The 138,379-nt window shown below is 46.3% G+C and overlaps 16 protein-coding genes and 1 non-coding gene across 19 annotated transcripts in view; 7 read left to right on the forward strand and 10 right to left on the reverse strand.

Annotated features, from left to right (window-relative positions):
* Positions 1-12,289: 12,289 nt before the first annotated feature.
* LOC115522096 (histone H2B type 2-F) lies at positions 12,290-23,345 on the reverse strand. The gene is made up of 2 exons (XM_030327691.1): positions 21,910-23,345; positions 12,290-12,331 (listed from the first exon to the last, which is right to left on the reverse strand). Exons 1-2 carry the CDS (start codon positions 22,284-22,286, stop codon positions 12,319-12,321), a joined length of 390 nt encoding a protein of 129 aa, XP_030183551.1. The 5' UTR covers positions 22,287-23,345; the 3' UTR covers positions 12,290-12,318.
* LOC115522455 lies at positions 17,668-17,861 on the reverse strand. The gene has a single exon (XR_003971387.1). It is a non-coding gene; the product is annotated as a U2 spliceosomal RNA (small nuclear RNA).
* On the reverse strand, positions 22,388-47,846 carry LOC115519791. The gene is made up of 4 exons (XM_032594096.1): positions 46,593-47,846; positions 45,940-46,371; positions 32,028-32,328; positions 22,388-23,789 (listed from the first exon to the last, which is right to left on the reverse strand). Exons 1-4 carry the CDS (start codon positions 47,160-47,162, stop codon positions 23,374-23,376), a joined length of 1,719 nt encoding a protein of 572 aa, XP_032449987.1. The 5' UTR covers positions 47,163-47,846; the 3' UTR covers positions 22,388-23,373.
* Positions 32,009-32,626, forward strand: LOC115522100 (histone H4). Its single transcript, XM_030327695.1, has one exon. It carries the CDS (start codon positions 32,059-32,061, stop codon positions 32,368-32,370), a length of 312 nt encoding a protein of 103 aa, XP_030183555.1. The 5' UTR covers positions 32,009-32,058; the 3' UTR covers positions 32,371-32,626.
* A 105-nt stretch (positions 47,847-47,951) lies between the features above and the next one.
* Positions 47,952-48,473, reverse strand: LOC115522097 (histone H2A type 2-C). The gene is given in 2 exon segments (XM_030327692.2): positions 47,952-48,081; positions 48,084-48,473. Coding segments are annotated over 2 exon segments (483 nt in total). The 5' UTR covers positions 48,453-48,473; the 3' UTR covers positions 47,952-47,967.
* Positions 48,474-48,788: 315 nt separating this feature from the next.
* On the forward strand, positions 48,789-49,211 carry LOC115522098 (histone H2B type 2-E-like). The gene has a single exon (XM_030327694.1). The coding sequence runs from the start codon at positions 48,809-48,811 to the stop codon at positions 49,187-49,189; it is 381 nt and encodes a 126-aa protein (XP_030183554.1). The 5' UTR covers positions 48,789-48,808; the 3' UTR covers positions 49,190-49,211.
* A 9,793-nt stretch (positions 49,212-59,004) lies between these two features.
* LOC115520782 (histone H2B type 2-E-like) lies at positions 59,005-59,434 on the reverse strand. Its single transcript, XM_030325444.1, has one exon. It carries the CDS (start codon positions 59,409-59,411, stop codon positions 59,031-59,033), a length of 381 nt encoding a protein of 126 aa, XP_030181304.1. The 5' UTR covers positions 59,412-59,434; the 3' UTR covers positions 59,005-59,030.
* A 313-nt stretch (positions 59,435-59,747) lies between these two features.
* LOC115520780 (histone H2A type 2-A) lies at positions 59,748-60,183 on the forward strand. Its single transcript, XM_030325443.2, has one exon. The coding sequence runs from the start codon at positions 59,768-59,770 to the stop codon at positions 60,158-60,160; it is 393 nt and encodes a 130-aa protein (XP_030181303.1). The 5' UTR covers positions 59,748-59,767; the 3' UTR covers positions 60,161-60,183.
* Positions 60,184-60,914: 731 nt separating this feature from the next.
* Positions 60,915-61,834, forward strand: LOC115520778 (histone H3-like). The gene has a single exon (XM_030325441.1). It carries the CDS (start codon positions 61,058-61,060, stop codon positions 61,631-61,633), a length of 576 nt encoding a protein of 191 aa, XP_030181301.1. The 5' UTR covers positions 60,915-61,057; the 3' UTR covers positions 61,634-61,834.
* A 409-nt stretch (positions 61,835-62,243) lies between these two features.
* On the forward strand, positions 62,244-65,971 carry LOC115520779 (40S ribosomal protein S6-like). Its single transcript, XM_030325442.1, is given in 4 exon segments — positions 62,244-62,752; positions 64,956-65,216; positions 65,219-65,292; positions 65,522-65,971. Coding segments are annotated over 4 exon segments (441 nt in total). The 5' UTR covers positions 62,244-62,722; the 3' UTR covers positions 65,598-65,971.
* Positions 65,972-86,230: 20,259 nt separating this feature from the next.
* Positions 86,231-86,729, reverse strand: LOC115520214 (histone H2B type 2-E). Its single transcript, XM_030324377.1, has one exon. The coding sequence runs from the start codon at positions 86,680-86,682 to the stop codon at positions 86,302-86,304; it is 381 nt and encodes a 126-aa protein (XP_030180237.1). The 5' UTR covers positions 86,683-86,729; the 3' UTR covers positions 86,231-86,301.
* Positions 86,730-86,970: 241 nt separating this feature from the next.
* LOC115520213 (histone H2A type 2-C) lies at positions 86,971-87,481 on the forward strand. Its single transcript, XM_030324376.2, has one exon. The coding sequence runs from the start codon at positions 87,010-87,012 to the stop codon at positions 87,397-87,399; it is 390 nt and encodes a 129-aa protein (XP_030180236.1). The 5' UTR covers positions 86,971-87,009; the 3' UTR covers positions 87,400-87,481.
* Positions 87,482-87,529: 48 nt separating this feature from the next.
* On the reverse strand, positions 87,530-88,003 carry LOC115520211 (histone H2A type 2-B). Its single transcript, XM_030324375.1, has one exon. It carries the CDS (start codon positions 87,946-87,948, stop codon positions 87,556-87,558), a length of 393 nt encoding a protein of 130 aa, XP_030180235.1. The 5' UTR covers positions 87,949-88,003; the 3' UTR covers positions 87,530-87,555.
* A 10,640-nt stretch (positions 88,004-98,643) lies between these two features.
* BOLA1 (bolA family member 1) lies at positions 98,644-99,828 on the forward strand. The gene is made up of 2 exons (XM_030324374.1): positions 98,644-98,744; positions 99,089-99,828. Exon 2 carries the CDS (start codon positions 99,092-99,094, stop codon positions 99,503-99,505), a length of 414 nt encoding a protein of 137 aa, XP_030180234.1. The 5' UTR covers positions 98,644-98,744; positions 99,089-99,091; the 3' UTR covers positions 99,506-99,828.
* Positions 99,829-102,655: 2,827 nt separating this feature from the next.
* On the reverse strand, positions 102,656-116,212 carry SV2A (synaptic vesicle glycoprotein 2A). Of its 2 annotated transcripts, XM_030324372.1 has the most exons (13): positions 116,088-116,212; positions 111,610-112,561; positions 110,133-110,313; positions 109,129-109,280; positions 108,884-109,017; positions 108,158-108,247; positions 107,808-107,918; positions 107,549-107,637; positions 107,082-107,246; positions 106,756-106,889; positions 105,648-105,854; positions 104,885-105,044; positions 102,656-104,484 (listed from the first exon to the last, which is right to left on the reverse strand). In XM_030324372.1, exons 2-13 carry the CDS (start codon positions 112,229-112,231, stop codon positions 104,301-104,303), a joined length of 2,229 nt encoding a protein of 742 aa, XP_030180232.1. In that variant the 5' UTR covers positions 112,232-112,561; positions 116,088-116,212; the 3' UTR covers positions 102,656-104,300. The 2 variants fall into 2 exon arrangements, with proteins under 2 accessions (XP_030180232.1, XP_030180233.1); XM_030324373.1 differs by lacking the exons at positions 108,884-109,017; positions 110,133-110,313; positions 111,610-112,561; positions 116,088-116,212 and having other exon boundaries at positions 109,129-109,258.
* A 10,054-nt stretch (positions 116,213-126,266) lies between these two features.
* On the reverse strand, positions 126,267-130,974 carry SF3B4 (splicing factor 3b subunit 4). 2 transcript variants are annotated; one of them, XM_030326251.1, is made up of 6 exons: positions 130,897-130,974; positions 130,305-130,433; positions 129,296-129,838; positions 128,778-128,966; positions 126,909-127,082; positions 126,267-126,699 (listed from the first exon to the last, which is right to left on the reverse strand). In XM_030326251.1, the coding sequence occupies exons 1-6, from the start codon at positions 130,928-130,930 to the stop codon at positions 126,512-126,514; spliced, it is 1,257 nt and encodes a 418-aa protein (XP_030182111.1). In that variant the 5' UTR covers positions 130,931-130,974; the 3' UTR covers positions 126,267-126,511. The 2 variants fall into 2 exon arrangements, with proteins under 2 accessions (XP_030182111.1, XP_030182110.1); XM_030326250.1 differs by having other exon boundaries at positions 128,760-128,966.
* Positions 130,975-131,970: 996 nt separating this feature from the next.
* The window catches only part of MTMR11 (myotubularin related protein 11), a 7,878-nt gene continuing 1,469 nt past the window's right edge, over positions 131,971-138,379 (reverse strand). The window contains exons 4-17 of the mRNA XM_030327578.2: positions 138,276-138,336; positions 137,975-138,117; positions 137,426-137,504; positions 137,159-137,294; positions 136,822-136,909; positions 136,577-136,665; positions 136,367-136,491; positions 135,909-135,975; positions 135,593-135,663; positions 134,878-135,044; positions 134,406-134,579; positions 133,972-134,154; positions 133,180-133,473; positions 131,971-132,715 (exon numbers count right to left, since the gene is read on the reverse strand). Coding sequence (XP_030183438.1) covers positions 132,569-132,715; positions 133,180-133,473; positions 133,972-134,154; positions 134,406-134,579; positions 134,878-135,044; positions 135,593-135,663; positions 135,909-135,975; positions 136,367-136,491; positions 136,577-136,665; positions 136,822-136,909; positions 137,159-137,294; positions 137,426-137,504; positions 137,975-138,117; positions 138,276-138,336 — 1,824 coding nt within the window. The 3' untranslated portion in view covers positions 131,971-132,568. The remainder of the gene's footprint in view (positions 132,716-133,179; positions 133,474-133,971; positions 134,155-134,405; positions 134,580-134,877; positions 135,045-135,592; positions 135,664-135,908; positions 135,976-136,366; positions 136,492-136,576; positions 136,666-136,821; positions 136,910-137,158; positions 137,295-137,425; positions 137,505-137,974; positions 138,118-138,275; positions 138,337-138,379) is intronic.

Consider the following 138,379-nt stretch of genomic DNA (forward strand, 5'->3'; position numbering starts at 1 on the left):
AAGAGAAAAGGGCATAGATCTCAAAGAAGGGAATATAACTCACAGATGGCTCCTGAGAGACTATGGCAGGAGCGCTCACACCTCCCTGGAGTCAGCGTGGTTGTTTGGTGGCTTTTCTCTTCAGCACACTAGCAGGGGATGCACCCACACAGCTGGCAGAGCCACAGGGCCGTTCCTCCTCAGGAGAGATGGGTACATTATTTTTGTCCTTTCCTATGAGGCTTTCTCATAACCTCTCTGCCCAGAGACACGGGGGCCCTGCCTGCCTGTCCCAGTCCCCACCCCACAGGAAGACAGAAGAACTGTTAACAGAGGCTTTCCTTAATAAACTCAACCCAGACCTCCCAGCTAGGCACTGCAAGGAGGGGCTGCAGGTGGAGAGGGGCGCTGACATTGGAAAGGCCCAGCTCTCTCTGCCAGAGTTGTACTCTCCCCTTCTGATTTTCTGGCTGATTACTACCTAGCTTCAAGATATGCTACTCTCCCACTCGGGCTCTCATTTGGAGGCAAAATATTTTCCCGCTACTCTGAAATAAAGCTAGAACATGTGAAAAGACTTTACTAAAGGTTTGAAAAAAACAAAAGGGCTATAAACAAACCTAGCAACAAATCCTAGATTTTTTTGTTTTTGTTTTTAATGTAGTTTATCTGCCAGACAAGGACACACCCCTGCCTAGCCTCTGTCCTGGCTCAACAAGGCAGGGCTCACCTTTACCAGCCACAACCTCAGAAGCACTCTTCTGCAATTCAGCACGTGAAGTAGACTAGAAGGAAGAGCACCTTAGCCCACTGCTTCCCTAGTCTGTGGACAATGAGAAGGTTCTCCCTTTCAGAACAAGGTATGATAATGATCATCTCAATAGATGTGCAACAACTCCCAACATTTGTATTAAAAGAAATGGTCATATATAACAGTAGGAGTTTGCACATATCATTTGGTGTCTTGGACCGAGAAAACAGAAACGAGGATGGCAGGAAATGATCCCATAGGGAAGAGACCCAAACACCCTCTGGGACCACCTGTAGGACACTCTAGCCTCAGGAATTGGGAAGTGAAGTAGAAGTGACATTCACAGAGAGAGCTCTCTGCCAGCCCTCACAGGGTGGATAGAACTTCAGGGAAAGAGCTCCCTAGGGGAAGAAGATGTCAGAAAGACGCTAAGGCCTGGGGTGAAGTTGGAATGGGGATAGTCATTAGTAAAGCATCACGAAGAGCCTTGTCCTTCCCCACTCTCCTCTTTTGTGCTTCCTCTCCAGATTTTTCCATGCTTGTGTCTTTGTCACAATTTTTAATCACTTGTACTGCTTAAATAATTGGTTTGATTAAGTCAATTTCTTGTGTTGCTGGGTGAGCTGGGGAGAACCCTGGATCCTGAGGCCTTGACCCAGCCTCTCCCAAAGATGTCACCAAAGGTTGTCTCAAGAAAGAATTCGAGGACAGACACATCACAGTGAATGAGCGATACAAGCAGGAAAGTTTATTAAAGTAAAAGTGATGTAGAGAACAAGGCAAAAGAAAAAAAAATTAAACTTTCTTGCAACTTACAGCCCATTGACAAGTACTTGAGACAGGCAGAGTGACCTTCCTCAAGGAGCTTACCTGCCTTGATGTTAATACTTTGCTAGAGACAAAGGGCAACCTTAGCCTGATGTTAGTCCGACCTCCAGGGTCCTGTAAAAATTCCTTTGGAAATTTCCTTTCTCTCTGCCCCCCGCCCCCCAAGACATATGTTAGCAATCATCCTCCAAGCATATGGCTCCCTGATACACATCTGAAGGGTCTCATGACTGAGTTTTTACTAGACAGTAATAAATGACCTTTTCCTAACAGCAGCTAGCCCCTCAAGGTCCTGGAAACCTTGCTTCCAAATTCCTCAGAGATTTATGCTATCCCTAACCCTCTCCCAACTTGAAAGCAACTCCTCACGACCCCAGTGCAGCTCTTTCTGCCATGGGCCCTGTCCCTGTACCATAATAAAACCACCTTTTTGCACCAAAGATGTCTCAAGGATTCTTTGACCATTCACTCCTAAACCTGAACAAAAGTAGACTCTTGAGGTGAGAGTGGGAGGGAGAGAGAGAACTTCCCACGGTTCAGGTTTCTATTTTTATCAACAGGTATTAACAAGGGTGTGGTTTATTCATTATTTGGAGTGGAATTGGTAGGTTTTCTCTCTTCTTCCTTATTTGGCCAGGGGTTTCCTGTCTTGGCACCTGCCTTGTTGGGCCTGTCTGGTTTAATCTGGCTTCTTAAGGAGTGCTGTGAGGACAGGCCTCTGGCCTTCCCAAACGCTGACCATGACTTCCTCTTTGCTGGCCTCCAGGTATCCTGTTAGAACCTAACTGCCTAGTCTAACATTTGAACAATTTTCACTTCAGTCTATCCTTATTTCTGGTCAATAGCTATGACAGGAATAGTTCTTGGGGTGCTCCAAATTGACACCTACCTGTCTGTTCCCCAAGCCATAGTGCTGGGTCTGGTCAAGGCCTGATACCACCCAATACTTTCTCCAGGTGGGTGCCCAGGTCTCCAATTTCCCTATGGGGGTTGGGTGCCCTGACCCTAGCACTTGCCCCTATCTAAGGGCTCACTCTATTTTTATTCCATCCAGTGCTGGAAACACACAGAAAATATTGGATCCATCTGGGGAGAGGGGCCCAAAGGCAGAGAAGGGAAACGAATGTAAAACCCAGCAGAAGGCAAATTTTCCCCTGCTGAGACCCCCCCCCCCAAAGTCCTACCCTTCCTGGAACATCCAGCATCTCCTGCCTGAACAAAATAGGCCATTTCAGCCCAAAGCAGGACAGGCTTGTGAGCAGTACTTATTCCAGAGCTCCTCAGTGGGTTGGTCTAGGCTCTATCAAGCTTTCATTGCAGTCTGATTTCTTCCTCTGCCCAGTCCTGCCTCTTCATTCTTCCTTTCACAGGAGCTCATCCTTAATAAACATCTTGCACCCCAAACTCTGTCCAGCATCTGTTCCCAGAGTCCAGTCTGAGTATTTTGTATGCCATTGCAAAATTTATAGTCTTTGGAGTCTTATAAGACCCATTTGTCCCAATAACACTTCTAAGGACTATTTATGTATGTATGTATGTATGTATGTATGTATTTACTTATTTATTTATGAGTACAAGCAGGGGAGGGGCAGAGAGACAGGGAGAGAGAGAATCTCAAGCAGGCCTCTCGCTGTCAGCGTGGAGCCCAATGTGGGACTCGAACTCATGAACCTTGAGATCATGACCTGAGCAGAAATCAAGAGCTGGACACTTAACCAACTAAGCTACCCAGGCACCCTTGGGACATAGTTAATGGAGAACAAAACAAGTTGGTAACAGTAAAAAATATGCACACATGTCTCCATTTTGACAAGAGAATGAGCTTGATATTCCTGCGAATGTCCTTTAACACCGTATCAAACTGAGCTGTTTATGATGCAAAATGTTCTCTCTCCCTCTACCTGTAAAGGAGAGGGAACATCTTCAGTGATTCTAGATGTACTTTTATGAATAATGAAGACTTCCATTTTAAGGTCAGGCTTTGGAATTTCACTAGTTCACATTAGAAGCAAAACACAAGCCTGCTAAAAATTGTAGTTGCAGAAATCAAGAAATGGATCCATAGAGGGGCATCTGGGTGACTCAGTCAGTTGAGTGTCCGACTTCCGCTCAGGTCATGATCTCGCAGCTCCTGAGTTTGAGCCCCGCATCAGGCTCTGTGCTGACAGCTCAGAGCCTGGAGCCTGCTTCAGATTCTGTGTCTCCCTGTCTTTCCGCCCCTCCCCTGCTCAGGCTGTCTCTCAAAAAATAAATAAATGTAAAAAAAAGATAAAATAAAATAAATGGGTCAATAGAATTTTACTCAATAATGATGAAACAAGAAACACGCAGCACTTTGTTCTAGAGTCTCCACCACCCCCTACTGTCCTACAAATGGATTGCTTTACTCACTGACTAGCGTCTTTCTGGAGTGTGTGCACCCACGGGGATAGCTGGTGTTCTCGCAGGTACGTTGGCGATGACAGCTTTAAGGGAATCAAGCTCCCAACTGTCAACTTCCACGCAGGGGCTTCCATTGTATTGTGCTGCCTAAGGACATGCCCTCTGTAAGTGTGTGAAGCTACTTCTGCTTTTCCACATACTCCTTCCCACACACCCTTCACCCAGTTTGCAAAAGAAAGGTATCTTTCACACCCATCCCAAATCACGATTCATTGCCTTGGGGATAAAAAAAAAAAAAAAAAAATCTCTTTACCAGAGACAGAGGCACTATAGACCAGTGGTAGGTTTTTGTGTCTCTCTTATACTTATGAGTATTAAGGACAAAGCTAGGTATTAGAGATAAATATGTTGGCCCATGTTGAGATGTTCTGAATCTTGGTGTATTGTAAGAGGTAAAGCAGAATTAATGACACTTTTCACGCAAAGACCTTGCCTCTTCTTTATTATTAAAAAAAAAAAAACAAAACAAACAGAAGAATGAAACTAGACCACTTTCTTACACCATTCACAAAAATAAAATGGATAAAGGACCTGAATGTGAGACAGGAAACCATCAAAACACTAGAGAAGAAAGCAGGAAAAGACCTCTCTGACCTCAGCCACAGCAATTTCTTACTTGACACATCCCCAAAGGCAAGGGAATTAAAAGCAAAAATGAACCATTGGGACCTCATCAAGATAAAAAGCTTCTGCACAGCAAAGGAAACAATCAACAAAACTAAAAGGCAACCAACGGAATGGGAAAAGATATTTGCAAATGACATATCGGACAAAGGGCTAGTACCCAAAATCTATAAAGAGCTCACCAAACTCCACACCCAAAAAAACAAATAACCCAGTGAAGAAATGGGCAGAAAACACGAATAGACACCTCTCTAAAGAAGACATCCAGATGGCCAACAGGCACATGAAAAGATGCTCAACGTCGCTCCTCATCAGGGAAATACAAATCAAAACCACACTCAGATATCACCTCACGCCAGTCAGAGTGGCCAAAATGAACAAATCAGGAGACTATAGATGCTGGAGAGGATGTGGAGAAATGGGAACCCTGTTGCACTGTTGGTGGGAATGCAAACTGGTACAGCCACTCTGGAAAACAGTGTGGAGGTTCCTCAAAAAATTAAAAATAGACCTACCCTATGACTCAGCAGTAGCACTACTAGGAATTTACCCAAGGGATACAGGAGTACTGATGCATAGGGGCACTTGTACCCCAATGTTTATAGCAGCACTCTCAACAATAGCCAAATTGTGGAAAGAGCCTAAATGTCCATCAACTGATGAATGGATAAAGAAATTGTGGTTTATATACACAATGGAGTACTATGTGGCAATGAGAAAGAATGAAATATGGCCTTTTGTAGCAACGTGGATGGAACTGGAGTGTGATGCTAAGTGAAATAAGCCATACAGAGAAAGACAGATACCATGTTTTCACTCTTATGTGGATCCTGAGAAACTTAACAGAAACCCATGGGGGAGGGGAAGGAAAAAAAAAAAAAAAGAGGTTAGAGTGGGAGAGAGCCAAAGCATAAGAGACTCTTAAAAACTAAGAACTGAGGGTTGATGGGGGGTGGGAGGGAGGGAAGGGTAGGTGATGGGCATTGAAGAGGGCATCTTTTGGGATGAGCACTGGGTGTTGTATGGAAACCAATTTGACAATAAATTTTATATATTAAAAACAAAAAAAAGGTTTAGCTCTGGAGGGAGAGTCCTGAGAGCAAGGCAAAGAGTGTAAGAAATAGTGTACCTTATGTCATCTAGGCAACAAACTCATGCGCAGCCCTATACCTGATTTACTCATCTGTGCATCAGGCTGTGTAATAGGCTGGCAGACGTTCAGGTAACAATTCCTTAATCTGAGCACCTGAAGCCAACAGGGTTTGGTCATTTATTCATGCCACACCAAGGTCAAACCAGGAGGCTGATGGGAGGTGGGGGGGGGGGTGGCTTGCAGGAACACTGTCAGCAGTTGTGTGGAAGCTGAGAGCATGGAGCATCCCAAACCAGGAATGCAATGCTCCAGCCCAGAAGTGACTCAGACACTTCCACCTCACTGGTCAGCACTAGTTACTCAGCTCCATTCAACCACAAAGAGGATGTAAAATTCTACAGAAGCTGGAAATACTGTGCAAACAGCACAGACGCTAGCGCATAGAGTTAAGATACATAAAAACACTCTGGGAATTGTCAACCAGCTTTAAAGAGCAGTCCCCCTGCATTTTCAGTATTCTAAGTAAAGGGAGAGGGAGAATAGTTCATTCACCCAATTTAGTGTTTCTGTTTCATATTCTGCCTGATTTCAAAAGAGCTGAAACCTTTTACCTCTAACCCATCACATTACAGCTCCTAGAAAGTTGGTTTTACATTTTCTTGAACAATTTAGAATTTTTTTCGTTAATTTTTACAAAAAAAAAAAAGTATTGCACACTGTATATCTGTGTTCACATTTTCACTCGGTTGCAAACCTGCTTCTGTCACTCATCAGTCATTTCCTGTTCCTAACTGGCATGTGTTAGTAGATTCTACTGTAAAGCAGCATCTTAAAGGTCCCGAATACACTTTTTTTTTAAGTGTTTACTTTTGATGGAGAGAGACACACAGAGCATGAGCAGGGGAGGGGCAGAGAGAGAAGACGACACAGAATCTGAAGCAGGCTCCAGGCTCTGAGCTGTCAGCACAAAGCCTCACGGAGGGGGGGGGGGTGCTCGAATTCACAAACTGTGAGATCATGACCTGAGCCGAAGTGGGAGGCTTAACCAGCTGAGCCACTCAGGCGCCCCACGAATATACTACTTAAAGCTCTACATTCAGTTAATGGCTAGAACCGGTTCCTGAATGGACAGACCAAGGCAGTAGTTGCGGTATGGGCCGCTCGCTCCACCCTGTGGCCGCCTGTGCACATTGCTACTTTGGCTCGTCGTTCGCTTTCCACAACCTGCCAGACCTGGTAAGAGACCTCAAGGCTTCCCCAGAGCCGACAGGGGCAAGAAATGAGCTCTCGAGTGGGTCGGCGGCAGCGGCGGCGAACAGGTGGCGGACAGCACGGAGTCGCGCGTGTCCGATTCGTCCCGGTACCCAGAACACCCAACTCGTGGGCGGTCCCCCAAAGGCCAAGTACTTGTTTGCTCTGGGCTGGTACCTGCAAGAACCGGATTCCCGCCTGGGCCCGGTCGTCAGCGGCAGGAAGTACAGTGGCACACCAGACGGCGGGGGTTGCGGGGCGGCTTCCTGGAACTGCGTAGCTGAAAAATTCCTCCGGGGCCGCGGCGACCCTCCCGCTCACGGACTTGGCGTGGCGCCACCCCGCGGAGAGGAGGACTTGGGAGACCGCGGGAAGGGGCGGGCGTTGACCTGCCCGGAGACCCAAGAATCCAGGTGGCTGGAGCAGATGGCTACCGGGAAGGAGCAGGTGGGCAGCGAATGAATGACCGCCGTTCAGTCAAACACAGATGACTTTCCCAGCAGAGCCAGGAAGGGAGCCTGGGCTGGCAGAACCCGCTGGGCGGGTTCAGTGAGCCCCCAGGTTCTTCAAGGGCTCCTCTGAAATGCATTCGGCAACCACCGGGCTTCACCCAAAGGCCTTTTCTGTCCTGGATCACTAGAGCTTCCAGGACGGAGAACACTGGAGGAGATTGATGCAGCCGGCAGGGAGGAGGGTGGCAGGTGTTGGGGAAGGGAGGGAGGGTGTTCTTTCATCCATCTCAGACTCAGCAGGGACAATACCCAAGGGTCTGCTGGACCTTCCAAGTCTTCCATCCAAGAAGCTCTGGGGCACATCCTATGATCCCCAGGGTTTACAGAGCTAAGTAGGACACCCCAGAGGAGACAGTTATGGAGCAGAGCAGGCAACTAACTGGTTGTGAGGAGGGTGGGTCAGTTGGAGGTCGTTTTTCATCTTCCAGGTTCCATAAGGAAAGCTCTAAACTTATTTGAGCTTCTACAGGAGTTCAGGCCCATTCCAGAACACTCAGAGTGTTCCTAGCTTGAGAGGAATCCCTAAAGTGGACGACTGGTTTGAGGTAAAACGGGAACAGTTGGGCCCATTCTATGTCTTTCCTGGCTGATGTGAGAAACAGAGGCAAAAGAAGAAAATTTCCTTATAACTTACAGTCCATTGGCAAGTCCTTGAGATAGGCAGAGTGACCTTCCTCTAGGAACTCAACTGCCTCTATGTTAATACTTTGCTAAGGGCAAAAGGCAATCTTGGCCTAACATTATCCCACCCTCCAGGATCCTGCAGGTCTACCTTAACATATAAAAATTCCTTCAGAAACTCCCTGTATCTCTACCCCTGCCCCACCCCCCACCTAAATATATGTTAGCAATCATCCTCAAAGCATATGGCCCCCTGATCTACATCTGAAGGGGCTCATGACTAAGATTTTATTGAAAGTAATAAATGGCCTTTTCCTAACAATAGGTCCTGCAATCCTTGCTTCCAAAATTCCTTAAGACTTATGCTATCCCTAGCCCTCTCCCAACTTGAGAGTGTATAATCAGTCACTCCTCACAACCCCAAGCACGGCTTTTTATGCACATGAGTCCTGTCCCTGTGCTTTAATAAAACTATCTTTTGGCACTGAAGATGTCTCAAGAATTCTTTCTTGACCTTTTGCTCTGAACCTCAACACTTCCACATCACTTGCTACACACTGGGGAGAAACCCTAGAGCCTCTGGATTTAGGAATCTCCCCAACCTTCATCCCAGAAGTCCAAGGTAGCCAGACCTGCCCAAAAACCAGATGGAATGGAGTCATGGCTGGCAATTGGCTGGAAGGTGTTCAATAGTCCTGAATGCCACCAGGCCAGTTAGACACAGACCCCAGGGACAGTAAGGACGGCACAATAGTGGAAGCAAGGAAACCAGTTAGGAATTTAGGTGGGAGATAATGGTAGTTTGGATTTACAGGGAGCAGTGGAGGTGTTGAGAAGTGGTCACATTTGGAATATATTTTGTAGGAAGTGTCCTCCCCCCCCCCCCCCCCCCAGCTTTATGATTGATTAAATGTGGGGAATGTGGGGAAAAAGAGGAGTCAGAAAAACTAGATTTGGGCCTGAGCAATAAACTGATTCCATTAACTGGGAAACAGCAAGTTGTAATAGAGGAGAGAGGAGTAGCAAGAAGCAAAAGTTTTGTATTGGACATATTAATATTCCTGTTTGACATTTAAGTGTAACTTGAAAAACCAATGGAATATGAATGGTGCTCAGAGAACAATCCTGGGATAGAGCCAAAAATTTGAGAATCATCATATATATGTTGTATTTGGAGTCATGGGATTAGAAAAGACAATGTAAGCAGAAAGTACAGATAGAAAAGAGTCTAAGGCTGAACCCTGGGATGTACCAGATCTTTTTTTTTTTTTTTTTTTTTTTTAACGTTTATTTATTTTTGAGACAGAGAGAGACAGAGCATGACCGGGGGAGGGGCAGAGAGAGAGGGAGACACAGAATCGGAAACAGGCTCCAGGCTCTGAGCCATCAGCCCAGAGCCCGACGCGGGGCTCAAACTCACGGACCGCGAGATCGTGACCTGGCTGAAGTCGGACGCTTAACCGACTGCGCCACCCAGGCGCCCCGCAAATCTTAAACATGTAGAAGGCTTGGCAGCAGAGGATATTGACAAGGAATAGCTAATGAGATAAGAGGAAAACAGAGAAGAAAGTGTCTCAAGAAAGAAAGAGTGTTAAACTATGTCAAATTCTCCTAAGACTATTATCGGATTTGGAGTGGGATTGCAATAAATATGTAGATTTGGGGAGTGAGGGTGAGGGAGAGATACTGACATCATTACAATACTGACTTTACCAGGGTGCCTGGGTGGCTCAGCTGGTTAAGCTTCTGACTCGGTTTTGGCTCAGGTCATGATCTCACAGTTCTTGAGTTCAAGCCCCAAGTCGGGCTCTGTGCTGACAGCTTGGAGCCTGGAGCCTGCTTCGGATTCTGTGTCTGCCTCTCTCTCTTCCCCTCCCCCAGTCAGAGAGTCTCTCTCTCTCTCTCTCTCTCTGTCAAAAATAAACAAACATTAAAAAATTAAAAAAAAAAAAAAAAAGAAGAATAAATTGTGGACAGGGAGCATGTGTTAAAGGGAGAGTTTCCCAAACCTAAGTGAGTTAATGGAGACAGAAAATCTCTAACGAAGACCAATCGGTCTATACATTCCAGAGAAATAAGCTCCCCAAATGTGGTTCTGAGAATATCCTCTTGAGGAAGCTGTGGCATAATCTCCAATGAAACAGCTCTGGGGTCTGGCTGTGACTGAAGACCATTTCTTCTGAAAGGGCAAGAAATGGCTTTATTGGCAATGGGTTTATAGGTTCTGTATTTATTTTAGAAAATAATCATTTCCTAACTTGAATTCAATCACATCTTGACATTTCACAGGCTTTGGGCCTGATAAACTAGAATTCAAATCTTAACCCTGCAAGGTTAGCTCCTTGAACTGCAATTTCTTATCCCAGTTACGTTTCATTCCACTGTGAAATCTATATTGTGGCCTCATAGTATCTAACTTTTATGGGTTAACTTTATTTACCAAATACTCTTTTTTTTATTTGCTTTGTACAGGTTATTTCACTTAATCTTAATAGTAGTATCTGTTTCCGTCACTGCCTCATAATATTAGCAGCTGGCTTTTCATTTTTTTCCATTATCTTGATCAATTTGCATAAATATTGTCTCTTCCCTCAGGGTCTGGTAAAACTCTCTGGACCTGGAGTTGTTTTTAAGAGTACATCGTTGCCCCTCTTTTCCGTTTCTCCTACAGCTATTTTTATTCAGTCATTCTATCTTTCTTAGGGCAACTTTGATCACTTGTATTAAAAATCTAATATTTTGTCTGCATCTGCAAATATATGTATCAAAATACACATACCACTTAGAATATCTTCTGCATCTAATGTTGCTGACATATTGGTGTACTTTTTCTCTTTCAATGTTAAATTATCAAAGGGTTAACCCTTTAATTTTCCTTCAAAGAACCAGATTTTGGTTTTATTGATGAATCCTATTTTGGAGAGTGAAGAAGTATGGTTGATTCGATTCATTTCTGCCACTTAAAAAATTTTTTTTAATGTTTTTTTCTGTTTTTGAGAGAGAGAGAAAAACAGCATGAGTGGGAGAGGGGCAGACTCAGAGTCTGAAACAGGCTCCAGGTTCTGAGCTGTCATCACACAGCCTGACACAGGACTCAAACTCAGGAACAAGACCACACCAAGCTGAAGTCAGATGCTCAACCAACTGAGCCACCCAGGTGCCCCTGCTCATTTCTGCTTTGAGCCTAACTTATTCCCCTACTCAACTTTTGTTGTCCCTTTATTAGCTTTTAAGGTAAAATCTTGCTTTGTTATTTCTAATAGTGCTCCTTTTCTCACAAATGCATTTTAAAGCTCTGAATTTTCCTCTGTCCTCTTCTTATAGGTTTTAATATAGCGTGCTCTCTTTGTTATTATAATTGGATGCTAAAAATTATATCATTTTTATTTTTATATCCTCCTTAGCCCATGTGCTTTTCCCAAAAGTATAGATCAAGGAGAATATTTTTAGTTATATCTTTGCAAATGATTAGTGTATGTGTCCCCTATGGTTTCAACTTTTTCAACACTCATTAAGGTTATGTCTTCTCACATGTGGTCAGTTTTTATCAGTATTTATGTGGCTTCAAAATGTACATTTTCTACTTTGGGTACAAGATGGGGTGGGTGTAAGTATAGCTCTGACTAATTGTGTTAACCATGTTCTTCAAATCCTCTATATCCTCAACAAGTTTTAGCCCACTTGATATGCCAATTCTGGAGACTGCTTTTTCCCACTATAAATGATTTGCATATATTAGTCCAAAGATTTATCTGTTATGCCCCTTTCCCGCCTAAATACACCCCCCGGTCATGATACCATGAAAGACATTTATTTTCCTCAAAAAATAAAAAGTTTTCTTACCTTTTTTTCTCTAGGCCAAGAATTGAAATTCAGATGTTACCTTGGTTAACTTTCCTGCTAATCCCACAACTGTGTTCTCTACACATACTTGCTGTTTCTGAAAAAAAGATATTCACTTAGGAATAATTTCTATTGCCCAGCCCCTTGATAGTAATGTGAAGAAAATTATGAACAAGATAATTCAAACACTTAAAAAGATATCAGAGGAGGGGTGCCTGGGTGGCTTAGTCGGTTCAGTGTCCAACTTCAGCTCAGGTCATGATCTCGCAGCCCGTGAGTTCTAGCCCCATATTGGGCTCTGTGCTGACAGCTCGGAGCCTGGAGCCTGCTTCAGATTCTGTGTCTCCCTCTCTGTCTCTCTGTGCCTCCTCTGCTCACGCTCTGTCTCTGTCTCAAAAATAAACAAACACTTAAAAAAATTAGAATTCCACCAGCTAGAAACTAAGACTCACACAATGCTCAAACATCATTGCCTTCAACAAAACAAAAATGAAGCGGATGTCTTTAGGTATATTCTGTTCTCCTGAATGTTAAAAACCTGGATGTCAAAAGAGCGATATGGATTTCTCCCATAATCACCTTCTGGTAGTTTATGATTACTGCACTTGATCATGTGAAGTAACAGAGATAATTTGCTCCTTATTTTACTTCATTTCACTAATTTGCATTCTCCGTTTTTTGCCACAAGATTCCTTCTTCTGGAGGCCTGAGACTGTTCAAGTCCCAAGATAATCTCCAACTCTCTCCATCTCTCTCTCAAAATACTCAACCAATCCCAAGCCACTACCTCTTTACTACCTTGAGACAGTGGGCCAGCATCTAAGTTTGGTCCTCAAAAGTCAAGTACTGGAGAACTGCTTCAGCCCTATTAGTTCTCTCTTCTGCTCTCTGTTTCTGGCTTTGGCCATCTAAGCAAAGTTCCTTGGATTGGTTGATAGTGAGATTCTCTCTAGATTCTTGTACCTCATTTTAGTACAATCATCTGAAATAAATCACCTATTACATAATGTGTTGTTGGCCAAAGAAAAGAAACCTTGAAATCTCAGAACTATCATCTGCCTTGTTCACTATTTCTTGGACTGTAGTTAAATAGGACAGTCTTCCACGGCACCTGGGTAGCTCTGTAGGTTGAGTGTCTGACTCTTGATTTCAGTTCAGGTCATGATCCCAGGGTCATCGGATCCCAGGAACCCCCGTGGCCAGCTTCTCACTGGGCATGGAGCCTGCTTAAGATTCTCTCTCTCCCTCTGCCCCTCCCCACTCATGCTCTCTCTTATCTAAAATAAAAATAAGAAAGTCTTCCTTATATTCTTGGGAAAACTTTGGTTCCTGAATAGGTGGCAAAAACAAGAGTTTCATCTTGAAAATACTGAGAGGAAAAATGTGAAATACTTTAAACAAGCAGAAATGATCAACTCCTAAGTCATCAACCTGGTTCCACAAGCTCATTTTAAAATTTCTAACTTAAACTTTTCCTGGGGCGCCTGGGTGACTCAGTTGGTTGAGCGCCCAGCTTTGGCTCAGGTCATGATCTTGTGGTTCGGGAGTTCAAGCCCCGCATTGGTCTCTGTGCTGACAGCCCAGAGCCTGGAGCCTGCTTCAGATTCTGTGTCTCCCTCTCTCTGCCCCTCATCCCCTCAAAACTAAATAAAAACATTAAAAAAATTTCCCAAATATTTGCAATTCTCCTTTCTGTTATAAGGTGTGTCCTTCTCTGTGCTACCTAATAGTGTACCCTACATCATTTTTATTCACTTGGCTTACTCCTGTGTTAAATTCTCAAAATCCAGAGGTTTCAACTCAGAAATAGCAAGGGAGTATTTAATGAAAGTATTCCATTTTTCCTGAGAGCATTGATGGGAGGTATTGTAAACATCATCTGATTAAAAAAAAAAAGATATTTGCTAGATAATTTAGGTCTTTATAGAGCACTAGTAACAGACACTATAAATAAGGTCTTTTGTTTTCTAATGCATGCTTTTTTTTTTTTTCCTATCAGGACACAGCAGACACTTGAAGGTTCTACAGAATCAAAGGCCCAACAAGTAAATTGTTGAATTGCTTTCTTGGGTAATGGTTTAGAACTCCTAGAAAAAGGAGTTCTTGGGGCTCCTGGGTGGCTCAGTTGGTTAAGTATCCAACTCTTGGTTTTGGCTAAGGTCATGATCTCACTGCTTGGGATTCTCTCCCTCTCTCTCTCAAAATAAAGAAGTAAACTTAAGAAAAAAAAAAAAAAAGGAAAGAAAGAAAAAGAAGTTCTTATTGCTCCAATGCAAGATCCTTAGGGAAGGGACTCTCAAATCCCTAGGAATCTCTTAAAGCGGTGCTTGTTAGGAAGGGAAATGTGCTTTGGGGGTACAATGGTACTTATGCAGGAAGTGCCTTCCTACCCATACTCACATTGAGGGAAACACTGATCAAATATTCACCATGTTCTAGCCCCCCTACTAAGTGCATACAATACATAATCTCATTCAGTCTTCATGACAAGCCTAGAAGGTAGGTTCCATTATTTTTCTCATTTCCCAGAGGAAGAAGTTGAGGTTCAGAGGAGGAAAGAAACTTTCCCAAGGTCATATAGTTCTTGGGGGGAGGGGGGGACTGGGACTCACTGCTAATGCTCATCACTACAGGAAGCTGCCTTTTCAGCTAGTATCTTTGACTTTATTATAATCAGTTTGCTGTAAGGGGTCCATGGCTAGAGACAAGAGAGTGGACTGTGACAGGATTCCTGATACAGAGCTCCTAAAACTCTTGTAATTTTCTGGGTAATAAGGGTGTCAAGAACATCTTTTCTTGTATTTGGTCTTTGACCCGGGTTCTTGACACAGAGCTCCTAAATCTCTTGGAATTTCCTAGGTAATGGGGAGTGTCTTTTGTCTCATGAAATGGTTTTTGGTGGGCTCCTAGGTAGCTTCAGGATGGAGGCTGGTCACCAGAAAGGCTAAACTTTGATTAGAAGCTTGGAACGTTTAGCCTCCCCCACCCCCCATCCTCCAGGGGAGGAAGGTGTGGAGATTGAGCTGATGATCCCATCGTGTCTACTTGATAAAGCCTCCATAAAAATCCCTAAACTGTAGGGTTCAGAAACCACATTTCAAGAGAGTGGACACCACAACTCCACAGGGACAGATACTCTAGCACTCGGGACCCTTCTAGATCTTGCCCTGTCTTCATCTGGCTGATCATCTGTATTCTTTCCTAGATCCCTTACAATAAACTGGTAAATATGTTTCCCCGAGTTCTGAGAGTCATTGCAACAACTTATCAAATGTGATGAGGGGGTGGTGGGAATGCCTGATTTGTAACCAAAACTGACAGAAGTGTGAGTAACCTGGGAACCCACTACTGTGATTGGTGTCTGAAGTGGGGGCAGCCTTATGGGACTGAGCCCATAATCTGTGGTATCTGTGCTAAATCCAGGTAGAATTGCTTGGTGTGGAAAACCCACACATTTGGGGGCCAGAAGTATTGAGAGTAGAGGAAATGGAAGTTTTCTTCCACCCTCTTACTGCTTCTGAACTAGTATAGGTTAGTATAAATATCCAACAATTTACACTGGGAAACTTCTAAACTGCTTTGTGGACCATGGTTGTTAACAACCTCCCCTAGACCTTCACTCTGTGTTGTGCTGTTCCCGATTCAGAGAGAAAAAATTTCAAACTCAGTCATTTTTTGTTACATCCAAGGCTGGGAGCTCTGCCATCCCTTTCAACCCTTCTCTCTCATCAATATTTACTCTCATCCCATAAATATTTACTGAGCACCCACTATATTCCAGACACAGTTCTAAGTGATGGGGATAGGGAAAGAAAGAAAAAGACCTGCCTTCGTAGGACTTACTCTAGGAAGGTAAGAGGAGAGTCAGACAATGGGTCAGAGCACAGCCTAAATTACTGTAACAAATCTTTAAAAAACAAAAACAAAAACAGTGGCTTCAAGAAGATACAAGTTCATCTCTCACGTCATAGTCCAGAGCTAGTAGTGTAGTTCAGTCATCCTTATCACAAGATTTCTGTTTCAGGGTCCAAGGTGGTTGTCACAGTGCCTGCCGTCCTCTTTGCAACCAAGCCAGAGGAGAGGGAAAAAAGTAAGGGCGGCACATACCTATTCCTTCTTAGGGCACAAACTTGAAATAATATAGAACAGAAGTGCCCGTTCACCCCTCATTGGCCCAGAACTTTGTCTTATGGACAAACCTAGATACAAGAGAAGCTGGTAAATTAACCTTTAACTGAGAAGCCATGCACTCAGAAAGCACGGAGTTACAGTAAGCAGGTAAGAATAGTTTTTATGAAGGGAGCACCTGGGTGGCTCAGTTGGTTGAGCATCTGACTTTGGCTCAGGTCATGGCCTTGCAGTCTGTGAGTTTGAGCCACACGTCGGGCTTACTGCTGTCAGCCTGTCAGCCCGGAGCCTGTTTTAGATCCTCTGTCCTCCTCTCTCTTACCCCCCTCCCCTGCTTGTGCTCTCCCAAAATATAAATATTTTAAAAAGCAAAGAACAGTTTTTATGAGTAGTAGACTCTGATTCAGTAATAAACAAACACATTATTCAGATGATACATGGAGGAAAATTAAGCAAGGTAGGGGAATAAAGAGTATTATGAAGTCAGAGGAGGAGGTGGGTTTATCTTACATAAGCTGGTCAAGGAAGTCCTCACTGGTAAGACGTTAAGGGACCCTTTGAGAAGAAACCCAAAAGACATGAGGAAGCCAGTCGCCTAAGTATCTGGGGGGGGACAGCCTTCCCAGAAGAGGAAATGGCAAGTGAAGGGCCCGGAGATAGGCGGCCTGGGTGTATTCAAGTAAGAACAGAGAGACGAAGGAGTGCAGTGGAGCAGACAAAAGGGAGAGCAGGAAGACATGGTAGGTGGGCCATCATAAGGATGCCACCTTCACTCCGAAGCCATGGTTGGTGCAGGGGGTGGTGGGGAGGGTGGTAGGGGGTGGTGTTCAGATGGGGAGGAGAGCGTGGGAGTCACAGGATCTGACTCACGTTTCAAGAAGTTTACACCGGCTGTTTTGTGGAAAACAGAGAGGGTAGATGGCAAAAGCAAGGAGACTAGGCAGAAGGCCGTTGCAACCACCCTGGGCACCTGGGGAGGTGGCGGTGGCTTAGGGCATGGGGCAGTGACACAAGTGTCAAGGTGTGGTTGGAGACTTGACACATTTTGAGTTAACGATATTTTCTGATAAATCATGGGTGATTGAGAAAAGGTTTGTTATTCACTCACCCTATTATCATCACCCCCAGAAAGAGAAAATTAATCTCACAGGGAACAAGAAAGTCAAATTTCTCTCAAGCCACACTGTGGTGAACAAAGCTTCAGCAGGTTTGAAGGGTTAGGAGCCAAGAACAATGTGACTTGAAAGGTTTTGTAAGCAGGAGGAGAAGCCAGAACTTTTCAATATAAGGACATAAAATAGTCTGTGAAAATAAAAAAAAAATTTTAAGAGATACATTAAAGGTGAAAGGAAAATGTTACAACCTGGATGAGAGGTGCACAATTAATGACCTCTAGTCACAGAATATAGAATGATGGAGAATTTCATCTACCAAAATCAGACGATTAATTGAAAGAGGTTGCAGTGAAAATTGAATAAAGCTGAAACTTAAAAAAAAATCCCAGAGGATACTTAATATATTGGTTGCAAACAATATTCCAGCTGAACCTCATGTACTTGGGAAGGAGGGCACCTATAGAGCCCCATCACCTACACAGGTGATGGAAATGATCCTCATGGAGCTTTCCTGAGCCCTCCAGCCAGATGCAACCTGTCATTCTCCTTAATTGAGAACATTTCCTTCTTCCCCCTCTTTTGGGAAAAACACATTTTGCCTTGAAGTATAATTATCTGTATACTGATAAGAAGAGATACTACACTTGATCTTATCCAAAAGGCCGAGAAGCAATATATAATTATCTGTATACTAGTGTAATTCCCTCTAGCAGATGTATTTACATCTTGTTACCCATCTCACTGCTTTGCTGATATGTTCGATATGGAGATTTGATCACACACGAAAAGAAAACACGACCCTGCTTTTACTTTTCAGAAGTTTGTTGATGTTGACAGTACTGGCTCTAGGATATTTTACCAAGTTTTCTATTTTTGCCAAATCATATAGTGTCTCAACAATAGTTACGAAATGTGGAAACAATCTTCAATAATATCTAGTAATTCCCCAGTCTTGTTCCTTCCTTGCTAAAGATTGACATTCTTTGGAGATGTCTGGCTGGCTCAGAAGAGCATGAGACTCTTGATCTCGTGAGTTTGAGCCCCACGTGGGGTGTAAAGGTTAAAAAAAAAAAAAAAGATTGACATCCTTTGATAACTCCCACTTTATGCCCCCCAAATAGATCTGAATTCCCATCTGTTGCCCTGTGCTTAAATTATAGTCATCCAAATTTAAATATGTTGACTCTTAGATCACTTTTAGGAAATGCATCGTTTTAAAATGAGGTATTTGTCTAAAAATGATGGCAAGGTTAAATTGTCATCTTTTAAGTTTATATAGATACCACAATCCATTCACCAATCCTTAAAATGATGACTAACCAATCTTTTTTTTTTTTTTTTTTTTTTAACATTTATTTTTGAGAGAGAGAGACAGAATGGAGTTGGGGCAGAGAAAGAGGGAGACACAGAATCTGAAGCAGGCTCCAGGCTCTGAGCTGTCAGCACAGAGCCTGACGCGGGCTCGAACTCATGAACCGTGAGATCATGACCTGAGCTGAAGTCAGACACTGAACCTGAGCCATCCAGATGCCCCATGACGAGCCAAGCTTAATGACATTTGACTCGACCCAGACCGAGACTATTTCTACATTTGCAATGCTCACTGGATCTGATATGTAAAGCTCCTTATCTTTAAAAAAAAAAAATTTTTTTTTTACATTTATTCATTTTTGAGAAACAGAGTGAGACAACACATGAGCGGGGGAGGGGCAGAGAGAAGGAGACGCAGAATCCGAAGCAGGCTCCAGGCTCTGAGCAAGCGGTCAGCACAGAGCCTGATGTGGGGCTCAAACCCACAAACTGCGAGATCATGACCTGAGCCGAAGTAGGACGCTCAACCAACTGAGCCACCCAGGCACCCCAAAGCTCCTTATCTTAAGACCACAAACGTTTTTCATCTTCTGGAATGCATCTCCCTCCTCACCCTTGTTTACAAGACTGGAAACACAACATCTAAACTAGGCTGAAAAAGCTCCAGTCTAATCCTGTCCTTTTGGCTACATAGATACATTGGATGAAGGGGAGCTATCAAGCGCAGTACTCGATCTGCCCCTCTTAGGAGTTTTTAATCTCCAATTGTTGTTTTAACTGGGTCAGTAATTATTATAAAAGTGTTTCAGGTTATAGGAGCAAGAAACATTAGGAAAAAGTAGAAGAAAAAACCTTATTGGAGTACATGAACTTACCACCTTCAGGTCCATTTTCTGGTGTTCTGTGGTCTGAGCAATCAGTCAACAAATGTTCATCAAGATGCTATTTTATAATGGGCACTGGAACAGCTTTTGTCAGAGATCCCAAGAAGGATTTTTTAAAGAAAGTAGACCCTGTCTTCTAATAGAAGACAAACACAAGAAAATGTAAAAACAACAAAAAAGAAAGTAAGGAACAGGGCTCCACAGTTCACAAAGTTACAGTTAATTGCAAATTCATTGTGCAAGGAATAAAGCCTTAAGCACTGAAAGGAGAAAGACTTCCTGTGAGCTATAATGGGATGGAAAAGCTTCAAGGAGTGAGATTTGAGGAAGATTTTAAAGAACTGTGGAAAACCTGGGTGGTTCAGTTAGTTAAGCGTCTGACTTCAGCTCAGGCCATGATCTTGCGTTCCGTGGGTTCAAGCCCCACGTCGGGTTCTGTGCTGACAGCTCAGAGCCTGGAACCTGCTTCCGATTCTGTGTCTCCCTGTGTATGAGCGGGGAATCACACACACACTCTCTCAAAAATATTTTTAAAAATTAAAAAGTTTAAAGAACTGCCAGGTTGACAGGCTTTGAGTAGTCGAGAGGGCAACGGAGTACCACAGTTTAGAAGGACCACATAACAAAAGCACAAAGAGGACCTTAAGAGGCACTATAGGACAGTGCGTACAGCATTTGGGCTATGCTAGAAAGCTGAGGAAAATGAACAGCTGAAGAAGGGAAGTTTGGGCCAGATGGCAGAAAGCCTTTAGTTTCAGGATAAGGAGTTGGGGCTTAATCCTTTAGTCCTGAGTGACTCATGATAGCTTCTGATCAGGTGAGCCAACTGATAATGCTTTAACAACTTCAAAAGACCATGAAAAACATGGTCACTAGTCCTCTGGGACTTCAGGATCCTAGGGGAGGAGACCAGATAGGGTCTCTGATGGTTTGAGTAGAAGGCACACCACCCTGGCCTTTTCATTTAACTTTTCCTACCATAAAATGTGCTGCATAATGATTTCCTTTCTTTCACTGGGAAATTATAATTCTCAGTGAGTCATTCCTCTCGCCAGGGAAAATGACTCAGAAAATCTTCATTTCCCAGTGAAAGAAAGAAATCCTATATAGCCCATTTTATGTAACTTTAATTGGATGTAAATTTGAACTCTTACATTATAAAATTCATTTTAAGTGCAAACTTGTCAATTCCTTAAAGTTTATCAATAATGGCCTACTTTCAAATCTTGACAAATGAATCTGAAACTAAGATTTTTCCCTTTAACTTAGGGCAGGTTTTACTGGGCAAACATTCACCAGCCTGGCCAGATTGGCCAGGTTATGCAAGTTTTGAACTAAGGGATCTTTAGAAAGCCATTTTATATGCTAACTGTGGCCATTTGCACATCATGCATTTTTTTTTTTTTTAAATAAATGCACCTGAGAACACCAAAAACCACTTCCCCAAGTTCCCACCTCCAACCTATCAGGAAATTCAAGGAGAGGCACCTGGGAGGGCTTAGCAAGCAGCAAAGTGGCTTTTATAGCTAGGAAATTGTTACAGAAGACAAGGTCCTTGCCCTGGAGAAGATCGTTTTCCTGTGGAGGAGTGTAAGCAACCACAGCAAATCTGTGTTCTTCTCAGCTTTCACCAAGAGCAAGAACATGCGCTAGGTGGTGGGGCTGAGGGAAGGTTTGACCCAAATGAGAATTAAATCCTGATGGAAGGGAAGTCTGGGCGCTTGGTCTACCAAATACCACAGGAGGACTGAGGTGACAGGCCAGGCGAAGTCTTGGCTGTAGGCAGAGTCCTGTACATTAGGTTAGGTTTCCCGGCATCCCTGGCCCTTACCCACTAAATGCGTTAGCATTCCTCCCAAGAGAGGATTTGTCTGTAGGTATTACAAAATATCCCATATCCCACAGGATGGGGGCAAAAATCTGTACCTGATTGAGGTATGGGGCTAGAAGGAAACGAGGGGAGGATTGCTAGATCAGAACTACAAAGGGCAACAGACTAAAGCAGACTTTATTGGAAACCATTTGTGACAAACGCCTAGAAGCGTGTTACAGATTGGAACATTAAGAAACAGTGGGAACAGAGAGCTATCTGTATACTAAGGAAAGCAAACGTCAGCTGGCCTAAGTTTCGTGTTGACATACAGCGTTAATAAAGTAGAACAGCACCCCACCGCCAGAAATCAAAAAACCCAGAACTGCATCAACTTTGCTTACTGTTACCTGTACCTCAGTTCCTCTAGAAGTAGGCAGAGACCATTTTGAGGACGAGTTTTGTTACCAGGAAGAGTCGTGCCACTAGGGGGACACCACCGCACTATAGGAGATTCCAGGTCTTAACCAGGGCAAGCTTGATCAGTCGTAACCTAACCCCATGCCCAAATATTTGAGACCACAACCCACCCAACCTAAAAGCCACCCAAGCGTTTAACAAGTGTGGACAGCCGCTTCCTGTGACAAGTTAAGTGGCTCTGAAAAGAGCCGTTGGGGTAAAAGTAGCTGTTCTATTGCGCCCTTTGCACGCCCTTACTTCGAGCTGGTGTATTTGGTGACAGCCTTGGTGCCCTCGGACACGGCGTGCTTGGCCAGCTCGCCGGGCAGCAGCAGACGCACGGCCGTCTGGATCTCCCGGGACGTGATGGTCGAGCGCTTGTTGTAATGCGCCAGGCGAGAGGCTTCACCGGCGATGCGCTCGAAGATGTCGTTGACGAACGAGTTCATGATGCCCATGGCCTTGGACGAAATGCCGGTGTCCGGGTGAACCTGTTTCAACACCTTATACACATACACGGAATAGCTCTCCTTACGGCTACGCTTGCGCTTCTTGCCGTCCTTCTTCTGCACTTTCGTAACAGCTTTTTTAGAGCCCTTCTTGGGAGCGGGAGCGGACTTCGCTGGATCAGGCATTTTTGCTAGAAGAAACGCCACACAGCCGAAACGATCCGGACTACATTCAAGCGGCTTCGTTATGCGCTACTTATAGAGCCCGTATGCAAATGAAGGCTCGCATAGGACTGCATTTTTATTGGTTAATTTCCAACAAGGTCGTCATACAGGGGTGGAGTCTATGCAAATAATAGCTTCTGCTAGCGCTTCCTTAATGGCTATCAGAGCAAACGTCTTCTTAGCCAATTGAAATGTTCCGTTTCAGACCAACCAATAAGTTACGTAAAAGTATAGTTCACCTGTTTGGGGTGTTTGGGGATGGTTATTACTTGTCAGTTGTACTTGCATTACGGAAAAGATCCGAAGTGCCCATTTCTATTTTTGCATCAGTTTACTTCATACACTTTGTGGAAGTTTGTTTTGCCTTTGGGTTTCGGAGCAGTAACAAACATCTCAAAAAAAAACAAAAAAAACAAAAAAACCCAACCCATCAGGAATTTCCCTCAAATTCCTATTCGTGTTTGCGCTGCCTGTCTTATGCAATAGGGTATTAGATATTAGATCCATACAACTCTTAAGACACATAAACCAGGAAAAAGGCTTCCATTTGCAAACCAGGACTTACGTCCAGCTTAGTCTTAACCGTAAAATCTAGTTGAAAACCCAAATCCCCAACCCGGCAGTTACCACAAACCCACACGACCTCCTTCCCGCTTCGTTTCTATATCCAGATTCGTGCTAACGCTTTGTACGAGTAGCGTGTTAACGTTACAAACGACTAGTAGAGCAGAGTCCACCCCCTTGCAAGTTTTTCCTCAAACTAGTAAGGCTGACGCTGTAGACTGTAACTCAACATATGTAAAAGCTTAGGCAAAAGCGATCTAAGCCCAGCTTCAGCTGTTCCCTCTAGTGCCTGTCAGCCGACCAAAGTTCAGACATTGTGATCTTCCTACCCACCATGTGCGAGTTTCCCCTCATCCCTCTACCCAGAGCACCAGTGCACAACAGTACACCCACGCCAGGTGAGATAGGCGACACAGCTACTCCTCGTGAAAACATGGGTGGCTCTGAAAAGAGCCGTTAGGTGGTCCACTTAAAAGCACAGGCCTTAAGCCCGCTCCCCGCGGATACGGCGAGCCAGCTGGATGTCCTTGGGCATGATGGTGACGCGCTTGGCGTGGATGGCGCACAGGTTCGTGTCCTCGAACAGCCCCACCAGGTAGGCCTCGCTCGCCTCCTGCAGCGCCATCACGGCCGAGCTCTGGAAGCGCAGGTCCGTCTTGAAGTCCTGCGCGATCTCGCGCACCAGCCGCTGGAACGGCAGCTTGCGGATCAGCAGCTCGGTGGACTTCTGGTAGCGCCGGATCTCCCGCAGGGCCACGGTGCCCGGCCGGTAGCGGTGCGGCTTCTTCACGCCGCCCGTGGCGGGTGCGCTCTTGCGGGCCGCCTTGGTGGCCAGCTGCTTCCGCGGGGCCTTGCCGCCGGTCGACTTGCGGGCGGTCTGCTTTGTACGGGCCATGATGCCTTACTGGCTTTATTCAAAAAGTACTAGGCAGTCGTATTTATAGACGTAGCCTCCTCTTGATTGGACCAGAATGGTTAAGAACTTCCAGACTTGTGATCTCATTGGCTAGATTTCAATCCTTTTTTTTACTCGGGTAGATTATAATGCTAATCTCTTTCCCTTATTACTTCATCTTTCCGTACTTTTCTGTAATTTTATCGGTCCCAGATTTTTTTTTTTTTAGGCCTTTCCTTTAAATTGATGTCACTTTTGTAAGAGCAGTTTTGAAAGTGTTTTAGCAAGCTTGGGATTCAGTTTCCTTCGAAATAAAAGCGTGCCTTCCCATGAACTAGGTTTCAGTCTACATTTCTAGTTGAGTTACTGTAACTCCAATACCACAGCTAACATTTTGCGCCTCACCCTCTGCTAAGCGCGTTAGTTCATTACAGTATGACTGGGACTCAACAAAACAATATGCAGTTGAAAGAACCAAACACTGAATTTACCTTTACCCAACTTCGGAACTACGCCGAAGCCCTGTGCTGATCACCACCGACTTGCAGTGTAGAGCCTTGAGCCTTCCCCCTTTCTTTAACCTTTTCACCTTGGAACGGGCCTCCCTCCCCTCAATGGCCAATTAGGTCCAAGAGACGAAACGCGTCTAAATCAGGGAATATAAAACGAGAAACGTTATTTTCTCCTTTATAATGGTGAATAGTTTCTAAATAGTCAATTTGCTGGTCGGTCAGATTAAAAGCTAAAATAAAGTTTCAAAGTAAACAAATTACTTGTTGATTACGGAATTACCAACATATTTTCTTCAATTAAGTAGTTTCATCTAAAAGTTTCATCTGAAAGTTTCATCTTTTTTATTCTCTATAGAGAAATCGAAGATCCTCTGCTTTTCAGTTGTTTCATATGCTTTGTAGCATTGCTTGGAAAACTGCATGTCATGAAACAAGTGATGTAAGGTTACCAATGCTTAAATTGGTGAATACTTAACATAAAAATTTTAATCGTATGTTATTCTATTGAAAAAGCCTTGCATCCAAACCTTTAGTAACTCACACCTGTGAACAAAATCAAGCCCAAGAAGCTTAAAACTTACTTTATGGTGTCAATATGAATTACCATCTTCCTGCTAGGGGCAAGTGATTTTGAGGCGATTTCCTGAACACTAAGTAACTTAGAAACTTTGTATCTACAAGAGTTCCCATCAGCAGCACAATCTGCTCTAGGGAGACCTAAGATGTCTTGCAAAAGTGTTCACTGATGTGAACAACTGTTACCCCTTCCTGTGGCCAGTTTGTGATAATGACTAACACAGAGAGAGCACTACTTGGTATTTAAAAATTCTTCTGCATACACTGCTTCATTTAATCCCAACTCTGTGGAGTAGATGTTACTTTCCTCATTTTACAGATAAGGAAACTGAGTCTCAGAGAAATTATGGCTTGTCCTGGACAAGTAACAAGGCCTGCATAATATTCTAAAGGAAAAGAATGGAATTATAGTGGATTTCCAGTTTCATCAGCCTTGGGGTACATTTTAAAGCAATGAAGAATTTTCCCATCATGCAATCAAATGACTCAATGTTTCTCAAACTTCTCCACTGAACTATTCCCATCAGAAGAGGAAACTACCAAGGGGGGGGGGCGGGGGGGGGAGTCTTGGATGACAGCCCAAAGCAGCCTACACAAGTGTCAACATTTCTTTGCAGTGTTCTTTTTCAATCTATGTACTCTTGGCCCCGGTGTTCATTTAAATAAGAAAAAGATTCTCAAGCTGTTGTTAGGGAGGAAAAACTTTGCCCTACCCCTCAAGGTTTTTTGGCTGGTCTAAGAATTAAATTGACATGAGACAGATTAACAGGAGAAAACTATAGAAGAATATGAGGCCCCCCAGGCAGTTCAGGCTTATGTGCCATGGATAGCTAACAAAGGGGTTGAGGTCTGGGACTGCAAACGGAAGGAAGACAATTACAAGAAGATGAACATGAGTAAACGTTTGGTAAACAAATGTTTGCTGGGCCAGATAGAAACAATGGAGCATAGAAAGGGATTTTAGCAACTAGACCTTGCTAAGTTCCTCCCTGTCTGTCACACCTAGTTCGTATTATACAGTAGTTCTCTATGGTGATAGCTCCCCTCCTAGAGCAGGTCCTCTATCTAAATTCTCTTATGCAGTTAGGAGGGAGGCAAAAAGAAAAACTTCTTGAGTCTTCTGCTTCTTAAAAATAATCGGCCTAAAATAATCCACATACCAAAGAAACATATTTGGAGGTAGCAAAATTTTGCTCCCCTACAATGTATATTCATATAGAATCCAATAGTCATGGGGTGTATTTTCTCTTTATAATACAGATAATCAGAAAATTCCAAACCTCTTCCTCTGGCGTTTCTCAGAATAGAACAATCTGTTATTTACAGATGCCAAAGGCAGACCACTCCAAGATGGGCCACTTTGGCATGAAGATTATTTCAAGTTAAAAAGTGATCAAAACCCAGCAGATTCAGGAAAAACTGTTTACCTGAAAAGAATTTCTTTAAAACAATTTTTTTTTTAATTTAAAAAATGCTTAGTTTTGAGAGGGAGAAGGAGAGGTGGCAGAGGGTGGGGGGCGGGCAGGGCAGAGAGAGAGAAAGAGAGAGAACCCCAAGCAGGCTCTCCCTGACGTGGGGCTCAAACTCACAAACCCTGAGATCATGACCTGAGCTGAAGTCTGGAGGCTTAACTGCCTGAGCCACGCAGATGCCCCTGAGAACTGAGATGGAAGGCCTGCTATAGGATGAGAGCTACCATCATAGATGGTCTGCGTGACTTCCCTGTACATACCAAATTAAATTTTATTTTCTCTGTTAATCTGTCTCATGTCAGAGTAGAAGGTAGGTCTGGGTAGAAGGACCTTGCAGGGGTGATTGCTGTGAGTGTTCTCAACACACTACTCTATCAGAAGTAAATTGACGAGCCAGAAGAACCCGTGCTTTGCTGCAGCTGTGGGGAAATGGGGATTCTTTTTCTCCTACTGATATCTCTGAAGTTTCTTTCACTAGAAATAATAAGAATCTGCAGTTTCCAGATTGAGCCCTGAAGTTTCATTATGTAGTACTGAGAGAGGGGAAATAGCATAAGAAGCCTAAAATTTGCCACAGGAAATAAACATGTAAAAGAAAAATGTAACGTTTTGTGTGTGCGTGTGTTTGTTTTTAGTACAAAAGTAATGGACTAAATTAAAATACACGTTCCTGGGGCGTCTGGGTGGCTCAGTCAGTTAAGTGTCCAACTTTGGCTCAGGTCATGATCTTACTGTTCCTGAGTTCCAGACTCGCATCGGGCTCTGTGCTCACAGCTCAGAGCCTGGAACCTGCTTCTGATTCTGTCTCCCTCTCTCTCTGCCCCTCCCCTGCTTGAGCTCTGTTTCTCTCTCAAAAATAAAGAAACATTTAAAAAAAATTTTAACTACATGTTCTGGGAAGACAGTTTGTGTTTAGTCTTTGACTACAAGTACCCCCACGGGTTCAAATACCCCCAAGATGAGACTGAATCTTTGGTTTGTGGGTTGGGTAGGCCATGTGCCTGATTTCCTTTCATCTTTTTAACAATTTTTTATTTTATTTTATTTATTTAATTTGAAAGCAAGCACAAGTGGGGGAGGGGCAGAGAGCGAGGGGGACAGAGGATGCAAAGCAGGCTCTGTGCTGACAGGCTGACAGCGGAGAGCTCAAACCCACAAACCGCCGGATCACCACCTGAGCAGAAGTTAGACGCTCAACTGACTGAGCCACCCAGGCGCCCCTGATTTTTAGTTTTTAATTTTAAGTCCAGTGTACTTAACATACAATGTTATATTAGCTTCAGGTACACAATATAGTGATTCAACAATTCCATATATTACTCAGTGCTTACCAAGACAAATGTACTCAATCCCTCTCACCTATCACCCACCCCTCACCCACCTCCTCTCTGGAAACCAACAGTATGTTCTGATTTCCAGGAAATAGGTAGGGGTCTGTTTTTGGTTTGTCTCTTTTTTTTCTCTTTGTACATCTTTTTTTTAAGTTTATTCTGAGAGAGAGTGAGTGGTGTGTGTGTGCTCGCGTGCGCATGAGAGCAGAGAGAGAGAGGGAGAGGGAGAATCACAGGCAGGCCCCACACCAGCAGCATGGAGCCTGGTTTGAGGCTCAAACCCATGAACAGTGAGATCATGACCTGAGCTGAAACCAAGAGTCAGCGCTTACCCGACTGAGCCACCCAGGTGCCCCTCTTTGTACGTTTGCTTGTTTTTTAAATTCCACATATGAGTGAAATGATTTTCTTTCATCTTAAGAGGTCAGTAGCCCTGGACCAAATTCAGAAGCCACGGGATTTTGAGCTTCTTTCCTTATCCCATTCTGAGATAAACTCATTCCTTCAACATCTTGCTCATTGGATAAAAACTCCCCCCACCCTTTTTTGGGGCGCCTGGGTGGCTCAGTCGGTTGAGCATCTGACTTTTTGGCTCAGGTCATGATCTCATTGTCCATGAGTTCAGCCCCTCGTCGGGCACTGTGCTGACAGCTTGGAGCCTGGAGCCTGGAGCCTGCTTCCGATTCTGTGTCTCCCTCTCTCTCTGCCCCTCCCCGCTCATACTCTGTCTCTATCTCAAAAATATACAAACATTTTTTAAAAATTAAAAAAAATAATAAACATGAAAAAAAATCACTTCCCCTTTTTACCTTAATACTACTGCTTATACTATACAGTGTAGAGTAGCATAGGGGAGGAAAAAGTTTTCCTTAGTCCTCTTAGGGTCCCTGGCTGAGTCTGAAAGTCAAACCAACAAATACAGAATAACAGGAGAAGAGCACACAGTTTTATTTAACGTAGGTTTTATGTGACACAGGAAACTACATAAGGAAATGAAGACCCAAAGAAACAGACTTGAATATTTTTATGCTAGGTGTGATGAACTGTGGGCACTCATGTAGAAATACAGTAGGTTACAGAGTGTGAGATAAGTTTAATACACCAGGGGAAGCAGCAAGGCCTGTTTGTTAAGATTCTTTTGTATGTTCCTTTGTCTTTAGAGATAAAGATGCTCCTTTCTTCCTTATCTATCCCTCTAATCATATAGAGAAGACACAAGAGGCTTTTATGACCTGTTTTAGGGAAGAAGGCTTTGGGGAAGGGTCAGAGTGACCTTCCTGCTTATGTCCTTTTCTCAAAATTTCTCTGACTTAAAATATTCAATATTAATGTGCCATGTTTTGGGGCAGCATGTCCCGAACCCCATCAGTGACAGAATATGCCACCCCTAAATTATGTCACTTTGGCATAAGGATTATTTTGAGCTGAAGGCACTTGAAAAACAGCAGGTGCGAGAAGTCCTCTGACCTCCATTTCCTTCCTGAAAACAGGAGACCCCCCCCCCACCGCCCCCATGGACGAGGTCTTCCATACACCAGGAGGAAAACAACATTGTTTTCACCAAGGACAGGGAGTTGAAGCCAAGAGAAATCTGCACAAACAAACCTTCTTAAACTAACCCTGATCTTCCTTGTTCTTTTTCCTCCATGAACTGCCCTAGCCAAAGCGCTTTCACCTTGTGACATTTTCATGATTTACTACTCTCTGTCCAATTCAATATACAAGCAGTCAACTCTAACTGCTTCTTTGGATCTTCATTTCCTCATGAGAGCTCCCATGTCAAGTAAAACTTACAGTAAATATGTTTGTATGCTTTTCTCCTGTTAATCTGTCTTCCGTCAATCATCAGGCCCAGCCAAAAACTCTAAGAGGGAAGAGGTAAATTTTGCCTCCTCTACAGCAGATTTCAGTTTGAAGCGGTTCAGAAGATACCATTAGTTTCTGCCATATATTTCCCAGTCACTGTCCCACAACTTACTGTCTGTAGCCCAAGCCCCTCTGTCTGGTAATATTCCCAGATTTTATTGTTCCTTGTTTTTAGAAGCATGTATAACCTTCTGGGCCTCACAGCCTTTTTGGGTCTTCATTTTCCTTCTGAAGACTCCTGTGTACAAATAAAAATATTAAAATCCATATGCTTTTTTTTCCTTTTTGGTCAGTCTTACATGAGCTTAATTCCTAGTCCAGCCACAGACTCTAAGAGGGAGAAGGAAGTTTATACCATGTCTGGTTTTTCCAATGCAACACATCCCAATGGAATGCAGTAGATTCAAGGAATGTTCACAGTATTCTAAAGCTATACGGATGAAAAGTATTTTTATTCCATTAACCAGTCTCATGAGATTTAAGCTACATAGTGCAAGAATTTTAAAGGTTATATTTATTTATTTTCAACAGAAATGACTTGTTTTGTTTTTATTAAAAAAAAACTTTTTTAATGTTTTATTTTATGTTTGAGAGAAAGAGGACGAGCAAGGGAGGGGCAGAGAGAGGTAGATACAGAATCCGAAGCAGGCTCCAGGCTCTGAGATGTCAGCACAGAGCCTGATGTCGGGCTCAAACTCACGAACTATGCACGGGATCATGACCTGAGCCGAAGTCGGATGGTTAACCCACTGAGCCACCCAAGCGCCCCTGTTTTGTTTCTTTTTAATGTTCAGGCTGCAGATGTTAGCATGACGCTATCCTTGATTTATGGGGAAAATTAGAATTGAATGCTCACAACTCAACTAATATACAGCCTGTCTGTAAAAAAATAAAGAAAAAAGGCTATTTTAAAAATGTATCTTCTTTCTCAACATTCCTTTCATTTTTGTAACCAACATCTATTGTGAATCCCAGGGTGTTGGTTTAGACAAGCGATGCCTGGTGAACCCATTCAATGAGCAGAGAACAAAGTGTATGGCTGGGGAAGAAGAAGAATGAATTCCCTCAGTCCCCATTAGAGTCACACCTTTGAGCTTTGAAGTTTAATCATTTTGAGATTTCTGAGTTTAAAATGACTAAAGAACAACCAGGAGGATCTATATGCCTTGGGCCTAGAAGTCTGATAAAGATACAGTACCGGGATTCATTAGCATATAGAAGGTAGTTGGAGCCAGAAGAGAGATAAAAAGGGGCATATATATAAGATTTCCTAAGATAGGGGCGCCTGGGTGGCTCAGTCATCTTGGCTCAGGTCATGATCTCCAGATTGATGAGATGGAATACCCCTTCCAGCTCTGCGCTGACAAGGCTAAGCCCGTTTGGGATTCTCCCTCTCCCTCTCTCTGCCCGTGCACCGCTGGCGCTTGCGCACTCCCTCTCTCAAAATAAACTGAAAAAAATAAACACTTCTTAAGATAATAAACATCCTTTAGAAAAAAAAAGACAATTCTTTCTGATGCAGAAACCACACCTTCTGATAGATTCTCCAAAAGAAGGCCCTGGTAAAGTAACGAACATGCCTTCAGTAAAGGACCCCTGTCAATTTCATAGGGCAGTTTCTGGTAAGGACTTTCAAAAAGGAGATTTCCCCTTGAGAAAACCAATTCGGCCAACTTTGCTGGCTCCTCAAGGGGGACATAGTTGGGTCACTGATTTCTGGCTGAAAGCAAGGGTTGATTTCAGACGATCTGTGGAAACGGGGTCTTCTTTCTGTATATATTGCTTCTTTCGCCAGAGCTTTGAATGACAGTGCGTTGCACTCACTGACTTCCTTGAGAAGGCTTGCAAGTATTCTAAGACCAATTCTCCTAGGATCTGACCTGGGTGAGGTGAAATTCCATGCCCCATATCAACAAAACAGACTAGACTCCGAAATTACGGCGATCTCCCTCTTCCCCCCTCCACATACAGCCCAGGAGCGGCTGCTCTTGACATCACCTTCCAGGTGCGCCAAATGATCGGAACTGCTTTTGTTGCTGTTTTATGTAACCATGCCTCACAAGCCTGTGACCCTCTAGTCGGGATTAGACCAGGCGCTGGCGCCGTCTTCTCCTTCCCGTCTCTGGACTCCATTTGGTCTTTCTCTGGTCTTCTCACGCCAGAAAGACCTTTCCCCTTAGCCTAAATTTTACGCCCTGGGGGAATCCACAAACGGAGGGAGAAGCGAAAACGGCTGCGGCATCCGGACGCCTCACGTTGGATGGATCTGTATTCTCCCAAGGACTATGGCCGGGAGATTTTTTTTTTTAAACTAAGAGTCCACTTGCCATTAGAGGGAGCCGTGCAGCGGGCAGAAGGACGGATAGGAAATTAGCAGAGAAGAAATGACGCAATGCGGAGGGGGCGGGCTTTCCGCCTCTCGCCTTCTGTTCTCAATCTGGTCCGGTGCTCTGGTATATTAGGGGGTAAAGCCGCCCTACTCTCACCGAAGGTTGTGTCTCCAGCTTGTTTTTCGCTATGTCGGGGAGAGGAAAGGGTGGCAAAGGCTTGGGCAAGGGGGGTGCCAAGCGCCACCGCAAAGTTTTGAGGGACAACATCCAAGGCATCACCAAGCCGGCAATTCGGCGCCTTGCCCGGCGTGGAGGAGTCAAGCGGATCTCCGGCCTCATCTACGAGGAGACCCGGGGCGTGCTGAAGGTTTTCCTGGAAAACGTTATTCGGGATGCAGTCACCTACACTGAGCACGCTAAGCGCAAGACGGTCACGGCTATGGACGTAGTGTATGCCCTGAAGCGACAGGGACGCACCCTGTATGGTTTCGGAGGCTAAGCTGCCGCTTCATTTCTGCATCCATCCTGCCAACGGCCCTTTTTAGGGCCAACCATCTGGTCTTCGGAAGAGCTGGGCACTCGGGTAGAACCTTGGTAACTTTGTTTTGGGGAGTTGGGCTAGAGTCGGGTTTTGGGAAGTTCGTGAGAGGTAGGCATTCCTAAAGTGTTGACAGCCCTGAAAACCCAAGTCATGGGGCGCCTGGGTGGCTCAGTCGGTTGGGCGGCCGACTTCGGCTCAGATCATGATCTCGCGGTCTGTGAGTTCGAGCCCCGCATCGAGCCCTGTGCTGACAGCTCGGAGCCTGGACCCTGTTTCAGGTTCTGTGTCTCTTTCTCTCTCTGCCCCTCCCCCGTTCATGCTCTGTCTCTCTTTGTCTCAAAAATGAATAAACGTTAAAAAAAATTAAAAAACCCAAGTCGTTCACTAAAAACTGCCTTTTGTGTGCTTGCTCCGTTTTTTGATTCATTTTAAAAGGTCTTGTACTCCAGATCTAAGCAATGTTTCTGTTTGCTTTTGGGTGCGCTGTATTGTGATCGGTGGGCTGGGCTGCGGAAGGTAAGAACTAGCTATCTAGCTCACGACATTTGCTTCGGAGAAGTGGGAGAGCGGGCAGCCCAATGGTTTGCAATCTAGAGGTGTCCTTTGGGCCCCCAGGTTGGTGTTGAGTCTCAATTCTCTATTTTGGGTTTTACTTCCTACCTCTACAAGAGGGTGTGGGCTAGATGGCTGAAGGGCCCTCTTCGCAATGGACGATGTTTTGTAGTCTGAATTTTCACTTCAAAAGGTGCAAGAGCACTTAAAATCAAGAGAAATCCAGGTTATTAGAACAGATGAGATCACTACTGCAGTTTCTAAAAGCAAGTTTGGCGTGTTATCTGCTGAGGGTACTTTTTTTTCAATGCTATATTCAAGGGACAGTTTGAGTCAAGGATGGGGGAAGACAACTGTCTTTCAGTGAAAACATTGCAAAAATACAGATGTCAGCTTCTACAAAAGCTGATCAAACTATAACATCATGGAAGCAAGTCTTCAAGAAACAGTTAATTCAGGTGTGTCTTTTTCTTGTTAGAAATGCAAAATCTTGGATCCACCCCAGATCTATTCAGTGAAAAATTCTAGGGGGTAAGATCTAGCAATTTGTGTTTTAACAAATCCTTCAGGTGAGTATGATACTCAGTTTGAGAACCATTGGTCTACATAACATAGTTTCTTTAAATGAAACTAAAGTATTTAAATCTGAGTAGATATGGCCCTAATTAAATTGTTTCCCAAAATTTACATTTTGCTTTCTTTGAAGGGGAAAAGAAAAACACTAGGTGAATGAGCCTAGCAAATTTTCTGTAGTACAAAATATTACAGGAGGAAAAAAGTAAAACAGCTTATTTCTTCAAAGCATTTGAGGCAAACATAGAAGATATATGAACGAAAACTAGTCAGCTTGTTTTCCTAATTATCGGTTTGCGGGTTTTTTTTGGTTTTTTTTTTTAAATACAAATCAACGTTTATTTATTTTTGGGACAGAGAGAGACAGAGCATGAACGGGGGAGGGGCAGAGAGAGGGAGACACAGAATCGGAAACAGGCTCCAGGCTCTGAGCCATCAGCCCAGAGCCCAACGTGGGGCTCGAACTCACGGACCGCGAGATCGTGACCTGGCTGAAGTCGGACGCTTAACCGACTGCGCCACCCAGGCGCCCCTATTGGTTTGCGTTTTTAACACTGAATTTTGTAGCCAATGGATGTTTTTTTCTTAAGTTTTTCTAAGATATACTTTACCTGTTAACTACGCACCTTCTTTACAGTGATTTTAATAGTGATCCTTGTTCCCATTTTATCTTTCACTAAATACATAAGTAGAGCATGTGTGGTAAACATAGATATAGGAATGAGTAGAAGGACCTAATACACACCATGTTGAATATTCATGAGGTACATGAGGTACCCAGTATTCAAACCTTAAATCAGCCATCTGTTGGTAATCCTGATATGGCCCAATGTGTCCTCTGCATGCATACACACAGAGAAATCCATAGCTATTCTGCAGGTTATTGGTGAATCACAACTATGGCCAGGCATACTTGCCCCTTATCTCACTGATCTTGGGAGCATAAATTAGCTTCAGGCACCTTCCATCTGGTAAGCCTCCTTGCCCATCCTCAGGTGTCAACCTTTTAAGTGTAGCCCCAGTACAGAAGGCTGGTGCTGCAGACAGAGGCACGACAGAAGATTGTGTAAGTCCAGGGTTGGACGCCAAGTGGTGTTTCCGCCATCACTGCACCCTCTTCTAAGCGTTTTAACCTCCTCCATCACTTTCCCCCTCCTTCTTGTTTTATCTGTTAGTTTCAATTGTCTGTGTGGTTTGATATATTTGTCTTCATTTGGCCTATGAGGCTTTCTGTTCAGTGACCTCTGGGATTGCTTGTCTGGTAGTAGAGTAGGAAGCCATGATTATGGCAAAGTAATTTCTTACCACAACTATATTACGGAAAAGGGCTGATTGGAGGCAGATTGGAAACAAGGGGGGTGGGAGGAGACACAACCGTGGGGTTGGGACCATCCAGGTACCCTCCAGGGCAGGTGGTAACCTGACTCTAGCGAGCATATCCATCCAGTTCCTGCAACAAGGCAGCCTTTACAGTGAGACAGTATCCTGGCTGAGTAATGGCAGCCACTGAGCTCATCTGTCTCCACGCTCTTCCCCAACTTCTTGGCCATAGTTTGGCTTTTGGTATAGGTTTGCCTGCAGGGAGCTAAGGAACGAATCATGTTTCTTGTTGGAGATTAAGAGCATGATTTCCAGAGCCAGACAATTCAGGGTAGGATCTGAACTTCACCATTTACTAACAGTGAAACCGTGGGAAATCCCTTAATCTCTGAAGCTCATTTTCTTTCTCGGCAGCATTTAAGAGGAAAAGAACACCTACTGTGTGAGGGTTTTATGTGGATAACATGTATTCATATTTATAAAGCAGCACTTTGACTCAATAAATGCTACTACCTATTAATAATTATTATTAGGGTTTATGCATTTATCCCTTGAGAGTCTTGTCAGTGGGATCTAGGTCCTCAGAGCCCACCTACCCAGGCTAACAAGAAAATGAAATTTCTGAGCCTACAGAGCCAAGGACCCACCTGGAATGGGGTGAGAAAGGGCCGAGGAGGACATCCTGTTGACATCCTTCATTTTCCACTGCTTCACAATGCAATAAGACCAAATATAGTAATAACATCTCAAACATTAGACACAAAAACAAAGTAGCAAAGAAAGAGCAGAAAGGAAAAAGATTCTCAACGAAAGAAACAGAAACCCAAAATCAAAACCTGGCCGAGGAAAACTTACTCATAAGCTCACAGTTTAGCCCTGGTGGGCTGGAGAGGACCTGCTACTTTAAGAAAGAAAGTTTGCAAGATCAGGAAGCATCTAACTTTGTTCTCATCCTGATGTTTGAGAGGGATTATGAGAGTCAGACCCAAATAACAACCTGGCCAAATTTAAGTTTGCTGATGTCCGAAGCTGGTTGTACCAAAACTTTTGGAAGACAATTTAGCAATAGCCATCAAAATTACTGAAAAATGTACCCCCAAGTTATATGCACAAGGATAATAAATTGCAGTTGTGTTTCTGGTGGTAAAAATCTGGAAAACACCTAAATATCCATTAACATAAGTCTGAGTAAATAAATTAAAAAGCATCCATTAAATGGGGGCACCTGGGTGGCTCAGTCGGTTAAGTGACCCTTGATTTCCACTCAGGTCATGATCTCACGGTTTATGGGATCGAGCCCCTCATCAGTGCGGAGCCTACTTGGGATATTCTCTCTCGCTCACTTTCTGCCCCTCTCCCCTGCTGGTGCTCTCTCTAAAAAAAAATAAATACACTTAAAGAAACATCCATTAAATGAAAAACTGTGCATCCTTTAATAAAAATGAGGCAGATTGATACAGAAGTATATATATATATATATATATAATATAGAAAGAAAGAGAGAGATTAATTGGGACAAAGACCAAATATATATTTTTTATTATACATCACAATACCACAGCTAAGCATACCCTAAAGAGCTGACTCTTGGAGAACCTTGAGACCAGGCAGAGATTAGACCCAATGGAATAAAGCTTGCAGATCTGTGTTGATTCTGAGCAAGTTGAGGGTGAACTCTTGGGTGCAAGCTGGATTGCAGGGAGCAGAGAATGAGAAACTGAAACCAGTTAGGAGGCTGTTGTAAGCTATGGAGACACTGGCCAAGAATGGTGGCAGCAGGACTGGGGAAGATCGGAAAAAGAGATGGTGAGAACAAGGGGCACAGAAGCCCCTGGTTCCCTTAAATTTGAAGTGGGCATTTGGGTTAAATTGAGATACTTCTGTTTGATTTGAATTAAAAAAACTTTTTTTTTAATGTTTATTTATTTTTGAAGGAGAGAAAGACAGAGTGTGAGTGGGGGAGGAGCAGAGAATGGGAGACACACAATCCGAAACAGGCTCCAGGCTCCGAGCTGTCCACACAGAGCCCGACGCGGGACTCGAACTAATGAGTCTTGAGATCATGACCTGAGATGAAGTCAGATGCTTAACCGACTGAGCCACCCAGGCGCCCCTGATTTGAATTTTTAAATAAAAGAATGCATAATAGTTCCCATCTATTGAATACCTACTATGTACCATTTCAAATCTTCAGAACAACCCCACAAAGTCAATAATACCTTTATTTTTCAAAGCAAGAAACTGATGTTTAAGCTGCTTGAATAACTTGGCATTCTCTGATACATCCTGGTGCTCCTGAATCTTACTAAAATATTTGTTTAAAATTTTCAAATCGCAAATAATAGGATCTTTGAATACATTTGCCATATTCATTTAATGAAACCATTCCATGTGGATGATGGAAAGGACCTCATCTGGTCTAATTTTCTCATTATATTTTTCCTCTGGTTTCGAGACAAAACTTTATGCCAGCTTCCATTTCCTACCAGATCCCTCATTGGTATAGATGTTCCTAAGAGGCCTGTCCTTCGGGCCAGCTCTTTGGAAGCTCTTCCCAGGAACTCCCAAGTGTTTCTCTAGCTCCTAAGGGCAGATGAGAGAATCCAGCTGGGTCTCTAGACCTACCTCCAGATCTACATTCCCAGCTGCCTGAAGGACACAGCCACTTGCCACTGCCTGGTGACAGCTCTGACCCAGCGTGGCTTGACGTGAACCCCTCAGCAGCACCCCCCCACCCCTGCCCCCGGCTGCCTGTTCCTGTGAAGATGGCAGGGTCCTCCAATAGTCACTCAGGCAGGACGGTCTCGAGATATCTTTGATTACTTTTTGCCACAACAACCTCCTTCTGTCCGTTCCCCCATCCAGGCCCAGGCAATCTTCTACATTCAAAAATATCAAAACTTTCCCTCCCTTGTTCTCTTTTATCCTCATTTCCTGAACATCCCTTCACTCCACAGAGAAAACTACTGTTTAAAGTTTCTTTTTGTTTCTATGTATGACTGCAAAATATATTAATGTATTTTTTAAAGTTTATTTATTAACTTGGGAGGTGGGAGGGGCAGAGAAAGAGGGAGAGAGAATTCCAAGCAGGCATCTGCATTGTCAACGCAGAGCTCGAATTCACAAATCATGAGATCCTGACCTGAGAGGAAATCAAGAGTCAGCTGCTTAACCAATGGAGCCACCCAGGTGCCCCTAATGTATTTTTAATTTACATAAATAGTATTGTTTTAAGTCAAATTCCATTTATTTTTATTATTTTTTAAATGTTTCATTTATTTTTGAAAGACACAGCATGCATGGGGGAGGGGCAGAGAGAGAGGGAGACACAGAATCCAAAGCAGGCTCCAGGCTCTGAGCTGTCAGCACAGAGCCCAACACAGGGCTTGAACCATTGAACCATGAGCCAAAGTCGGACGCTTAACCGACTGAGCCACTCAGGCACCCCATAAATCAAATTCCATGTATTATCTTATTTCCCTTAGAACTATGTTTTTAAGATCTGTCCCTTTTCCTTTTTTAATTAGAGAAAGAGAGAGTGTGTGAGCAGGGGAGAGGAGCAGAGGGACAGAGAAAGAATCTAAAGCAGACTCCACACTGAGTGTGGAGCCCGATGCAAGACTCTGTCTCACAATGCAGGGATCATGATCTGAGCCAAAATCGAGAGTTGGACACTCAACCAACTGAGCCCCAAAGATCTGTCCTTCCTATGTGTCCTTCCTATGTGCGTCCTCCTGCTGCAGTCCTCCATGGAGCGAATCCACCGCACTTTCTCCATCCACTCTCCCAGTACTAACGCCCATATTGTTTCTAACGTCCCATCATCCTTGTCATGTGCCCTCATAGACCTGTGTGAGATTTTTCAAATAAATATCCAGAAACAGAATTGTTGGTTTCTAGCATGTGTGTCCTTAATTGGCCTAAGAAACACCAGGCTGCTTTTCAGAATGGCTGCCCTCATCTGTCCGTACCCCACCGGCAGGGCACCGACCATCTAGGCCCTCCATCCTTGCTAAGCCTTGGCGTTATCCAATTTTCCAATATTTCCCAGAGTATCCAGAGTAGAGTGACATCTCCTATTGCTTTAATTTGCTTTTCTCTTATCACTAATATTTCTGAGCATCTCTACATATGTATGTTAAATGTTTTGCTTCCTCTTTTGTAAGCCTTTCTCCTACACTGTTTACAGAATAAAATCTGCACCTCCCCCCCACTTTGGCATGCTGACTCCCCAAAAAGACTCCCATTAAGCTGGCCTCAAAGTCCCCACCACTGAAAAGTCATTTCCCATTCCTGGCCTTGGCCCCACCCCGTGGACCAGCCACCATGCACAGTTCTCCCTATTTCTGCTTCCCCTGCCTGGGTTAGACTCCCTACCTCAGCCTGAGTTCTCCTACAGGAAGCCTTCCCTGATACCCGCGGTTAGAAGTGACCTTTCCTTCTGAACTTCCGGAGAACTCCTCTGCACCTTTTCTGCCACCTACCAGAGCATGCCTTCCATTCTAGTGCATGTACTCTTATGCGGTCTGAAGAATGGATTCCCATTTCTGTAAGCGCATACACATGCTTCCAGGTCTGAGAGGTGCTGGGACTCCTGCTCAACAAAAGAACAATTTTTTCATCTGAGTGGGGATTTTACTTTGTTCTTCGTAATTTTCTCTATCGCAAGTGGTTTTCAGTTGCAGGTTATAACCCATTAGCAGGTGGTAAAGTCAATTTAGAAAATGGGAACCAGTGGGGCACCTGGGTGGCTCAGTCGGTTAAGTGTCTGACTTCAGCTCCAGTCATGATCTCATGGTTTGTGAGTTTGAGCCCCACATTGGGCTCTGTGCTGACAGCCCAGAGCCTGGAACTTGCTTTAGATTCTGTGTCTCCCTCTCTCTCTGCCCCTTCCCTGCTCACACTCCGTCTCTCTCTGTCTCTCAACAATAAATAAATGTTAAAAAAAAAAATTAAAAAAGAAAATGGGAGCCAGTATCTTTTATTAATGAAGAAAAATAAGATTGAAAATATCAGGGTGCATCCCGTGGTGGGGGGAAATCCTTTTGTACAACTGGTTTTGATTTTTAGATGAGTGTGAATATGCAGTAGGTAGTATTGTAAAATTGTATCTTACTGTGGCTTGAAGTCAGCAGAAATCAGAGCCACTGATACAGTGATATTGTATCTCTCTGTATGTAATTATCGCAGGTATTGCTTTTTTCTTCTGAAGAATTGAATCTACTACAAAAAGAAAAGCAAAATACAAGACTCAGGTTCAAGGCTATTTTCTGGCTGGGTGACCCACATTCCCAGGTGTGTTTCCTTCACCAGGTTATGTTTCATCAACTATTCAACAGGAACTAAAAAAAAAAAAATCCCTTCCTGCCTCCCAGCGTTATTGTGAAATGGAATGAGAGGAGAGGTGAGTGAAACATGAGCTATCAGCCATCTAGGAACCTGGATATTATTACTGCCTGGGCCACACAGTCTAGAAGCTCGTCATGTATTTAAAATTATTCATCAATTTTATGTTTTATGACATGGTTGTAACTTGGACTTACATCAATTCACATTAATGTCACTAATATTTACATTGTCAATGTTAATGATATCATTAATACTGATTAATGACCACATGTAAGGCTCTGTCCCAAGCATTTTGTATGAACTGTACGGTCTCTTTTCATCCTTGTAACATTCCTGAAGTGGGTACAATTATGATCCTGCTTTACACATGAGGAAATGGAGATCCCAATCTTTTCTCTCTGGAGACTTTCCCTGGTTAGGGGTAGGAGTCCTGGTCCTACCACAAAGGCCTCAGGCCTCTGCCCCAGTTGGTAGCAGCAAGGACCTTGGACTTCATTTTCTATCCCTCCTCTGCCATCCTTCCTCCTCTGCCCACTTCTGCTATGTACACTTTACTCTCTCTGCACTGATCACCCCCATTCTCCTATCACATCTCAAACAAATCCTATCAGCAGGGCTGAATCTGATGTCTTGGGGAAATAAAGACAGACATTCTGCTCCAGATCATCTGCTTTGAGGAACAGATTATGGGAGTATCTCAGTGAACTCTTCTCAGTTACTATCATAGGAGCAGTTTTTCCAGACGCCCTGCCCGTGGGCGGTTTCCTGCTCCCATTTTCCAGGACACCCCCCGCAAGGACCCTGGAGGTTCTTTGCGGAGGTCCAGTTCAGACCTGCTCTTGATCTGTGACTGCAAGGACCTTAAAAGCTAGAGCCTCTTGTTCCCAATTCTCTCATATAAGGCAAGAGTCAAAGGGCAGATGAAGCAGGCCCCTCGCCAAGCGTTGCCTGACCACGTGTGGCACGCCAGGCACTGCGTGGGTGCTAATGCCACAGGGACCAAAGAGAGAGAAAACAAGATGATCTTCCCCCTGAGGAATGCTGCTGGCCTCATGTTGAGGGTACAGTATAGGAAGGGGTGTAAGGAAGGGGTGTAAGAGGGAGAGGCAAAGACGAGGGCCCAAAGAGGTGAGGACGAGGAAGAGAAGGGGGAGGGGAGGCTACATAAGGCTGGGTCTTGAAGAACGAGTGGGGGTTCTTTGGGGCTACAAAAAGGGGGAGGACAGAAAAATTCTAGACAGAAGAAATGGAATGTGTGAAGACATCGTATACTTGGGGACTGCAGATGTTCTATGGGGCTAGAACCCACTTGTTTGGCTGGCGGAGCACCAGAAAGCCAGGGAGGCTCTGAGAAACACCACCAACTAGAGGTCTATTACTTCTTCCTAGGATCTTTGCCATTTAATCACGGTTAACAGCGTAGCTACAATTAACTGAATGTTTGTTCTGGACCAGACACGGTGCTGGGTCCTTTATAGGAAATATCACTTTTAATATTTCCCAAAACACTATTAGCAAGATGCTATTGTCCCTTTTACAAATGGGACATGTGGGGCCTATGGAGATTTACTTGCTAAAGTCACATACCTGTTATAGGGGCAAGCCCATCAAACTGGGGTTTGTCTAACTGCAGAGTCCCTACTAGTTATTAACCTCCATTGCTCTGAACTACTATGCAGAAGAAGGTGGATTTTAACCTGAAGGGAACAAGAAGGAGGTGGAAAAAATTAAAGCATGAGAGTGACAGGCTCAAAAAAAAATGTTCTTTAAAAGAGACAGCTCTCACACAGACAGGAAGCCTAGTGGCAGGGCAGAGAATCTAGCCTGGACACTTAATCTTCCAGATCAGGGTGGGTGGGGGCCTCAGTTAACGAAGGGACCATGGATGGATACAGAAAGAGTGATGGAACTGAAAGTCAGAAAGTAGATGTCATAACATTTGGTGACTCATGAAATTTGGACAGAGGGGAAGAAGAAGGAACTTCTGCCCTAAACAGACTGGGGGATGAAGGTATCTTTCAGTAAGGTGGGGAACATGGAAGGAGAAAAATAGCTTTGGGAAGCAAGATGATGCTCTTTTGGAAATATGCTGAGTTAGAAGCACCTATCCAGAAGGACCTGGCCACCAGGCAGTTAGAAATGTTGGTGTGGAGCTCAGGATGGTGGGCTCAGCAGGAGATACCAACTCGGGAGCACTTGAGGGAGGCAGAGATATGGCAGGCAGGGAATCCATGATCTCACTTGAGTTGCAGGGGAAAACAAAGCCAAGGCCAGGAATATTGATGGGCCTGGCAGAGATAGAGGAGGACATGAGGTGGAGGTGCAGACGTAGAGAAGGATAGGAGGACCAGGAGAGGGTGTGAACCCAGAGGCCAACTCCTCTTCCAAGGAAGCAAAGGGTAATGTCAACAGGGCCATACCTCATCGTTTACCTCTATCCATACACACATACCCGTCCCCCACTACCCTAAGGCAGATTTAAATCTGAACAGACACTGTTTTTCACTTCTTAAAAATCCCAGGTTCGGGGTAGACATTTCCTGCAACTGAGCTATCCACATAGAAGGTAATTATTACAGGAAGAGCATTTATTTACCTTGTCCTTAACTATAGTTTAACTCTCATCTGAGGGTAGAAAACGATTTAAGTACAGAAAATATTAAATGTGAAAACTTACATTTTAAATCGTTCTCTTCGGGGCACCTGGGTGGCTCAGTCTGTTAAGCGTCGGACTTTGGTCGGACTTTGGTTCAGGTCATGATCTCGCAATTCATGAGTTCGAGCCCCGCATCAGGCTCTGTGCTGACAGCTCAGAGCCTGGAGCCTGCTTCACATTCTGTCTCCCACTCCTCTCTCCCCCTGCCCCGCTTGCAATCTCTCTCTCTCTCATATAAATAAACGTTTAAAAAAACTTAATAAAAATAAATTGTTCTCTTCTATTGATGTCCCCAGGTTGCGCTGTTCTCCTAACAAACAAAAAGATTGGAAAGATTGCTGGGAGGGTAGGCTTTTACAGTCACAGGAACATGGATTTTATTCTATTCCTGACTGGGTATAAACAATGCCACTAAAGTTCCCTTTGGGGTTCAGACAGGGAGACTTGTTGAGGCTAGAGTTGCTTTGGCTGCTAAAGTAAAGCAGTGTGATATTGAGGCTAACACAGGACAGAAAGGACTGACATCTGTAAGCAACATCACAGGTTCCAGGGTCTGTGCAGCCACTCCTGGGCCCGAGATGCTGCCCAAGCCACCGGAGAGCCTCAGATTGTACCCCAGAAAGCCCTTTCAGTATGTCAGGCTGTCAGTCGGTCAGGCTGAGTGAAGCACTCTTTGACTGTCAAGACCCAGACCTGCTGTTGTGTAGAAGCGCTGAAAGGCAGATTAGTGATGCAGACGAGGTCCATCCTCTGAGGGGCTCACCTTTGACAGGAAACCAGTTAAGACCACCCAGGGAAGGCCACCACTGTCCCGCACCAGTGAGGGGCCAGGTCCTAACTCCCCCGTGCTCTTCCTCCTCTGCTTTCCTATTTTCCTTCCACACCCTGCAATCGTGGATTTGGGGAGCGAGCGCTCCACTCGTTGTGGTGGGAGGAGCACACGTGGGTAGAAACGCGAGGAGAGGGGTGAAGGCAGATCATAGCCATTCCCACTAAGCCAGGAATCCCTGAACTGCCTTAGCCACGGCAGATGCCCGCAGGCTGTTCTCAAATCTCAGGGCCACGGGCAGGTCGTGGGCATCTTTGGTATTTTAGGTTGGTTGAAGCTGATGTAGTATCAGTTTGAGGCATGGGATCCTGAGGAGGAAGGGCTCCGGCATGGAAATCAGGGGTCTGCTGAGCCACTAAGGGCTCTGCCACTCTGGAACGTAATTCTCCCTTTGAAGACTTCAGGCTGCACTTTTGGAAACAAATTTCAACGGACAAGAGATGCGGGCTGCAAAGGGGTCATCCCTGCAGAGCTCCAAGTCACTGCTACTTCTGCTTATAACTAAGTCACAGGGGATCCCATCACGTACTGTTGGTCTGAGCAGGGAATGAGGCCCCGGGCAGAGACCATGGGGCCTGTATTGATTTCCTAGGGCTGCCCTCACAAGATACCAGACTGCCTGGCTTAAACAACAGAAATTTATCGACTCCCAGCTCTAGAGGCTAGAAGTCCAAGATCAAGGGGGCACCTGGGTGGCTCAGTTGGTTAAGTGCCAGACTTTGGCTCGGGTCATAATCTCACCGTTTGTGGGTTGGAGACCCGCGTTGGACTCTGCGCTGTATGGAGCCTGCTAGGGATTCTCTCTCTGTACCCCCGCCCCTGGTGCTCTCTCTCTCTCTCTCTCAAAATAAATAAATAAAAACTTACAAAAAAACCTTTTTTTTGTTAAGAAGTCCAAGATCAAGATGTCATCAGGTTTGGTTTCCTCTGAGGCCTCTCCTTAGCCTGCAGGTGGCTGCCTTCTCACTGTGTCCTCTTATGGTCGTCCCTCTGTGCTGACTGTGTCCTGATCTCCTCTTATAAAAAAAGACACTACTCATATAGGATGAGAGCACATCCTAATGACATTTTAACTTAAATGCCTCTTCAAAGGCCCTATCTCCAAATACAGTCACCCTCTGAGGTACTAGGAGTTAGAGCTTCAACACAGGAATTGCGGGGGGTGGGGGGGGGGGGGGGAGGAGAGACACAATTCAGCCGGTCACAGGGCCTATTCTGAAAATCTCTGAGTCTGGGGCTGAAAACTGGGGACCCTCTGGCAGGAGCAGAAAAAGTTTTCTTCCTTCCTTCCTCTCTCTCTTTCTTTCCTCCCCACACTCCTTGCAAAGGGCAAAGGTTTTCAAAAGTTATCTCTGCCTGTTTCTGTTCCCCTCAGTGAATTTTCACCAATCTCTGTGTGAACGAAACCACCAACTCTGGTCTCTTCCGGGTGTACATAAACGACGATCAAGGATAAGAGGTGTCATCTGAGACGCACACAGCCGCTGGTGTTGGAGTTCTTGCTCGTGTAATGCCAGCTTCCCGAGGTCCTGCCCCACTCTTCTAGGTAAACAGACTCATTTCTAGGACCCCGAGAGGCGTGAAGACTTCCATTTCATCTGGTGTAATAAGAGTGGCCCCTCGGAGAGAAACTCAAGCCTCCGCCCGCACAGATGCTGGGGCAGACAGACGTGGGCAAGGAGGGGAAGGGAGCAGGGCGTGCTCTGCCTTCCCTTGGTTCCAGCCGCCCGAGAGCTTGAACTACTGAGCGCCCCCGCGCTGGATAACTCAAGTACCTGCACAAAACTCCTCAAATGTCTCTGCATGTGGGGTTGTCCTCCTGGAAGAATCGCGAGTCTCCTGCTGTGGACGTGAGCAGGGAAGGATACCGACCAGGCAGAGCTCCCGGGGAGTGGTGTCGTGTTGAGGAGGCCTTTGAATCCCGGTCCATCTTCCCACCGCCGTTGTTTTAGCGAAACCCATAGGACTGTCAGAGCTGAATGCTGGGCCACACAAGCCAGACCCTCTTTGTCCTGTGTGTTCCTGCCCGGAGCTGCCCAATCCTACCTTCTTCCTTAAGGTTCCTTGGCATTCAAAAAAAAGGGGGGGGGGGGGGGGGGGGGGGGGGAGAAAGGCGGGGTGAGAAAGTGCAGAGCGCGAGACCTCTGGCAACGTCGCAGCGGCGAGCAAGGGAGTTTTGACAAAGTGGGTGAAGGGGATGAATGGCACCCGCTAAGTGTCCCGCTGCCCGGGGCAACCTGGGCGTTACCGACACCCGACGTGCAGGCAGGGTTTGGGAATCCCGACAACGACCTAGCAGAAACCTGGCGGTACCAAGGTGGCGGGTGGCGGGTTTGCGCCCTCCCACCAGCCGGAGCGCCGCGCCTCTGGGGGCCACTTCCGGCGGGGGTGTGGAGGCCGCGGGAGCACGGCTCCCGTGGGGGAAGAAGCCGGGCCAGCCGAGTCCGGACCGCTCCCTAGGGACTCTTCGTCGTCTCGGCCCGTCCTGGAGCCCAAGGCCCCTCGTCTCCTGTCCCGACAGCTTACAACCCGGGGTCACCGTGGGGTACGTAAGGACACCCCAGGAAGAGAGCACGCATGCCCGCCCCACAGAAGCCGAAGTGGGGGTCCTGGCCGCACCCGTAAAGGGGGCCAACAAACGGGACGGGACGCCCCTGGACTCGGCGCGTGGCCCCGCGAGCTACCTGCCGGGAGACCCTCAGCTTTACCCGGTTCTGGTGCCTCATCCGCGCGGTGGGGGGGGGGGGGGCTGCTTTGTACAGGGGAGGTGGTAGAGTAGGAGAGCGTCGGCCGGGAGAGAGCGAAGACGAGTGGCACAGCTTCTTTCAGGTGCCGTCGTGGGTGGCTCTGAAAAGAGCCTTTGGATGGGATGGAACCTCGAGCCGAGCGCGCACTTTAAGCCCGCTCCCCGCGGATGCGGCGAGCCAGCTGGATGTCCTTGGGCATGATGGTGACGCGCTTGGCGTGGATAGCGCACAGGTTCGTGTCCTCGAACAGCCCCACCAGGTAGGCCTCGCTCGCCTCCTGCAGCGCCATCACGGCCGAGCTCTGGAAGCGCAGGTCCGTCTTGAAGTCCTGCGCGATCTCGCGCACCAGCCGCTGGAACGGCAGCTTGCGGATCAGCAGCTCGGTGGACTTCTGGTAGCGCCGGATCTCCCGCAGGGCCACGGTGCCCGGCCGGTAGCGGTGCGGCTTCTTCACGCCGCCCGTGGCGGGTGCGCTCTTGCGGGCCGCCTTGGTGGCCAGCTGCTTCCGCGGGGCCTTGCCGCCGGTCGACTTGCGGGCGGTCTGCTTTGTACGGGCCATAGCGAACCAAAACACCAACTCACCAGCGCAGCGGCAGCGAGAGTAACGGGGCCTCGGCCCGCCGCCGCACTCTTTATAGGCACCGTCTTCTTCCGATCGGGCGGGGCGATAATTGAAAGTCCCGCGCTGGCTGTCCATTGGCTGTGACGTCACCCGTCCCGGCATCACTCATTGGCCTGGGCACAATCCTCCCTACCCCGCCCACTCGCCTCGCTTTCTACTTTCCAGTTCGCCAAGTCTTTCTCCTACCTTGTTTTTCCTTTCTTTTCGGCGGGCGGGGAGGGGGGGGGGGGGCTCATTTTTGAGCTCAACTCTGTCCGAATCTTCCTCCCTGACCCTTTTACCCCTTTGCCGCGCAGTACCCTCTTCCTTCCCTCGCGGGCTCCCCAACTCCACCTCACTCTTCCGTTTGCTCCCCACCCCCCAAAGCGCCTTGTCCCCTTCTAAGAGCCCCCTCGTTGGTGTGATGGATCTTCTTTTCCCGCCTTGTCGGTACTTTTCGGATGGGAAAGTTGTCGGTCTCACCCCCCCCCCTCGCCTCCCGAGCGCAAGATCCCGCCTCCGGGAACCCAAGCGGGGACCTGTCCCTCCGCTGCGAAGGCGGCCCCCTCACTTTTACTTGAGACAGCCGGCTCAGCTAAGCCAAGGTCAGGGCCGCCACACTCCCGCAAACTGCCAGCTCCCCTGCCGACTGGGGGTGCACGTGTGTGTTGGGCAAAGGCCTCGCGAGCCCGGGAGTCGCGTACTTGGCACCCACTCCCGAGGGAGGAGCCCGGGGGCCACCCAACAGTACTACTCCTAGCGCAGCCGACCGTGGCTGCGCCCAACGGGCTCTGGCTCCTCTCCCTGCCTTCAAGTCCTAAGTAAGATCTACGAGATGGTTGAGGCGCAAGATTTGAGAGGCCAGGAGCGGCTCGGCGACTACTGGCCAATAGTGGAACGGAGAAGAATCGCTACTGTGAACAACTCTTTATTTGAAAGGGTGGGTGGCTCTTAAAAGAGCCTTTGATTTCACAGGTACCCCTTTGCCGCCAGGGCTGGCTGAGCTTCCGGACGCCGGCCTCACTTGCCCTTTGCCTTGTGGTGGCTCTCCGTCTTCTTGGGGAGCAACACGGCCTGGATGTTGGGCAGCACGCCGCCCTGGGCGATGGTGACTTTGCCCAACAGCTTGTTCAATTCCTCGTCGTTGCGGATGGCCAGCTGCAGGTGGCGGGGGATGATGCGCGTCTTCTTGTTGTCGCGGGCCGCGTTCCCCGCCAGCTCCAGGATTTCCGCCGTCAGATACTCCAGCACCGCCGCCATGTAGACCGGCGCGCCGGCCCCCACCCGCTCGGCGTAGTTGCCCTTGCGCAGCAGGCGGTGCACTCGGCCCACCGGGAACTGCAGGCCGGCGCGGGACGAGCGCGACTTGGCCTTGGCGCGGGCCTTGCCTCCTTGTTTGCCACGGCCAGACATGACGGCAACACTCACCGCGACCACCTCTTGCTTGACGACCGAGAATAGTCGCCGCAAACGCCGCCGCTTCAGCCTTTTATAGGCAGAACCCGGATTGTCTACGGGGCACTTTGATTGGCTAAGGCAGATCTTTGTTCTGACGACCAATAGGCCGGCTCGGCCAGAATCCGCTCATTTACATAATCTCGTCCCCCTCGCAGGAGCGCGGCCGAAAACTCGCGAATCACGACGCAGCGTAACCAGAACCTTAATTTGCGTGGGGCCTCTTTAAGTACCGAGTCGCTTCCGCTAGCCTCTGCCCTACGGTGGGGGTTTGCGTTCCCGGTGGTCGGTGTCCGTGCCTTGTGCTCGCCGCTATGCCCGAGCCGGCAAAGTCCGCCCCCGCGGCCAAGAAGGGCTCGAAGAAGGCGGTCACCAAAGCCCAGAAGAAGGACGGCAAGAAGCGCAAGCGCAGCCGCAAGGAGAGTTATTCCATCTACGTGTACAAGGTGCTCAAGCAGGTGCACCCCGACACCGGCATCTCGTCCAAGGCCATGGGCATCATGAACTCGTTCGTCAACGACATCTTCGAGCGCATCGCCGGCGAGGCCTCCCGCCTGGCGCATTACAACAAGCGCTCGACCATCACCTCCCGGGAGATCCAGACGGCCGTGCGCCTGCTGCTGCCCGGCGAGCTGGCCAAGCACGCCGTGTCCGAGGGCACCAAGGCCGTCACCAAGTACACCAGCTCCAAGTGAGTCCCTGCCGGGACTCGGCGCTCGCACGGGTCGCCGGCTGCTTGACTCCAAAGGCTCTTTTCAGAGCCACCCACCTTCTCGGGGAAAGACGCTGTTCGTTTTCTCTATTATGGTTCCTAGTTTGCCTTTGGGGTTTTTCTTTTAGTACACTGAATTCTTTTGTGAAGCACAAGTGACCGTTCCTTTTCTTTTTTAGTTAGATTATAGAGTAGTTCCTGTATAGTTGGGTAGAAGAACGTAATGGGAAATAGTGTTATTTGGCTTGTAGAGGACCTCCCTTGAAACTGGCTTTGGCTTTGCTGCGTAGAGTTGAACGTGTGCGTTGCTAAGTCGTTAACGTTGAGAAATGCTGTGTTTGTTTTCATTAATTTATTTATGCCGGATAAGGTAGTTGTCAGGTTAACAAAGGTGCAACCAACTATCTGGTTGGTGTTCCCAACTGGTAAAACGGTGGTGGTACTTCACGTCTTTCCATCATGTGCTTTAGAGTTGTGAACTAAAAAGGATAACTTTTAGTTTTGGTTCTGACAAATTCATTGACTCGGTATCCCTGATTCACGAGCACCTGCTCTTTTTTCATTCATGGGAAGATTTAAGAGGATTTTGATACCTAGTAACCGTTAATGCTGGTGCAAATCCTCAAAATTGCCTAATATATGGTCGTGATGAGAATTATTAGAAAAGCTTGTCCAATTTGAAGGCTATTTCCACAGAATGGGTACAACATATGCGTAATTTCTGAAGCAGGAGAGTGTAAAATGCTAGCCGAGTAGAAAGCCCCAATATGGCTGGGAAAGTGAAAAGGAGTTAGATTGGCTTGAGAGTTTGTTCTCGGTGTTTTGGGAACTCTTGGATTGTTTTAGGCAAGGATCTGCACACATGACCTCATTAGCCTTAACGATTACTCTGGGGGCATTGTAAATGCCCCTTCTCTGTAAAGAGAGACTTCATACTATTCATACTTTCCGATCTGTAATAAACTTCTGCCTGCTGCTCCTTACCAAAAAAAAAAAAAAAATTACTCTGGTTGCTTAGTGGATCTAGATTCTAGGTTGTCCATAGTAGAAGCAAGAAAACCAACTACTAGGCTATATAGCAGTGTTGTGGAGTAGAGCAGTGATTACTAAAGTCTGGTCTCAGATGAGCAGCATCAGTATTACCTGAGAATCAATCAAAAATGAAAATTTCAGGCCCCAGTAATCAGTGTTAACAGGTCCTCTGGCTGATTCTGATGGTTGCTAAAGCGTGAGAACCACTGGTAGTCTAGACCTGTTGGATTGGAGTACAATGATAATGTGATGGTTAAATATGTTGGAATTAGGATTAGATTTTGGAGGTAAAAGTGATAGGTTTTGGTGAGAAATAAGATGTAGTTAAAAGCAAAACCCCTAAGTTTTTTATTTGAACATCTGGTGCTATTAATGAGGATGAATATTGGGAGGAGGTATGGTTTGGGACACTGAAAAGTGATCTAGAGTTCTGAGTCAAATTTGAGAAGCTTTTAATATTCAGGTGGATATATGGCGTTGGCAATTTGAGAGTGCATGTGGTACTCAGGGAAAATAACACAAACACAGAGGAATGGGGATGAAGGACTATCACCTTAAAGTATTCTTCCAGACTATTTCTCCTTGACTCCTTAATGTATTCTTTTTTTAAAAAAAATTATTTTTGAGAGAGAAAGACCGAATGTGAGCAGGGGAGGGGCAGAGATAAGGGAGACACAGCATCTGAAGCAGGCTCCAGGCTATGAGCTGTCAGCACAGAGCCGCATGGGGGGCTCAAACTCACCAGCTGTGAGATCATGACCTGAGCTGAAGTTGGCCGCCCAACCAACTGAGCCACCGAGGTGCCCAGCTTTAATGTATTCTTGAAACTGTTATTTCTTCTTATGTGTTTGTCATGAAATACAACTTAGTAGTTGATAGTCCTATAATAATATTACTGTAGCATTTATTTTTCTTATTCTGTTTTTCTAATAGCGTCCTGATTTTCATTAAGGAATCCACCTAATCCCTTATGTGTTTCTCAGATTGGACTGTCTATTGTAATCACCTGGAGAACTTTAAAAATTACTGATGCTTGCATGACATCCCCAGAAATTCTTATCTAAGTGGTTTGGGATCTAACAGTCTGCACTTGGGTGATTTTTTTTTTAATTCTTTTTTAACGTTTTATTTATTTTTGAGACAGGGAGAGACAGAGCATGAACAGGGGAGGGTCAGAGAGAGGGAGACACAATCCGAAACAGGCTCCAGGTTCTGAGCTGTCGGCACAGAGCCCGACGCGGGGCTCGAACTCACGGAGTGCGAGATCGTGACCGAAGCCAAAGTCGGCCGCTTAACCGACTGAGCCACCCAGGCGCCCCTGCACTTGGGTGATTTTTAAAAAGCTCTCCAAGTGACTTTAACGGGCAGGGAAATTTGAGAACCACTGCCACACGTGTTTCCCAGACAACAAATCCTACAGGGTTGGCCTGATTGGTTGGAGTGTAATGCCAGCCCCCTTTGCACATTGATTAGTTCAGAAATCTAGACCAATCTGATTAGCACAAACATTTCAGAAATTGAAGTAACTGAGTAAGGGAATGTAGATTGCTTTTATCTTTTGGGAAAGAAGTTTCTTTGAAGGGCAAAGGAGGATGGAGTGCTCTGGGGTGTGAAGGCAAAGAAGAATTGTAGACAACACTAGAAGAAGGAACATCTTCAGGGGAGGATCAGTGTTCTGAGCCACTCCTGGAATTCAGCCAACCTCGGAGCCCTGCTGTACCTTCGGATATCCGGTTAAGCCTGTTTGTCTGACGTATTTTATTTCAACTACTTTGACTCTTGAAATATTTGAGAAATAATAGCACATAATTTCCCAGCATAAAAGATGATAGGCCTTTTGTCCTGAAAGGTCTCAGAGGATAAATAGGGTAGATAAGAAAAAAATAGAGGGGCTCCAACTACATGTTTGGAGTAAGTCTCCAAGTGTTAAAATCAGTATGTGACCAGGGCCAGAGGTTAATATTACCATCAACAAGGAATGTCTGAGATTTAAACAAATCACAGATGTGATTTAAAAACTTAAACAAGGGGCGCCTGGGTGGCTCAGTCGGTTGAGCGTCCGACTTCCGCTCAGGTCATGATCTCACGGCTTGTGAGTTCCAGCCCCGAGTCGGGCTCTGTGCTGACAGCTCAGAGCCTGGAGCCTGTTTCAGATTCTGTGTCTCCCTCTTTCTCTCTGACCCTCCCCCGTTCATGCTCTGTCTCTCTCTGTCTCAAAAGTAAATGAACATTAAAAAAAAATTTTTTTTTAAATAAAAATAAAAAAAATAAAAACTTAATATAATTCTATTATTTAAAATTGTAGTATTTGTATTAGTTTTTTAGGGCTGACATAACAAAGTACCATGAACTGAGCGACTTAAAACAACAGAGATTTATCCTGCCATAGCTCTGGAGGCTAGAAATCTGAAGGTGCTGCTAGGGTCCTGTCCCTCTGAAGTCTCTCAAGGAGAATCCTTGCTTATTTTTCACCTTGGGTAGCCTCAGCTATTTTTTGACACGTGACAGCATAACTCTGACTTCTGGCTCAGTTTTCTTCCTGTGTTTCTACATCTTCATAGGGACACTAGTCACATTGGATTAGGGTCCACCCCGATGACCTCATTTTAAATTGATTACAGGCATATGTCATTTTATTGTGCTTTGTAGATAACTGCATTTTTTACAAACTGAAGGCTTGCAGCAACACTATATGGAGGAAGTCTGCGCCATTTTCCAACACCATTTATTCACTTAGTGTCTCTGTCATGTTTTGGTAATTTCACAATATTTCAGACTTTCATTATTATATTTGTTATGGTGATTGCGATCAGTGATTACAACTTGCTGAAAGCTCATGTGATAGCATTTTTTGGCAATAAAATGTTGTAATTAAGGTGTATATATATCAGGGTTTTTTTTTTGACATAATGCTATTGCACACTTAATAAAATACAGTATAGTGTTAACATAACTTTTATATGCACTGGGAAACCAAAAATGTCATTGGACTCGCTTGCGGTAGTCTGGAACCAAACCCACAGGATCTCAGAGACATGCCTGTACATCTCTGCAAAGACCCTATTTCCAAATAAGGCCACTTTCTAAGGCACTGTGGAGTCATATTTCAACATCTTTTCAGGGGACACAATTCAACCCATAACAGCAGTCAACAGCTGTGGTAAGCTGAATATGGCCCCCAAATATGTGCACATCTAAATCCCTAGAATCTGTGAATATTACATGGCAAAGGGGATTTTACTGATATGATTTGGAAATAGGAAAATATCCTCAATTCTTTGCGGGAACCCCAAATGTAATCACCAGGGTCCTTATCAGAGTAAAGCAGAAAGCCAAGAAGGGAAAGAAGGTGATAAAAGCAGAGAGAGATTTGAAGATGATGTGATGCTGGCTTTGAAGAGGAAAGAAGGGACCAGGAACAAAAAAAGCCCCCTCTGGAAGCTTTTCAAAAATGTTTGGAAATGGATTCTCTCCCTAGAGCTTTTGGAGAGAGCAGTCTTGGTTTCCACTTGGTGAAACTGATTTTGTACTTCTGACCTCCAGAAATGTAAGAGCATACATGTGTGTGTTTTAAGCCACAAAGTTTTTAATACACTTAGGTGACCTTAAACAACACACTTGAACTGTACGGTTCCATTTGTACACTATTTTTCGATAAATACAGCACAGGGCTCAAAATATATTTTCTCTTCCTTATGATTTTCTTGACATTTTTTCTTTAGCCTACTTTATTATAAGACAATAGTATATAATACATATAGCATACAAAATATGTGTTAATGACTAATGTTATTGGAGAGGATTCCTTCCAGCCAACAGTAGGCTTGGGGGAAATCAAAATTCATTTGCAGATTTAAAAAAAATTTTTTTTTTCAACGTTTATTTATTTTTGGGACAGAGAGAGACAGAGCATGAACGGGGGAGGGGCAGAGAGAGAGGGAGACACAGAATCGGAAACAGGCTCCAGGCTCCGAGCCGTCAGCACAGAGCCCGACGCGGGGCTCGAACTCACGGACCGCGAGATCGTGACCTGGCTGAAGTCGGACGCTTAACCGACTGCGCCACCCAGGCGCCCCCATTTGCAGATTTTTACATGCTCAGGGGTCAGTGTCCCAAGATCCTTGTTGTTCAAGGGTCAATTGCAAGTTGTTACATCTGCAAAGACTTTCTAATTAAGCCATAGGAAGTTAATACAACAACTATATTATAGGATATTTTTTGACAATTGGAGAAATTTGAATATGGATTGTGTATTATTTAATATTAAGTCATTATTAAATGTGTTGTATGTAATAATGGTATGTAATTATATAGGAGAATGTCTTTATTTTTAAGGGAGACATGCTGACGTGTTTAAGGAGAAGTGTCAAGATGCTTACAATTTACTTTCAAATTGTTTAGAAAACATGTGTGCATGAAAAGTGATGAAGCAGGGCACCTGGCTGGCTCAGTCCATAGAACATGCGACCCTTGATCTCAGGGTTGTAAGTTTGAGACCCATGTTGGGTGTAGAGATTAATTAAAAATAAAATCTTAGGGGCGCCTGGGTGGCTCAGTCGGTTGGGCGTCCGACTTCGGCTCAGGTCACGATCTCGCGGTCTGTGAGTTCGAGCCCCGCGTCGGGCTCTGGGCCGATGGCTCGGAGCCTGGAGCCTGCTTCCGATTCCGTGTCTTCCTCTCTCTCTGCCCCTCCCCCGTTCATGCTCTGTCTCTCTCTGTCCCAAAAAATAAATAAAGGTTAAAAAAAAAAATTAAAAATAAATAAATAAAATCTTTAAAAAAAGGTGATAAAGCAAATGCAGCAAATAGTAACAATTGGTGAATCTAGATGAAGAAATGGTTGAACATCCACAAACTTTTCTATAGGTTTGAATTCCCCCCTCCTTCAGAAATTTTTTAAAAGTTACAATTAAAGACTTTAAATACTACAGAAACAGCTTTCATAGACATCCCATTTTGTTTGTGCAGTAAATCTGTTAACTGATACAATTTCTTTAAAAAATTTTTTTAAAATGTTTATTTACTTTTGAAAGAGAGAGAGAGGTGTGAGCAGGGGAGAGGCAGAGAGAGGGAGACACATAATCCAAAGCAGGCTCCAGGCTCTGAGCTGTCTGCACAGAGCCTGGCACGGGGCTCGAACCCACAGTCCGCAAGATCATGACCTGAGCTGAAGTCGGACACTTAACCGACTAAGCCACCCAGGCGCACCCTGATACAAGTTCATCATGAATGTGTAAGATTTTTCACCTCATCAAAAGGCTTATGAATGTTTGACGGTGATCATATACTAACCAGAACTTTGAATGTTACCTGTTTATCATACTTGCTATAGTCATTAGTGGTAACGGTGACTTAAGTGATAGCACCAGTCCAAGGATGCTCAAATGATGTGGGCTTAGACATTTGGTTATTCTGTCTTCTAAAATCTGAGGTTGAAAGTGGAGTTGGATAGGGGAATTTAATCACATCCTGAGACCACAGCTAAGCAACTTTCAGGGAGAAAATGTATCTTGATGTGTTATAGTGATTCTAAGTGCTTTCAAAAAGAAAGGGTAGATCATCTACAACAGAGCAAGAGCCAGACTTTATACACCTAACCCCTTTCTCTTCCCTGAACTCCAGATTCTCATATATCATATTCCTGTTTGGGAATTTAGTATTTCCTTTTCGATATTTCCACTTGGATAGCTACCGGGAGTCTCACAATTTTTGTCCAAAACAGTACTCTTGGATTTCTCCCTCCAAATCTCTCGTCTCTCATGTCAGTAAATAGCAGCTCTTTCCAAGTGTTCTCGCCAAAAACCTGCAATTAATCTTTTATTCTTCTCCTGTCATAACATTCAGCTCATCAATTTAAAAATATGTCCAAGATTATCAAATACATTTGAATATATTATCAAATATATTCAAAATGTACCAAAATATATCTTAACTACTTCTCAGATCTCCACTGTTACCACCTCTCTCTCTCCTGAACTACTAGCCTCTTTGAAATTCTCCCTGCTTCTACTCTTGTTCTCTTATAGTCTATTTTTTAACATAGCATCCTGGATGAGCTTTAAAAAAAAAAAAAACATCAAATAATGTCATTACTCTGATCAAACTCTCCAAAGGCACTCCAACTCCTTTATGACAAAATCTTTGCCATGGCCTATGAAGCCCCCATGATCTGTCAACTACCTCTGTGATCTTTTCTCCTTGCAGATATTTCCTTTGTGGACTGTGCTTCAGCCACACTATTGCTTATTGCTTATTCCTTAAACTCTCTAAACTTGTATCTGCCTCAGGGGCTTTGCACTGGATTTTAGAATACACAGTTCTTAGAATACTCTTCTCTAAGATAGCCTATGGCTATCTTACTTTCTTCAGGCCTCTGCTCAAATATTAACAGATCAGACCTATTGTCCACACTCCTTTCCATATTCTGTGGTACTTCATAACACATACATTCCCCTGAATATTATATAATTATGCATTTCTTTCATTTTTTTGTTTTCAGCATCCATTAACTAAAATATAGCTTTATGTGGATAGCGACTTTTCCTTCTCTGTTTACTGCTGCACCCCCAGCATGTTTTATTTATCTGAGGGTGGAAAATGTGTTTTTTCCCCCCTCTCCCTTATTGCAGGAAATTGTGTGCAAAAATACTCCTAGTGGAGCCTGAACAGGATATTTGTTTTGCTTTCACACCTGTAAGTGTAAATTTTGGTGCTAAAGGGAACTATTGATAGGTAATACAGTTATAATGAGTCACCTCCACTTTTAAGAATTTGCTGTTTTCTGCTTTCCTACCCATATCTGGAGAATCTTCAGAACCAAAGGTGACCACTCCCTCCCCCACATATAATTACAGTATTTGCCCAACATGCTGTGTGCCTCTTAATATGTTTTCATTATATTCCTACCCTGTAAATGCAAACCTTCCCCTATTTTCTTTTCCCTTCCCCATCTCCATAATTTACCTGAACTTTTCAAGCTTTGGCCTTCTTTCTAATCTCTTAGTAGATCCAAGCAAGACATGTGCAAAAGTAGGGAAATGTTTCCTGAGACCTAAGCATTGGAAAGAAGGGATGGCTTTAGCACAATACTAGGAAATAAGTTACCGTTTTTTAATTGGGCAGGGCAGATAGGACGGTCTGCCAATAATATCTGAGATTTTATGTAGGTACATAAAAAAGTATATAAGCAAGGGGATGAGCTAGGACACTTGCAGTGTGCTTAATTTTTTTTCAGAAAGTTTCATTTTTGTGCCTTTTAGTACTTTATTTTTTGTTCTCATTTGACCTCTTTAAAATGTGTTTCCAAACCTTAATAAAAGTAGAAAGGCAAAGTCTTAGCTATATTTGGTGCCCTGGATTAATGAGAGAAAAAATGAAGCTAGTTTTGTATGTAATATTATGAATAATTCTGGGAAAAGACAATTTAGGAAAAAGGAAATGTCTGGATGGTAACTGAAAACTGCAAACAGATTGTTACCAAATAACTTGGCAACTACATAGCCAATATGTCGGTTATGAAACATGAATCACCTGGTGTGTCCCAGAGGTTCTCACCCCACCAATCACAGTGCCCCAGTGATTTGGGTTCAGTGGAAGTATGTGAGGGTTAAGGGATAAACCCACTGATTGATTCAGGCTCTAATGGCCTTTGAACTGTTTTAGGAAACACTGCTTTTAAACATCTAACTCAGAAATGGAGAAGACCTTTTTATTCTCTAATATTTAGTGCCCCTGTTTTCAGATAAAAAGAAAATGAACTGCTCTAAGCAAACGGTATTTTTTAATTTATTTTTTAACATTTATTTATTATTGAGAGAGCATGAGCATGGGAGGAGCAGAGAGAGGGGGAGACACAGAATCTGAAGCAGGCTCCAGGCTGAGTGGTCAGAACAGAGCCCAAGGTTGAACCCCGGCTCACAAATCAGGAGATCATGACCTGAGTGGCAGTCAGACGCTTAACCGACTGAGCCACCCAGGTGCCCCTAAGCACACGATATTTTTAAGACCTAAGTTGTTTTAACAATGTTTCTGGACATTTTATGATTAACAGGCCCAGATTCTGGATTTATAAACCCTCTTTCCTCCTCCCTTATCCAGGTTGGAAAACAGCAAAACTACAATTATGGAGAATGTAGGTTATCAACCTGAGCAAGAAGGGTTTATTATAAATGAGTGGCTTTTGCATTATCTTATTCTGACAGTTTAACGTCTCCAATTTGAGCGGTGAATACCCACCGATTCAGTGTACCTGAAAGAAACACCGAATTGGGGCAAAAAGTGTGTAAACTAGAAATTACTTCAACCACAGAATCAAGATATCGAGGTACCGAGAAAAATTTATTTATGGGTGCTGGGCGTGGTTTCAGAAGTACTGCTTTCCATGTTTACAAACACATTAATTTTCCAAAGAAAAATGCAATTACAATAAACTGATTCAAGCTAATTACCTTACAGCAAACACTCCTTAGCACTAATTTCTATAATCACGAGTATATTTACACGTTGACTGCCATGCATTGCTGACCGCTTCACTGTTAAAACTGAGTTACTTTTGAGAACAAATACATGTACTCTAGCTCTCCACAATGTTAGAAGAATCAGGTCCAATCTTAGAGTCCTTTCTTGTCATCCAAAGGAAAAGGCTGGTATTAAAAAGAATAAATAGCATGGAAAAATAACATTTTGATATAGGGAAAAACCGCTTCTTTCCCCGAGAAGGTGGGTGGCTCTGAAAAGAGCCTTTGGAGTCAAGCAGCCGGCGACCCGTGCGAGCGCCGAGTCCCGGCAGGGACTCACTTGGAGCTGGTGTACTTGGTGACGGCCTTGGTGCCCTCGGACACGGCGTGCTTGGCCAGCTCGCCGGGCAGCAGCAGGCGCACGGCCGTCTGGATCTCCCGGGAGGTGATGGTCGAGCGCTTGTTGTAATGCGCCAGGCGGGAGGCCTCGCCGGCGATGCGCTCGAAGATGTCGTTGACGAACGAGTTCATGATGCCCATGGCCTTGGACGAGATGCCGGTGTCGGGGTGCACCTGCTTGAGCACCTTGTACACGTAGATGGAATAACTCTCCTTGCGGCTGCGCTTGCGCTTCTTGCCGTCCTTCTTCTGGGCTTTGGTGACCGCCTTCTTCGAGCCCTTCTTGGCCGCGGGGGCGGACTTTGCCGGCTCGGGCATAGCGGCGAGCACAAGGCACGGACACCGACCACCGGGAACGCAAACCCCCACCGTAGGGCAGAGGCTAGCGGAAGCGACTCGGTACTTAAAGAGGCCCCACGCAAATTAAGGTTCTGGTTACGCTGCGTCGTGATTCGCGAGTTTTCGGCCGCGCTCCTGCGAGGGGGACGAGATTATGTAAATGAGCGGATTCTGGCCGAGCCGGCCTATTGGTCGTCAGAACAAAGATCTGCCTTAGCCAATCAAAGTGCCCCGTAGACAATCCGGGTTCTGCCTATAAAAGGCTGAAGCGGCGGCGTTTGCGGCGACTATTCTCGGTCGTCAAGCAAGAGGTGGTCGCGGTGAGTGTTGCCGTCATGTCTGGCCGTGGCAAACAAGGAGGCAAGGCCCGCGCCAAGGCCAAGTCGCGCTCGTCCCGCGCCGGCCTGCAGTTCCCGGTGGGCCGAGTGCACCGCCTGCTGCGCAAGGGCAACTACGCCGAGCGGGTGGGGGCCGGCGCGCCGGTCTACATGGCGGCGGTGCTGGAGTATCTGACGGCGGAAATCCTGGAGCTGGCGGGGAACGCGGCCCGCGACAACAAGAAGACGCGCATCATCCCCCGCCACCTGCAGCTGGCCATCCGCAACGACGAGGAATTGAACAAGCTGTTGGGCAAAGTCACCATCGCCCAGGGCGGCGTGCTGCCCAACATCCAGGCCGTGTTGCTCCCCAAGAAGACGGAGAGCCACCACAAGGCAAAGGGCAAGTGAGGCCGGCGTCCGGAAGCTCAGCCAGCCCTGGCGGCAAAGGGGTACCTGTGAAATCAAAGGCTCTTTTAAGAGCCACCCACCCTTTCAAATAAAGAGTTGTTCACAGTAGCGATTCTTCTCCGTTCCACTATTGGCCAGTAGTCGCCGAGCCGCTCCTGGCCTCTCAAATCTTGCGCCTCAACCATCTCGTAGATCTTACTTAGGACTTGAAGGCAGGGAGAGGAGCCAGAGCCCGTTGGGCGCAGCCACGGTCGGCTGCGCTAGGAGTAGTACTGTTGGGTGGCCCCCGGGCTCCTCCCTCGGGAGTGGGTGCCAAGTACGCGACTCCCGGGCTCGCGAGGCCTTTGCCCAACACACACGTGCACCCCCAGTCGGCAGGGGAGCTGGCAGTTTGCGGGAGTGTGGCGGCCCTGACCTTGGCTTAGCTGAGCCGGCTGTCTCAAGTAAAAGTGAGGGGGCCGCCTTCGCAGCGGAGGGACAGGTCCCCGCTTGGGTTCCCGGAGGCGGGATCTTGCGCTCGGGAGGCGAGGGGGGGGGGGGGGACCGACAACTTTCCCATCCGAAAAGTACCGACAAGGCGGGAAAAGAAGATCCATCACACCAACGAGGGGGCTCTTAGAAGGGGACAAGGCGCTTTGGGGGGTGGGGAGCAAACGGAAGAGTGAGGTGGAGTTGGGGAGCCCGCGAGGGAAGGAAGAGGGTACTGCGCGGCAAAGGGGTAAAAGGGTCAGGGAGGAAGATTCGGACAGAGTTGAGCTCAAAAATGAGCCCCCCCCCCCCCCCCCCGCCCCCCGAAAAGAAAGGAAAAACAAGGTAGGAGAAAGACTTGGCGAACTGGAAAGTAGAAAGCGAGGCGAGTGGGCGGGGTAGGGAGGATTGTGCCCAGGCCAATGAGTGATGCCGGGACGGGTGACGTCACAGCCAATGGACAGCCAGCGCGGGACTTTCAATTATCGCCCCGCCCGATCGGAAGAAGACGGTGCCTATAAAGAGTGCGGCGGCGGGCCGAGGCCCCGTTACTCTCGCTGCCGCTGCGCTGGTGAGTTGGTGTTTTGGTTCGCTATGGCCCGTACAAAGCAGACCGCCCGCAAGTCGACCGGCGGCAAGGCCCCGCGGAAGCAGCTGGCCACCAAGGCGGCCCGCAAGAGCGCACCCGCCACGGGCGGCGTGAAGAAGCCGCACCGCTACCGGCCGGGCACCGTGGCCCTGCGGGAGATCCGGCGCTACCAGAAGTCCACCGAGCTGCTGATCCGCAAGCTGCCGTTCCAGCGGCTGGTGCGCGAGATCGCGCAGGACTTCAAGACGGACCTGCGCTTCCAGAGCTCGGCCGTGATGGCGCTGCAGGAGGCGAGCGAGGCCTACCTGGTGGGGCTGTTCGAGGACACGAACCTGTGCGCTATCCACGCCAAGCGCGTCACCATCATGCCCAAGGACATCCAGCTGGCTCGCCGCATCCGCGGGGAGCGGGCTTAAAGTGCGCGCTCGGCTCGAGGTTCCATCCCATCCAAAGGCTCTTTTCAGAGCCACCCACGACGGCACCTGAAAGAAGCTGTGCCACTCGTCTTCGCTCTCTCCCGGCCGACGCTCTCCTACTCTACCACCTCCCCTGTACAAAGCAGACCCCCCCCCCCCCCCCGCGCGGATGAGGCACCAGAACCGGGTAAAGCTGAGGGTCTCCCGGCAGGTAGCTCGCGGGGCCACGCGCCGAGTCCAGGGGCGTCCCGTCCCGTTTGTTGGCCCCCTTTACGGGTGCGGCCAGGACCCCCACTTCGGCTTCTGTGGGGCGGGCATGCGTGCTCTCTTCCTGGGGTGTCCTTACGTACCCCACGGTGACCCCGGGTTGTAAGCTGTCGGGACAGGAGACGAGGGGCCTTGGGCTCCAGGACGGGCCGAGACGACGAAGAGTCCCTAGGGAGCGGTCCGGACTCGGCTGGCCCGGCTTCTTCCCCCACGGGAGCCGTGCTCCCGCGGCCTCCACACCCCCGCCGGAAGTGGCCCCCAGAGGCGCGGCGCTCCGGCTGGTGGGAGGGCGCAAACCCGCCACCCGCCACCTTGGTACCGCCAGGTTTCTGCTAGGTCGTTGTCGGGATTCCCAAACCCTGCCTGCACGTCGGGTGTCGGTAACGCCCAGGTTGCCCCGGGCAGCGGGACACTTAGCGGGTGCCATTCATCCCCTTCACCCACTTTGTCAAAACTCCCTTGCTCGCCGCTGCGACGTTGCCAGAGGTCTCGCGCTCTGCACTTTCTCACCCCGCCTTTCTCCCCCCGCCCCGCCCCGCCCCGCCCTTTGTTTTGAATGCCAAGGAACCTTAAGGAAGAAGGTAGGATTGGGCAGCTCCGGGCAGGAACACACAGGACAAAGAGGGTCTGGCTTGTGTGGCCCAGCATTCAGCTCTGACAGTCCTATGGGTTTCGCTAAAACAACGGCGGTGGGAAGATGGACCGGGATTCAAAGGCCTCCTCAACACGACACCACTCCCCGGGAGCTCTGCCTGGTCGGTATCCTTCCCTGCTCACGTCCACAGCAGGAGACTCGCGATTCTTCCAGGAGGACAACCCCACATGCAGAGACATTTGAGGAGTTTTGTGCAGGTACTTGAGTTATCCAGCGCGGGGGCGCTCAGTAGTTCAAGCTCTCGGGCGGCTGGAACCAAGGGAAGGCAGAGCACGCCCTGCTCCCTTCCCCTCCTTGCCCACGTCTGTCTGCCCCAGCATCTGTGCGGGCGGAGGCTTGAGTTTCTCTCCGAGGGGCCACTCTTATTACACCAGATGAAATGGAAGTCTTCACGCCTCTCGGGGTCCTAGAAATGAGTCTGTTTACCTAGAAGAGTGGGGCAGGACCTCGGGAAGCTGGCATTACACGAGCAAGAACTCCAACACCAGCGGCTGTGTGCGTCTCAGATGACACCTCTTATCCTTGATCGTCGTTTATGTACACCCGGAAGAGACCAGAGTTGGTGGTTTCGTTCACACAGAGATTGGTGAAAATTCACTGAGGGGAACAGAAACAGGCAGAGATAACTTTTGAAAACCTTTGCCCTTTGCAAGGAGTGTGGGGAGGAAAGAAAGAGAGAGAGGAAGGAAGGAAGAAAACTTTTTCTGCTCCTGCCAGAGGGTCCCCAGTTTTCAGCCCCAGACTCAGAGATTTTCAGAATAGGCCCTGTGACCGGCTGAATTGTGTCTCTCCTCCCCACCCCCCCCCACCCCCCGCAATTCCTGTGTTGAAGCTCTAACTCCTAGTACCTCAGAGGGTGACTGTATTTGGAGATAGGGCCTTTGAAGAGGCATTTAAGTTAAAATGTCATTAGGATGTGCTCTCATCCTATATGAGTAGTGTCTTTTTTTATAAGAGGAGATCAGGACACAGTCAGCACAGAGGGACGACCATAAGAGGACACAGTGAGAAGGCAGCCACCTGCAGGCTAAGGAGAGGCCTCAGAGGAAACCAAACCTGATGACATCTTGATCTTGGACTTCTTAACAAAAAAAAAGGTTTTTTTGTAAGTTTTTATTTATTTATTTTGAGAGAGAGAGAGAGAGAGCACCAGGGGCGGGGGTACAGAGAGAGAATCCCTAGCAGGCTCCATACAGCGCAGAGTCCAACGCGGGTCTCCAACCCACAAACGGTGAGATTATGACCCGAGCCAAAGTCTGGCACTTAACCAACTGAGCCACCCAGGTGCCCCCTTGATCTTGGACTTCTAGCCTCTAGAGCTGGGAGTCGGTAAATTTCTGTTGTTTAAGCCAGGCAGTCTGGTATCTTGTGAGGGCAGCCCTAGGAAATCAATACAGGCCCCATGGTCTCTGCCCGGGGCCTCATTCCCTGCTCAGACCAACAGTACGTGATGGGATCCCCTGTGACTTAGTTATAAGCAGAAGTAGCAGTGACTTGGAGCTCTGCAGGGATGACCCCTTTGCAGCCCGCATCTCTTGTCCGTTGAAATTTGTTTCCAAAAGTGCAGCCTGAAGTCTTCAAAGGGAGAATTACGTTCCAGAGTGGCAGAGCCCTTAGTGGCTCAGCAGACCCCTGATTTCCATGCCGGAGCCCTTCCTCCTCAGGATCCCATGCCTCAAACTGATACTACATCAGCTTCAACCAACCTAAAATACCAAAGATGCCCACGACCTGCCCGTGGCCCTGAGATTTGAGAACAGCCTGCGGGCATCTGCCGTGGCTAAGGCAGTTCAGGGATTCCTGGCTTAGTGGGAATGGCTATGATCTGCCTTCACCCCTCTCCTCGCGTTTCTACCCACGTGTGCTCCTCCCACCACAACGAGTGGAGCGCTCGCTCCCCAAATCCACGATTGCAGGGTGTGGAAGGAAAATAGGAAAGCAGAGGAGGAAGAGCACGGGGGAGTTAGGACCTGGCCCCTCACTGGTGCGGGACAGTGGTGGCCTTCCCTGGGTGGTCTTAACTGGTTTCCTGTCAAAGGTGAGCCCCTCAGAGGATGGACCTCGTCTGCATCACTAATCTGCCTTTCAGAGATATGGCCTTGCTGCCTAGTTGGCGGCCCCTAACTGGGCTTCCTGCTCTGATAGGCTATAGAGCAGTGGAGGGCTCTTTGCTCTGGGGTCATTCCGCGATGCTGGAGGAAAAATTAGCTTGATTTTTAGTGCAGTGCTTGTGCGTTACTGTGTACACACGTTTAGCTAGTAAAACCGATATTTCAGGATCTCTGCTCATTTTCTGAGGGTTCCATAAAAGGCTTTTTGCAATGGAATTACCTTTGTAGGTGGTTTTGCAGTTTTCTTAAGACTTTTCCCTCCCCACCCCACCCCTTTTATCATTCTTAGCTGAACAACTCTTTCCCGGCTACTGGCTGCCAGAAACTCATTGAAGTGGACGACGAACGTGAACTTCGTACCTTTTATGAGAAGCGAACAGTCACAGAAGTTGCTGCTGATGCTCTAGGTGAAGAGTGTAAGGGTTACGTGTTCCAAATCAGTTGTGGCAATGACAAACAAGGCTTCCCCATGAAGCAGGGTGTCTTGACCCATGGCTGTGTCTGCCTGCTGCCGAGTACAGGGCCTTCCTGCCACCGACCCAGAAGGACTCTGGGAGAAGAAAGCGCAGATCTGTTCAGGCTTGCATTGCGGATGTCAATCTCAGTGTTCTCAACTTGGTCATTGTAAAAAACGGGGAGAAGAGGGGCGCCTGGGTGGCGCAGTCAGTTAAGCATCTGACTTCAGCCAGGTCACGATCTCACGGTCCGTGAGTTCGAGCCCCGCGTCAGGCTCTGGGCTGATGGCTCAGAGCCTGGAGCCTGTTTCCGATTCTGTGTCTCCCTCTCTCTCTGCCCCTCCCCCGTTCATGCTCTGTCTCTCTCTGTCCCAAAAATAAATAAACGTTGAAAAAAAAAAAAAAACGGGGAGAAGAATACTCCTGGACTCACTGATCCTACTGTGCCTTGTCGCCTGGGGGCCCCAAAGACCTAGCAGAATCCACAAAGTTTTCAATCTCTCTCTCTAAGGAAGATGATGTCCGCCAGGATGTTGTGAGAAAGTCCCTAAACAAAGTAGGAAACCTCATACCTGAGCGGCCAAGATTGGGCGTCTTCTCACTCCATGTGTCCTCCAACACAGACGTCGGGGTACTGCTTTGAACAAGCAGTGCATGAAGACAAATAAGGAAGAGCCTGCAGAAAATGCTAACCTTTTGGCCAAGAGAATGAAGGAGGCCATAGGAACGGACTGCCAAGAGACAGAGGCTGTCTTCTCTAAGAGGTTCTACCTCTCGTCTGAGTCCAGTCAAAAATGAGATTTTGTAAGAGTGGCAAATAAATATTCATTTCTTTGTTGAATAAAACAAATGAATTTTTATTTATTGAGCATCTCAGGGAAGCTCAAGAGCAGGAACTAGCCTGGTTGAGGATGGGGAACAAAATTCTAGGCCTAGGGGTAAGGGAAGAGACACCCAGAAGGAGGTGGGGTCTCTTCTGATTACCCCAAATAGTCCGCTGGGGCAAATGTGAGGGTACTTGGAGGACGCTCCTTGTACAGGGAAAAAGGGCACTTTTTCATAAGGGCACTTTTCATGCATTGTGTATAGATCATTAAAACTGTATTCCTCAGAGTGTACAAAAGATTTTTTTTAAAATCTGTCTTTCAGCTCTCCTACACAACAGCAGGTCTGGGTCTTGACAATGGAAGTGTTCCCTATTCAGCCTGACTGAGCCCCCTGTCTTCACATAGGGCCAGCAAACCACAGGCAGTGGAAGCAGGTGACCCTCTCACCCAGCAGAGGGTCAGGCCTTGGCAGGACACTGCTGCCTTACCTATTAGCTGCCATATTGGTGATTTGCCTCAAGGGGCTAGGGCAACAGAATCTGATTCTCACTGTGAACATATTCTGGGAGGACTATGAGGAATTTCCCAGTGCCTTCAAGGGCTTCGCAAATTGCCACAGGCATTCTAGTGACAACTTGGACACCTGTTTGGCAATAGGACAAAGTTGACATCCCTGCCACTATCCTGTGAAATCCAAACTTCCTAGGCCTAATAGGAAACTTTTGGAATGTCTTTGTGGGTTTGAGAAACTAGGGTGAAAATTAGTACCAAAAACTAGTACCAAAAATTTTTAAGTCAGCATCAAAATCTAATTGTTTTAGGTACTTAAGTAATTTCCCACTTTCAGATCAGTCAGAAAGAAAAAAAAAGTCAGGCAAAAAGCAATTCATGTTCTCTTCAAAAGTCTTCTCATGTCCAACCTGGTTGGAAAATCTGTCAGCCAAGGAGCTGGTATTGTTCATTGGACTTTGGGTCCTTTAATCAGAGCTGATGGTGGCCTCAGCTATAGCAGCAACTAGGAGTGGACAGAGATGAAGTGATGGATTTGAGGGAATTGTAGGGGGTAAAGTTGGTAAGATGTGGTGATTTAGGCATTTGGAGAATGCAAGAGAAAAAGGAGATTCTCCTTGACCCAAGGAACTAGGAGATGATAGAAGATTTCACTAAGGTGAAGAATTCAGGGAGAGCAAACTGCTTTTGGAACCAAGAAGATGCTTAAAGGCCCTTCTGACATTGATGTTGAGAATCCTGTTAACCATCTAGAAGGACGCATTCACCAGGAATTCTGAATATTAATCTATTCAGTAAAGGGGCTCACCTGGAAATACTTTGGGGGGAAGCCCTTAGCAGAAGGATAAGGGAATAATGGCTAACAGAAGGCAGGGAATTGGATGAGATGTAGCCAGAAGTCCAGGAGAAGAGAAGAGGGCTGAGGCAGCACCCTGGGCAAGAAGGAGCAGCGAGGGGGCTGGTAGAAGAAGGGAACGTCAGGAGACAGAGGATAGCTGGAGACAGATGAGGACCACCAGGACAGCATATGTCCCAAGGAGGCATAGGTGGTAGCAACAGCACTGTATTATGCACACCATTCAGAAATGATGATAACCACTCATGTTCATCAAGCTCAGTCACTTTTTTTTTTATGTTTATTTTATTTTTGAGAGAGGGAGCCTGAGCGGGGAAAGAGAGACACAGAATCCCCTCTTGTGAGAGAGAGAAATGAAGACACAGAATATGAAACAGGCTTCTGGTTCTGAGCTGTCAGCACAGAGCCTGACACGGGGTCCGAACCCAGGAACCACGATATCATGACCTGAGCTGAAGTCAGACACTTAACCGACTGAACCACCCAGGTGCCCCGTGGCTCAGTCACTTCTAACTATGCTTTCTACTGCATCTCTCTTTTAATCATCAACAACCCTGCAAGGCAGGTAGGTGTTTTCTCATCGTTTTACAGGCTAGGAAGCTTAAAGTATCTTGCCTAAGCTCCCACAGCTAGTGAGTGCCATGACCCAGGATTCCGCCTGAAATGCTAGGACTCCAAAGTTCAAATTCCAAACAGAAAACATCAAGTGAAGAGGACATCCTGGCAGCTGAGCGGGGACGTGACGGGAGGTTCATGATGTACAGGGTTGAGGGCCTTGCTGCTTCAATGGACCCTTTGATACCTGCTTACCCACAGTCCACCTGTCACCACCACTATCAAGTGGAGAAAAACGTCTACCCTGTGCCAGAGTTGAGCTTTACAGTCTCCATCTCCTCCACCCTGTTACCTTCAGCAATGAAACACGTGCCCATGTGTCATGATCAGTACAGAGAAGCAGAGGCTAAGTGCAAGGCCACAGACTCGAGTTGGAGTCCTGGCTCTGCCTCTTATTACCTATGAGGCTTTGGCAAGATGCTTCATCTCACCAGGCCTCAGTTCCTCATCTGTAAAATGGGGATAACAGTACCTGCCCAGTGGTGGTGTCTGGAGACGTTTAAAGAAAACAATTCCCATGAAGTGACAAGCCCACGTCTGATCCAAAATGAACAATAGGGAAAATATGTAAGACTATCATTAGCTATTTAGAAAAGTTGAAACAAAATTATGAAGGTAAATACCCTTACAATTCCCAAATTGCAAACCTTCCCTGGCTTTTAATTAGATGCTCATTAGCCATTCCCCTGTTTACACAAGTTTGTTCTCGCCCTACCCAATGTCTGCAATTCACAGCTACTCCCATGACTGGGCATAACCCTTCCTTCCGTCCACGTATGTCCCCCACTTTGCAGGCTTACTGTTTAGTCTGTAAAATTCAGCCCTGTGATGCTCTCCTCATGTGCCCCCCACCCCACCACCCCTGCTCCTCCTCCTCAGACCAACAGCACTTTCCTCAGGTTCTAACAAGCATATGCTCTCCTCTGTTTTAGCAGTTCCTCCGGTATTGTTTATCCTTCCAGTTTCCCCATCAGATTCTGAGTTCCTTCGGGATGGGCATTTTGTCTTATTCATTTCTGTAAGTCAGCATCCTGACTGCCTAGACGGTCAGGGAATGCCTCATGAAGGACCTAAAAACCTTGGCCTCTGAATCTTTAACTCGAAAGGACACACCACCCAGTACCCACACTCTCATCCCACCCACAACCCACCCGCCTCTCAGGGAACTCTCAGGAATTTGCAGGTCAGGAGCAGGCCTAGCCTGTACCCTGGAAGGAACTTCCTACAGGTTGTAACCCTTGTCCACAAATGGCTAAAGCCACCACTAGCCTGTTTCTGTGACCTTAGCTGAAGGCAGAGTTCACCACCACCGATCCCCTCAATGGAATCAGTGCTTCAAGGGCGATTCTTTAGGGAGGGAGGCACATTTGTGGTAAATTGGACAGCCCCCCCCCCCCCCGCCAAGATGTCCACATCATGATCCCTGCAACCTGTTAATATGTTACTTTATATAGCAAAGGGACTTTGCAGCTGTGATTAAATTCAGGACCCTGAGGCAAAATTTATCCTGGATTATCTGGGTGGGCCCTAAATATCATCACAACTGGCCTTATTAGAAAGAGGCAAGAGGTCTAATGGGGAGAAGGCAAAGTAATGACAGTGCTGAGGCCAGGGGCCAAGAGAGGCTAGCAGCCTCTAGAAGCTGAAAGAGACAGGAATGGATTCCCTCTCTAGAGCCTCCAGAAGGAATCAGTCCTTCTGACACTGATTTTCGCCCCTTAAGACTCATTTTGGGATTTTGACCTGGAGACTATAAGAGAATAAATTTGGGGTCGTTTGTTAAAGCAGGAAAAGGATACACACAGTCCTTTTCATTCATCAAAGACGCCAGTTTCTTTTAACTTGGTGAAGGGGGGGTGGGGATCTGAGTGTCATCAGGAGCAGAGTAGGAAGTGTACTTGCAGAAAGGAGTGGGGGTGGGGTGGAGGAAGATGTGGCTGAGGAGGAAAAAGGGGTCTGGGAGACCTGGTGTTCCACAGTGAACAGGTTGGCTCCTCCATGAGCCTGACCAGCCTCCCTGACCTGCTTGGCCCGGAGTTCCTCAAGGCTTCCGTCTTCATGAGCAGCGCTGAGCGCTCCCAGACACTGCTTGGCCTCTCCCAGACCTGGGCCTCTGTAGGGCCCCCCAAGGCCATGCGGGGCAGGAAGAACCCAGACTCGCTTCACCTTCACCGTGGGCTTGTAGCAGTGGCCAAGCTCTTCTTGCTCTTGAGGAAAGCTCACACCCAAACAGCTGCTAGAACCCGTTAGGGTCCTAGGGCTGCCAAGATTCCCACAAACTTGGTAGCTTGAAGCAACAGGAATTCATATTCTCACATTTCTGGAGACGAGTGGTCCATCCAAAGTACCGAAGTATCAGCAGGGCCAGGCTTTCTCCAAAGCTTCCCCGGCAGAGCCGGGGGGGGGGGGGGGGGGAGGGGGGGGGCTTCCTCACCTTTTTCAACTTCAAGTGGCTCCTGGCTTTCCTTGGCTTCTGGCAGTAAAATCTCCAATCTCTGCCTGTGTCTTCATATGGCCTTCTCCCCTGTGTCTTTCCCGCTCCTTTCTCTCTCTCTCTCTCTCTCTCTCTCTCTCTTTTTTTTCCTGAGTCCCATGTCTGTTTCTTTTTATTTACTTATTTATTTATTTTTAATTTTATTTATTTATTTTTTAAATTTACATCTACGTCAGTTAGCATAGAGTGCAATAATGATTTCAGGAGTAGATTCCAGTGATTCATCCCCTATGTGTAACACCCATAGTGCTCATCCCAACAAGTGTCCTCCTTAATGCCCCTTACCCATTTAGCCCGTCCCCCTACCCACAACCCCTCCAGAAACCCTCAGTTTGTTCTTTGCATTTAAGAGTCTCTTATGTTTTGTCCCCCTCCCTGATTTTATATTATTTTTGCTTCCCTTCCCTTCCCTTATGTTCATCTGTTTTGTATCTTAAAGCCCTCATATGAGTGAAGTCATATGATATTTGTCTTTCTCTGACTAATTTCTCTTAGCATAATACCCTCCAGTTTCATCCATGTAGTTGCACAGGCAAGATTTCATTCTTTTTGATTGCCGAGTAATACTCCATTGTGTGTGTGTGTGTGTGTGTGTGTGTGTGTGTGTGTATATATATATATATATATATATATCACATCTCTATCCATTCATCCATCGATGGACATTTGGGCTCTTTCCATACTTTGGCTATTGTTGATAGTGCTGCTATAAACATGGGGGTGCATGTGTCCCTTCGAAACAGCACACCTGTATCCCATGGATAAATACCAAGCAGTGCAATTGCTGGGTCATAGGGTCATTCTATTTTTAACTTTTTGAGGAAGCTCCATACTGTTTTCCAGAGTGGCTGCACCAGTTTGCATTCCCACCAGCAGTGCAAAAGAGATCCTCCTTCTCTGCATCCTCACCAACATCTGGTTTTAATTTGTATTTCCCTGATGATGAGGGATGTTGAACAGTTTTTCATTTTTCATTTCATTTTTTCATTTGTCTGTTGGCCATCTGGATGTCTTCTTTTCCGACTCCTTTCTCTTTTTTTTTTAAAAATTTTTTTTTATTTATTTTTTTTTTTCAACGTTTATTTTTTTGGGGACAGAGAGAGACAGAGCATGAACGGGGGAGGGGCAGAGAGAGAGGGAGACACAGAATCGGAAACAGGCTCCAGGCTCCGAGCCATCAGCCCAGAGCCCGACGCGGGGCTCGAACTCACGGACCGCGAGATCGTGACCTGGCTGAAGTCGGACGCTTAACCGACTGCGCCACCCAGGCGCCCCCCGACTCCTTTCTCTTATTCCATCCTACATCCAGGAGAATTTCATCTAAACATCCTTAATTACATCTGCAAAGGCCTTATTTCTAAATAGGGTCACATTTTGAGCTTCCAGGTGGACATGACTTTTGGGAGGACACTATTCAACCCACTGCAGATTCTGAGCTCAGAGCCTCTTAGAGGGCCTTCTCAAAGCAGAACCAGACTTCCCCTAATTTTCTCTTTTTAGGTGCCCCTGCACTTTCCATCTCCAAAAGGCCCTTCTGTCTGTTACACCTGAGTATAAACCACAAGGAACAGATTTGCATTTTTACTCACACCCCCTGTGTCCGACAGTGTGGGGGCCAGAGGGGAGGCTGTGTCTCCACTTAGAAAACTCCAGCCTTCAGAGCAATACACAGAGACGTCTGTGGCCCTTGGCTAGATACCTCTGGTGACCTGGGGAAGGCCCAAACTGGACAACTAGGAAACTGTTCCCCAGATTCACTTGTCTGGGAAAAACTGGAAGAGAAAAGACAGAGCTACTACAACCGGGGCTTGATGTTGCAGTTTGAATATCTGTAAAATAGTGACAAGAAAGGTACATACCTCATGGGATTACCATAGGGATGAAATGAGATAAACACAGTCCATGCAAAGTACTTAGGGCAGAATCTCAACATGGCAATAAAGTAATAATTATTAGTCATTTCATTAACATTCTGATAAACACTAACTAGTACAAGTCCTAGATCTTTACCTTGGGAACCTCACAATCAGGATGTGGAAAGACTCACAGGAAACAATGGGTACATTATATAATCTAGAGGAGTAGCATCTAGAGATTCTTCTAGACTGTGACCCAGACAATAAGAATATTTGGGTTCCTGGATGTTTTGTGACTCACAAAAGCCTTCCCCTTATGTCTTCTCATTTGATTCTACAATAACCCTGGAAAGGAAGTAGGTCTTTTTATTTCTGTTTTACAGATAGGGAAATTTCTGGTGAAGATTAGCCCCCTGGGAATACGGGTCACCCAGCTAAAAAGTGACCAGGATGGAATTTGAGCCTACGCTTTGTGTTTTACTTTTCTTTTGTATTAGGTTCAAGCTTTCCAGGGAAAGTGATTACACATAGATACAAATAATATCAATATTTGTACTGTAGGGGAGGTAACTGGGTGGCTCAGTCGGTTGAGCATCCAACTTTGGCTGAGGTCATGATCTTGCAGTTCGTGGGTTCAAGCCCCGCACCAGGCTCTGTGCTGACAGCTCGGAGCCTGGAGCCTGCTTCCAATTCTGTGTCTCCCTCTCTCTCTGCCCCTCCCCCACTCACACTCTGTCTCTCTCTTAAAAATAAATAAACATTAAATATATATATATATATTTGTACTATAGAGAAGAGAAAATAATTTTCCCTCTGTCCTTCTGCATTCCTAGCTGAGACTCCCATAATAAAAGACAGATTAACAAGAGAAAATCAAACAGAAGTTTATGTATTTATTTAGTTTAATATATTTTTTTAATGTTTATTTTATTTTTGAGAGAGAGAGACAGAATGCGAGCAGGGGAGGGGCAGAGAGAGAGGGAGACACAGAATCCGAAGCAGGCTCCAGGCTCTGAGCTGTCAGCACAGAGCCTGGCGCGGGGCTGAAACTCACAGACAGTGAGAAAGTGACCTGAACCAAAGTTGGACACTCAACCAATAGAGCCACCCAGGTACCTGTAAACAGAAGTTTATTAACATGCATACCTCATGTATACATGGGAGACACCCAGGGAAAAATAATTAACTCCCCAAGGTGGCTTAGAATTCAGACATAAATACCATCTTAATAGTGAAAGAGGAGGGGAACTGGAGGCCTCTTAGGAGACAGTAAATGCCTTTTTAAAAGATGAATGGGCCCTTAGAAGAATACACGGGAGATATGAGAGTTTGTGACAAAGTTTGTCTGGCTGTGGAGTCGAGTTCTCCTCTGATAAGGGGTAATATTCCCTGCTTGATGAAACTCCCAGGAAAGGGACTTATGACAACTGAGTTCCTTCTGGAGGCTGTATCTTGAGGCAGGTAAGTGAGGGGAGGGTCAGAGAAAATCTGTCCTTACATTGTTGTTTGAGCCTACAGCTCAAAATATCAATATGCCAAAGTAGCATATATTGGGGGAATATGTTCTGTGACCCTTCCGCACAGTAGAACAAACCTCTCGACCTCAACTCACAGTAAGAAATTCATTTTACATTGCCTTTACACAAGAATATAAATTGAAGGGGCACCTGGGTGGCTTAGTCGGTTAAGCGTTCAACTTCAGCTCAGGTCATGATCTCACGCTTCATGGGTTCGAGCCCCGCTTCAGGCTCTGTGCTGATAGCTCAGAGCAGTGGAGCCTGCTTCAGATTCTGTGTCTCCCTCTCTCTCTGACCCTCCCCTGCTCGCACTCTGTCTCTCTCTCTCTCTTTCTCTCTCTCAAAAATAAAATAAACATTAAAAATATATATATAAATTGCAACAAGTTTCACAAAATGATACTATTTGTGATATACTCTATCTTCTTAAAAAAAGGGAAAAGTAAAAAGATGACCTCTATCAAGTAAATCAATTTCATAACCCACTAATGGTTTACAATCTATAGTTAGGAAAAAACCACTGGCTACAGGAAACTACAAAGAACAAAATAAAATCATCTTACTCATGTTTAATAAATCTTAATATTTCTCTGAATATGCCTTCTGAATCTCTCTATGCTTGCACAAACCTATGCCTGTCTTTGTAGGGAGGTAATATCCACCTCAGTAGCTAGAGTGGAAGTCTTATCATGGTAGATGACTAAAGGAAATGTAGGTTGAGCTCTGTGGGAGCTGAGAGGAAAAGGTCCATTCCAGCTGAGCAAATATGGTGGTGATATTTTGAGCTGGGTTCTAAAGAGTATTTAGGTTTTGAGGCATGTTTAGATTGGGGGCTAGGAGAAGGTGGTGTAATCCAGGCAGAACAGACAATGAAAACAAAGAACTTTTATGGGGCCACATGTAGCATGGGCAAAGGGCAGTGACGAGAAGTGAGCTTTAGGGGTGCCTCTGGCTCAGTCAATAGAGCATGCAACTCTTGATCTCAGGGTTGTGAGTTTGAGCCCCATGTAGGTGTAGAGATTACTTAAAAAAAAAATCTTAAAAAAAAAAAGTGAGCTTTTAGTACCAGGGACTCCATGCCAAACTAGGGAGAGGCTAGGTTTTATTCTAGAAACAATGTTGGAGCAAAGGATATGAACAGGCAATATACAAGAGAACAAACACAAAAGCTATCAAACTCATGTAGAGATGCTTGAACTGATTAATAATCAAAGAAACAAAAATGAAAAGAATAATGAGATATCACTTTACACCAGCGAGTGTAGAAAAATTCATAAAGTTGGATGACCCAAGGGTTGCTCTGGAAGTAGGCTCAGAGGAGCACTGATACCATGGTGTTGGAAGTCTGGGGCAACCATTCTGGAGGGGAGCTTGGTACTCTTTGTTCAGTTAAGAATAAACAGATTCTGGGCTTGCCTGGTGGCTCAGTCAGTTAAGCTAGGCTTTGGCTGGGGTCATGATCTCACAGTTTGTAAGTTCGAACCCTGCATCCGGCTCTGTGCTGACAGTGCAGAACCTGGAGCCTGCTTGTAGTTCTGTGTCTCCCTCTCTTCCTGCCCCTCCGCCGCCCCTGCTCACACTGTCTCTATCTCTGTCTCTCTCAAAAATACACATTAAAAAATTAAAAAAAAAAAAAAAGAATAAACGGATCCCAATAAGCAGTTCTGTTCCTGAGTTTTTATCTAAAAGATATTCTTACCTAGGTCCATAAGGGAAATGTACAACAATGTTCATTGTAGCACTTTTTGTGATGGGGAGTTAGAGCAAACCTGGATGTTTGTCACTGCGAGTGAGGAGATGAAATGTGGTTTTGCCCATCATGCAGTTTAATGCAGCAGTTCAATCAACAGATTGAATGTTCACATCACAACAGGGATAGCACAGACACAGGTTGCGTTCTGTGGGAGATGAATGAGCAGGAAAAGCCAATTTTTAAAATAGGATTAGAGGGGCGCCTGGGTGGCGCAGTCGGTTAAGCATCCGACTTCAGCCAGGTCACGATCTCGCGGTCCGTGAGTTCGAGCCCCGCGTCGGGCTCTGGGCTGATGGCTCAGAGCCTGGAGCCTGTTTCCGATTCTGTGTCTCCCTCTCTCTCTGCCCCTCCCCCGTTCATGCTCTGTCTCTCTCTGTCCCAAAAATAAATAAACGTTGAAAAAAAAAATAAAATAGGATTAGAGAAGGGAAAAAGTAAAACATAGAATAAGATATAAAACACGATCCCACTTACATACATTCTCAGAGAGTAGAAATTAACTAGAACTGAGAAAGTAAAAATGTGTTCTGCTATTCATCAGGCTGGGATAATAGATACAGCTAGCCAAAGAAATAGCAGGAAACATAGGTCTCAAGGACATGCTGCAGCTATATTGTCACGATCCCCTTCTTTGAATGACTACTGCTTTCTTATTCACTGAGAAATCTGTTCTAAAAGTCACAGACTACCAGAACCTTTTCAGTTTGAAATCACATCAACTAGAATGAAACATCCCCCTCCCGCCAAAAGGACCTAAATCACTTTGACACAGACCTTGATTTTCAACCCAAGTACAAAACTTCAGTAAGAGGTTTCTAAACACAACATTCATCTTTATCTTAACTTTGTGGTTTCCAAGGAAACAGGAACCTGGATACACTTCAAAGCCTAATTCTGATGTCCATCCTTTCACACAGCCCTGCTTTGCTTTAAGCCCATCAAAACTCTACAGTCCATGCTTCCCCACAACCTATTAACTCTAGTTTTTCCTTGTTTGGTGAGACACTTCACTGTTTCTCTGGTATATGTTCTTCCTCTTTGAAAACTAGTCAGTAAATATGGCTTGATATCAATAAATAGCTAAGTGCTGGTTGCAGGTTGATTGAGATAGGATGATTTTTTTTTCCTATATTTATTTCAGCATTCCTACATTTTTGGTTATTTACAATATTGTTAACTGCTGTAAATGCTGCCTCAATATCTTGCTTCTTTGACATTAGTAGTACAGCATAATGACTGAAAAGAGACTCTGACTTTTAATCTTGGCTTGGCCACTTACTGACATGTGACTTAACCCCTCAGTGGTTCTGTCTCCACATCTGTACAATGGAAATAATGATGCTACCTGCTGATAGTGTTATTAGGTTATTAGATTAGGGGAATAAAATGAGGTAATCCAGGGGCGCCTGGGTGGCTCAGTATTTAAGCATCCGACTTCAGCTCAGGTCATGATCTTATGTTTCATGGGTTCAAGCCCTGCACTGGGCTCTGTGCTGACAGCGCAGAGCCTGGAGCCTGCTTCGGATTCTGTGTCTCCCCCTTTCTCTGCCTCTCCCCTGCTTGTGCTCTCTCTCTGTCTCTCAAAAAATGAATAAATGTTAAAAAAAATTTTTTTAAATGAGGTAATCCGTGTAAAGTGTTTAAAACATTGTCTGGCACCAAAGAAGAAATTTTCTATTGAAAACAATATATATGACATTCTATTTTACCTTTGCATCTATTTAATTACTAGTAAAGTATGTTCTGTAGCTTTTTAGTTTTTATTTTGAAATGGTAATAGACTCACAGGAAGTTGCAAAAACAGTACAAAGAGTTCCATGTGTCCCTCACTAAGCCTTTCCCCATGGTGATGTGTTAAATACCTGCAATGCAATAGCAAAAACCAGAAAATTGACATTGGTACATTACTGTTAACTAATATGCAGACCTTAATGACTTCTCACATGTTTTTTTAACCTGAGTTCATGTGCGTGTGTGCATGTAATTCTATGCAATTTTATTCCATGTGTAAATTCGTGTAACCACCACCACAATCAAGATACCGTCCCATTCAGTCATCTCAAAAGAACTTCCCAGTGTCTTCCCAACCACCTCCCATCTCACCCCCATTCCCTGGAAACCATTAATCTATTCATCTCTGTAATTTATTATTTCAAAAATACCATATAAGTGCAATATATAGTATGCAAGGATAATTTTTTTTAATTTTTTAATGTTTATTTTTGAGAGAGAGAGAGAGAGAGAGCACGCTAGCGGGGAGGGGCAGAGAGAGAAGGAGATACAACATCCGAAGCAGGCTTCAGGCTCCAAGCTGTCAGCACGCAGCCTGACACAGGGCTCGAACTCACGGAGTGCGAGATCGTGACCTGAGCTGAAATTGGATGCCTAACCCACTGAGCCACCCAGGCACCCCAAGAATAATTATTTTTAATGCATAGAAAGCAATACACCTTTTGCACAAACACATAGAAGCAAAATTAGAATGATTGTCTGCAAGGGAGTAAAAAATAAACATACAAAGGAATAATAAGAAAAAAGGGCAGTGGTTCTACTAAATATATACAGCAAATACAGTAAAAGATCCTCAGATTATGTGTGATTTGCAAATTTCAGAAAAATAAGAGTAACATTTAGGAGCACCAATTTATCCTGCATGGCTCAGTCAGAGTAAAGATTAAGAGGGTCAGAATAACCTTCCCCAAATATTGCTCTTGACTTGCTCAGTAACCCATGCCAACTGTCCAGGGCCAATCCTCTGTACTCTCATCACCTGATTTCACACCCCTCCATGACCCAGTCAGTCCTCCTTAAAGAGCCTGACTGGCTCTCCTGACCTGGCTGAGGACCTAATCTATGACAGAGGCCTCAGCAGCAAAATTGACTAGTCAGGAAAATCACTTCAGAACATAACTCTTTTAAAGTTGATGTTCACGATTTTTTAAGTGATTGTACTAGCAGAGTCCCAATCCCAGACCTGTAGGTCCATACACAAGTCCCAGGAACACTTGGAGTCCATTGTTGCTGTCTAGATTGAGTGCTGGTTATATTGTTGAACATGTTTTATTTATTTTTTTTATTTAAAAATTTTAACGTTTATTTATTTTTGAGACAGAGAGAGAGACAGATCGCAAGCAGAGGAGGGGCAGAGAGAGAAGGAGACACAGAATCTGAAGCAGCTCCAGGCTCTGAGCTGTCAGCACAGAGCCCAACACAGGGCTCGAACCCACAAACAGATCTTGACCTGAGCTTAAGTCAGGTGCTTAACCGACTAGCCACCCAGGCACCCCTCTTGAAGATTTTTTAAACTGTTTTTCAGAATTAATGAAGATGAATTGAGGGTCTACTAGATGCCAAGCATTAGGATAGGTATTTGAAGCATTATTTTCACCAAAAATATTCTCACAGCACTGGGTTTTTGCTTTTGTTTTTCCTTAAAGCCAATAACCCCACTGTCCAAATAACCTCTGCTGACAATGATTTCAAGCATACATTCATCAAAAATTCAAATAATATTGAAAGATATAAAGAAAAAGTAAAATCCTCCTTCTGGGCTACCCAAACTCTTCTCCTTATGACTAGCCACTATTATGAGTTTTATCATATGAAATTCCAAAAAAATGTTTCCTTCATATATGCATGTATACATACCAATACATACATACACTTTTTTATTTATATCAAAAGGGATCCTGTCACTCTCTTTTCACCTATTAGATAGTTAAGTACTTTCTGAGTGTTTAATATTAAAAATAATACTGCTTTCTCTTTATTGAAGCTTGCCAGCTAATAAAATTGAGGAGTGCTAGAATATCATTTTGCAGCCACTAATGAATTAAAGGATCCAAGCATTAAGCATCAACAGCTATTGTCACAAAAAGGGGAGCAACTACACATTGTGTGTCTCCTGATAGAGAAAAAAAAAAAAAAATAGCACCACCTGTGCAGCAGTCTTGCCAGAAAGTACAAAAATGAATCTAAATCTAATCACCTTCTGCTCCATTTATTCTCTCTGTTTCTACAGGAAACGTAAAGGGACAAAGAATCACAACAAACTACATCACAGGGAAGCCATAGGCAAAATCCCAACTGGAAAACTCTACAGGAAAAACAACCATGTCTCTTTAACAAAGAAATTACACGAAAATAGAGATGGCGGCACCTGGGGAGGCTCAGTCGGTCAAGCGATTAAGCGTCTGACTCCAGCTCAGGGCATCATCTCTCAGTTCGTGGGTTCGAGCTCAGTGTCGGGCTCTGGGCTGACAGCTCGGAGCCTGGAGCCTGCTTCTGATTCTGTGTCTCCTTCTCTCTCTACCCCTCCCCTACTCACGCACTCTCTCTCACTCTCAAAAATAAACAAACATTTAAAAAAGAAAAAAAGGGGGCACCTGGGTGGCTCAGTCGGTTGAGCGTCTGACTCTGGCTCAGGTTATGATCTCGCAGTTTGTGAGTTCAAGCCCGCGTCAGGGTCTGTGCTGACAGCTGGGGGCCTGTAGCCTGCTTCAGATTCTGTGTCTCCCTCTCTCTCTGCCCCTTCCCTGCTCATGCTCTCTCTCTCTCTCTCAAAAATGAATAAACATTAAAAAAATTTTTTTAAATAATTAAAAAAAGAAAAAAGAAAAAAATAGAGATGGATGGGAAACATATATTAGAGTTGAAAGACGTGTCAACCAACCATTATGTTCAGAACTTATTTGGATTCAGATTTAAACCAAGCATTTTTTTAAAGCTGTGACATGTAGATTAAGTTTAACACCAACTGGATATTTGATGAATTAAGGAACTATTGTTAATTTGTTTAGATGTGACTTGGTATTGTGGTCCTTATCTTTTAGAGATACATAAGGAAATATTTATGGATGAAATAATATGCTGTCTGTGATCTGCTTCAAAATGATACAGGACAGACAGTCTTAAGTTGGTAATTGATGAAGTTGGGTAATGGGTATCTTCCCCTCTGTGTATATGTTTTAATTTCTCAATTATCAAGAATTAAAAATATGCTTTTATTTTTTTTTTTTTAATTTTTTTTTTCCACGTTTATTTATTTTTGGGACAGAGAGAGACAGAGCATGAACGGGGGAGGGGCAGAAGAGAGGGAGACACAGAATCGGAAACAGGCTCCAGGCTCTGAGCCATCAGCCCAGAGCCCGACGCGGGGCTCGAACTCACGGACCGTGAGATCGTGACCTGGCTGAAGTCGGACGCTTAACCGACTGCGCCACCCAGGCGCCCCAGGAATTAAAAATATGCTTTTAATAAAAAGCTGCTGTTGGGACACCTGGGTGGCTCAGTCGGTTAAGCGGCCGTCTTTTGATTTAGGTTCAGGTCATGATCTCAGTTTGTGACTTCCAAACTTTGCTCTGCGCTTGGAATTCTGTTCCTCTGTCTCTGCTCCTCCCTGGCTCCCGCACCCACACTCTCTCTCTCTTTCAAAAATAAATAGGGGCGCCTGGGTGGCTCAGTCGGTTAAGCGGCCGACTTCGGCTCAGGTCATGATCTCACCGTCCGTGAGTTCGAGTGCTGACAGCTCAGAGCCTGGAGCTTGTTTCAGATTCTGTGTCTCCCTCTCTCTGACCCGCCCCTGTTCATACTCTGTCTCTTCCTGTCTCAAAAATAAATAAAACGTTAAAAAAACTTTTAATAAAAATAAATAAATAAACTTTTTAAAAAGTAGAGGGGTGCCTGGGTGGCTCAGTCAATTAAGTGTCTGACTCCCATTCCGGCTCAGGTCATGATCTCGTGGTTGGTTGGTGAGTACGAGCTCCGAATCTGGCTGTGCGCTGATGGCACAGAGCTTGCGTGAGATTCTGTCTTTCCTCTCTGCCCCTCCGCCGCTTGTGCGCATGCGCGCGCTCTCTCAAAATAAACTTTAAAAACAATGTTTTAATAATAAAAAAAGTAGGAAAAAATAGAAAATAGAAATAAAAAGCTGCTATTTACCCTCCCTGCATAAGTATCTTGGAGGATTTTGTTTAGACATTTTTGTTTTGTTTCATATATGAAAAGGGAATTGTGATAGTTATTGTTACATTACCCACTAAAAAGTTTGCACCACATTCTTCTCCCACTAATAGTGTATAAGATTACCCCATTTCTCTAACCTTAACCAGCACTGGGCATTAGCAAACCTTTACATTTGACCTATTATGGATCTCACAGACCCCTGGAAATCTCATGGTTCCTCAGAGCGCCATGGTGGCTGGTATCAGCCTGGATGGCCTGATGCAGCCATTTCTATGTTAAGGGATACCCCATTGCAGTGAATGGATACCCATTTGAGGGCCAGGGTGCCATCTGCCCCAGAAGGTGCTTTAATGGACATAGACCCTGTGGCCTCTGAGACTGTGTTTTCACTGCCATTTGTGTTTTCACTGCCATTTGGCTCCTTCCTGTCTCCATAGTCACATTAGCCTAGAAGCTAATGGGGTTCTCTAAAGTCTGTTTCCATATGTCTGGTCTAATCTGGCAAGGTCTGGGCTCTACCTTCCGGTGTAAACTCGTTTTACTGTGCTCTCCTCCTTGCCCTCCAAACGCTACCTAAACTTGCCCTCTAAACTGCTTCTTGCAGTTCCTCCTACTTCTCTGAGCCAGCTGGCTTTTGCTCTCCCCCAGGCCTTTGCCCATGCCACCCATGGCCTGGAACACTCTTCCTTCCCATCCACCTCAGGCCTCATCCTAAAGTCCCCTCCTCCCAGAGGCCTTCCTCGCCCCCACCAATGTCAAGTTAGGCCTCCCTCCATTGCACTATCTGTGCCCGCACTTATCCCACTTAACACTCATCACACTTTATTATAGTCACTGGTTTAATATCCAACTTCTCTCCTAGGCACTAAAAGTCCAGGGAGGCAGAAGCCACTCTATTCTGTTGAATCTTGTATGCTCACTGCCCAGCAGATTGCCTGATATCTAACACACTCAACCAATTTTTGAATGAAAAAATGAATCAATGATATCATGTCTAGCAATGCTTAGGAGTCAGAGAAGAGGAATGATCCTAGAGAGCCTTTCTTATAGAACTTAATATCAATAGATACTTAATAGATTTACAAAATTAGTAGACAAAGATTTTCCATTGCCCATATGAAATGAATGATGAAACCTAGTCTCCCTAGGCACAGGGACAGTCTTGCAGTTAAGGGTCACTTGCTGAAACCCAAACAGAGCTGCCCTTCAGGCTTACTACTCTCTGTGTCAGAATTACTGATTACCTGTATTGTGAGCTATGTTAACCTCCCTCTTAAAGAAAGGCCCCCTCCCCAGGCCACATTGTGAAACCAAATATGGTAAGAATTACTGATAAAGTTTTATGTTTTCTGTTTTATTTTTTTTCTCTTGAAGGCCAAACTGAGGCAGTGATACAGGCCACTGGAGGTTTATCAGCAGGTAGGTGATGAGGTCAGACCTGTGCTTGGAAGATTACTCTAGCAGGAGAACATGGAATATCCAAGAGGTTTGATCCTAGAAGAGGTGAGATGCAACCCTAACACTTTCTCCCACTTGAATAGAACAGGTGCGTGCAAGTGGGTATGATAGAGAAATGAAGGAAGAGATGTCATTTGAGCTGGAAGGTATGACTTTGGCTTGAAAGAAAACTCTGGCCAAGCCAGAAGGAAGGAGCAATCCAATCCAGACCTGGGAAGCAGCAAATGGATTTAGTGGAAGGTGAACAGACCATTTGAAGTAGAGCAGAAAACCCACCTAACCCTATAGGAGAGCAGTAGGAGACACAGCTATAAAAGGAGGAAGAGACAGATTTTGGAAAGCTTTGAATATCAAGCTTTTTAAAAATGTGTGTTGGATTACAGCGCCACCACTTACTTCCTAAACAATCCTGGACAAGTTATTTAACTTTTCTGAGGCTGTTTCCTTTATCTAGAAAATAAGGATGATGATAATGGAATCTACTTCAGTGGTGCCAGTTATAGATCGAATGATGCAATGCAGAAGACCATGAAGTAGTTAAGTGCTCAATAAGTAGAGGCAATTATTATAACAATCATTGTTAACCCCAACATAAGCAAATAGACAACAGATGTCTGAGCAGGAGAAAGAAGTGATGAAAAAGGTTCTTTAGGAAGATTAAACTCACTATCACTAATTAGCTCCCCTCTGGAGTTAAAATTTCAAATTCTATCACCTCTTCCCCTTCCCCACTCTGCAGTTTCCTTGCTAGTGAACACCATGCCCAGGAGGAGCCTGAAACCAGTAACCAAGACTCTCTCATATTAGTGAAGGGATTCCAACTGATAAGCAAGTTGAGATATGGCCTCTCCGATGGAGAACCAGAACCCCCTCAGTCCCCTCCCCAAGGATTTCAGCCACCACCATCACCATAGATTTATATACAGGGCACATCCTGAAAAGAATAAAGCAGGTGATATTCCTTTTAATTGTAAAGCATAGATAATTTCCCCCCAAAATCCAAGGAGGGATCCAGGTTTTCAGAGATTGATCTTACTCTCTCAAATCCCTTAAATCCTGAACTAGCAGTTTATTCTCTGGAGAGTTTCTGAGGAGAAGTCTTTCTATGCCTCAGTTTCCTCAACTATAAAATGGGAGATAATAATGGTAACTATTTCATGAGGTTCTTGTGAGGATTAAATGAGTCAATATGTATAAAGGGCCTGGAGAACATTGTCTGGCACATAGTAAGTGCTCTATAGGTGTTAGCTAAACTTTCTTAAGGACTTTATTTCTTCTACCTTGTTTATAATGCTTCTTATTTGTGGTCATGTCTTTTTAAATGACTAAACATTAACAGTGTCCTCATAACAACCTACTTCAACCCCAGTGCACCTCTTGGGTAGAAGTAATTTTGGCCAATGGTTTACAAATATTTATCCTTTTCCACAGACCCAGCAGTGGTTGTATCTGTTTACTTCATTTAATGAGAAAATATATTGCAGATAAAAAGAAAGCAGCCAAGCTTTTAAATTAATCGGTAATTTTATTAATACAATAGCATCTACACATACTTGAAAACACGCATGTGGGAAACAGAAGACTGATTCAGTTCATGATGTCTGGAGTCCGTCTGAATTCACAAAACTCTTAGGATCAACCCCAGAACCCCTTAGCCAAAAGCAGAGTTGAATAACTGATCAGTGTCTTCATCAGCAAAATCAAGGCTTGGACAGAAAGACTGTGAACATTCTGTAATCACACAAAATAAAACTAAAATGCAATTGTCCACGCATTTGAGGATACAAAGGTGGAAAAGTTGGCTGCATGACCAGTGAACCAATCCCATTGTTTTTCTCAACCTCCTTTGCAAAAGGGTTATTAACCTTGCCTGTCTTACAGGGTCTATCTTTTCGGGGCTTCCTGATAAATGAGAAGGTGAGTGTAAATTAAATGCTCATCTCCATGGGGAACAGAGGATCAGGGTGGAAGTGATGGGTTTCAGAAAAGGAGACTGGAAAAGGATTCAATGCTCTGAATTTAACGAAAATCCAAAAGAGGTTACGCTACACTAAGGAGCGTATAGGGAGAACCAACCGTTGTCACCTATTTGGCGCAAAAAGAATCTTAACACGGGCCTCCTCAGAGATCTTGCCCTGAGGTGACCACGGACGGACTTGGGCAAAGAGCTCCAAAAGCATTTCCATTTTCATGTCTTCACATGTATCTAATGGAAATGAACGGCACCCATCCATCCACGGGAGCGATTAAGAAAAGGATGGGGTGGGAAAATTAATTCGACAGATCTTAATAATTCAGTAAGTATTTAAGTGTCCGCTTTGTGCCAGGCACTGATTGGCACGGACAATACAGAAAAACAGACCAGCAAAGTCTCTGTTAAGGGGTTGAGAACAAAGACCATACCTAAGAAACGAACCAATTTCTGACGGCTGCTAAGAGGAAGAGAAAACCATGAGACCGGATGACAGGCAGGAACAAGAGGCGCAAATTCCTGAGTGGGACTTGGGAAGGCCTCCGAGAGGTGGCTTTTGAGCCCAGACCTCAGTGACCAGCGCCGTGCAGTGACCTAAGGCCGGAGCGTTCCGAGAAGAATTAAATGCAAAAACGATCCACAAACCGAGAAATAACGGGAATTTCAAAGACCCAAAGTAAGCAGCGGAAACCAGAATCTACAAATTCCGGAGCGGGCGGGTGATTTTAAATATTCATGTCGTCCAATCAGGGAAAGGCTAGGACCCGGCAGCACAGGCTCCACCCTTAACGCCCAGACCGCTGGGATCCACAGGAGGCCACACCGCAGGGCAGAACTGGTGACTGGGCACCCAGGCAGCTGCCAAACGCTCGGAAGAATTCTTCAGCGCTCTGACGCAATATCCGCGGCCCCCGGGGCTTAGTTGTCCTGGGACTCTTTCTTAAGTGAGGATGACCGAAATCACTCATTTCGTTTTAGAACACCGATGAAACATACACCCAACAGAACGACCAGGACACAATAGTCTAGGGACGGAAGGTGAGGAGGAACAGATTCTCCAATATCTTAATTCGAAAGGATTTGTAGGAAAACTAAGACAGTTAAAAGTCTTTAAGACGCGCTCTAGATTAAAAAGCAAAGCCAGTCACGCGCCAGGAGTCTCAAGTTTAAGAAAGGCTTAGATACTACGTGTGCCATCTTCCATGACCTTTCGCAAGTAAAACTTACTTTGTGAGAAGGAAGTGAGGGGAAAATAAGTGAACAAAGCTCTTTTCTGGTGATTAGGTGGGTGGCTCTGAAAAGAGCCTTTGGAGTCAAGCGGCCGGCGACCCGTGCGAGCGCCGTGTCCCGGCAGGGACTCACTTGGAGCTGGTGTACTTGGTGACGGCCTTGGTGCCCTCGGACACGGCGTGCTTGGCCAGCTCGCCGGGCAGCAGCAGGCGCACAGCCGTCTGGATCTCCCGGGACGTGATGGTTGAGCGCTTGTTGTAATGCGCCAGGCGGGAGGCCTCGCCGGCGATGCGCTCAAAGATGTCATTGACGAACGAGTTCATGATGCCCATGGCCTTGGACGAGATGCCAGTGTCGGGGTGCACCTGCTTGAGCACCTTGTACACGTAGATGGAGTAACTCTCCTTGCGGCTGCGCTTGCGCTTCTTGCCATCCTTCTTCTGGGCTTTGGTGACCGCCTTTTTCGAGCCCTTCTTGGGCGCGGGAGCGGATTTTGCCGGCTCAGGCATTGTACAACACCACACGCGTTAGCAAAGAAAAGAAGTGCGAGAATGGGCGGGCCTGATCCTTTTATAACCACCGTATGCAAATTAGGGCTCCAAAAGTCCTTCATTTCCATTGGGCCTTGCAGGGACCTTGCGTTATCAGTAATAACTACGTAACAGCACCTACTCTTGGCCTTATTGGCCAGTTCTGGAGCCAATTTAGGACCAATGAAAAACTCGTTCCTGACCCCACCCCTAGCAAAGCTTATAAAGGCTTTTCAATCGCTGAGCTTTCAATCCTGTTTTGTTGTGAGGTTCAGAGCTTTAGGTGTTCTAACCTCACTTTCAGTCATGTCGGGTCGCGGAAAGCAGGGAGGCAAGGCCCGCGCTAAGGCCAAGTCGCGCTCGTCCCGCGCCGGCCTGCAGTTCCCGGTGGGCCGAGTGCACCGCCTGCTGCGCAAGGGCAACTACGCCGAGCGGGTGGGGGCCGGTGCGCCGGTCTACATGGCGGCGGTGCTGGAGTATCTGACGGCGGAAATCCTGGAGCTGGCGGGGAACGCGGCCCGCGACAACAAGAAGACGCGCATCATCCCCCGCCACCTGCAGCTGGCCATCCGCAACGACGAGGAATTGAACAAGCTGTTGGGCAAAGTCACCATCGCCCAGGGCGGCGTGCTGCCTAACATCCAGGCCGTTCTCTTACCAAAGAAAACCGAAAGCCACAAAGCCAAAAGCAAATAAACCATGACAAGCCAAAGACCAAAGGCTCTTTTTAGAGCCACCCAAATTTTCAAAAAAAGAGCTAATGCGCTATTCCGTGATCAGCCCCTCATTTGACACTTTGGTGGCTCTTAAAAGAGCCTTTGGGGTTAGTGGGGATGGTCTCAAGCTTCCTAATTACTTGTTCTTGCCAGGCTTGTGACTCTCCGTTTTCTTGGGCAACAAGACCGCCTGTATATTGGGCAAGACGCCGCCCTGGGCAATGGTGACACCCCCGAGTAACTTGTTGAGCTCTTCGTCATTTCTCACGGCTAGCTGCAAATGGCGGGGGATGATGCGCGTCTTCTTGTTGTCGCGGGCCGCGTTCCCCGCCAGCTCCAGGATTTCCGCCGTCAGGTACTCCAGCACCGCTGCCAGGTACACCGGCGCGCCGGCCCCCACCCGCTCGGCGTAGTTGCCCTTGCGCAGCAGGCGGTGCACTCGGCCCACCGGGAATTGCAGGCCGGCTCGGGACGAGCGCGACTTGGCCTTGGCGCGAGCTTTGCCTCCCTGCTTTCCGCGTCCAGACATTACGGCCAAAAATGCAGTTACAGCTTCTTATTCAAGGAGAAGGAAGTGGAAAGGATAACCAATTTGGTGTAATTTATAAGAGCTACCGGGAGGGGTGAAGGGAAGTAGCCCAATCAAACAGCCAATCGGAAGGCAGAAAACGGACTCTTCGTTTGCATCCTGCACTACAAGGAAATGACGGATTTCGTACGTACCTACCAATCGCTGGGAGCCACATTAAAGCTCCTAATTTGCATGAGAGGATTTTTAAAGAAAGAAAGCTTTCGGACAAAACGCTGGTTTGGCGTTTTACTGAGTGGCAATTTTTGTTTTCAGTTTAGAGAAGGCGAGGCGGAGGTAGGTGGGGGGTGGGGAGAGGGGGGAGGGAATTGGTTCTTTTTTTTTCCAGTTTAGAGCTAGAAGGGAAATCCTAAGGACCCAAAAGGCCTGCAGAGGGGCCTCCAGCAGATGCAGAGTTGTTCCCACTCAAGGGTAGGGATTCTGAAGCCAGTTATCCCCTTGAGCCTTAAATTACTCTCCAAGTCCCGCCTTTTCTGTCTGTTCACAGCTGAACTCCCAGAAAAATTACCAAGGCCGTCTGCTTTCTCTGCAATTTAGTCGTGGCCTTCGGTGTGGCTTAGCCCCACCCCCAGCCATCCCCGCTCCTCGGAATACACTGTAACCAAGGACTGAAAAAGATCTGTCCTCCTCCGGACCTCCAGGAGGCATCCGATTACCGCCTTGAAACTTGCTCCTTTGGCTTTCAAAATGTCCCCCGACTTTCCCCCATCCTGCTCATTTTCCTCTACCTGGCTCTAAATTCTCGTGTCTGTCTGGGCTCTGCCCCCTACACAAAACCCCCCTCCATTCTTCGCTCTTCCCGAGGAGTCTTCCCACTTCCATGCTTTCAACTATCCCAGATTTGTTCTAGAAGCTCAGACCCTTACACTAAACCGCTTAGTGGGTACCTCAACTCATTTGTCCCAACAACTCGACCAATCCAGATGCGAACTTACCCAAACAACCGCCTACCTCCTCTGTTTGCTCTTTTTCGCCAAATTACACTTAGAATCCACTCACCTGCATCTCAACAGCATATCTGGCTACTTACTTAGCATCTCTTCACTTTTTTTTTTTTTCAACGTTTATTTATTTTTGGGACAGAGAGAGACAGAGCATGAACGGGGGAGGGGCAGAGAGAGAGGGAGACACAGAATCGGAAACAGGCTCCAGGCTCTGAGCCATCAGCCCAGAGCCTGACGCGGGGCTTGAACTCACGGACCGCGAGATCGTGACCTGGCTGAAGTCGGACGCTTAACCGACTGCGCCACCCAGGCGCCCCTCTCTTCACTTTTTAATCCATGTTCCTGTCTGCTTCCTCACTGCTCTCTTAGATTTCAGCAACAGCCCTGTAACACTTGTTTTCCTAATCTTCCAACTTCCTTCTAGAGAAACCTGGAAAGTTGTTTCTTCCTCCTCAGCTTCCCATCCTGGGTGGTTCTACATCCCTCACACCATTTGCACCCTCTCCTGAGTGTTCCATGAGGACTGGAGGACTTAAATCCTATTCATCGAGCCCATTTCTGATGTCCTCTCTTTTATCCTCACCTTTATTGAACTGACATTTATCAAGTACATGCTACCTACCAGGCAATGGGTATACAGATAAGTGAGACTAGTGCAAAGAACTGTCATGAGATGCTTCTAGAAAATAGAGGAAATCTCAAGTCTGCAAGTTAATATCAGCTATCTGTAGCTGGTAAGAATGTTGGTATAAACATGTGAAACACCCAGATCCAATCAAAGGTGATGGGAGAGTGCTTTTTCAATAGCAGAATGTACCTGAAGGTAATTCTAACTCAATCAATTATATCATTTCAGAAGATGCATGTGTTAATAGAAAGATGTAGTCCACACAGAGTCTAAATGAGGCAATTACAATAGGAATGTGTTGTTTCTCCAGCACTGTGAATACACACACACACACACACACACACACACACACACAACCAAGGGTCCTTGGTTGTGAAATCATCAGCCTTTCTTACAACCTGGATGAAATATTTCTGAAGACTGCCCAACTCTCTTAGCTCAGATACTGGGCTCGACAACTTTCTGATTATTCTACTTCAAGATAAAAATATGAGACTGAGAATGCATGAGCTAGTTATAAGACACATCACTAGAAGTTAATGAATTTGCACCCTAGACTATTCATAAATTTCTTGTCTGTTTTGTTAGTGTGAGTCTCTCCCCAATGAGCCAATCAACGCTGGAAGTTCTGACAGTGTCAACTTTTCAGACCTACAGGGTCTGAACCCAGACAGTCCAGATTGGGGCAGGGGGGCTACTATAACTCTGGTAGCTTGAGAGACCCTGCTTGAGGGGGCACTGACCTCCCCAACTCTTCCACTTTTTATCTCTTTTTTACCTCTATCACAATGACTCTGTGCTGTTAGGAAAGATGAAGGGCAAAGAGAATATATGGAACCTTATGTGATAAGCCCTATGCTGGGGGCTACCTATGAAGTAGATGTAATTGTTTCACAGAAAAGGAAAGTAAGGCTCAGAGAAGTTAGGGCACTTGCTGAAGGTGACATGGCCATTTACTAAGACATGGTTAGAACTCAGGTCTGCCTGACTCAAAAATTGTGCTCTTTATACTACTTCACTCACTAGATGTTGGGCTTCACGAGCCACTTAACTTACACAGCCTCCCCTTCTTTCTCTGGTAAAGAGAGAAAGAGAATGAGAGAAAATTAGATTTAATATTTTAGATTCCATCCAGCTATAAAACCTTATTAGATTAATTTAGATAGGCCAATCTCCCACAAATTATACCAGGCTCAATTACTATCTATTGCTCCCCAGAGCTCTTTTCCCAGCATTCTTACCAGAGCTATTAAAACGTGAAGTAGAGCAGGCCATCCGTAAAAGTAGTACACCATCACAGACAAACAGACTGGATCTTACCTCCTTTAACAAAAAGGCAACCGGGATTTTTAACCAAAGGCAACTGAGTTCCTTCCCAAGGAATCCAGTTAAACCGTTATTTTGCCTTCTAGCCCCATTCCATAGTCCTCTCTCTTCCCCTCTCCCTCCACCTCTGTCACCACAACCACCACCTCCAGCCTCCTCCATAGTGAGCTGCACACCATTCAGTTAGGACCTTTCCATAGGTCTCTAACATTGCATGTACACTTGCCTTTGATTAGAAGGCTTCATCTTCCTCTTGACCTTCCTTCAGCTCAGATATCACCTCCTCCTTCATGAGGCCTTCCCTACTCCCATACGCACACAGCCTCAGGGTACCCACCTCTGTGTTCAAATCCTGGTGATAGTGCTTACCACTCTGCTTTGGCTTTGGTCTCACTTCCTTTCTGTAACCACCTCAAGGGAGAGACCATGTCTTCTTCACCTTTGAATCTGAGTCCTTAATTCCTTCTACCTGGCTCTTAAAAAGGTAATTGAATGTTTTCGGCATGAATACATGAAATAACACTCTTAGGGAATTAGTGTCTTCTTTTCAAAAATATTTCTCTTTACTCAAGAACCATTCTCCAGGGGCGCCTGGGTGGCGCAGTCGGTTAAGCGTCCGACTTCAGCCAGGTCACGATCTCGCGGTCCGGGAGTTCGAGCCCCGCGTCGGGCTCTGGGCTGATGGCTCAGAGCCTGGAGCCTGTTTCCGACTCTGTGTCTCCCTCTCTCTCTGCCCCTCCCCCATTCATGCTCTGTCTCTCTCTGTCCCAAAAATAAATAAACGTTGAAAAAAAAAATTTAAAAAAAAAAAAAAAAAAAAAAAAAAAAAAAAAAAGAACCATTCTCCAAATGCCACCTATAAATAGTAGACTGTGATAGCCAGAGTGATGGAAGATATACTGGAAGCTCGTCAATTAAACAACTAAACAAATATATATATATATATATATATATATATATATATATATATACATACATACATATATATCCAACCATAACAGACTTGTTAGAATAAATGATGATAAATGTAAAGAACCTAATACAGAGCCTGGAAACTGAGAGGTCCCAAAGCTGTATTAGGAGGCCAAATAGCTTAATGTTTAAGAGCCCAAATTCTACAGCCTGACTCTGCATTGTTTACCAGATATGTGATCATGGGCAAGTTACCTAACCTCCAAGCGTCTCTGCTTCCTCACTGGTAAATCAAAAGTAATAATAGTAGATGGGGCACCTGGGTGGCTCAGTTAAGTGTCATACTTCAGCTCAGGTCAGGATCTTGCAGTTCATGGGTTCGAGCCCCACATCAGGCTCTGCGCTGACAGCAGCAGAGTCTTCTTTGGATACTCTGTCTCCCTCACTCTCTGCCCCTCCCCCGCTCACTCTCTCTCAAAAATAACAAACATCAAAAAAAAAAAAAAGTAATATTAGGTACTTCATGGGGCTGTTGTAAAAATTAAGAGAGTTCATAAATGTAAAACATTTAGAAAAGTACCTAGCACCAACAGAGCAGGGGCATCCCCAAAATTCTTTGAACCAATTGTTCTTTAAAAAAAATTTTTTTTAATGTTTATTTATATTTGAGAGAGAGAGGGACAGAGTGCAAGTGGAGGAGGGACAGAGAGAGAAGGAGATACAGAATCCGAGGCAGGCTCTAGGCTCTGAGCTGTCCACACAGAGCTCGACACAGGGCTTGAACTCACAAACCGTGAGATCATGACCTGAGCCGAAGTCGGATGCTCAACCTACTGAGCCACCCAGGTGCCCCTGAACCAATTTTTCATTTCAAAAATAAACATTAGGGGGACGTCTGAGTGACTCAGTCTGCTATGTGTCTGACTCTTGATTTTGGCTGAGGTCATGATCTCGTGGTTGTGGGACTGAGCCCCGCACCAGGCTCTGTGCTGAGCACGGAGTCTGCTTGGGGTTCTCTTTCTCCCTCTCTTTCTACCCCCTCTCCCTGCTTGTGCTCTCTCTGTTTCTCTCAATAATAAATAAATAAGCTTAAATATATACATACATACATACATAAAAATAAACATTAGGTTTATCATATGACCTAGCAATTCCACTCCTGGCTATACAGCAAACAGAAATGCAATGCACTTGGATGAATCTCACAGACAATGTGGAACAAAAGAAGACAAACACAAATGAATTCATGCTATGTGATTCTTTTTATATGAAGTTTTAAAATGGGCAACACTAATCTATGGTGATAGAAGTTAGAATAACGATTACCTGTGGGGAGGTGGTATTGATTTCCCTGGAGCCTTCCAAGGTTCTGGAAATTTTCTGTATCTTGATATGCGTGTATTCATATGTAGAATTAAACTGTACACTTAAGATTTGTAAATTCCTTATGTGTAAATTATACACCAATAAGCACAAATTAAGTTTTTCATGATCAAATATTGAAGTAATCATCATGGGGGGGAAATGAGTATTTTGTTAGACACTCCATCCTCATGTCACAGATTAGTGTTTATTGGTTTTGTGTTTTGTTTTGTTTAATTACACCTGAGGTGGCCACCATAATCTTTTGATGTTCAAAGCCTCTAAAAGTCTCAATCTGGCCAAGACAAACCTTCACTAAATAGGAGATATTATTCTTACTATGTTTTTATTAAAAACAAAGACACTATAACTTGCCCCGTGGAGTTTGCAATTTACAAAGCTTCCATTTATTTTTGCAACAGAAATAACAATGACATCAGCCCTATTTGCACATTAGTTCACACATCCATCCAATACATTTAAGAACAACAAGTATGCCAACACTGAGCTTAACATAACACATCCAGAACATAATGAATACATTCCCTCTGCCCAGATCTCTCTTTCCTCATGGTTAGTTACCCCCTAGTCATTCAGATCTCTGATTAAATCACCTCCCTAGCAAGGCCTTCTCCAACCACAGCCTCCCAACATTCCCTATCAGTTGCTGGATTAGCAAGTTGCAAAGGCCTGACCAAAAGCAAGTCCTATAGATTCTATCTTTTTTAGCAGCATTCTGATCAATTTATTTCTCTCTAGCCCATCTCCTGCCTTCACTCAGATTATCTTTCACCATACTACTGTGAACGGCTTTTCTATTCTTCCTGTTCCTCTAATACCATCTTCACATGCTAGCCAAAGTGATTTAATAGAAAATTGGAGTCTTTTTCACCATATGCTCTCTCACCCTTACCCACTTCCTCACCCACCCATCCATGATGATCTCATTCCATCTTCAATAATTCCTGCTTCAGATACACTTCTCAGATGCTAAAATTAGTAGACAAAAGCTTAATGAGAAACAAGATAGTACATAGACTCAAAATATCACCCACAATTACAAATGGAAAAAGAATTTTACAATGGAGAAACTGAAAGATATCCCTTTAACAAATGATCAGAATTATCATCAGCAATAAGACAAATCAAGCTAATGCCCACTGGTATGGTTCACTGAGAAGGACTCAATATCATTTGGCAGTATTCTTGCCAAAAATGCATATCCTAAATCTGCAGACAAACCCAAATTGAGGGACATTACAAAATAAATGTTCTGTACTCTCCAACAATGTCAAAGTCATGAAAGACAAAGACTAAGGAACTATTCCTAATTAATGGAGACCAAAGAGATCTAACAACTAAATACAACATGTGATCCCAGATTGGATCCTGAACCAGAACATTTTTTTTTTCATTTTATACAAAAGACACTAGTGGGAAAATTAACAAATTTTGAATAAGATCTGTATATTAGATAATAGTACTATATCAATGTCAATTTCCCGTGTGACAATTACATTGTGGTTATGTGAGAAAATGTCTTTTTTTTTTTTAACTAAATACTCATTAGTAAATATCAGAGTTCTCCAGAGAAACAGACACATAGGAAATATACGGAGAGAGAGATAGAGAAGGATTTATTATAAGGAATTGGCTCACACGATTATGTAGGCTAACAAGTCCCAAGATCTGCCAGGTGAGTCAGCAAGCTGGAAACCGGGAGAGCTGACGGTGTAGTTCCAGTCCAAGTCCAAAGGCCTGAGAACAAAGAGAACCAATGCTGCAATTCCAGTCTGCAGGCCAGCAGGCTGAAGACCCAGGAAGAGTCAATGTTTCAGTTTGAGTCCAAAGGCAGGAAAAAAGCCAGTGTCCCAAATCAGAGGCACTCAGGCAGGAAAGAACTCTCTTTCTCAAAGATGGTCAGCCATTTTGTTCTATTCAGGCCTCTGACTGACGAGGCCCACCCACATTAGGAAGGGCAATCTGATTTGCCAATTTAAATGTTAACCTCATCCCAAAACACCCTTACAAAAAGACCGAGAATAATGTTTGACCCCATATCTGGGCACCCAATAGCCCAGTCAATTTGACACATAAAATTAACCATCCCAAGTACTTAGAGGTAAATGGGGCTTTATCTCTGAAACTTATGCTCAAATGGTTCAGCAAAAAAATTATATGTGTGTAGATAGATACATAGAAATAAAGCAAACCTGATGAAATGTTAACATTTGGATAATCTGTGTATCAGAATGAGGGATCATATATTGGAAGAACTTAATTTTCCACTTGTGTCAGGGAAAACCTTACTTCAGTCTATCTCCTGTGTGTTTCTTCCCTGTGAATCTCCTTCACTAGTCACATAAAACATTTCACTTCCAAATGTGTGCTTTTTCCCCACACCAAGCAATTTTCTGCAACACCAGCTGGGTGGTCTGCAATTTTTTTTATGAGTTTATTTTTATTTATTTTTGAGAGAGAGAGAGCGTGCATGTGAGGAAGGGCAGAGAGAGAGAGAGAGAGAGAGAATCCCACACAGGCTCTGCACTGTCAGCTCGAAGCCCCAAAGTCGGGCTGGACCTCACACCATGCGGGGCTTGAACTCACAAACCATGAGATCACGACCTGAGCTGAAGTTGGGTGCTTAAATGACTTAGCCACCCAGGCGCCCCCACACCCCTGGCCTACAATTTAATTCAGTTCTGACACTCTCTACCCAGAGATAGCATCAGATCCCACAGGTTAAAGGGCTCGGTCCTATAACACTGTGCCCCACCCACCCCAACACACACACACACACACACACACACACACACGCTTAAGATGCCAGCCACAAGCCCAGGTTGTCTGTCACCTGTGCTTCTGACCAACTGATTATAAATTGAGGTTCCACTGACCCCTCCTTTGGGCTCTATGAATTTGCTAGAGCAGCTCACAGAACTCAAGGTAATATTTTACTTACATTTACCAGTTTATTATAAAAGGATATGATAAAGGATACAGCTGAGCATCCATATAGAAGAGATAAAGCAAGGTATATGGGAAGGGGCTCTCCAGCATGCCACTCTCCCAGCACCTCCACATGTTCACCAACCCAGAAGCTCTCCAAACTCCATACTTTTGGGATTTGATGGAAACTTCATCATGTAGGCATGATCAATCATTAACTTCATTTTCAGCCCCTCTCCCTTCTCAAGAGAATGAGGGCATAACTGAAAATTCCAAGCTTCTTTTTAAAAAAAAAAAATTTAAGGTTTAATTTTGAAAGAGAGAGAGAGCACACACATGTGTGCCCACAGGGACATGAGCAGAGGCCAGGCAGAGAGGAGGGTGGGGGGGAGAGAGAATCCCAAGCAGGGTCTGCACTGTCAGCACGGGGCTCCACACAGGGCTCTAACTCACCAACCGTGAGATCACCAAACCAAAATCAAGAGTCAGATGCTTAACTGAGAGATGCAAACTGAGTCAGATGCAAACCGTGAGATCATGACTTGAGTTGGACACTCAGCTGACTGAGCCACCAAGGTGCCCCTCCAGTAGTCCATATCTTATGGAACTAATGCCATCCATCCAGATGCACAAACCTGATACTCATCCTTGACACTTCCCCTCCCATAACTAACCTATCACCACATCCTGTGAATTCCCTCCTAATATGTATCTTGTAAGCACAGTTTCTCTCCACCTCTGCCTCTACTGCTGCCACCTTGATCCAAGCCATCATCATCTCTCACCTAGACTGCTACAAGTAACCTCCCAGCTGCTCTCCCTGGTTGCTCTCTAACCTCTCTGACAATTCACACTGCAGCCAGTGATCTTTGCAAAAACACAAATTTAAAGATGGTTTAATGCAATGCATGATCCTTGACTGGCTTTCCAAAAATAAAAAACTATAAAGATCACTAATGAGACAACTGGGGAAATCTATCAACTATCAACTATAGATAATAGTATTATATGAAGGTTAAATGTCTTGAGTGTAGTAATGGTATTGTGATTATGTAGGGAAATGTCCTTATTCTCAGAAGATACATGCTGAAGTAGATAGTGGTGCAATGTAAACATTTTTGCAACTAATTCCCAAATGATTCAGCAAAAATAATAATTATTTCATTATTGTTATTATATACATACAAATTCAAAGAGAGACAAAGCAAGTCAGGTAAAATGTCAGTGAATCTGGATGAAGGGTAAACAGGGTGCTCATTGTACTAATCTTGCAGCTTTTCTGAAAGTTTAAAAAAAAATTTTAAGGCTAGGGAAAATATATGTCATTATATTAAATTTCTTGAGTGTGATAAGTTTATTGTGGTTATATAGGGGAATATTCTTGTTTTTAGGAGATATATGTTGGAGTACTTAATGGTGAAATGTCTGCTATCTGCAACTTATTTTCAAGTGGTTCAACCAAAAAAAAGTATATAAATATATTTTTAAAGTATATAGATATATACAAAGTACTTAAATATATAAGTATATATGTATAAGTATATTATATATATAAATGTAAAAAATAGTGAAAGGTAGAAGACGTTGCTTTGGATTTTCTGCAGCTTTGACATTTTTCCCGAATTAGAAGTTGGGGAAAATAGTTAGGAATATATGGAGATATAATCGATAAAATATTAAAGATACAAAATAAAATACAAATTGAAAGCTTATATATCATCTTGGAAAAAAAAAATCTCATCCTGTTACAGCCCTGCTTAAAATCTTCATTAGCTTCCCATCGCTCCCAGGAAAAAGACTGGCCCACAAGGCAGTATGGTCTAGCCCCTGCCTTCTCCCAGGCAGGCCTTCCTACTTACTTCCCATCGCCATCATCTCTGCCCCGTGGGCTCCAACTACACCTAAGTACACCTAAAGTAACCACTCCCCCAAAGTTCCCTCTTCTGGCCTTTGCATGTGCAACTACCACAGCCTGACTGCGAGGAGCTGAGATAGGCTTTCGTGCTGTCTCTTCTAGACTGTTACCCTAAAATCTCCTCTGAAGTTTTCTCTGCACCCCCAAGTCTGGGAGACATGACTCCTTGGAATCCTGTTCTCCCAGTCCCATCATAGCACTTAGCACACGGTATTGTAATTGCCTGCTTACTTGCTCATCTTCAGGGTTCTGTACACTCCTTGAGACAGGGCCTGCTTTATTCAGGACTGGTCTGCGCTCAGTAATTATGTATTCAGTAAATGAAATGGGCTTCCATTTTCTCGTATATAAAATAAAGGAATTCAGCTAGATGACAATAAAATGAAACAAATAACAGCAGTCCCAACTGCGCAGGAATTCCCGGCGGTGGTTTTTTGTTTTGTTTTGTTTTGTTTTGTTTTGTTTGTTTTTTGCATCATTCTGCTTCAAAACCTAAAACCACGAGTTGGAAAAAAAAAAAAAAAATCACAGACTACAATTCCCGTGAGACCTCGGGGCATCACGTGGCGTCTGCCCAGGCTACTATCGCGTAGTCAGAACTCCATTTCCCAGCGTGCCTCAAGACGCGGGGTCCGCATTTCGCCGAGAACTTCAGGAGTCGGGTTTCTGAGCGACTGCGGTAGCCAAGGCTGAGTGGAAGGTAGAAAAGGCCCAGCCTGGGGTTCAAAGGGGAGAGTGGCTCAACCACAACCCGGAATTGCACATACCCTACCTTTGCAACCCCCAGCCCACTCCTGCTAAACGTGCCTCTCGGAGGCCCTTTCCAACCCCTGCCCCCCGTCGCTCCTCTGCTGTCCGCGGCTGGAGGCCAACCCTCCCCCCCCGCCCCCCCGCGTCACCCGGAGGAAAGGGGCGGTGTCTGGAGTCGAGGCGGGCACCCTGCGGGAGCCGGGTGTGGACGTGGGCGGCTGGAGGTGGGAGACGGGGCTCTCACCAGGTGGAAGGCCCAGACCCTCACTGCTCTGGGCCTTGTCTCTGCGTTAGCGGATGCTGAATGTGCAGCTGGTCGGGCGCCTGTTCTCGATGGCCGGTCGTGTCTGTCTGTCCCGGAGCAGCGCCGGGTTGGGGACTGTCGGTCCCGTCGAGGCAGCCATTCGCACGAAGTTAGAGCAGGCCCTGAATCCCGAGGTGCTGGAGCTGCGCAACGAGAGCGGCGGCCATGCGGTCCCACCGGGCAGCGAGACACATTTCCGCGTGGCGGTGGTGAGCTCTCGCTTTGAGGGACTGAGCCCCTTGCAACGGCACCGGCTGGTCCACGCTGCGCTGTCTGAGGAGCTGGCTGGGCCGGTCCACGCATTGGCCATACAGGCACGGACCCCCGCCCAGTGGAAGGAGAACCCTCAACTGGACGCAAGCCCCCCTTGCCTGGGTGGGAGCAAGAAAACTCGCGGAACCCCCTGAGCCCCCAGAGAGGGAAGACTAGGATCCTCATGGTTTGGGAATAAACTACGGGCTTTCTTCCCTTCAATACGGTCTGGTGTTTGTAAGGGACAAGGATCCTTGGGCCCCATTCATCCAGCATGTACATATATATCCTCTGGAGATAGCAACTCATTTCAGATCAAAGCTTATCCAAGGAAAGAGAATCACTCACCACTGCCCTTGCCCTGGACTATTTAGGAAAAGCTGCCTAGTCGTTTTATGTTAAATTGTGACTAAGGAATCACCAGACCTGATGAGTTGGAAATAATCCTGTACATTAAAAGATAAATTATCATAGGAGATACACTGCTTTGTGTTGATAATGGCCTGTTGAATGAGTGCTACAGATGTTCTTGGGAAAAGATACCTGTAGCCTAGAGTAGGCAAGAAGGGCTTCATTGTGGGGAGTGACCTAATTGGATCTTTAAAGGAAAGCACAGAATTAAACCAGAAAAGAGAGGAAGGATGTTATAAGGAGGGGGAAGAGCTCAAGCAAAAGCATAGAAACTGCAGCCACCGATTGGACGAGGCAGGAGTTATAAGTATATTTGAATTTCCTACTGGGAGAATGTTTGGTTATCTATCAGCCTACCCATTTCCAAAAGGATTTGCATTTATTTCTCAGAAATATCCTTTATGAGGCGTGCCTGGGTGCTCAGTTGGTTAAGCACCTGACTCTTGATCTTGGCTCAGGTCGTGATCTCACGGTTTGTGGGTTCGAGCCCTGCGTAGGCCTCCATGCTAATGGTGCAGAGCCTGCTTGGGATTCTATCTCTCCTCTCTGCCCCTCACCTGCTTGTGCTCTATCTCAAAATAAATAAACTTTAAAAAAGAAAACAGAAAAATCCTTACAAGACAAGTGAAAACACACTAAGGCAGTGAAAAGATAACATGGAATATGAGTATAGAAGATGGAGAAAACTTTGTATAGCCCTTTTTCTTACAAGCCTTCTAAAGTCCTATTTCTGAGGGGAGCTCAAGTGATGTCTAGATAAGTACCTTGATGACCTTAATGTGGCAAGAGAATCTAGATACTAAAGAAAAAGATTAACATACATCATGACCATTTTGAGCTACAGTTTAGACTGCATCTGGTTGGACAATAGGAAGTCATTGAAGAGTTTTGAGGAAGGACATGCCAAAGAGCATTCTGGGGTAAATCCTTCTGGCAGTGATGTGTAAGGAGGTTGGCATAGGAGATTGGAAGCATAGAGAGCAACCAAGAGTGAAAATGGGACCCTGACTTCAAGGTCAGCTGTAGGAATGGAAAGGAAGAAGTTTTGAGAGCTACCATAAAAAGTCAGAAAATGTGTTGATTAGAACAGAAATATGAGGGGCTCCTGGGTGGCTCAGTCAGTTGGGTGTCCAACTTCAGCTAAGGTCATGATCTCGTGGTTTGTGAGTTTGAGCCCCACATAGGGCTCTGTGCTGACAGCTCAGAGCCTGGAGCCTGCTTCAGATTCTGTGTCTCCCTCTCTCTGCCCCTTGCCTGCTCATGTCTGTCTCTCAAAAATAAATAAACATTAAAAAAAAAAGTGAGGGAGAGTCAAGGGTAACACCCAGGCAGTGATTTCCAGATAGCCTAACATAAGAATTCCCATGGGAGCTTGTTTCAAATGTGGATTCTAGGTCCCCTCTCTTTAAAAAAAGGGGAGGGGGAATTCTGATTCCGCAAGAATGGAATCTGGAATCTATCTTTAAAAGACACACAAGAGGATTTGGAGGAAAGCTGGCTCTATCCTCAAGAAACGCTCATAAATTTTTGTTTTGATTTAGGGTTTTTTTAATTTTATTTTTGTAAATTCTGTTTTATTATGGTGGTAACACAACATAAGGTCTACTCTCAACAGATTTTTAAGAATACAATTCATTATCATTGAGTATAGGTACAGTCATACACATCTATAGGGCTTATTCATCTTGCTTAACTGAAACTTCATGCTCTTTGATTAGTAACTCCCCATTTCCTTCTCTTCCCTGCTCCTGGCAACCATCATTCTACTCTTTGATTCTATGAATTTGACTATTTTCAGCTAACTAATAGAATTATTTAGTATTTGACTTTCTGCGACTGGCTTATGTGACTTAATATCCTCATGATTGGTTCATATTATCACATATTGCAGAATTTCCTTTTTAAAAGCTGAATGGCTTTCCATTGTGTATATATACCACATTTTCATTATCAGTTCATCTGCCGATGAACATTTAGGTTATTTCCATGTCTTAGCTATTGTGAATACTGCTGCAGTGAATGTGGGAGTACTAATGTTGCCAAGATCCTGATTTCAGGGTTTTTTTTTATGTTATTTTTGAGAGAGAGAGAACGCGAGCAGGGGAGGGGCAGAGAGAGAGGGAGACATAGAATCCAAAGCAGTCTCTGTGCTGATCGTTCAGAGCCTGACGCAGGGCTCAAACTCACAAACCGTGAGATCATGACCTGAGCCGAAGTCTGACGCTTAACCGACTGAGCCACCCAGGCACCCCTGATTTTAGTTCTTTTGATAAATACCCAGAAGTGGGATTGTTGGATCATATGGTAGTTCTATTTTTAATTTTTTGAGTAACCTCCATATTCTTTCGCATAGCAGCTGCATCATGTTGCGTTCCCCCTGTGTACTAGTGTTCCAGTTTCTCCACATCTTCACTAACACCTTTAGTATTTTGTTGTGTTTGAGTTTTTTTTTGGGGGGGGGGGATAGTTTTTGGTAATAGCCATCCTGACAGGTGTGAAGTGTCTCATTGTGGTTTTGATTTGCATTTCCCTGATGGTTAGTGGTGTTGAGCATTTTTCCATATACCTGTTGGCTACTTGTGTTCTTCTTTGGAGAAATGTCTATTCAAGTCTTTAGCCCCCTTTTAAAATCAGGTTATTAGTTGTTTTTGCTATCGAGTTGCAGGACATTACTCCAAGTTTTCAAATCCCAGAGACTGAGAAGACCCTCCATCTGTAGAAGTGAAAAGGTCAGGATAAAGTGGCCAATTGAGGAAATAAATATGGTGCATCATATTATTCTGGCTTTCAGTTTGGGGAGAGAGGAATGGCATTTCCATCTCACCACCTTTTCTTCCAAGCAGGCAGAGGATGTAGGTGGAGTGGCAAAGAAGGAGATGTAGCCATTTTGGATCTTAAGGATTTATTTCCTTTTTATTTTTCATCAATATTTTTCATTTCATTTTTCACATCAACAGAGTTGGGTTTAGGGTGTCCCAGGAGAGCAGGAGAGATGGATGGGTCCCTCCAGGGGGTAGAAGGGAGAAGGCTGCGTCCAGCAAATGAAGGGTGAGGAAAGGGGGTACACACTCATACACTGGGCACTGGAGAAGGCAGTCCTTTGAGCACAGACACCAAAGAGTTAAACAGTCCCCACCTGGGTCAGTGTTACAAAATGTGGGGGAGTGACTATAGGGTGGGGGCACCAGACGCAGCATGAGGAAGATGAATTTGGATTTTTCGTTGTTGTTTTCACTTTTTTTCCTTTTCACTTTTTTTTTTTTTTTAACGTTTTACAAACAGCTAAAAACTACAACACATCACAGCTACAGTGGAGGGCAGGAGGGCACCAAAGAAAGCAGCCACACAGAATGGGGTGGGGCAAGGGCAGCTTAACCTACAGGGGGTATCTTGTAGAAAGGGTGAGACAGGGAAACTGAGGCTTCTGGTCCCACATTAGGGGTCCCTGGCTTATTGTCTAACCTTCTTCCCCCTTCAGAGGAGTCCCTGGGAGGGCCCCTGCCTCCTGCCCCTGCCCCAGCTCCTTGTGCTTTTTGATCTGCTGGTTTGACCATATGCCTGGTTTCTTTCCCTCCCCTGCTACCCTGCGTGTGAGGGGACAGGTTGGGGGTGGGAGGGCAGCTGTGCTGTCCCTGTCTGTGCTATAGTGGGTGGAGCCTCTCACTCCAGAGGCCTGTGCTTCTTGAGGGAGGGGAGGATTTGGACCTTGTCAGGTGCCCTCAGGTCTCTCTAGACTGTGGGACTCTTATCCTAGCCTAGCCTGGGGCACCTCCCTCCCAGGCCTGGCACAAAAATAAGATTAGGGGAGGTACTATGGGAGGCAGAGTAGTGTGTGTGTCCACTGAGATTATCCTTGGCTGTATCTTAGGACAGTATGGTGACACCTCGCCCCACGGCACATACACACACGTACATAAGTGTTACACATGCATTCACACACACAGTCCTGCTGAGCTGCCTCAGAACTTAATATATAAATAAATAAGAATCAGAAAGCTAATTTGATAAAATTCAGGCTTCTTACTTATAGCCCAAATTAGGGGAAAGTGGAGGCCAGGGGGCTGAGGTTTATTGCTACTCCCCCAGCATCCAACAGGTGTGAGAGGGCACCTGCGGCCTTTCTGACTCTTAAGTTCTTTTGGTCCATGGACTACACCAAGCCCCAGCTCCCAGCATAACCACATGCCCATGGTTTCACCAGGGCCTAGGCAGAGGGAATGAGGGGGAGGGCAGGAAGCCTGTGCTGGAGCCCCTGGAGCCAGGAAGAGCTAGGGCCCCTCACTAACACTGGGGGAGAAGGGTGTGCACGTCAAAGGGTGGGGAGTAGAGCTGCATCCCAAAACTGGGATGAAGGAGCCTTCCCTGTATCCCTGCCCACGGGGTCACACACATGCATACGCACACACACATGGCTAAGACACTGAACACAGGGGCGTGGGGAGTGGGGGCTCTGGGGCCAGGATGGCAGGGCAGGGAGGGAAAAGGAGGAGCTGTTGGTCTCACAGTGTGCCTGCCACCCTCAAAGGCCCTGAGGCCCTCTCACTGCAGCACCTGCCCCCGGGTCTCAGGCAGCTTCAGTGCCAGAGAACTACCGAGGGCAAGGGCAGCTGAGGCAAACAGGATGGGGGCAGCCTTGGTGATTCCCACAAAGGATGTGAAGATGCTGATCCCCAGCACAGCTGCCAGCTTACAGAGGGCATTCAGGAAGCCGAAGGCTGTGGTCCTGCTCAGGAGACCCCCAGTGCAGTGCAAAGGGGAGACAAAGGAAGAGGCATAGGAGGGTTTGCAGGGGACAGGTGAGTAGGTGGGAAAGTGAAGGAGAGATGGCAGGCAGTGTGCAAAAGGGAGATGAAGGATGGAAAGATCAGAGAGGTGAGACATGTACATCAGGGAATACAGATTGGGAGGCAAAGGGAAAAGAAGACCAAAAAATTAGGTTAATAGTTCAGGCTGCAAGGAGTGAATACAAAAGCTACCAGCTCTTAGAGCAGAAACTCAATGGGAAAGTATATCCTGTTAACCCTACGGATGATTTCCCATTCAGCCGCCTCCTCACCCCACTTTCCCGCCGCTGCCGTGTAGACCCTAAACCGGCTGCCCTGCCCCCACGACACTCCAACTACCTCTTGTCCGAGGGGTAGAGTTCAACAGTCAACACGTCCAGCGCGTTCCAGGATGCAATGCTGACCCCCCCAAAAAGGCAGAGCAGAGCGATCATGGCTGACTCGCTGTTCCCAAAAGACAGGAAGAAGCAGGAGACACAGGACATCACGCTGGAGCCAGCTAGAGCCAGGAAATGAGGGAGTGGCATGAACCTGGCCAAGTGATGCTCATCCACAACCCACCCTGTGCCCTCAAACTAGGTTTGAGGGAAGCCCAAGATGAGATCTTTTTCCCAGAGTACTCAAAAGGAAGGCGCTTCACCCATCCCCATCCTTCCTTATAATTATATTTTTATTGATAATGTCAGTAACAACCATCTCTTCAATGACAGCTATGGGTCAAGCAGCTTGATGCTTTATATGCATTGATCTAATACATCAACCCAATGGGGTAGGTACTATCATCACCCCCATTTTGCAGATGTCACAGCTGGGCTCATAAAGTAACTTGGCCAAGGTTAAGTGGTGGAGCTGAGATTCAACACCCATAACCTCAAAGCTGGTGCGCTTGCTAATCTGTCTACCTCCTTTTTCCCCCAGAGAAACTTCCAGGTCAGGCCCCACCCCATCTTGCAGCCAAGACCTAAGCAGAAGACACGAGAGCGAGAACCTTCTCTAGCTAAGCTATTCCTTCAGAATAAGGTAAGAAGCCTGTTGACAGCCTCACCCTGCTCCCCAGCCCCCTTATCAGTTCTGACACACCACCACCCACCCACCCCCTTACCAAGCATTCGGAGCCTGCCAATCTTGTCCATGAGCAGGGCAGACACGATATTCCCAGGAAGTACAGCCAGCGTCCCCAGGAAACTGACAAAGTACACCATGTAGGCGCCTTCACCAGTCCCTGTCACGTCTAGTGGGCAGCCCTCCTTGTTGTGCAGGAACGTGCTGTTCACCAGACGGCTGTTCACGAACTTGTACTCAAACAGGTCTGCGGGCAAAAACCAAGACAGGAAGGCAGTCACGGCAAATGTGAGAGGGAGGGGGAATCTGCTACTGCTTATGGCTCAGGACTCTGCCTTTGTGGGGTTAGTTGCGGGGGCGGGGGGGGGGGGGAGGGGCTCTCAAAACTGCTCAGGGCCTTCATTGTAAAACATCAAATAATATCACCATAGGAACTAGAAATCTTTACAGCAGAAAATGACCATAGTCTATGAAATGAAACAGTGGGACTGGCTGTTTCCAAGTTTTCTCGTTAATAATCTTTGCTTCTTATTCATTCTTTTGGTCTGCTCTAGCTGACTATAAGCAGTAGCAGTGCCATGGGTTTAGGAAAAATTACCAAGCAAAATATTAAAAATCATTAAAAGCCCTTTCCATTATTTTTCCCTGCAAGTTGGGAAAAACTCACCCAGTGCTCCATTAGGGGTGGGAACCTCAGTCTAGCTGGCAAAGTAGCATTTCATGTGCATGTAGTTTGAGAATCACTGTTTTAAAAAACCGGACTAATGTAATGGTTCGCAACCTTTTACCCAGAAAATATTCCTTTTTGTTGTTGTTGTTGTTTTTCCCCTGAAGGCCCTGTTTGAATGAGTTTTGCCCACTTCAAAAGTACGCTGATAACAATGCAGATTTGCTTTAATTCCAGCTCAAAGGTAAAGAAACTTGATGTTTTTGCCAGATATTCTTAAAACTATTACAGAAAAATGTTCAGTGTCCGTTCAGTTTTTGGAATTATTGGTGGTAGATAATAGGCCCCACACCACCTTCCTACAGGGCCCCAGAGAGCTCAGTTTGTAAACCCTGAACTAGGGAGTGAGGAACGTTCCTTCTCCCCTCTTCAAGGTCCACTCAACCCTTTGGTCTGACAGGCACCAGCCAAGGCATCTTACCAGTATTATAGAACACAGTGTTGATGAATGTGCAGTTGCGGAAAAATGTGTTGCTCGAAGTGACATCCTCAAAATAACACTCCTCAAATAGGGAATCCTCAAAGGACACTGACTTCAGACGTAGCCCAATGAACCTGTAAGGCCAGGATGATGAGAAACACTTCCCCCTTACCCTCATACCCTCCTCCAAGACTCACTCCCTTGGAATTGAAGAGAAACCACAGGTATTTACTCCCAAAGACCCTGTCTCCAAACTCCCAGACCCATGCAAGAGACAAGGGGTAGAAGGAACAGGGAAGAAGTGAAATGTAAGCGTCCCCACGTACTTGTCATTGAAGTACTGTCCCCCTCTGTGGATCTGATTCTCCAGAGTGAAGTTAAAGGTCACATGCTCTACATGCTCCCCAGAGAACAGTTTGGTGCGGGCTTCGTAGTCCACCGCCTGGAGGTGGCGGATCATGTCAGGAAACCAGACAGTCAGGCCATAGTAGCTGAAGAGTCAAGCGCGACAGAATCAGATGGGCTCACGATTAGAACCAGAGGGTCCAGAATGAGGGGGTGGAGAGTCAGGACCTTGCTTGCCTCTCCAGTCTCATCCCTCAGCACTCCTCCCTTCATTGCTGTTGGTCTCAGGGACTTCAGGTTCTTCTGCCCACCCACTGTACTCTCATCTCCCAGCCATTTGCTCCTCCATTGGCCTAACAGTCTCCCTGCCACCACCCCACCCCAGACTGTCTAACCTCCGTTCATCCCTCAGGACTTAGATCCCCACTGCCCCCACACACCTCCTCACCTGAATGACATGGTGAACCACACACCCATCATCATCAGAGTGATGCGTCGATATTCTGGACCAAAACAGGAGAGGAAATTCCCCCAAACCTAGGTGGAACAAAACAAAGTCAGATAGCAGCTGTACTGACTTCTAACACTCCCACCCCAGGTCCCCCACTTTCTCCCGTCCCCGTTCCCTTCAGTTCACCCCACAAACAGGCCTTTGTCTCCGCCTCTCCCACTCCCTTCCCTCTCTTCACCACACCGTCCTTCATTACCTGCCCTCCCAGGCTCAGGGCCCGGACCCCCCAGCGCTGGTACCAGGTCCCTGTGTCTGACTGGATTTCAATCAACTCATCCTCCTGATGAATTGTCTTAATGTGAGTTACCTGGGGTCAAGAGAAGCGGTTAGCAGTCACATAGTCTATTTCCCAACCCCATCCAGGGGCTTCAGTTTCAAAACAGTAGCAAAATGGCAGCAGGGGGTGGATACGATACTCTGAGAGAGGACATTGAGGGAGAATGTGGTGGGAGATATCTAGGGAAGCATGGGGTGGTATCCAGAGAGGGGCTGGGTGGGGCTGGGGCTTGAGGGCCTTGGAGGTTGAGGGGAGGGGCTTTGGCTTACTGAGAAGACTCGCTCAGGATGTCCCTTGGCTCGCATGTTGGTGTCATGAACCTGCTTCAGCACCATCCAGGCCTCATCATGCTTCCCGTTCTAGAGCCACAGACACAATTCCCACCTCCAGGTTAGCTCCTCCCTGACCCAGGGTAATAGACCCCCTTCCTCCAGTGTGGCTTCTGTAGTCACAGGACACAAAAAGTCTCCCACCCCTACCTCTGACCTGTGGGTGTGTACATCACCCACAATTAAAGAGCCCCAAGCAGGGGTACAGCAAAATGTAGTAAGACTTGAGCAAGCGTAGGGGGAGTCCAGGAGATAGCTACAACTACAGGTCCTAGGGATCCCCTGGAACAATGGAAAGAGAAAACTGAAGACAAGGGAATTGCTGGCAAGGGGCAGGGAGGTTGTCAGAGGAGGGACAGCATCCTAAGCTTCTGGACCAAGATCTACTTGGAGGGGGAAGAAGCACAGGGTGGGAACTTCTCTTTAGTGATAAAGTCAGGGGCAGAGCGCCCACCTGCAACATCTTAAACCACCCATGGTTGGGCAGGTACCCTGGTTTCTCCACCCACAGAGCCCCTCTGGAGATACAATGTAAGAAAAAGGAAGCAAGATAAAGTCCCCAGGAGTATGGGCCCTGTGAGGGTCCCACAAACCAAACCCACCGTGAGTGTTTGAGCACAGAGCCCCCTGCTGCCCCTCCCCCAGCCTAGCCCTGGCCCCGTTCACCTCCAGGAAGAAGCGGGGGCTCTCAGGCTGTGTGGTCAGAGCTCCGATGGCAAACACAGAAGGGAAGGCGCAGACGAGGACAAAAACCCTCCAGCTGTGGAACTGGTAAGCGGACCCCATCTGAAAGCTCCACCCTGGCAGGGACAGTCACAGCATCAGAAAGGCCAGAGGCTGGGGGCTCCCACCACAGGGCACACAGGAGAAGAGGGAGAGAGGCTGGGGTGCATTCCCCGGGGACTGCCTACCGTAGTGGGGGATGATGGCCCAGGCCATAGCAGCTGCATACACTCCACCAATCATCCAAAACATGCAGAGCCAGCTCAAATGCTCCCCACGTTTCTCCTGGGCCAGAAACTCCGAGAAATAAGAGAAGACAATGGGGATGGACCCTCCAATCCTGGGGAGCATTGTGAGAATTCAGCATTAGAAAATGGCCCTATTTCCGATCCCCTGCCCCAGTGCTCTGGATCCCCAAGTGCCTTTCATCTTCCACACCTTGTTAAAGAGACTTCTCACACAGTGCCCTATACACTCCCTCACCACCAGCTGTTACGCACCCATCCTCAGGACCCTGGGGAACAGGCAGGGAGGTCTGAGGGGAAGGGAAGGAACAAACATTGAACCTTGAAGATGGCTGCTGAGTTGCAAGAGACAGAAGATGATTACAGAAAAGAGGGAAAATCCCCACAGGAAAAAGCTAGGCAAAGAGGAGTCCGAGGGCAGGGATGCGGGAGCAGGCCGGAAAAGAGCTTGCAGACAGGGCAAAGAATGTACGCAGACAGGGCAAAGAATGCACGCAGACGGCTCAGGGAGTGTGGGAGTGTGGTGGGTCAACGCGTCACATTTCTGGCAGCTGTGGGTGTTAACAGAAAGGTCTGCTGTCAAATGCAGGAAAGATGGAGACTCGGAAGGGGATAACTCCGGGGTTCACGGGCACCCAGGGGTACAGCTGAGACCCACCAGGCCTCTTGTCATGGAGCCAGGCTCAGAATGGAACTGGAGGGTGGGGTGGAGGACTCAGGAGTGGACGAGACATGGAATGGTGCTCTGGGTAGGCGGTAGGTGGGTCCAGGACAGGGGGAAGCTGGCCTAAAGATGGTAGGAGAAAGGAGTTCATTCATTCAATTCATACATATTTGAGATGCATCTGGTGTGCCTGGCACTGTGCTGGGTTCTAGAAACATAACGGCGACAAAGGCACAGTCCTCCCTCAGGACTGCCTCCAGGGGCTTAGGAGGTGGCCACTCACCCAACCCCAGAAAGGAGGCGGCAGAAGAGGAAAGTGCCATAACCCTGGACGAAAGATGAGAAAAAGGCGAAGACGCTGTTGACTGAGAGCGAGATGAGCAGACATTGCCTCCGACCCAGCCGATCAGCCAGACCTCCCCAGAGAAAGGCTCCCACCATCATGCCCAGGTAGACTATAAGGCCTGCAGGGAGGGAAACAGAGACAGCAGAGGTATGAGCAGACACGCCTCAGTTCGCTCACTTTTTGAGCATTAAATGAGCTAGAGCTGCAGCAGAATGGATTGAGGAGCTGGAAGACTTCTAGGATAGGTAAGTCTACCCAGAGATGAGAGCAAGTGAGAGTTCTGTCTTTGCTCACGGAATGTCATCTCTGCAGACCAGAGATTCAAAGGCAGGAATGCAGACATGGGAGACCCCCAGAATTCTTTCTCTCCCTCCTGCTCTCTCTTGCTTGCTCTCATCTCTCATTGTGTCTCTGTCTCTCTGTCTCTGTCTCTCTCACACACACACAACACACCCCCATCTCTGGCTTGCCTAGAAGGAGTAATGGATCTACCCAAATTCCCAGACCTTCCCAGGGTCCCCTCTCCCTCCCTGCCTTGACGTCCTGAAAGCAGCAGGAGAGATCTCCTGTGTCCCTAGGAAAGCACCTCCATTTCTTCAGTCCCCCCCTACAAAATCCCCCCCACAGAACCCGTGCTTTACTCCCCCAGCTCCAATGCTTCTGGTCCTAAAACTCTCCTGTTCCTTATTTCCTTCCTACATTCAGAGTTGGAATAACTCTAAAAATCAATCTACTCCAAACTCTGCATTTTACCCATGCTTCAGCCAAGCCCCAAGGAGTGGGGATCTCCCCAACATCTCATGGCAACTTGGGAGCAGTGCAAGACCAAGAGACCTTTTGTGGGTGAGTCCAGGCGGTTTCCTCCCCCAGGGTCCACATCAGGAAGAGCCATTAGAGACCACTCACTGGCCCTTGAACACTCCCAAGGCTTGCCAAGAGCAAGCATGGCCAATTTCTCTGGCTGAAGGCAGACCTGGGCTTCCTCCCCGATCCCCACCCGACTAAACTGACTCCTCATTTAAACTAGGGAGTTTGGACACTGACTTCTTGTTTCCCTGATCAGGGAAAAGGAACAAGATGACAGAAGGGAAGTCTCTGAAGAAACACCCAACAGGGGCCCATCCCACCATGGCCACCTCCTGCAGAACTAACTAAGCAGACCACCACCCAGCCACTGCCCCAAGCCCCAGCCCAGCTGCCCTTCCCCAAGCCTCTCTTGCACAAACAACCTCACTGTGACCCAACCCCAAGAGGAGGGTTTGTGAGGGATGAGCATGCAGAGGAACTCCACGCCCTCTGGGGACATCTTGGGATCGGGGTCCTAGGGAGCGGTAAGGACAGGGGTTCTCAGGAGCAGAGGTTTTTCTAGAGTTTGGGGCAGGACAGGGCTGGAGGGCCCCCCAGTGTGTCTTACCTAGCATGCCCTTGTTGGAGTCCGACAGGCACATGTCTTTCTCAGCGCTAGGCAGCACAAAGCCCACCACAAAGACCTCGACACCATCAGCCATCAGTGCCAGACCAAGCACGAAATAGAGTGTCCACTGGAAGCGGCCATGGCCACACTCCCGTAGGATGGCTTCATACTGCTGAGCCAGTTCTTCCCGTTCTTTCCGCCGCTGTGCCTCCCCCCGGCCACCAGGGGGGCCCTCCCCATCGCCCAAGCCCCCCCTTACTCCAGCCAGGGGAGCCCCATCAGCCATCCGCTCGCCTTTGCCCCCAGACTCTGCCCTGGGGATGCCCTGATATTCCCCCTCGTAGATCTCGTCATCCTCGTCGTGGCCTTCAGTAGCATCACTAGATGCACCACCTTCTTCCTCATCCTGGGCCCCTTCCCCACGGTAATAGCCATCAGCAGGGGCAGGGTAGTCATCATCATCCTCCTCCTCCTCAAAGCGGGAGTAGGATCTGCGGGAATATTCGTCCTGGACTCTGTCCAGGCCCTTTACCACCTTCTTGGCCGCATGCTTCTTGACTTCCTTGGCAATGTCTTTGGCCCCACGGATGAAAGCTGCCCGGTCTCTGAAGCCTTCTTCCATGATGGGTCTTTGGGAATGCTTCACTAGACTCCTCCACTCCCTGCTCAAGGACTTGTGAAGTCAGAAAGATTCCTTCCCCCAGTTACTCAGATGAAGTGGATTCAAGTATCTCTGGGCACAGAATAGGAGCAAATAGGACCTGGCCAGTGAGTGTGTAGGAAGGGAAAGGAGGGAGAGGAGTTCTGGCCAGTTCAGTTGGATACATGGGGAAGGGAAAAGGGGAACAGCAGAATGGGAAGGGGAGGGGGAGCTAGGTTGTGCAAGCTAAGATGGGGAGCCAGGATAACTCAGAAAAGGCCGCCTACTTCTCTTCAAGAAGCCTCTTGAGATCTAGAAAATATAAGAGGGGGGGAAAAAGGAGGTGGTGAGGCCTAAAATGGTAAAGAAAGCCAATACAGAGCCCCAACCAAGACCATGTGATACGGATGGTCTCCTTGCTTCAAGCCTGCACACAGTTAAAAAGGGATGCCTACCTGGGCCAGCTGTGGATCATTCAGTATAAATCCCCTCACTTTGACCTTGGAGATCAGGCCTATGAGATATGCTCCAGAGTCACGGTCACCTATCTAGAGCCCTCCTTCTGATCCCCCGCCCCACATCAAGATCAGACCCCTTGCTTTACCACCAAACTGCAAAGAACAAAACAGGAAATATGAGAAACCATAATTCTCTGTTTTAGTCTGGTCTGGCTTGCTTACTGGGGGAAGAGCTGGGGGGAGAATGTGTAAAAGGAGAATCAAGTCCTCCAGCCTGTGACTTCAATCCACTGATGGCATCTCAAATGGGGCTCTCGGGGTCCTCCCCTCAGGTTCCCACAAGGAAGGGCTTTCTCAGTGGGTGAAAATTCCCTTCCAGGGTCAGACAGACTTGGGTTTGACTTCTTGCTTCAGCACTTACTAGCTAAGTGACCTCGGCCATCTCCCCATACAGCCAGGCCTCAGTTTCCTCTTATTTAAGAAGGGGAAAGTAAGGATTAAAAGACATAATATGTATAACTCCTTACCATAGTACCTAGCACATAAAAAGCGATTAAGAAATGTTGGTTATTGCTCTTTGTGATGATAATAATACAGTGCGATCCCCTCTACTCCCTCACAAGACCCCAGAACAAAAGCCACGTCTGGATGCTTATGAGGATAAGGAGCAGAAAGGGATACTGGCAAGGGAAAGCTGGTTCAGTGCAAAGCACATGACAGTTAGGTGACCTAAGTTAAAATCCCAGCTCTGTCACTTACTTGCTAACTGCTCTTGGGCAAATTATTTAATTTCCCTCAACCTCAGTGCCCTTCTATTTAAACTGGGGGTAATAATCTTTAGTTTTCTGAGTCCACAGGAGAATCCAACCTCACAGTAGATATTCTATAAATTAGTTTCCTTCCTTCCTATTAGACTGAAAAAAATGTGAAAGAAACAGGAAGCAGCAAGGGAAGAGTAGGGGTCATACTTGGATGCTGTTGTCCAGTATCCTCCCAAAACAGAGTCCCAAGACCTCTCTGTGTTCAAATTAGTTCCAGCAGATGGGCCCACATTGTCTCCCTCCAGACAAAGAAGGGAAGACTCAAAAAAAGGGAAACCTGGAACCTGAGGTCATGGAGAAGAGGTGATGTCTGGCTCCTGCCACCTTGCTTCAGGACATCATCCATGAGCCCCTTCCCTGGTGGGGGCAGGAACAGAAATGGCTGATCAAATACATACTTTTTCAGCATTGGGGGCTAAGGTCTATAGCTACACCTCCTTTCTCCAGGGCCTTCTTTCCTAATCCCCCTTAATCCTTTCTGCTCCTCCTCCAGGAGTCAAGGAAAAAGGAGTCCACAAATACCGCACTGCGTAGGAGGCCAGTATAGAATGAAGGGGGCCTTGGGCCTCCCCCCCAAAAAAGACATCCTCCAGAGGGAAACATAGGAGAACACCCCCCACCCCTTCATTCAGAGAAGCAGAAGAAGTAGGACTAGATTCTGATCAGAGATCATTCCCCTAAAAATATCCTGCCTCCTGTTCCCACCCATCCAGGGCCTTCATTAAATGTCACACGCACACACGGTAGCCCTGGTAGAAGGGGATAAGTAATGCTACATGGCTCAGAGAGAAGCCCTGGCAAGCATAGCCTTAGCCCCTCAGGTCAGATGTAAGCAGTGGACCACAATGACCAAAACCAGTGACCCCTGTGTCACCTTCTTTTCTTTATGGTTCAAGGCCCAAACCCACCCCCATGCAAGAGAGGAAAGTGGAAATCCCCCACTGCATGGCCATTTGCTTTCCTCTCCTTTCCTTCCCATCTAGGATCTTCCCCCCCTCCGGCTCCCCAAACCCTGAAGGAGACAAATAGACCCATCAGGAACCACATCCTGTGTTTATCAACACTGTTTACCCCTGAGAGGTGCATGGAGGGTAGATAAGGCTCCCAGAGCCACAGCAGGATAGGATGTCTCAACAGCCAGCTCCCCCAGGGCCAATGAACCAGGAAGTCAGAAGGGAGAGAAAGAAGACAAATTCTTTGAGTTGGTGAGGAAGTGGTGCTATTTTTAGCCCCCAAAGCAGAACAGTGTGGCTAAGCCTGTGGGAGAGAGATGGGGCTTGGAGAGGTGGAGGTTATAGGAGACAAGACTCCGGGTTACACGGCCCTTTAAGGTTGGCCGGCTCCACCTGACCGGAAAAATGTGCCCGGGAGATTTTCCTGCAGAAGGGGGGGAGGGGCTCCTGAGCAGATGCTTCCCTTCAGGAGGACTCACTCTGCCCTGGATTATAGGAGGGTCCAGAAGCCCCCACCCCCAATCAAAGTCCCTGACTTTGGGGGTCACCCGTATTCCCCAACCCTCCCTAGCCCAGGTGGCAAGGTCATTAAGAAGCAGTCACTTGTCAAAACAACCACGGAGAGGGGGGAGGGTACAAGGAAGCGGGGTGTGCTGGAGCACCGCTCCCTGTGACAGCTGGGTGACTGAGCCTCAGCCCCCCACCCAGGACGCCCAAGGCTGCACCTCCCCTCCCTACATCCTACCGCAAGGGTTAGGAAGATGGAGCATTCACAGTTCGGAGGGGGAAAAAGGTGTCAGCTGAAAATGCACACAACAGAGGAACACAGGGGCAGGGAGACAGGGAGAGACCTCCACAAGCAAAGGCAAGAGACCGCCCCTACCAGCATTTGCCGCGACAGCCCCCAGCATCCCCCACCCCGTCTCGCCTCTGCTCTGGCATAACAGAGGAGCGCCTAGAATTGACTGAATCCATTCTCGGAGTGTGTTCCCCCGCTTAGTCCTGCCTCTGGGCAGGTGCCCATCATCACTCAACACCCCTTCCCCCCACCCAGGAGCAACTGCCCAAGTCCCCCCCCCCCCCGCCCCGCTACGCGTGCCCCCGACCTTGGTCGTTTACCATCTCTCTACCCAGCATTTCCATTCTTCCTTTGCCTTCCCTCCCTCCTTCACCTGCCCTTCCTCCACTGCCCCCCACCCCCGCCCAAGTGCAGGGGAGCAGACTGAGGCAGCATCCATTCTCTGGCCCCAGCCAAGGTCACTTATGGCGGGGGTGGGGGGCGTGCAAGGTGAGGAGGGCATTGGACTTCGAGGGAACCCTACCTCACCTAAATCCTCCTCCCCCCCAAACCTGTCAATATCTGAGAGCGTACTAGGGACTTGGCTAAGGTAGAGAAAAACACCCTTATTCCATATATATATTCTGATCAGCACAGCAACTTAATTAAATGTCCTTTCAAACCACCACCGGCCCCCTCACCCCTAAAGCAGGGACGGTCACCCTCCCCACAAGCAAAGCATCGGAGGATAAAATGGCTGCAAGGCAAGGCAAGGATGCTTCTGCCCCGGGCGGGGTGGAGGTAAGAGACTTGAGAGAGGGGTCTCACCTGGGCTGGGTGCCCCCGGGTAAGGCAGTCCCGGGTGAGGGCGGGGGTCCCGGCCGCGGGGCTGGCGGCAGCGTCGACTGCTCCGGGTACCAGGGGAAGCGGCAATGCAGACCTGCCCCCCCCCCACACTCCCCACGCTCCGGCCCCGCCTCCGCCCGCCTCCTCCCTCCCCCCAACCCCCCAGCGCCACCGAGCACCGGGAGAGACCATTGTTGGGGGGGTGGGGAGCGGCAGAAGAAAAGAGGATGGGGAGGGCCTCAGGGCACCGGGGAGCAACGATGAAGCAGCAGAGGGGACTGTCACAGGCACAGCTGGAGATAACACACACAGCCCTTCCCAGCCCGTTCCGAATAAAAGATGAAAGGAACTAAGGCAAGAATACTGTCAGGGAGACAAGTGGGAAGGCAGAAAGGGAGGTGGGGAACGAGGCAGACCCTTTCTCAGCGCCCCATCCCTAGTAGGGCAGGACTCACAAATTTGAGGGCTTCTCTGCCTCCAAAGCACCCTCCTTTTTCCCTTTCTCCTCTACTCCCAGCCAAACCTCTTTCCCACAGCCCTCTTCCAGATCCAGAGTGCTCAGAATCCGAGTTTACCTGGCCATTTTAGAGAACGCCGGAATAACAAAGTTTTTAATCCTGAACTGTCAAGAGGTGAGACTCCTGGATCCCTGCCATCTTTTTCCAGAACTAGAAACAGTCCTGGTTATTTACTGCCAGTGCAGACCTCCCATCCTCCATTCAGTTGGTAGCAGCAGAGGTGAGTGGGGGACGAAGCTGAGCGGGATTTACAGGCCTTACCTTCTATTAATTTGCTCCAATGACTCAAAGAGGGACTCCCTCCCTCAATGCTCTATCCAATTTCTTTTACTACACACACACACAAACACACACACACACACACACAAACACACACACCTGCTTCTGGGGCAGGAAGGATTGAACTAGTTTCAGTTCTTTGCTTTGCCCCTGTACCAACAACCTGGGCTCAGAGATCCAAGACATCCCGCTAGGTGATTGACCCTGCTTCAGAGGTGAGGGGAGCTGGGTGGTTTGGGGATATACATACTGAATGTGTCTCCCTATTCTAGGTAAGGGCTTAGGGTACTCTGGACAGTGCACTGACCTGGGTTCTCACTTCCATAAGCTGTGGGCTCAAGTTCTCTACCTCTCTGAACCTCAGTTTTCTCATCTGGAAAGTGCCAGGCTTGCACTAGAGGCTGTATCAGCTCCCTTTCAGATTTAATAGTGTGTGATTCTACTTTGATAAAAATGGAGGCTTCAGAATGCTGGAATATGTTACATGAAGAGGCCTGGCGGGCCGTGTCCCAAGAGAGCTCGCAGGTGGCGTTTGCAGTGTTGAATTTACCACTAACTTTTAGACTTGTTTCAGTCTAAAAACAAGAAACCAGTTCAAAAGGCAAAGTGTTTATTTCATATCACAGAATTGCAATTCAGGGCACATAGTTTAGGTTGAAACCCAAATAGTGTCCCAATTACAGGAAGTGGGCTCAGGGTTTTTATTGAGGAAAAAGAGGAAGATTAGGTAAGTTTTTTAAAAAGAGGTTCATCGGTGCTGATGAGCTGGGCTAAATTTGTACTTCCTTGACTGGTCGGGAGAAGTGGTGACCAGGCAAAAGTTCACTTTTTTCAGTTTTTTCAAAGAAGATTTTCTCATTCTCGTGGACATCTTGGAATATTGGCAATTCGGCCCAGGTTTGAACGTTTAGAAAACAAGATGTGCAAGGAATTTCCTCTGAAATGGCTGTTCTGACTTAATTATTAAAAAAAAAAAAAAAAGGCTATACTTACGTCATTTCTCATAGGGATGTGGGCCTGGGTTTCACAGACTTCAAAACTATATCTTGGAAATACCTATTTGTGCCAACGAAGTTTACAATTTACTGAAACATAAAGCCATAATACATACGTATTCATTTACCATGAGAAATCATCCGTTGCTCAGACTCACATCCAGTGCATTCTCTTCTTTAAGCCAAATCAGAATCAGAATGTCAACATATAGATGCACAATGACATAACCGAACAGGAATATTTTTATCTTTAATGGCATCTGGCCATGCCCAGGAAGGAGCTGTGCCAATGGGTTCAGAAAACTCTTCTTGGCTACAGTTCTCCACTCCCCTCTCTATGTATGGGCAGCCTTGCCAATCCTCCTGGACTACTCTCATTCTGTTGGCTAAAGCACTCTTTCCAGGATGGTACTTGGAAAGGCTATGCCTGTGTGAGCCTCAGCGACTCTCCCTTCACTAGATTTCCATTGCTGACCCCTCTTCAGGTTGATACATTCTTTATTTAAATATGTTAATATTTTCAATTAGGTTACAGCCAAGCCTTGCTGGCAGGGAGCCGGTTTTTCTCTTTAAGGTGACTTTGCATACTCTCCACTTATCCCTTACTTGCTAAAATAGAAATCTGTAATCTTAGAGAGAAAGGTTGTATATGTTTTTCCAATGCTGAGGAAAGACTTCATCATTTTTTCCAGGAACCACAGACCCATGCAGCTCACCAGCTGCTTCACTGTCCCCTTTGCTGGGTCCATTAACATAAGAATTCCTAGGGGATCAGTCCTGGCCCCTTTCCCCCTTCCACCTTACTCTATTCTCCCTTGTCACCTCAGGTAATCCCATGCCTTTCGTACTGTCTATGTGGTGACGATTCCCACATTTATGTCTCCAGTGCAGACCTTTCTACCAAGCCCAAACTCAAAATCTCCACCTGTCAACTCAGTATCACCACATGGATATCTCATCAGCGTCTCTAATGTAACACCCAGAAATAAACTTCAGACTGAGGTCTTTCTCAACTCTTCATCAAGGTGTTCAGGCCAGAAACCTTGCAGTTGCCCTGTTTCCTTTCTTGCTCTTATCAAGCCTTGTCAGCCCTACTTCAAAACATGTTCTAAATCTACCACTTCTCTACCACTGTCCCCTAGTCTAAGCCACCATCATCTCTGTCCTTTGCCACAATAGCCTCTTAACTGATTTCCCTACTTCCAATCTTCCTCTGCCCATTATTCTCAGTCGTCAGGAGGATCCTCTAAATCAAACCTGATTTAGCAGATACTCTCTCCCTAGAGAAATTAGTGCATATGTCCCACAAAAAAAAAAAAAAAAAAAGACAGGTACAGGCAAAAAAAAAAAAAAAAAAGGTACAGGGGCGCCTAGGTGGCTCAGTCAGTTGAGCGTACAACTTTGGTTCAGGTCATGAATGTGCAGTTCATGAGTTCAAGCCCTGCATCAGGCTCACTGCTGTCAGCATAGAGCCCTATTGGGGTCCTCTGTCCCCACCTCTCTCTCTGCCCCTCCCCAGCTCCCACTCTCTCTCTCCCTCAAAAATAAATAAACATTTTTTAAAAAGACAGGTACAAGTATTTTCATAGCAGCTTCATTCATAAGATTCAAAAACGTCAAATGCCTATCAGCCAAAGAATGGTTACATTTAGATAAACAAATCGTGGTATATTCATATAAGGAATACTATTTGACAAATTTTTAAGAGACCGAACTACTGTATACAACAAGATAAAAAGATCTCACAAACAAAATATTGAGTATAAGAAGCTGGACCAAAAGGAGTACATACTCTATGAACCCATTTGTATACAGTGCAAAGGAAAAGCAAACTTATCTACAGTGATGAAGAAAAGAGAGGCTACCACCAGGAAGTGGAAATTGACTGTGAAGGGGCACAAGGGAGCCCTCTGGGTGCTGGAAATGTGCCAACATCTTGATGATATAAGGTTAAAAGGGTGCATACATATATAAAAATTCACTCCCGACCTAGGTGTTTTTCTGAACATGTTAAACTGCAATTTTCAGGAAAAGTTTTAATGAGATTTTACCACTCCCCTTTCTTTAAATCCTCCAATGCCTTCCCATTGTACTAAGAATTAAATCCAAACTTCTAATCAAGGCCTAAAAGGCCTTGTGGGATCTGGCCCCTGCCTGCCTCCCCAACCCTCTTCCTTGAATCTCTTCAGCCTCCCTGGTCTCCTGCTACAGCTCCAGCATGCCCACTGCAAATCCATCAGAGGACCTTAGCACTTGCAGTCCTGCTGCCTGGAAATCCCTTCTCCCAGATCTTTGCCTTACCATTCAGGTCTCCACTCAAAAGTCACCCTTCAGAAGCAAAAATAATATAAAAACAGGGAGGGGGACGAAACATAAGAGACTCTTAAATATGGAGAACAAACAGAGGGTTCCTGGAGGGGTTGTGGGAGGGGGGATGGGCTGAATGGGTAAGGGGCACTAAGGAATCTACTCCTAAAATCATTGTGGCACTATATGCTAGCTAACTTGGATGTAAATTAAAAAATAATAAATAAATAAATAAATAAATAAATAAATATTAAATTTTTTTAAAAAGTCACCCTTCAGATGACTCTCCCTACTTCCCAGGCAGTATCCTATCACCCTGCCTTATTTTTTTTTTTACAAGATATCTCTATCTAAAATTATTATTTGTTTACTTTTTTATTTTTTGCCTTCTCCTACTTAGATTGTCATTTCTAAAGGAATAAGGACCTCATCTGACATATTTACTGCTATATCCCCAATATATACTTAATTTCATTAAGTAAACAATGAAATATTATTCCAAATAAGTTCAATTTTATTACCTTTAGTATATATGATAAATTTCTGCTTACTCCCATTAAATATAAGTGTTGAACTAGTAGGTAAATAATTTGTTTCAAAGAATATAATTTAATTACCTACTAAGAGTTGCCCCATTTTTAGTCTAGAATTATTCCTATCCCTAGACTCAGCTCTTCTCCACAATGGCTTATATTAAGTGTGGAAATAAGACTATGGCCCAGGAGGTGATAAGTGGGTATGTGGTAATGATGGTTAGCCTCATTAGAGCGTTTACCTGACTTGAGCACTTTTCTCACTACTTTACATTGATGAACTCACCCCACCTCCACATTAACCCTATGAGATGGTCACCATTTACAGATGATGAGACTGAGGTACTGGATGGTTAAGTAACTTGATATGATCACACAACTCAGAAGTGGCAAAACTAAAAATGGAACCCAGGCAATATAGATTCAGAGACCTAATGCTTTTTTAATACATCCATTTAAAGTATGTAGTTGTGTAGCGCCTGGGTGGCTCAGTCGGTTAAGCCTCTGACTCTTGGTTTCAGCTCAGGTCATGATCTTGTGGTTTGTGAGATCGAGCCCCAAGTCAGGCTCTGTGCTGGCAGCACAGAACCTGCTTGGGATTCTCTCTCCTCTCTCTCTCTCTCTCTCTCTCTGCCCTTCCCCTGCTTGAGCTCTCTCTCTCTCAAAAATAAATAGACATTTTTAAAAATTAAAAATTAAAAAATGAAATATACAGTTCTATGAGTTTTAACAAAAGTATATGCCCATGTAAGCACCTCCTTGATCAAGATAAAGAACATTTCCTTTGCCCCCCAAAATTCCCTTGCCCCTGCAGTCAATATCCCCATCCCTGGCAATTACTGATCTCCTTTTGGTCACCATACATTAGATTTGTCTTTTCTAGGGGTGCCTAGGTAGCTCAGTCAGTTAAGCATCCAACTTTGACTCAGGTCATGATCTTGCAGTTTGTGGGTTTGAGCCCCATGTCAGGCTCTGTGCTGACAGCTCAGAGCTTGGAGCTTGTTTCGGATTCTGTGTCTCCCTCTCTGTCTGCTCCTCCCCAGCTTGTGCTCTGTCTCTGTCTCTGTCTCTCTCTCAAAAATAAATAAACATTAAAAAAAATTTAAGATTTGTCTTAGACTAGAGCTTCATTTAAGTAGATTCATACAGTATATAGGTCTCTGGCTTTTAGAGCTTTCCAGGTGTTTTAATCACTGCCTTATAAAGCTTCCTAGTGTAGCTTCTTTGCCCAGTTACCCATCAGCCAACCCCCTGTATTCTATCACTGCTTCTACCCACCACACTCTAAGCACAGGAGATTGTCAAGATGGGGAAACTGAGGGACAAAATGGGGTCAATGATAGCACTTCTAAGATACCATAAAGTTCCAGTGAGAGATGCTAACAATTGAAGCAAAAAAAGCATAAAAAAAGCTCCTATCCTTTAGGAGTTTATAACCCAGTTAAAGAGGGATTATCTTATAAGAAAGCTGGTTAATAGCAAAGGAAAACATTCATTCATTCAACAAGTATCTATTCAGTAAATATAGTATAACATGACTATGCAACTGGCTCTAGAATTCATGCAGATCTTCGTTCAAGTATTCCATCTATCATTTCGTAGCATGTGACCTTGGTCAAATAACTTAATATCCATTTCCAGATCTTAAAATGGGGGTAATAACAAAACCTACCTCGGGGGGTTGTTACAAGGATTAACTGAGATAAACATTTAGTACAGTATTAAACACTTAGTACTGGCATATTAGCAAGAGTTCAGTAAACATTAGCTGTTACTATTTTTACAATTATTATATATGCCAGGCATCTCAGGTACTCTCGGGAGATAGATTAATAGAATGAGATTCCTTCAGGGTTCTTGAAGAGATTCAGTGTAATACAAGGATACTTAGATTGGGATCTATGAACCTTATGTAATTTTTGCTTCAGGATATTGGAAATACAGGCATGTATGTATTTTTCTTGGATAGGGTCCACAGTTTTTGTCATGTTCTCAAAGGGCTGTCTGGGGCCCACAAAACATTAAGGACCAATGGTCCCACGCATTCTCAATGGGAGTGGTATCCCCCCCCTAAAGGGGACAAAAACTGGCTTGGGGAGCAGGAATCTTAGATATTACAATGGTTTGTGTCCCTCCAAAGGGCCCTAGTACATAAAAAGATATAGAGCACAGGGGCGCCTGGGTGGCTCAGCGGGTTAAGTGTCCGACTTCAGTTCAGGTCATGATCTCACCATTGGAGAGTTCGAGCCCCACATCGGGCTCGGTGCCGACAGCTCAGAGCCTGGAACCTCCCTCTCTCTGCCCTCCTCCACTTTTAAATAAAAATTTAGAGAAAAAGACATATATAGCATATCTGTGATTTAAAATTTCATGCGGGGGTAGGGGGCAATTTGAAAACAATGTCTCCAGCCGTGGTGGTAGAGGGGCAATGATTAAAAAAAAAAAAAGTGGAAAAACCCTGGTTTAGTGAATAACAAACAGATGTGTGAACTGAAGTACTAAAATGTACCAGCAATACTGGGCCTGCACAGAGAACCGCTGAGCACCAGTATCTGCAGGAGCCAGGGGCGGGAGAGCTGGAGGAGAGTCTGGGGGAGTCAACCTCATTGACTGGAGGAGGCACTCAAAAATTAGTGTTGAATGAGTGAAAGCTCCGAGATTCTGCGAATGAATGCCTGAGGAAATAGTGGTTCCAAAGAGAGACGTGGGGAATTCAGCAAAGGCACTAATTTACTCCTCAACGGTGTGAATTCATCAACATGCTATCAGATAAGAGCCAAAAATACCACACAGGAGCTTATATGAAAAAACACGCTAGAAATCTTCAGCATAAGGGTAACAGTCCTTGAAGTCCTCACCAAGGATCAGTTAGAAGTCAGTTCATTTGATAGATGCCATGGAGGCAGAAAGGACACAGGGACTGAGACAAAGCCTGCTACCACCTGGGGCTGGGGGAGTACTGGCTGCGGGCACCTGGGCTCGGAGCCAGCGACCAACTATGCTAGGTCCCAAGTGCCTCGGCTTATGACCACATCAAAGTAACTGCACAGCAGTGCTGTTTGAAATGAAGTCAATTAAGCCCATTACGATTTAGAAGCCTGGCATCCTTAGCCATTCATTGTGTGAAATGATCACGTGGAATCTTCCCCAAGTTTTGACAAATGCCCACTAGGTGACCCCACTTGCCTGTGCCACAATTCACCTGAAAGTCAACATATGCCAAACCTAATTTACCATTTCCATCCCAACTCCCGGGAAATTCTTCCTGCTGCATGCTCTCATCCTGATTCCACTCTCCCTTTCCTCCACTATATCCAATCTAACACCTCACCCTATTCTTTTGCCTTCTAGAATACCTCCCAAGTGCATCCCCTCCTCTCCATCGGGCTTCTGTCACAGCCCTCGAGGACTGCATCTCTCCCTAAATTACTGCTGAATGCCCTGCTGGGCTCCTTGCCCGGTCTTCTCCCTCAGATCTTTTCCCCCCACTACCACAGTTCTAACGCAAATCAGTCACTCCCTTGCTCAAATCCTCCCTGTGGCTTTCCCTCATGGATAGCAGCTTCCCAGCCAGTGTGCCCTGCCAGTGGTGCTCGGATGGCAATTCTCTCAGCACTCCGGGCCGCTAAGCAGATCCCAGGACGGCTAGAATTCCTGAGCCAATAGCTTCCAGCCCGAAGCAGCCTCCTCCCTTTGCCTCAGTGTGCTGTTTCGAATGGTTCTGGGCCACAGGAGAAAGGGCAGAGAAGTCCTATCAACAGGAGCTCCCCAGCTAGCTCCAATGCCATGCAGCTCTAGTGGATCACTTGTAGTGCTGTTGACCAATCTCGGCTTCTGCTCGGGAGCATCCAGTCCACCAGGAGGGAACTTCCCCTTCTTCGCCCGGGAAACATCTACCCTTCCTTTGACATTACATCTGAACTTATCACTCTTTTTTCTGGAAGTTTTCTCGGATTTTTCATGCCAGGATACCCTTCCTCACGCTCCCAGAATATTTTGTGTAGTAATAATGGCACGTGTCAGCCCACTGCCTTGGTAACACCAGAACAGAAGCACTCTGCACATCTCTGTATCATTCAGCTGCCACTGGCAGGTCTTATAGGTACCACATCACGTGAGTAAGAATGGTGCAAGAGAGGGGTGCCTGGGTGGCTCAGTCGGTTAAACATCCGACTTTGGCTCAGGTCATGATCTCACAGTTCGTAGGTTTGAGCCCCACATCGGGCTCTGTGCTGATAGCTCAGAGTCTGGAGCCTGCTTCGGATTCTGTGTCTCCCTCTCTCTCTGCCCCTCCCCAGCTCACACTCTGTCGTCTCTCCCTCTCTCAAAAATAAATAAACATTGGGGCGCCTGGGTGGCGCAGTCGGTTAAGCGTCCGACTTCAGCCAGGTCACGATCTCGCGGTCCGTGAGTTCGAGCCCTGCGTCAGGCTCTGGGCTGATGGCTCAGAGCCTGGAGCCTGTTTCCCATTCTGTGTCTCCCTCTCTCTCTGCCCCTCCCCCGTCCATGCTCTGTCTCTGTCCCAAAAATAAACGTTGAAAAAAAAAATTTTTTTTAATAAATAAATAAACATTAAAAAAAATTTTTTTTAAGAATGGTGCAAGAGAACGAGAGGGCCGGGTGCATCGTTTCTTGCCTAGACATCAGCAAAGTCCATGGTCACACAGACCAGAAAGAGAACTTTAGGAAAGTGGTGACGTAAGAGGATTAAATACAGCAAAGAACAGAAAAGGGGCCATTGGATTTGGTCTAATTACTCAAAGTCTCTGAAGACAGATTTCCATGGGATGGAAGTCAGGTGTGGAAGGACTGAGGAGGAAAAAAATAGGAGTAAGATCCAAATTACTCATTCATGATGTCTGAAGGGAAAGCATGGAAGAAAATGTAGGTTTACCGAGTTCCAACGGTCCCAATTTCAACAGTTTCGCAATTATGTAAGACATGTATGTACATAGTGTCGAAGTAAACCAAGTTTAACATAGTATGCTCAGAGAAATCTAGCTCCCCTCCCCATCCCAGTGTATGAATTTCCTTTTTGGTTTATCTGGTTTTTTTAATGTAAATAAATGCGTATGTTAGATGAGGGAGCATAGGACGTTCTGTTCTGCTTGTTACTTTCTTCCCTTAATGTATCCTGGAGGTCTCTCTAAAACAGTAGGTAGTCTTCTCTCTCCTTTTTACCGCTGCTGTGTAGATTTACCAAGTTATTCAACCAGTCCCTGACCAACAGAGGAGAGCGGTTTCCAACCTACTACCATTACAAGCAGGACTGCAGTGGATGGCTTTGTGCATGTTCCTTCCTGTTTTTGCCAGCATTATCTCCAGGAACTTCACCTCTGTTCTCGCTTCATATTCACAAAAACCCTATGTCACGGGTACTTAGGATTTCCAGCTTATAAGCTAAATGTAAGCCTTAAAACATAGAATAAGCATGCTCCCTCCTACCTTACCATTCTTTTCCCAATATACTGATGTCTCTTCTTAGAGAAAACAGAGAAGTTATTTTGCCGAGGAAAAGAGCACAAAGAATAAACAAGGAGTTTAATTTTATTTTCTCTGTGCATTTGCAAAACACTTAGGACCAACATAAAAAAAAAACAAAAAACAAAAAAAACCTCCTGTGAAAAGAATTACACTTAAAAAAAAAAAAAAAAAAAAAAAAAAGGCCTGAGAGGGATTAGTGCCTTAGCCCTAAGGAGCTACAGCAACTCGGATTGGTCCAAGGATTTGAAAAAATATTGGGAAGATAGAACAGGAGGCAAGAGAATGAGAAATTACTGAGGAAGAGGGCCTCGAAGTGGGCCACGAGGGGGAACTGGAGGCCGGGGGGTGGGTCTGGGTGGAGGCAGGGGGCCCCGCTGGTAGCCGTAGGGTGGGGGTCGTGGAGGCCCAGTGTACCCGTGAGGAGGCATCAGTGGAGGAGGCCCACGCATCCCATGTGGAGGCATAGGACCTGGGTGACCTGCACACAAAAAAAGAAAAGTTGACTGACTTCAGCAACAGTTGGGAAACAGGTACTAGTTGATGTTGGGAGAATGTACAGAGAAGACTGGCAGGGACATCAGGAGCAGAAATGTAAATAAAAGAAAGGGCAGGGGACAGGAGTGTGACAAAAGAAGCTGCAAGAGTATGACATTTGAGGATTGGGGGGGGTGGCTGGATCCTACTCACCCATGGGAGATCCAAACGGAGGCCCTCGAGGGGGCATGCCCATTGGAGGAGGTCCGGGATGAGGCATTCCAGGGGGTGGTCGGGGTGGCGGCTGCCCCCCAGAGCCTGGGGGCCCGGCATGGGGGTGTCCTAAGCCGTGAGGGCCATGGTGAGCCAGCTGCATCTGAGACATCCCTATGAGAAAAAACAGAAAGAGGAGACAAAAGGCATACAAAAAGCAAAGAAAAAGAGAACAAAATAGAGAAAGACATGATGTCAGGAAAAGAAGAGTATGGAAAATAGGGCTGGTACAAAGTGCCCTTATCCTCAACCCCATTCCAAGGTTACAAACAAATCAACTACCAACCCACCCACCTTGCTCCTTCCATGACTTTCACAGTATCACGGTGCTGCAGAAGTATGTAATGAGCAGAGTGACGACAGGATTTGGGAAGGTAGCAGAGACACTGTCTGAGCAAAGATCTAATTCTAAAGAGTAAGTAAGAATTTTTCAAGTGGACAACAAAGTAGACTAGAGCATCCCAGGCAGGACATCAGCATGCGCCAATCACAGAGCCATCAAACAGCACAGTATGTTTGGGGAAAACCAGTAACTCAGAGAAATGCAGAGCAGCAGCATGTAGTCATGGGAGTAATGAACAGGCACCAGATCATGAAAAGCCTAGAATGCCACGGTGATAAGTTTGAGTTTCACTCTGTAGATAAAAAGGAGCAACAAAAGAATTTTGAGCAAGGGTATGTGAGCATCTGTGTTTTAGAATTACTCTATGCGAGTGGATCAAAGATTGAGAAACTGGAGGCAAAGCATGAGAAAATTACTACAGTAAATCAGGTGTGAAATAATCAGTACAAGAGGGCCTGAACTAGGGCACTGGCAGTGGGGCCAATGCCAGAGATATTAATAAGACTTGGTATCTAGAGTGGGGTGACAGGAAATGGTTTAAAATGGCTCTCAGATTTCTCAATTAAGCATTTGAAAACAAAGAATACTAGAGGAAGAACAGGTTTGAAGACAGGGGTAGAAAAGTGGAGAGGTCCATCACACAGCAAGATTAAGGGTCACAGACCAGAGACACTTATCTAGGAGGCATCAGTGTACAAGTAATGGAGCCATGTGGAGAAGAGAACCGAATATAAAAACCTAGCTACGTGGGGAGAAAAAGAAGCCTATTAAGGTGACTGAGACTGAGGAGTCAGAGACAGATGAAGAATCCAATAAAACCAAGAGACAAGATTTTCAAACAGGACAACATGCCCAATTTCAAGTATACCAAAGGGCAAACCAGATAAAGAATGGAAGCATCCCCTAGATTTGGCAATTAGGTCACTGCTTTAGGGTAGAAATCAGAGAAGAAAAATGAAGTAAGTTAAAGGGAAGGGCGCCTGGGTGGCTCAGTCAGTTAAGCATCCGACTTGGGCCCAGGTCATGATCTCACTGTTTGTGAGTTTGAGCCCCACGTCGGGCTCTGTGCTGACAGCTTGGAGCCTGGAGCCTGCTTCAGATTCTGTGTCTCCCTCTCTCTCTCTCGGCCCCTCCCCGCTTGTACTCTGTCTCTCTCTCTCTCTCTCAAAAATAAATAAAACGTTAAAAAAAAATTTTTTTTAAGTGAAAGGAAAAAAAAATCAAGTACAGTTATACTCTCTGGAAAAACTTACATCAGAAAAAGGAAACAGGATGATAGTTGTTAAAGTAAACAGAGAACAGTATTTTGTGTTTTATATGAAAAACTGAAGAAAATTTGAGCTCTGGGGCTATTATTATCACTGTTGAGGGACAAGGACAGGAGCATAAGTGGCAGTAAAGCTCCTCTGCCAAGGCCATCCCTCCCTTTCCCAGCAAAGAATACCCACCTGGATGGGGCATCCCACCTGGTGGGAATGGGTGAGGATGTGAGTGTCCATGTCCAGGATGTCCAGCCCCTGGGGTTCCCGCTGATGGTGGGCCATGTCCTCCAGCCCCAGGAGGCATAGGTGGCGGGGGCATGGCTGGGGGTATCCCGGGTGGAAGGGCTCCAGGAGGCGGCACTGGGGGTGGGAAGGACCCAGGAGGAGGCATGCCTATAGAGGAAATGGAAGAAAAGTTAATGACAGGGAGGAGAGAATGTCTGTAGAGCCTGTTCCATTTGGCCTCTTCAGGCAGGAAAAGCTGTTTCCCCTCCTCCCAGCTCTTCAAAGTCAGAAGCAATACTAGACAAGTCTGAACAACAACTTCAACCTCCTGGAGAAACTCAACAGCCTTCTTCCCCACCACGACTATCACCCCTCAATCCCTCTTTCTTCACCTACTGACTCCACATCCCCCTTCATCAGGTCCTTTGTCCTTCCTCCTGCTCCACCACCACCATACCCCAAACACAAGACAAAAGTATTTTGAATAAAAGCATTACCTGGTGGAGGAAGCCCAGACCCCAGTGATGACACCACAGGATTGGGGGCAGAAGGAGGAGGAGGTGCGTCTGCAAACAGCTGATGAGGGCGGTCGGCCTGGGAGAGGGGGTTCTGGGCTGCCAGAAGTCTTTCAGCTGCAGAGCCATGGCGCTCGCCCTTGGAGTCCTTCTTGAAGGCATAGGACACAGTGATAGGGCGGTTACAGAGATACTGCCCATTCATGGCCTCGATAGCTGCATCCGAAGCATCAAATGAAGCAAAATTAATAAAGGCATAACCTTTGGAGTTGCCTGTGTCAGGGTCCCGCATAATTTTGGGGGTTTGTAAGATGACCCCAAAGGCGCTGAAAGTATCATAAAGCAGCTTCTCATCAATCTCTGGGTCCAGGTTGCCAATGAAAATGTTGGCCCCCACATCCAGGTTCTTGTTGTGAGCTGAAGCTTTGTTCACCCGTATTGGTTTCCCATAGAGTTTGATCATGTTCATGATCTTAATCGCATAGTCAGCATCTTCCTCACTCAAGAATTCCACAAAGCCATAGCCTGGGAAGTAAAAGAGCGGAGATTAACAACTTAAGTGATTCAAAATGGGGTATAACTCATTCACCTTCCAAACCACAAGAAATAACGACTTTGTTTCCATTGGGAATGGTTCCAGAAACAAGCTGTGGGCTACGCTTAAAAGAATCTGCAGGGGCTCCTGGTGGCTCAGTCGGTTAAGCATCCAACTCTTGATTTTGGCTTAGGTCATGATCTCAGGTTCATGAGTTTAAGCCCCACACTGGGCTCTGTGCTGACAGTGTGGATGGAGCCTGCTTAGGACTCTCCTTCTCTTTCTGTCCCTCCCCTGTTCATGCTGGCTCGCACTCTCTATCTCTCAAAATGAAAAAAAAAAAAAAAGAATCTGCAGAGAATTCATTCCAAAACATCTATAAATAAATACTGCTGGAGCCCTCCACCAGCAGTTTGTCCCCTCAATACATAAACGCACCTCTTGTCATGTACTCACCTTGGTGCTGACCTGTGACTCTATCCTTTGGCATGTGGGTGTTGACTACTGGCCCTGCCTGGAGAAATAGCTCCCACAGCAGTGGTTCGCTAACCTTCTCGTCCAGGCCTCCCACGTAGACAGTGGCATCTAGAGGATGGAAGCAGGTTAGGCCAAGTATGAAAGAATGACAGGAAGGAGATGACAGGCGGAGGAATTGGGAGTGGAGATGGAGTATAGGAGCAAAAAGAAAAAAAGAAAATTCGGTTAAACTCTTACACCTCCCTTTCCAGGAACTAAAAAGCCTTCCGAAAGCTAAAGGTTCTGCTACAAATTCTCTTGGTGAATTGTTTTGTTTTTGGTTTGGCTTTTGTTTTTTGTGGGGTTTTTTTGGGTTTTTTTTGAATGGAAAGGGAGAAGGGAATGGGCACAGACAGCACCACCCCTACAGGCCTCAGCCTACACTCGGCCACCCTCCCTCCGGCAGGCACGGGGGCCGGTCTCGCGCCCTCCAGGGGGGGTCCGATCGCCTGCACAGGCGAAAACACTGCTGGCCCTAGTCGATGCCTGCCAGCCCCCGTGGGCCTATTCCGGGTTCATCCCCTCCAATCACCCTGGTTCCGCTCGGAAATCGGCCCGGCCGCCATGGCGAAAGAGCTCCCGCCGTCTCCAGGCAGCGGTCCCGCCTTCTGAACTCTACTTCCACTTCCGAGGCGAACGCGGACGTGAGGGCAGTGGGCAGGGCCGCGGCGGGGGAGGAGCCGGAAGCGGCCGCGGCCATCTTAGGAACAGCGGAGACTTCCCGCGATTCGGTGGGCCGCCTCCCATCAATGGCCCTGCGAGGAAGTGCTCTTGCGGGCGGTGAAAGCGAGGGAGGCGGGATGCAAATGCTCAGACCCTCTTAAGGCAGTACTGGACGCTAAAGGATCACACTGCTCCCAAAAATGGAAATTCAAAAGCTGAAAGAACAAAACTTTACTTTTTTATATTTTGTTGCCAAACGATCCTTCTTTGTTCTCCAGAGGAGGGTGTCCTGAGGACCCCTACCCCCCCCCCCCAGGGATTCTGCTGCCTTAAGACGCGGAGGCAGCTCCCACCCCGGCCCACAACCCTCGGACAGAGGACAGCGGTGGCCTCAGCCCCAGCCTGGGCTTGAGGTGTTTGGTTTTCCTTCATGGGAAAGAAGCGGAACGTCTAACTCACCTAGTCCTATTGCGTGGGGGTGGGGGTGAGGGCTCCTGACGGGAACCTGGGGCTCCGAAATGGAGAGTGGCCAAAGCTGAGGAGTAGTTGACATTGAAGCCCAGAGGCCTCAGTTTCTACCTTCAGAACACACTGGGCCCGGCAACAACGTCTTGGTGTGCTTTTGGCCCGTCTGCTCCTTCCCGTCTGGGAACCCTTCTCCCAATCGCATGTGGACTTCACCTGCCTATCCCCTTACTTCCTTAAGGACAATATGATGGGTACCATCCTTTCCCGGTTCGCACCCACCCCTTTCCTACCTAGGGTCTTTTTAATGTTTATTTGTTTTTGAAAGAGAGGGAGACCGAGAATCCCAAGCAGGCTCTGTGCTGTCAGCCCAGAGCCAGCTGTGGACCTCACACTCAAGAGCCAGGAGCTCATGACTTGAGCACAACCAAGAGTCACATGCTTTATTGACTAGGGAGCCACACAGTCACCCCTTACCTAGGATCTTTTATTCAGACGCAAGAGATAATGTCAGCAATGTGTATAAATACTGTGCTTTAATGAACTCCTTAAATAGAAATGTCAGTGTATAAAATACACAATTGGAAGAGACAGTGCATCTCCCATACCCACTGCGTGCCCATAGAAAACCAAAGGGAAGAAACAAATTGGAGTTAAGGAAGCAGCAAGAGGAGGTGAGAATGAGGTCTGTAGGCCATCGTGTTAAGACTGATGGACAGCATCTCTCACAATTTAACAGCTGGATATCCAAAGGGATAAAATTGCCCTGGAAAAAAGGTAATCATGTTCTAGAATGCTTTTGTTTCTTAATTCCTCAAACCACAAGAAACCTATCTTGAACCAAACAGGACAGGGCAAGAGTTGGAGAAGGTTAGCACCACACACTTGCAACAGAAAGGTCAGTGAGCTTGTTGAGTGCTGGAGTGTCAAAAGCTGAGACAGCAAGACCAGATAAGAAGAATCAGAAGGTTAGAACCCTTCCTCACTCTGGACCACCCTCTGCCATGCCCATAAAACAGACAGTAATTAAGGGGCACCTGGGTCGCTCAGTCGGTTAAAAAAAAAAGACAGTAATTTCAGCGGGATTGGGAGAGAATGGTATTTGGGTCTCTTTTCTTGGAATGATCCTCAGGAGATATTCTTGGTGTCCATTTCCTTAAAAGCTCCTGAAGATGGGATAGCTCATCCTGGAGGCCAGAGATTGTGGGAGCTGAGAGGCCTTTCTGGGGAGGGGGTAAAGAGAGGCAGAGAGGAATATTATTGTAGCTCTAGCTCCCTGTTTCTGAGATCTCTGTCCACTACTGGCATCATTTTTTTTTTTTAAGTATAATTAACTACAACATCCTATTAGTTTCAGGTGCATATTCTAGTGATTTGGTATTTTTATACATTACCAAGTGATCCCCATGACAAGTCTAGTTACCATCACCGCTGGCATCTTTAATTCTCTCTTCCCCCTCCAGCTATGCCTTAGGTTCTACTTGATCTGAGCAACAACCATCTGCATCCCCACCACATACACACTCCCAAACCTATCCACTTGGAGTCCAATAGGAATGGTACTTCACTTCTCGATCTCCCCAGGCCCTTGCTTTTCCACTCCTAGAAACATTTACTTTCTCCTGAAACATCTGGCTTAGTAGTCAAGCCCATTCTCCCACTCCCAATCCCTGTCTTCCCTCCTCACCTGGACCTCAGGCCTTCCCCTCAAGTAGCAGCGTCTCCACAGCCTGATCTGGGGTCCCAGATATCCAGGCAGCAGCAACCCCGGGGGTAAAGGGCAAGCCCCCCAATGTGAGGGGAGCCCCCACTCCTGATCAGCCAGGCTTTCAGAGGAGATAGCTGCTCGAGGGAGCCAACGAGAAGAGACTGCCAGCAGGGAAGGATTGTCCCGCCAAGGACAGAGCTGATTGAGGGGAGTCAGGGCCCCTCTGGAGAAGAGCCACACAGAACTGGGGGGTCCAGGAACCATGAAGCTTGGCTAAAAGGAAAAGAGAAATCAACTGGCAACCTAGAAACTAGATGACCCCACTTTCCTCAAAATGGGTCAGGAAGGAATGTCTAACTGCCACCTACTCACACTGCATTAGTGATTGAACTACAGGCCTCCCCCTGAGAACTCTATCTTCTCTCCTCATTAGGCTTCAAACTTCAAACTAGGCCTCAGGTCTTATGAAAGTCAATTTTAGGGAAACTTGTAAAATGTGTGTAAGAGACAAAAACTAATAAAGATGAGGACAAGAAGGCTGCCCTCTGTGCTATTCTAGGATTTCTGCCTAATCAGGAATGTGAGGGTGTCAGGAACCCTGGCACTGTCATGAAGAGCAAAACATGTGACAGCTACAGAGGAAGTGTGGGGCAGCTTTCCCTGGGGAACTCAGACATGAGTTCATGGGAACTGTGTCTTTGTACTTCTCCTTGTCTAATAGGATGAGCCTGTGAGAAAGGCAAAGGAATTTAGGAAGTGTAGACATCTCACCTGCTGTCTGGGAAGCCAGGAATCTGGGCAGTGTTCTGGGTCATAGCCAGGATTATGGAATTGTAGTATCTGTTCACTGTTGTAGCGTAAATCCCAGTCCCAGACAGATAGCTGCGAGTTAACAGAATTCCCAGCAGGGGGTTGGCAGTACCCTGGGTTATAGATTTGTGTATAGGAGTTGAACTGGACAGAGAAAACAAGAAAAAGGATGGTAAAACAAATAAAATAATCCTTTTCCCAAGTCTGTATAGAAATCATGAAACGCTCACCTCTTCCTCTGGGAATCAGATGTAGGGTGAAAGTCCAGTCGTGAGAATGGGCACCAACCTCCCCCTTTCCCATCCACAGACCTCACTTTCCATAAATTAAGACTAAACTTCAGAGGGTACTTCTCAAGGAAAAGAAAAGACAAATCAAAACTGGAACTCACTGACCTGTCCACCCTGTTTTCCACGCTCCCAGGGAGTATCTCTCAGGAATGTGAGGGTGTCAGGAACCCTGGCACTGTCATGAAGAGCAAGAAGGAAAAACTCTGAGAATTCAAACTCAGCTGGAAACTGCTGGAGGAGCTGCCAGACACAATCAAGGAAGAGGAGAAACACTGGAGCCTGAGAAGGAGGAAATTAAGAGGTTAGGAGGGATTGTGGGCACCTAAAAGAGGAGGATGACAATGACGAGGGACGAGAGACACAGACAACAGGGCCACTAAGATCAGGGAATGGAAATCCGATTGAGGGTAGTAGGGAGTTGTGGTGCTTCATTCATCTAGGTCTCCCTTCAAGCTTAGCCTAATCTCAGGAACCTTCTAACCTGATTTCGCCTCCAGTGGATTATACTATATACTTTTCTCATCCCCTTACATCTTTGGTAATACCTCCCCCCACTACTCTCCCAAAATGATCTCACCTCTTCACTGGCTCCAGTTACCCCAAGTCGGGTCAGGAAGGGGTGTCCAGCTGCCACCCACTCTCGCTGCACTAGTGATTGGAAGCCAAGCAGTGTTCGGGCTTCAGGGACTGAAAGCAGCTGGACGAGTGAAGAGAGGAGGCCATTGAAATCACGATCACCGCGCTCTGGGTGATAAAGAGGGAGAAGGGACAAAGAAGAGGGGCCACGAAACTAGGGCAGAAGAAAATGAGGAAAGGAAACGTGGCAAGAAGAAGAGAGAGGTACAGAGGGTTAAAGTTTTGGTAGGTAGGATTGAGAGGGCAAATAGAAGAGAAAATAAAGACCTTGAATGATTCAGTCCAGACTCCACCTGGATTGAAATACCCAGCTTCACGTGCAGGAGGTAGAATCACAAATCTCAAACCAGCTTCTCCATTGTTCTTCCCACCCCAACCCCGGTCACCATCCACTGATGGAAGCACGAGAACAGAAGGTGAATAACCCTACTGTTAGGGACCACAAACTGTAGCAGCACTAGAGCTAGTAGTAGTACTACTACTGTGAGGCACAGGTAGCACTGAAGAATGATTTAGGTAGGGCCCATGGGTAGTTCCTAGTAACAGGATAAGGTCCTAGCACTAGAAGAGGACAAGGAAAACTTCTAGGTCTCCCTCCCAGTTGGGTGAGTAAAGGAAAAAGGAAGGAATGGAGTAGGTTAACCCAAGAAACTCACCTTGTAGTACTACAGAGCGAACCCTGGATGTCACTAGGACTGAGATGTCACTGGCCTTTCGAAGACAAGACCTAGTGGGGCAGAGGAGAAAAAGGAGAGAAGAATGATAAGCCTGGAGGAAGGGAGTGATGGGTCATGGGATGGAATAGACGCAGACTCCAAAATTCCGCCCCTTCCTCCTTCTAAGGAGCAGCAAAAAAAAAGAGTCTTCTTGAAACCAAAAAGAAGAGTTAATGGAAGGCCATTTAGGAGTTCAAGTTAACAGAAGGTTGGGGAGGGTTGAATTATAAAACATAGCTAGAACATGAGACAGTACCTGACATAATCCAACCATCGTGTTCCTTCCAGGGCTGAGAGCCATTTCTCCTCAGCTGCAGATGAATCTGAGAGAGAGTAGAGGGGTCAGAAGGACAAAGAGATTGGGAGAACTCAGGATTCATGATTCAGGATCTGCTCCTGAGGCTACTAAAATGAATCATACATAGTTGTACAACCTTGTAAATGTAATAAAATTAACCAAACACTTAAGATGGGCGAAGGGTGGGTTTTATGGTAGGTAAATTATATGTCAGCCAATAAAGCTGTTACAAAAAAGAGAGAGGATACTTTGAGGTCAGGAAGACAGGAAATCTGAGTCTGTGGGAGATGAGAGTGGAATAGAAAACGAAGGATTGGGCTGCAGGGTTGGTTACTCTTCTGTAACAGGCAAAAGGGTAAAAACCAGGTTAGGGTCAGCAGACCTGGGATGGAGGTAGGGCCCAGAGGTTATCTCACCAGGCAGGCAGAGGGCCCTCAGCCTCAAGTGGGCAAGTTGGACATCTGCAAGACTAGGCAGCTCATCCACGGTGTCCACCAGGACAACATCTGAATGCCCAGCCTGAAGCATCGACTCCACTGCTCTGGAAGGGAGGGAGTCACAACGTAAGGGAACGAATCTGCCCTGAACCTCCAACCCTTGATTCTACTCATCAAACCTTCCCTCACCTGATATCCTCCTTGTTAGGGTCGCTGGCTGTATAGAAGCCACCACAGCGGAGAAGATCACTGCCCCCAGGGTGATGCCAGGACAGACGCTTCAGATGGTGGGAGGTTAGGATCACCATGGGAGAAACTCCTAGCCCCACCCTGTCCTGCCCCCACACTGACCTCCCTCAACAATGATCCCCCCTGACCCCTCCCTCCCCCATAATCATCTAATCCCAAACCATCACCCTGGTGCTTATACTGACCGGTCCACGGCCCTGATGGAAGTGGCCAAAGGCTCTCCTGACTTCACTGTCCAGGGTTCGCTTAGGGACCCAGAAGTAACGGGGGAGGCTGTGAAATTGAGAATGTGTCACAGCTTAGCTCAGTGACCTCGTTATAATGCAACCTGTCATTATCAGGAAGTTGCTTAGGAGGGCATTATTCCCAGGAACCTCAAGTTTGGAGATCTAGGTGGTAAGGGGGAAAGCTTTGTGGATGTCCTTAGAGGCTGGAATTTGTGGGAAGTCCTAGCTTTAGAGGATCTAAGAATTGTGGGAAGATTGGGAGGGCAGCAGGGGTTGGGGTGGACTTGGGGATCACCTGGTGGCTATGTCGAACCTCTCATTGACGGTGCTGACCCTCCAGCCCCTGGCCCCCTGCTTTTTCCGCTCAGCCTCCCAGTCTTCTGATGTCTCCAAGAGGGGAACAGGTGGTTTTCTGGACCCTGAACTCTGGCCTAGGACAGGAGTGAGGCACAGAAAAAAAGGAAGAGGAACCAGAGAGAGCTTCTCAGCTCTTTTGTCTACAGCCAGCCTCTGCTCTCTCAGATTCTTTACCTTTTCCCTACCCTAAAGCACCCTCACTCACCAGCCTTGCTCAGGGGTATCCCTGCATACTGTTGAACTTGACTATTCTGAGCTCTGGCTTGAACAATGGCCATGGTCACCTGTGGAAGAAAGGACATCACAGCCTTCTGGCTCAGACTGAAGAAGTGTAGAGGATGAAGTGGAGCCCATGTGTTGTTCAACTGTCTTTGCCACCAGTAGAGACACAGGACAACAGCAAAGACAGTTGCTGAGGAAGGGAGCTTCCACAGGTCATGGGGCCTGGGTTCAGGAGAACACATCCAGAATCACGGAACCACAGAATGTGAATTCTGGGAAGAATCTCAGGAACAGTCTCATCCAGCCCTCCCTGTTTTTCAAAGGAAGAAACTTGCCCACTGTCACACTCCTGATAATTGGCAACCCCAGGGCTAGAATTCAGGCCCCTTACTCTTGTGCTTTTAGCCTCTCCTTGAGGAGAGAAGCAGACAGAATGATGAGAGGGGTTGTAAAAGATAGGGCAGTAGTGGGAATACCAGGGAAAGGATCCCCAAGGCTCTGAAGAGGAGTCTTTGAGTTGAAGGTCTCTTACCTGAAAGGCTTGAGGCTCTAGTCCTCCAGCCTCAAAAGCAACTCTGAGCAGCCGGAAGTCTCGGCCATGAATGAGAATCTCCTCAGGGATAAATTTAAGTGGGGACCCTGGACGGAGGAGCTGGACTCTGGACAGGCCACTCACTGAAGTCAAGAGTTAGAAAGCAGTGTAGCCATTGGTCAGAAGTCCCTCTACAAGGAAGTCTTCCGGCCCATCCCACTCCATCCCTGTTGCCCTCGGAGAATTGAGAAAGGGTGAGCCCCCAGTGAGCCCCTTCACAAACACCCCACCACCCACTTACCAGCCTCTAATCGCCCAATGTTGACCAGGGCAAAATCATATTCGCTGCTCAGGGGAGTCTCCTAGAGGAAGCACACAACTGATGCCGAAGACACCTGAAATCTT

The sequence above is a fragment of the Lynx canadensis genome, chromosome C1 (assembly GCF_007474595.2).
Source record: "Lynx canadensis isolate LIC74 chromosome C1, mLynCan4.pri.v2, whole genome shotgun sequence".
NCBI classification, from domain to species: Eukaryota; Metazoa; Chordata; class Mammalia; order Carnivora; family Felidae; genus Lynx; species Lynx canadensis.

Bases quoted from the DNA above. Each gene is read 5' to 3' on its own strand.
- LOC115522100 (XM_030327695.1), top strand. From the start codon at position 32,059: ATGTCGGGGAGAGGAAAGGGTGGCAAAGGCTTGGGCAAGGGGGGTGCC.
- LOC115520780 (XM_030325443.2), top strand. From the start codon at position 59,768: ATGTCTGGCCGTGGCAAACAAGGAGGCAAGGCCCGCGCCAAGGCCAAG.
- LOC115520213 (XM_030324376.2), top strand. From the start codon at position 87,010: ATGTCGGGTCGCGGAAAGCAGGGAGGCAAGGCCCGCGCTAAGGCCAAG.
- SF3B4 (XM_030326250.1), bottom strand. From the start codon at position 130,930: ATGGCGGCCGGGCCGATTTCCGAGCGGAACCAGG. The intron at 130,434-130,896 runs GTGATTGGAGGG...TCCATCCTCTAG, and splicing joins GATTTCCGAGCGGAACCAGG to ATGCCACTGTCTACGTGGGA. The intron at 128,967-129,295 runs GTAATGCTTTTA...TTTCCTCTATAG, and splicing joins GTCTGGGCTTCCTCCACCAG to GCATGCCTCCTCCTGGGTCC.
- LOC115520778 (XM_030325441.1), top strand. From the start codon at position 61,058: ATGCCGGGACGGGTGACGTCACAGCCAATGGACAGCCAGCGCGGGACT.
- LOC115522096 (XM_030327691.1), bottom strand. From the start codon at position 22,286: ATGCCTGATCCAGCGAAGTCCGCTCCCGCTCCCAAGAAGGGCTCTAAA.
- LOC115519791 (XM_032594096.1), bottom strand. From the start codon at position 47,162: ATGCCGGGACGGGTGACGTCACAGCCAATGGACAGCCAGCGCGGGACT. The intron at 46,372-46,592 runs GCTTAAAGTGCG...CCCGGCAGGTAG, and splicing joins GCCGCATCCGCGGGGAGCGG to CTCGCGGGGCCACGCGCCGA. The intron at 23,790-32,027 runs GTGAGAGTAGGG...AAAGCCAGTAAG, and splicing joins AGCTGGAGACACAACCTTCG to GCATCATGGCCCGTACAAAG.
- LOC115520782 (XM_030325444.1), bottom strand. From the start codon at position 59,411: ATGCCCGAGCCGGCAAAGTCCGCCCCCGCGGCCAAGAAGGGCTCGAAG.
- LOC115520211 (XM_030324375.1), bottom strand. From the start codon at position 87,948: ATGTCTGGACGCGGAAAGCAGGGAGGCAAAGCTCGCGCCAAGGCCAAG.
- LOC115520214 (XM_030324377.1), bottom strand. From the start codon at position 86,682: ATGCCTGAGCCGGCAAAATCCGCTCCCGCGCCCAAGAAGGGCTCGAAA.
- BOLA1 (XM_030324374.1), top strand. From the start codon at position 99,092: ATGCTGAATGTGCAGCTGGTCGGGCGCCTGTTCTCGATGGCCGGTCGT.
- LOC115522098 (XM_030327694.1), top strand. From the start codon at position 48,809: ATGCCCGAGCCGGCAAAGTCCGCCCCCGCGGCCAAGAAGGGCTCGAAG.
- SV2A (XM_030324372.1), bottom strand. From the start codon at position 112,231: ATGGAAGAAGGCTTCAGAGACCGGGCAGCTTTCATCCGTGGGGCCAAA. The intron at 110,314-111,609 runs GTAAGACACACT...CCCTCCCTGCAG, and splicing joins CTCCAACAAGGGCATGCTAG to GCCTTATAGTCTACCTGGGC. The intron at 107,247-107,548 runs GTGAGGAGGTGT...TTGACTCTTCAG, and splicing joins TGGTTCACCATGTCATTCAG to CTACTATGGCCTGACTGTCT.